The sequence below is a fragment of the Podarcis erhardii genome, assembly GCF_964252035.2.
Source record: "Podarcis erhardii genome assembly, chromosome: 8".
NCBI lineage: Eukaryota > Metazoa > Chordata > Lepidosauria > Squamata > Lacertidae > Podarcis > Podarcis erhardii.
Genome location: NC_138499.1, coordinates 30,395,442 through 30,531,590, shown reverse-complemented (window position 1 = coordinate 30,531,590; position 136,149 = coordinate 30,395,442). Strand labels below are relative to the sequence as shown.

General features: G+C 41.7%; 2 protein-coding genes across 9 annotated transcripts in view; both read right to left on the bottom strand.

Moving 5' to 3' along the window:
- Window positions 1-25,870, bottom strand: part of ZNF704 (zinc finger protein 704) — a 40,311-nt gene extending 14,441 nt beyond the window's left edge. Inside the window, exons 1-2 of one of the 2 annotated variants that reach the window (XM_081874452.1) lie at window positions 25,455-25,870; window positions 13,163-13,410 (exon numbers count right to left, since the gene is read on the bottom strand). In XM_081874452.1, the coding sequence (XP_081730578.1) occupies window positions 13,163-13,410; window positions 25,455-25,772 (566 nt within the window). In that variant the 5' untranslated portion in view covers window positions 25,773-25,870. The remainder of the gene's footprint in view (window positions 1-13,162; window positions 13,411-25,454) is intronic. The other variant, XM_081874451.1, reaches the window with a different exon arrangement.
- Window positions 25,871-43,562: 17,692 nt separating this feature from the next.
- PAG1 (phosphoprotein membrane anchor with glycosphingolipid microdomains 1) lies at window positions 43,563-135,933 on the bottom strand. 7 transcript variants are annotated; one of them, XM_081874509.1, is made up of 9 exons: window positions 135,239-135,933; window positions 81,578-81,650; window positions 61,134-61,217; window positions 53,804-54,011; window positions 52,251-52,302; window positions 51,196-51,292; window positions 47,536-48,137; window positions 45,724-45,783; window positions 43,563-45,087 (listed from the first exon to the last, which is right to left on the bottom strand). In XM_081874509.1, the coding sequence occupies exons 4-9, from the start codon at window positions 53,926-53,928 to the stop codon at window positions 44,737-44,739; spliced, it is 1,287 nt and encodes a 428-aa protein (XP_081730635.1). In that variant the 5' UTR covers window positions 53,929-54,011; window positions 61,134-61,217; window positions 81,578-81,650; window positions 135,239-135,933; the 3' UTR covers window positions 43,563-44,736. The 7 variants fall into 7 exon arrangements, with proteins under 7 accessions (XP_081730635.1, XP_081730638.1, XP_081730637.1 ...); XM_081874512.1 differs by having other exon boundaries at window positions 61,134-61,213; XM_081874511.1 differs by lacking the exon at window positions 135,239-135,933 and adding an exon at window positions 85,717-85,923.
- Window positions 135,934-136,149: the final 216 nt, after the last annotated feature.

Sequence of the window (136,149 nt, the reverse complement as noted above, 5' to 3'; positions counted from 1 at the left end):
GAAATACTGTATTCCATTCAAGTTGTGGATATTTTCGAATGGGTGTAAGTGGGGAGTTGCCTGTACACAGAATCCCTTCAAGTTCCTTTACACGGAAGCACCTGAGTATGTGAGCACAGAGTGAGTGGGATCTCTTCATCTCTAATGCAGGAGCAAAACATTCAAGCCATCCCCACAGAGAAGCTGGCTTCCTTCAATGACCAACCAATCTGCCCTGGCTGAAGCTGCCAACGATACCTGGTCGAGACAAACCGCTCAATACATTAGACATTAGACAGGAAAGGAGCAGGATGTTCAGTCTTAACACCTTGAGGAAAGTCACCAAAACACCTGCACAATGAGACATGCACACACACCTTTTGCAGTCCAAGGGGCACATTCCCTTCTGGGCAACCTTCCCTGATCAACAATCCTGGTAGCTTGGGATGATGGCTACTAAATGAAAAGGCTGCAGAGCTACTGGCTAGGAAGCTGGACCAGATTCCTGGCTCTGGGCCTGGTGTTACCTGATCAGGGGCCCAAGAGAGGCACAGCACCTAGGCCCACAGAACCAGAGGCAGGACCCTCACAGGTGCTGTCCTTGGGCCTGATGAACGGAGTATTGCCCATGCCACTTTGCCAGTCCAACAGCTGAGGGAGCACACCAAGCGGAAAGGCACATAACAAAGGAAAAGCAGCCCAGTGAGCTGGTCCTTTAAGAATCTCTAGGGCTCCAGTAAAGGAGGACTGGCCTGGATGCAGAGGCTCAAAAGGCCTCTATTCACTTTAGGCCCTCACTGAAGGATGTTGATCACAAGGACCTCTCCATGGTGCTGTGACATCTAACCAGACTGGCTCCATGGGCAGAAGCAGAAGCAGAACAAGACACACTTTGTGACGGGGTGGGCCTATTTTGTTTACTGATATACTGAGGCCTAGTCCTACTCTCCTTGCATCCAGGGGAAGTCATACGGCAATTCATGTCCGCCTCTAAATTAACCCAACACTGCAACAGCAGCCAAAGCTAGCCTTAGCTGAAAACAGATATAAAGGATGCCTTAACTGCAGGTACTGTCAAAATCAAATAGCTAACATCCATAAACCCCCACCCCCTGCAAATGATTTATTTTAATTTTTGGGAAGACCAAACAAATTAAACACATACACAAAGATGCCAGCTTTTCTCAGCCTTGCTTTAGTAAGCACAGATGTCTGGCACTTCAACAGATATTTTTGTACATTACTTAACACAAGCTACAAAGCTGCTACTTTTACAGAGGATGCTGCCTGCTGGTTAACAGTTTCCTGAAATTTCACAGCTTTTTCTTGAGCCCCTTGGCTAGAAAATAAGGCATATCCTCACTTCACGATCATTTACAATGGGTATGCAGTACTGCTCTTCAAGCAAAGGCTATTGGCTTAATCACTCTACAGTATATATAAGCTTTATTGGTGCCAGTATCATATAAACATATGCTGATTTAATTGAGGATTTATGAGCTCTTAGTTTTGTTCCCACAAGGAAGGGGGCAGAACATAAATTAACAGGATACAGAAAAGCTACGTACAAGCAACAACACTACCATTATCATTTTAAACAGGTATAAGCCCAGCCACAATAATAATAGCATAAACCCCAAATGTCTAGCACCATGTTCTATGCACAACTGGGAACTTTCACATAGGACTTTCCTCTACCTCTTCACACTGCAGCCAAAACCTTGGATTGGGGCACACATCATGTGGGTGGGAAGTTTTTAATCCCCCCCCCCCAGTTTTAATGTATCTATGTGTGTATTTTTGTCTGGTTGCTTGGTTGGTTGTAAGCTACTTTGGGTTGCCCTGGGCAAGATAGGTAGGTAAGTGGCTCTCCACATGTTGAACTACAACTTCCATCATCCCTGGCCAGTGACCCCATGCTGGATCTGATGGGGGTTGCAGTCCAACAACATCTGGAGGGCACTGCATTGGCAACCCCTTTCCTAGAATAATGTGTGAATGTATCTCCTCTGCCCCCCCACCGCCCCTGCTCAATTGTGATAATGTAAGGAACATATTAGGGATGCGGGTGGCGCTGTGGGTTAAACCACAGAGCCTAGGACTTGCCGATCAGAAGGTCAGCGGTTCGAATCCCCGCGACGGAGTGAGCTCCTGTTGCTCGGTCCCTGCTCCTGCCAACCTAGCAGTTCGAAAGCACGTCAAAGTGCAAGTAGATAAATAGGTACTGCTCCGACGGGAAGGTAAACAGCGTTTCCATGCGCTGCTCTGGTTCTCCAGAAGCAGCTTAGTCATGCTGGCCACATGACCCGGAAGCTGTACGCCGGCTGCCTCGGCCAATAAAATGAGATGAGCACCGCAACCCCAGAGTCGGTCACGACTGGACCTAATGGTCAGGGGTCCCTTTACCTTTACCTTTAAGGAACATATTACCAACTTATAATTAGCCACTTCACATACCTTGCAAGATACTGGCATTAATTCAGACATTTGCTTGTGAATGATAAATGCACACATGTGTCCCTTAGAGTCTTTGTGGGGAGCCCCTGTGTGTACGTCTGTACCTGTAAGCTTACATACAGATTTTCTAATGAATGTACGGGGGGGGGGGTGGAAGGGCCAGAGTCTGCTGCTGCAATACTGTCCCACCACATGCTAGCTGAATACTTATGAACACCTGAGAAAAGAGCAAGAGGCCTTACCAAGGTTAACCAAATGATCTTGATGGAGAACAGAGCACTCTATGCATCCAATTTCATTTAGAATGCCTGTAATTTGCTTTATAACCCCGAGAGGCTCTTGAAGTGGCTTACAAAAAAAACACCTCACAATAAAAAATGGTATCGAATAAATGCCCCTAGGGCAGGCATGGCCGAACTTGGCCCTCCAGATGTTTGGGGACTACAACTCCCATCATCCCTAGCCAACAGGACCAGTGGTCAAGGATGATGGGAATTGTAGTCCCCAAACATCTGGAGGGCCAAGTTTGGCCATGCCTGCAGCTGGATCTCATTCAGCCTAAGATGGAAGCAAGTCTCTTGCTGGAATTTGCCAGCTGCCGGGCAAAGAAGAGGGGCTGATCAGCTGTAGGTCGTTCAGCCCATAATGGAAACAGGCTTTTCCTTAATGGAAGCTGGTGCTAGAATCTGGAGTAGCATCTGTAACTGAATGACTTTCCTTGTTCACAACAACCAATGCTCACCCCTCTTTGCTCTGTCCCTTCCCTGCGTTTCTTAACATCTGGTTCCCTACTGCAAGAAACAGGGTGCTAGACTAGGTGGTCTGATTCAGCAAGGCTCTTCTTTCTCATTATGCACATCCTTTTTACACAAGCAACAAAAGGAGACAACAGCAGTACAAAGGAGACAACCTTTGCATGCGACTTTAAGAAAGCCGACTTCATAAAACTTAGGGAAGTGCTGGGTGAGATCCCATGGACAGTAATACTAAAAGGAAAGGGAGTTCATGATGGCTGGGAGTTTGCTAAGAGGGAGATAGTAAAAGCACAACTTCAGGCAATACCAATGAGACGGAAACATGGAAAGTGCCTAAAGAAGCCAGGGTGGCTATCTAAAGAACTTTTAACTGAGTTAAGATTAAAAAAGGATGTGTACAAAAAATGGAAAAGGGGGGAAACCACCAAAGAGGAATTCAAACAAATAGCCAGCACATGTAGACACAAAGTTAGAAAAGCTAAAGCACAGAATGAACTCAGGCTTGCTAGAGAGGTTAAAAGCAACAAAAAAGGCTTTTATGGGTACGTTCGTAGCAAAAGGAAGAACAAAGAAACAGTGGGGTCACTCAGAGGAGAAGATGGTGAAATGCAAACAGGGGACACAGAAAGGGCTGAACTCCTCAATGCCTTCTTTGCCTCAGTCTTCTCCAATAAAGAAAACAATGCCCGACCTGAAGAATTTGGAGTAAATGATTCAGCAGAGGAAACACAGCCTAGAATAACTAAGGAGATAGTACAAGAATACTTGGCTAGTTTAGATGTATTCAAGTCTCCAGGGCCAGATGAACTGCATCCAAGAGTATTAAAAGAACTGGCAGATGTGATCTCAGAACCACTGGCAGTCATCTTTGAGAATTCCTGGAGAACAGGCGAAGTCCCGGCAGACTGGAGGAGGGCAAATGTTGTCCCTATTTTCAAAAAGGGGAAAAGAGAGGACCCAAATAATTATCGCCCAGTCAGTCTGACATCAATACCAGGGAAGATTCTGGAGCAGATCATTAAGCAAACAGTCTGTGAGCACCTAGAAAGGAATGCTGTGATCACCAATAGTCAGCATGGATTTCTGAAAAATAAGTCATGTCAGACTAACCTGATCTCGTTTTTTTGACAGAATTACAAGCCTGGTAGATGAAGGGAACACAGTGGATGTAGCCTACCTTGATTTCAGCAAGGCATTTGACAAGGTGCCCCATGATATTCTTGTAAAGAAGCTGGTAAAATGCGGACTTGACTATGCTACCACTCAGTGGATTTGTAACTGGCTGACTGACCGAACCCAAAGGGTGCTCATCAATGGTTCCTCTTCATCCTGGAGAAGAGTGACTAGTGGGGTGCCACAGGGTTCTGTCTTGGGCCCGGTCTTATTCAACATCTTTATCAACGACTTGGATGATGGACTCAAGGGCATCCTGATCAAATTTGCAGATGACACCAAACTGGGAGGGGTGGCTAACACCCCAGAGGACAGGATCACACTTCAAAACGACCTTGACAGATTAGAGAACTGGGCCAAAACAAACTAGATGAATTTTAACAGGGAGAAATGTAAAGTATTGCACATGGGCAAAAAAAATGAGAGGCACAAATACAAGATGGGTGACACCTGGCTTGAGAGCAGTACATGTGAAAAGGATCTAGGAGTCTTGGTTGACCACAAACTTGACATGAGCCAACAGTGTGACGCGGCAGCTAAAAAAGCCAATGCAATTCTGGGCTGCATCAATAGGAGTATAGCATCTAGATCAAGGGAAGTAATAGTGCCACTGTATTCTGCTCTGGTCAGACCTCACCTGGAGTACTGTGTCCAGTTCTGGGCACCACAGTTCAAGAAGGACACTGACAAATTGGAACGTGTCCAGAGGAGGGCAACCAAAATGGTCAAAGCCCTGGAAACGATGCCTTATGAGGAACGGCTAAGGGAGCTGGGCATGTTTATCCTGGAGAAGAGGAGGTTAAGGGGTGATATGATAGCCATGTTCAAATATATCAAAGGATGTCACATAGAGGAGGGAGAAAGGTTGTTTTCTGCTGCTCCAGAGAAGCGGACACAGAGCAATGGATCCAAACTACAAGAAAGAAGATTCCACCTAAACATTAGGAAGAACTTCCTGACAGTAAGAGCTGTTCGACAGTGGAATTTGCTGCAAAGGAATGTGGTGGAGTCTCCTTCTTTGGAGGTCTTTAAGCAGAGGCTTGACAACCATATGTCAGGAGTGCTCTGATGGTGTTTCCTGCTTGGCAGGGGGTTGGACTCGATGGCCCTTGTGGTCTCTTCCAACTCTATGATTCTATGATTCTAATTACCATTTACACTTGCATGCCGGTACAAGTAGATAAATAAGTACTGCTGTGCCAGGAAGATAAAACGTGTTTCCATGCGTTCTGGCTTCCATTACGGTGTCCCATTGCACCAGAAGTGGTTTAGTCATGCTGGCCACATGACCCAGAAACCTGTCTGTGGACAAACGGCGGCTCCCTCAGCCTGAAAGCGAGATGAGCACCACAACCCCATAGTTGCCTTTGACTGGTCTTGACCATTTACAACAGTGCATTCAGGCATTAACTTGAATAGAACTAGAACTGTTATCTGTTAATTAGCCATGCTAAGTGCTCCATGTTTGGCAGGATACAAATCTCAAAATAACAGACATATTCTCTGAGGCTTTATGTATGCACATGCTAAGCATTCCATCTCCTTTAACAGCAGTATATAGACTATTTTTCATTCAATCACCCATTTAGAATGGTGTAAAGAAGACAGGAGAGTGAACACACACTACAAAAACGATCCATCTATTTGTTTCTCAGGCTAATAATTCACCTTAAAAAAAAAAAAAAACACAGTGGGGGAGGTTGGGTTCCATCATTGATTGAAGCCCTTTACTCTAGTCACTTTTCCATTTCTTACATTAGCAACGATCCAAAAACTTGACCGTTTTACAGTCTCCTGTCTCTTTGGTGCATCACACATGCCGGGAAGTATGCAAATGCAACTCTGAACATTGTATTCCGTTAAAAAGATGGTTGGGAATATACAGTGCCTTGAAACTAGAAGATGTTAACACATATTATTTGCTCCTGGTTAGCCTCACACCTTCCTTTCCTTTCTTTTGTCTGCTTGTTATCCTTGCTCCCTCTTTTCCTCAGTTTCTTTTGTTGTATTCTCCTCTACTAAAATTTGATAGCAATTTTGGAAAAAATCATGCCTCACTGCTCTGAGGGCATTATATAAACCAAATAAATAATACATTTAAAATAGAGCTGCAATTTCTGACCACTGGTCATGCTGCCCGGGGATGATTGGAACGGAGTCCAGCAGTAGCTTCTGGTTTAACTGTTCCCCACCCTTGACATACCGTATATGTACACATGTGGAGATTCAGTTTGTATTAATACATCTCTCTGATTTCCACTGAATTTGTAATTGCAAGAGACTACCTATGGAGACAGGGATGCAGGTGGCGCTGTGGGTTAAACCACAGAGCCGAGGACTTGCCGATCAGAAGGTTGGCGGTTCGAATCCCTGCGACGGAGTGAGCTCCCATTGCTCAGTCCCTGCTCCTGCCAACCTAGCAGTTCAAAAGCACGTCAAAGTGCAAGTAGATAAATAGGTACCGCTCTGGCGGGAAGGTAAATGGTGTTTCCGTGCGCTGCTCTGGTTCGCCAGAAGCAGCTTAGTCATGCTGGCCACATTACCCGGATGCTGTACGCCGGCTCCCTCGGCCAATAAAGCAAGATGAGCGCCGCAACCCCAGAGTCAGCCATGACTGGACCTAATGGTCAGGGTTGCCTTTACCTTTACCTTTACCTTTACCTATGGAGACAGTATAAAAGGTTTAAAGATGCTCATGCAAACTGGTGATCTGACAAACCCTAATTGAGCTAAATAGTTTTCTTTTTCTTTCTTTCCCCTGATTTTGGAGAATTCAGTGGGAGGCTACCTATTTATAAGCAACATATGTGAATTCACTATTTTTCTTAAACTACACACTTATCTGAAACAAGGATGAATTGCAACAAAGTCAGGCTGCAGACTTGGATAAAATCCAGCGAGATGAATTGCAGCTGAACTACAGTCTTGAAGCAGATCTGAAGCTTTCAGTTTCGTGTTATGTATGTATTATACCTGCACTGTAGATATGGCACCAGCACACAATTCATTGCTTTAGTTTTTCCACAAGCATGGTTCATGGGATACTAAGCATCTGACTTCTTTTAGACAGATTATTACACTTACTCGTTTCTTATGTCCCTGAACAGCACCTGAACATTTTGAAGGAAGGGGCTTGTGCATATTTAACACAGCATAGTATCTAATGGCATTAAGTGCTGTATTGTCATGAGTTAGTTTTGCTTCGGTAATTGCAGATATCGTCAGCACTGTGCATAATTCATATCAGTTCCTTTCTACACAGGTGCTCACTCTTATTTCCATATCAGTAATTAGTGCTTGACAATGAATGTTATCTAACCTGTCTAGGTGAAACAGACAAATCTAGTCACAATACAACTCTCTAGGTGACTGATTTAACTGTGGAGACAATTGGGACCAACCGTTCTGAAAGTAAACTTAACAGCTCTGTTGTACATTGGCCAGCCAGAATGCACATTTCGTCTTGCAAACCTTACTCATATTTCTGTTGGGGACTCATAACACTACTTCCTTGCCAATAAGCAGGATCTATGCCACGTTCCATTGCATGGCTGCTCCAAAACCAGTCCCAGAAATAAAGGGTGGTATCCAACTAAGCTATACTGTACTCAGATTCGACTCACCTCAGTCACCAAGATCCTTTGAGGGGGGCACCTCTGGTGGGTCTCATGCCTTCACAAGAGACGAAACCTTTAGTTTGACAGGCACTGCCCTGTGAAACTCCCTGCTAGCTGAACTTTGGGCAGGAAGTTCTCTCCCTCCCTTGAGATGTTTTTTGAAAACTATACTGTTTAGCCACACATTTGCAATTTGAATTTTCTCTTTTAAACCCACCAGCATTTATGGATTTTTTAAATTGATATTGTTATGGATATCTTTGTTCACTTTAATTTTATATGCTGCAATCTACCTTGCTACATGTTTCTTAATTAACATGCAGATTATAAACACAGATAAATAAATTAAAGAGAGTTGGTGATATGCCTGCTCCTAATTGGAACTTAATGGGCCAGTCCCTTTGGGCTTCAGATCAAAGAGAAAGGACAGCCAACAACATCATCACTGAGGAATACAAGAATAAGCAGAATTTCATTCTGAGACAATTTGTCAAGTACAATTCATTTTTGAAATTGACTGACTCCTCTTTTATATGGGGATTTGTATTGCTCTGAGCCAGGGGTCAGCAAACTTTTTCAGCAGGGGGCCGGTCCACTGTCCTTCAGACCTTGTGGGGGGCCAGACTATATTTTTTGGGGGGAAATGAACGAATTCCTATGCCCCACGAATAACCCAGAGATGCATTTTAAATAAAAGGACACATTCTACTCATGTAAAAACATGCTGATTCCTGGACCGTCCGCGGGCCGGATTTAGAAGGCGATTGGGCTGGATCCAGCCCCCGGGGCTTAGTTTGCCTACCCTTGCGCTCAGCCATGCAAGGAATTGAGGCAAATGCATTTTTTGACAACTAATACATTTAATTTTCACCAAGGTGAGTATTTTGACCTTCAACAAAGTGATCTCTACTTTAAAGTAATTCAAAAGTGCACAAGAAATAGCAGCATTAACCTTAACTATTGTCCAGAAGCGCTGATGCATTTTTAATATCAGTTAATAAAACTAAATAAAAATTAGGAGAGTTTGTTTTGCTGTGATGATGTTTGACAGGGTCGCCATCCTATTCTATGCAACACCCTTATTCTTATTCATTTTCTTTGTAAAGAATAATTCGTAAATAATACAATTACCTATATTAAACAATATTTCGGGATTTTTTTTAATCGCGAGGGACAATTCTCATCCATTTTCCTGTATCAAGGCTGCAAGCACTCTCTAGTGACACCTAGTGGCTGTGATGCAAACATGCTCTAATGCTGTATTTTATGGTGACTGGATTGCGTTGGTTCCACATCAACTCCGAGGTTATAAGCACAGTCTAGATAAATTTAGGGCCAATGGAATTAATAAAGTTAAGCACACAATTAAGCACTGCTGTGTCATTAGAATTAAAGAATGTAAATAATAGTTATTTTTATTAATTGTGCATGTTAATATACTCAAGATGTTTTAATTAATTTTTATTAATTGTGCATGTTAATATGCTCCTAAGCTAACACCAGAATGAAGACAATGGATTGTATCCAACTAAGACATACCCTGTAGACTTGAGTTAGTCATGGCTATCCTAAGATATTCCTAAAACATGCAGGAATTTTTAAAATCTGTTTTTAAAAAAACCCCACTTGATGGATATTATTTTTATACTGCAGAATTTTCTATCAAGTTCTTTTATGTTCATATATTTGTAGATGAGAAAACTGTATTATTTTTATTCACCCACAAATATTTCACCTACATTTTAAGAAGCAAATACCCAAAGAGAAAAATAGGTTTTGTGTAGGAGTGTCAAAAAGCAAATTCAACAAGACACATCACAGATTCAAACAAATCCTTCTGTTCATGGGCTGATATGCAAAAAAAAACCCCACAACAAAACCAAAAAAAACCCACCATCAGGCAAGGCCTAGTGCATTGAGTCCTGGAGTGATATGAACCTGAGAGATACACATTTAAAATACCGCTGTGTTTGTGCCTTTGTACAAGACCACTGAGCTTCAACTGGTGGCTCACACAAGCTCAATTAAGGCATGCTGTGGCTACCACCATTTTGATAAAATTTCTATTCCCCCTTTTGTGTGCTTTGCCAATGGAACTGGGGTGCAAAAAATTCGGGGGGGGGGGGCGCTGAAAAATGAAAGGGATGCCAGAGGGCATTTGTGCAGCACAGGGGTCTGCAACCTTTAAGACAAAAAGAGCCACTTGGACCCGTTTCCGAAGAAAATAAAACTGGGAGCGGCAAAACCATTGCGACATTTAAAACAAATATATCTCCGGAGCCGCGATCTGACAGCGGGCGGGAAGGTGACGTCAGGACGGTGCGTGACTAACACACGCACCGCCCCCATGCGACGTCACAGCCAGTACAGCGCCCACCACAGTGGGGAGTGTTGGGATGCACAATGCGCCTCCTCCCCTCACTAGTATCCACCCCGGAGCTGCGGCAAATGTGTAAAAGAGCCACATGCGGCTCTGGAGCCGCGGGTTGCTGACCCCTGGTGTAGCAGGAGCCAGTGTGCAAAAGTCTTGTGTTAGGCTGTAGAAGCAGCAGAAAAAGAGAGCAAAAATATAAATTCACTAAAAGTATAAAAAATACACTAATAGTAAATACCACATCAGAGTTAAACTTGAGTCCTATGTCTGAAAAGACTTTTATCGTGCTAAGCTACCAAGAATATTATTGGGCAATGTTAGCAAGGAGAATGTGAGCCATGATGTTGGCTGGTTATTACATCTGCTGCAATCTTTGATGAGGTTTAGGGTACAGCTTGATTCAAATTTAATAAGCCATGGCATACTAGCCTGAAAACGAGCACCTGGGGCACTTCAGCTTTGATGCTCCCTGTCATTGTATTAGACAACAGTGACTGCAGGTGTAATTGACTAGCTCAGGATTTGCTGCTCTCAAGGTTCCCTTCTATTGTCAAGGGAGAAGAGGGGTAACTAGAGACTGGGCTGGCATTAAAAGTTGCCACAACTGAACCCTGATATGGCAGATCATACCAAACAGCTAGATTACGGTCTTGACCGTTTTAAAAACAAACAAACAAACAAATCTATCCCCTTTCGATAAACAACAACCATTTAGTGTATGTCCTTTGCTTTCTGTAATTTCCCACAAAATTGCAGTTGGGGCTCTTTAGTTGATACCCCATTTTTATTCAGCATCATTGTAGTTATGGTATGGAACTTGCCCTGAAGAAATAGCCATTACTACCCCTGTTCTTACGATGCCCATTCAACAGCACCACATATATAAATATAAAAAAAGAGTCTTACCTCCCTCCTTATACCTTCAGCTCCCTTTCTTCCTTATTTCATTTTGCTATTTCATTATAAGCTCCCTAATGGCTGCAGCACCAAACAATTAGTGAAGGGGTTCAGGATATCAAATTCCAAAGCTTTTCCAAGAGGTCTAATAAACTGAGAGTGAAGGGAGGCAGAATCAAAGCTACAACCCAGTGCCATAACGTCCAACAAATTTCCACAGGAAGTCCAGTTAAGTGACCAGAACAAAATCATGGGTGCCAACTACCTCAAACTCTGGGGAAGGTTTGTATTACACAGAAGGTTTCCATAATAATGCTATATGAGTCTTTTGTTAATGCCCCAAGACAAGCACTGAGGGAAAGAAGGAGAAGGAAGGAGGGAAATGGGAGAAAACACACAGTCCTGCCATTGAGGATAAGGGAGGGAAAGGTAAGTCTCCTGAATGAAACTTGCAGCAGTCAGTACAGAGGGGCGTGTCATCTGGGGAATCAAGAGGATTTAAGGTGTTGCTGAGCCCTGGGAGCAGTACTGCGCCTAAGATTTCAGATTAAAACTGCAGAGTGGAAGGAAAGGAAGATCTTTTTCTGCCTCCCCACTTCCAACTACTCTCTGAAGACTGGAGAAGAGACCCTCTTAAGAATATTAGGGAGGGTGGGCAGGGGAAGGACTAGAGCATGTGAAAAATGAACATAATACTTTAGCTGGAGTTCATTCATTTTCAGCTTTGTATTCTTGTTGTTAAAAAAGCACACCTAGCCATTCCATTGTTGCGCCCATAACCTAGGTTCAAGGTGCCATTTAGCTCCTAGCTTTCTAACACTGCCTAAGGGGTTGTGGGTTTGATTGCTCTGCTTCTTGGTTTTATACCCATCCTTCAAATTCAGTTTCTATTCTATTCCACTGCAGCATGACAAAGAAAGAAGAGAAGATGGAAGCGAAGTCACAATGCTCATTCTTGGTTTAATGAAATCATGGTTTATCAGACTAAACCAGACTGAAATTATTATAGCTGAATCAGGCCTCTGAGTATAGTTTAGAGCAGCCTTACCTAACCTGGTGCCCTCCTGATGTTTTGGATCAGAACTTACACCAGCTATGAAATTGTCTCACCTGTCATATGTGTGGAAGGATCTCTGCTTTAGTATATTCCTTGCTGGCATTGCTCACATAAGTTTATATTTCATTTTAAACAATTTACTATTATTGATACCTATTTTACAATGATAGGACTGGAGTAGTAGCAACTGGCCAAAGGCTGCCCAGTGAATCTTATAACCCAAGTGGTCCATATCAAACAATGACCACTAACCTCCACAACAGACACAGACACACACACACACATTCAACCTGTAGGAAGCGCTATATACCATCTTTTTCGCTCCATAAGATGCACTTTTTTCCTCTTAAAATCTAAAGGGAAATGTCTGTGTGTCTTATGGAGCGAATGTGTGGTCCCTGGGGCTGGGGGGCGGGACCCGGGCTTCCCCCACCAGCCCCACAAGCTCTGGGAGCAGCTCCCTGAGCTACTTTTTGGGGCTGGGGGGGGAACCCAGGCTTCCCCCTCCAGCCCCGACAAGCTCCTGAGCAGCTCTGGGGTAGCCCGTGAAGCCTCCACAGGCTGCCCTTCTCCCTCCTCAGGGAAAAGCCTCCAAGTGCCGCACACACACTCCACGGGGCTCATGAAAGGGAGCGCTGAGCAGAGCCTGGGATGCATACAGGCTCTGCTCAGCACTCCCTTTAAAGAATTCCCCCCCCTTGAATTCCCCCCCCCCAAAAAAGTAGGTGCACCTTATGGTCAGGTGCGCCTTATGGAGCGAAAAATACGGTAGTTTATATCAGAAAAGCCCAACTTGCTGAACTTGGAAGGCTAGTCATTTTGCCACCCTTTCCTGCTTTTCAGGCTTCCCTACCTTGCAGGAGGCACATCAATATTTGAAGACACAACTTTGCGTTTCTGCTCGAGAAGGCAGATGGAGCGGGTGCTTTCTTTCTCGTGCTCATGGACTCTGCCAGGTTTTTTGGTGTCTGCTGTTTTCGAATCCTCTTCCTTCATCGCCAACAGAAAAAAATGTTGGTCTGACAGTTTTTGATTCAGATCACTTTTTAGCTCCTCCTGCTGAAATGCTGCGAAGGTCATTTCACGCTTTATGCTGGTTGCCTGAAAAATTAAAAGGGATTATTAGATTTCTTGCAATTCATTTGCATCATTTTAAAAAGAGGGGGCAGACATAGCCTCCAGGCATCCAATTCTATTTAGCAGCTCCGACTCACATTACTAACCACTTTGCTTCACAGGTTTCAGACAGAAACCTCTTCATTTCCTTTACTACAGATACCTGCAAATTGTCATGAGCACCCTATTGAGAGGGCCATCCACATATCAAATAAGAGCAGCAAGGGCAAACAGAAAGGTGCTCTTGGTGGGCAGCACCCAGCCTCAGTTCTAGAACTACCTTGCTCTGTGCGTCAGGGGAGGGGAACTTGTGGTCTTCCAGATGCTTATTGGACCTCAGCTTCCTTCATTCCTGACCACTGGGCATCCTGGCTGAAGCTGATGGGAACTGAGTTCAACAACCTCTGGAGGGCCACAGCTTCCCCACCCTTGACACAGAGGAAGGAAGACCCAGCATGCTCTCACGGCAGGACCATCTTGGCTGTGAATCCTGGAAGACTTGCTCTCTGCCTTGCAGGCCTTTTCCCACCTGGGCTAACTCCAGCTACAAAAGCTGAAGCTGAACAAACTCTTGGGCTAGGGTATTGTTGAGAGGGTTTTGTTGAGGGGGGATGGTTTGCGAATCTTTGTATCTTTATTTTATACCTCATTATGATTTATGTGGAAATTGTTCAATATTTGTACTTTCTGATGTTTCATTTATTACCTACTATGACTTTTGTTAATGTTTGTAATTATGCATGTTGCAAGCCACCTTGAACATGACTTACACATTCTTAGATGTGCTTAAGTGTTCAACTTATTTTAAATTGCAGTTGTCATGTTTTACTGCTTTGTCGTGTTTTGCTACTTTGGCCTCTTGGGGAGGAAGGCTGGGACAGAAATTGAATTAATAAACGAACAACAAATATATTAGTGAAAATAGCATATAAAATGTGTTATATTAGGGGAAACTGCTCTCAGAAAATGGTATATTAGGAACTAATTCTGTTATTTTTTTCTAATAAATAAAAAATCACAAACTGACGTGGAAATGTACTGAAATGAATTTAAAACTGGAAAAATGAGTAACTGAAACAGAAATGGGTAGCTTCGTACAACTTTGCTTACATCTAGCCACACTATGACCATGTGTGTGTGCGTGTGGAAGGTAAAAGACCCCTGACTGTTAGGTCCAGTCACGGACGACTCTGGGGTTGCAGCGCTCATCTTGCTTTCTGGCCAAGGGAGCCGACATTTGTGCGCAGTTTTTCTGGGTCATGTGGCCAGCATGACTAAGCTGCTTCTGGTGAAACCAGAGCAGCACATGGAAATGCCGTTTACCCTCCCACTGGAGCAGTACCTATTTATCTACTTGCATTTTGACGTGCTTTCAAACTGCTAGGTTGGCAGGAGCAGGGACCAAGCAACGGGAGCTCACCCCATTGTGGGGATTCGAACCACTGACCTTCCAATCGGCAAGCCCAAGGCTCAGTGGTTTAGACCACAGTGCCACCCACTGTGAAAATAGTCCTGTGCAAAAAAAGGTGCAGCTTCAGTCCATGTGAAACATGAAGGTTTTGGTTAAAAGTTAAAATCTTGATGCTTCCAAGAGAGATTATCAATAATAAAAAAATAAAATAAATGCAACAGATGCATAGTAGTTTGAATACATGGATGGGGAGGGGAGTTCAACATGGTATTATCGGGAAACACTGCTGGTTGTTGCCCAGCGCCAGTTTATTTTTTAAAAAACTGTAAAACTAATTATGCTGGTATAAGGTTACTGTAAAATACAATGATAAATTACAGTGCAAGCCCATGCACACACTTAAAATGATTAGAGGCAAAATATTTAAACACATTTCCCATTTTGTAGTTTCCTTGGAAAGCCTTCTGGCACTTGTTTCAAGAGAAAAACCAGAATGATTACTTTAAGAACACAAATGGTATCCAAGCTGAAAGCATTAGTCATATTATACTTCTCAACATGCAGCCAAATGACATATTGCCAAGAAAATATGTTTCCCCTGTGTTATGCAAAGCAAAAAGCTCACAACACAACACAACCAACAATTGTAAACAAGTATACTTTTCACTTTAGTAATAAAGGTCATGCTTGAAAGACAGATGAGATTTCCTGTTTTGAAAGTTGATTTTTAACCAATTATCCTGAAGAAATCAAATACTAATTCTGGGACAATTCAGAGAACCACTGTGTGCATGGCACGTACCTGACATGTATGTGCATAGGTCAACTGTCCAACCATGGTGCAGAATTTGGTGGCCAGGATGCTTAATGGGGCATGACGGCTTGAGCATATTACACCAATCCTGGTCAGACTGCGCTGGCTGCCAATTAGTTTCCAAGCCCAATTCAAAGTCCTGGGTTGTTTTTTATACCTATAAAGCCTTAAATGGCTCAGGACCACAATACCTCAAGGGCAGCCTCTCCCCATATGAACCGACCCAGACCCTGCATTCATCATCTGAGGCCCTTCTTCGTGTGCCTACGCTACGAGAGGTTTACAGGGCGGCAACACGAGAACAGGGCCTTTTCTACAGTGGCTCCCTGTTTGTAGAATGCTCTCCCCAGGGAGGTTTGGCTGGCCCCTTCATTATACACCTTTAGGTGCCAGGCAAAAATGTTCCCTCTTCAACCAGGCCTTTGGACGATTGACATCTTACACCCTTTTGAAAGTGTTTGTGGGAGGGGGGTAAGGTGGTGTACTGAAAATCTCCCACAATGTCCCTTTCAATGGTACAAATGGATGGGTCTGCTAAGGAATGCAGAAGACTTCACATCTGCTGAATTCATGGGGAGTGATAATATGGGTAACAATAATGGGTAATACTGTATATGGTGAGTAAATAGGGATAAAGGCCGCAGAGAAAAGAGTGATGAAATGAAATGCAGCAGAAGTGATGGCCCGGAGTTTTTGTTACATCTGTTGAAGCCTGTGTAGGCATTTGAGGAGATGCAGCAAGTTCTCACGGTCCAAGCTGCAGGCCTATGTGTGATGGAAATTTCCCCTTTGCAAGTTTAGTTTAAGAGAACAGACGCACAGCACTCCAAATCTGCACATGCAATAACATGTATGGGGTTCATGCAAAATTGGACTCAAATTCTAATCAACAGGTTCAATTAACTTTGTGTTACTATCCCCCCATCAAGTTACCATGTATCAAAGACCAGATTTTTTTACACAGCCTTCAGATTTTGTCTGGCTAACCTGCTCTTTATAAAGGGTAAGGAAAGGGGGTGGGTAATTATAATTTTAGACTTGGGTAAAGAATAGAAATGCAATGTTCCAAGTTTGACACATATTCTCTCTTAGCCTCATTGCTCTGCACAGACACCCTTCCTAAGTCAAAAAAAATAACAACTCTATCCTGCCATTGTGCTAGTTGCTTCTCCAGTCCATCACATGATGCCTCTGACTCTGCCGGTGGCTTACAAGGCAGAATGGTACAGATAAAGTAAGTTTGCTTTGCTGCAACCCACTATGACTCAACTCTACTTATCTGCTCTTCTTAACAGACCCGTGATAGGAATTTCCAGTAATTCAATAGCTATGCGGACAGAAGCCTAGTCTGTAACAAAACTTGCTTTATTAGACCAAATTAAGTTTCAATCCATGACTTAATTTGAAGTGGTACTATTATGGGATGCACCTTCGCCCGCCCAGCTTCAGTGGAGAGATTAATTATTTGGGTAGAAGAGTTCTAGACATAAATGAAAGGACTAAGGTGCATAAAGGGAAGGGCGAAAATTTGCAGTAGCCAAGACAAGAGATAACCAGAACACGACTTGTGGAGTCTGAAAAAACAGCTACTGGGTTTTTGTTGTTGTTGTTGTTTTGGTTTTTGCTATGCTATGCAGAAGAAGAAGAGGAGTTTGGATTTGATATCCCGCTTTATCACTACCCTAAGGAGTCTCAAAGTGGCTAACAATCTCCTTTCCCTTCCTCCCTCACAACAAACACTCTGTGAGGTGAGTGAGGCTGAGAGACTTAAGAGAAGTGTGACTAGCCCAAGGTCACCCAGCAGCTGCATGTGGAGGAGCGGGGAATCGAACCTGGTTCACCAGATTACAAGTCCACTGCTCTTAACCACTACACCACACTGGCTCTCACTTGGTGACTGAGACTGTGTGTGTGGGAGATAGAGAGGGGATTCTGAAACAAAACCTAGATTTTATTAAAATTATTTAAACATGGCTTCCCATACAGGGGTCCTGAAACAGCTTACAAAATAAAATTCAACACTAAAATGTTTTAAAAGTGACTATTAAAATATACATAAAATCTAAATAAAATCAGCAATGAGCAATGCCAATAATAGAGTGCTCCAAAGAGTGGGCACCACTATAAAGAAGGCCCTTCTTCATTCCCCCACCCCAAGTGACATGCTTAGATAATGTGGTACCACTAGCAAGGGTTTCTCTGATTATCTTAACACCCTAACATGTCTGCATAGGAAGGGGAAGGCAATCTTTTCAGTATTCTGGTCCCGAGTTGTTTAGGGCTTTATACACCAGAAACAAAACTCTGGACATTGCTTGGTAGCTAACAGCAGCCAGCCTGTTTGAGCACTTTTAGCTCTCCACTCAGTACCTTCGCTGCCATCTTCTGCACTAGCTGCAGCTTCTGAAATAATTCCAAGGGCAGCCCCACAAAGAGTGCATCACAGTAACCCAAAGATAAGGACTGCCCAATTCCAGGACATCATTGCTACACTAGCTGGTAATAGGTGCTCCTAATCACCAAGGTTATTTTAGCCTCTGGTGACATAAGAAGAATTAATGCCTGGTTAACAGGGAAGATAGTATCTATAGACCCTAGTCAATAGCCACATTAAGAATTCTTCAGTTAAGCATAATTTTGCACTATGTGCAACTGGGAAGCTAGTTAATGGCTTCAGAAGAATCCAGGATATGAAGCCAACTTCAAACCATGGTTTGATATCCTACCTTATTCTCAAGCTGCTAACCATGGCTTCCCAGTTTGGATACAACATGAAACCATAGTTAACTGAAGACTTCTTGGTTTGTTTCCTGGCTTTCCTGCAGGGGCACAAGGCTCATTCATACCTCAGCTTATTAGGCCAAAATATTATTGTCTGAATGTAGCCAAAGAGAAGGAGGCTTAGGAGAAGCAGTTCAATCATGCATGTACCACATTTAAGATGACAATGATACATCCATGAAAAAAATATATCAGGAAGCTACTTGGAGATGCAGGACAAGATATATGGAATGGGAGACTTCTGGATGTAGAAACATTACCCAAAACCTTTTTAGAAATACTTACAATGATAATAAAAGGAGACTTACAGGAACGCTTAGGGTGCAAATTCTTCCTCAAAGCTTTTACTAGCACCAATAAACCCTTTCCGTAAGTCTGAAAAATGCTTAATAGCACACCATCACTGGAAGCAACAGGGGCCAGACTACACCTCATGCTGTTAAAATATCAAACATCTAAAAGGCTATTTAAAAACAAATCTAATAGATTTGTATTCTTAACATACAACTCCAACCTCAAGTTCTCTTAAACATTTTTTTTTTTGTGCTAGCCTGAGGATAAATCAATTTGAAAAAGAAGAATTATATTGCACAATCTATTCAGCAAGAATAATATTCACAGAGGAGCACAATGAGGTAAGAAAGATTCTTCTGTCAATATTTGGAAAGGTGCTGCTCTGAATCTTAATGTATCGTTACATTCTAGGCTACTCTTTGCATTTATTTATTTACTCACTCACCTTGCCAATGCCTGCTTATTATAAATAACCTATGCTAGTTAAGCCTAATCATTCAAAGTGTCTGGAAATAGCTGTGCTGAAGAACACTACCTGAAATAATGCATCAGGAATGCCATTACAAGCATCACTTCTTCTAAATCAGCATTATATAAAAAAAATAGTACAAAGAAAGAGAATTCATAGCTTTGCTATTCAACAGATGAAGAACTAATATTCCACTCAAATATCAGTTTCTCCAGAACAAAAATGTGAATGGTTTTATTGTGGTCAAGAAATTACATGACTACTACTATATATTGCACAGTTTCATCCAAAAGGGCCAAAAAAGGAACAGTTTTCCTGCATAACTCTTGACAATTCAATGGCTAGCCAGTCAGCTCAAAACAGAAACAAGTCACATTTAGCTATACTTAGCTTACCCTGCCTACTCTCCCTCCCTTCCATGTTGCATGAAATACAACATAACGGGATACTAATCTTCTGCTGCCCAAGCAGTATACTATATTTAAAGTTACAAGAAGCAAAATGATAGTTTACACATGCAAAAACAAACAAACAAACAGTGAAAGAATAAATGGAAGAGACTGGTGCACCTTTTTGGCACTTCTGTGCATATACAGCAGGGCTGGCCAACATGGCACCCCCAGGTATTCGGACTACAGGACTATTATTCCTGAATCATGCTGGAATGGGATAAGAGTTGTCATCCAAAACATCTGGATGGCACCTCATTGGATACCCCAGAATTGTGCACAGTCACCAAAAGGGAAGGATATACATTTTTCTATTAACAACACATATGGCTGTTAGTCCCAGTAACTGCATATTCTTTTTGCCGATTGAAACTGGCATATTTATGTAAATTTGTGTACTTTTCATTTGATAGGACCAACACAGCAGCTCCTCTCTGCTCCATGCTTTTCTTTAAAAAAAAGAAAAGAAAAGAAGCAATGGCTCAATTTCGGTAATTTTTCAAACCATAATTTTAAGAAGCAGGAACATGCCATTGCCCTTTACATTTTTTCCTCACTACTCCCTTCACTTGCATGTCTCTCCTCCAGCCTCAGATTCCCCTGTCCCAGCTGTAGTTTGTTGTGGTGCCTAAAACCAGAAACTCTTTTTACTACTAAATCTTCAAAACCATGGCTTGGAGTAGGTTTGCAGACCACTGTTTGTACAGAATGTCCACTACCTATGATTTGCTCTATTGGCTATCAAAGCACACAATGCCTAAGAAAAGTGAGAGATTGGGTGCATGAGAGGAGAGCAGGGAGACCACGGATTTGTAACATGCTCCCAGTCCTTCAAATTATGACCCAGCATATCAGAAGAGAAGTACAGTATCCAAGCTGGGACACTGCCAGAAGTAGTCTTTTTTTAAAGTTTCTCCATAGTTTTGGCCAGAGTTTCAAAAATGTGTAACATTAACTGATGGTGCAGCTCTTGGCTTCATAACACAGTTACTTTTTAACCCTCAGACCAATGTGTTTATAGTACAACTACTTCCAGTATTAGTCATAGTACAGTACACCATTCTTGGTTTTACCAGCAGATTATTATTATTTACATTATATCAATGCATATCACCTGATGATAAAAAGTCAGGTTTTAAAATTCTCAAGTGTAAGCATTTTTCAGGCCCAAATGTTAACAATGCAAAACTGTATTCCTCAACAGCTTCCTTCCCCCATATAAAAGAAATATAATACTTCCCCTTATGCTGCATGTTTCTGAACAGAAGTGTTCTTGTCATACACAGCAAACGTCTTTGATGTTTCTTGTCTTAACCAAGCTGAGTTTATTTGTGGCATCAGCAACAGGTTAGATCTCTTTGCATTACAAGCCAACTATCGTGTGTCAAGTGTTTGTCAGCCTCCATCACAGTTATAAAAACATATCACATTAACCATCAACACAGTTGGATCTTTGAGAAAAGCCTTTCTGGAGTAGTCAGTACATAATGTGGTTTCAACTTGTCCATTCCACACCTTTAGCAATGTTGTTAAGTAAGCATTATACAGTTACAGGTAGGTAGCCGTGTTGTCTGCCATAGTCAAAACAACATAAAAAAATTCCTTCCAGTAGCACCTTAAAGACCAACTAAGTTAGTTCTTGGTATGAGCTTTCGTGTGCATGCACACTTCAGTGTGTATCTGAAGAAGTGTGCATGCACACGAAAGCTCATACCAAGAACTAACTTAGTTGGTCTTTAAGGTGCTACTGGAAGGAATTTTTTTATTTTGTTTTAAGCATTATACAGTTTTAGATATGGGGCTGCATTCAGATGCAATGCTATTCCATGATTTAGCACTTCATGAAAGACGCGTTCTCCTGAGTTTGCAACCTCCCTAATTCTTTTCCTAGAAGTGTTTGAAATGCCCCTCCCCATTTTAGTTGTTTTGTTTTATCCAAACTAGAAACGGTGTTTGAATGCTAGCTGTAGTCATTTTCAAAACATTCCAATTTCAAACCACCAATTATGAAGCTGAATGGTTTGAACTAAATATAATGGCCGTTACTTATTTATTTACTATCTACTTTTCATTTCCAAAGAATCCAACAGTATAGTACATTAAAACTAAGGCAACAATGTAACAAAAAGCATAGCACTAAAATGGCTACAACTTAATCACCAGGAGGAAACATGATACAATATTAAGCCATCAAGATCAGGGACTAATGTTCTGTGAGAGTCTGAGTGAACAAATGAGTGTTCAGCTGAAGAAGGAACTCTTCTGGGTCAGTGTCAGCTGTACCTCAGTGGTGAGTGAGTTCCACAGTCAAGGTACAACCACTGAGAAGGCCCTTCCTCTGTATAGTGGTACCTTGGTTTACAACCATAATCTGTTCCAGAGGTCCATTTGTAAATCATAACAGGGTGTAAATAAGGCGTGCTTTTGCCAGTGGGGCCTCCCAATAAAAAATTGTTCGTAATAAAAAGAAATGGGTCATAATAATAATAATAAACGTTGCAAACCGGGACATGCACTTCCAGGTTTGACGTGTTTGTAATCCAAAACGTATGCAAACCAAGATGTACGCAAACCAAGGTAGCACTGTATTGACACGTGGTTTATATCAGCTGCCTGCAGGAGTGCCAGCTTGGCCCTGAGACTGTGGGTGCCCGGGGCCTTGGGTGCCATGCATTGTGCATGGCCTTGATACTGAAATTTGTGGGTGCCCAGCCCCCACAATGGAGTTTTGTGGGTGCCAAGGCACCCCAGGAGCCAGCACTGCAGCACAGGCAGGAGGGTCTCCCTTAAAGATCTTAACACACAGGCGGGTCTATATGAGAAAAGATATTCCTACAGGGAACCAGATCCCAAGTTGCTTAGGGCACCTTGAATTTGGCTCAGCAGCTAAATTTCTTTACTATTAATCACATGGTTCACACTAACAATATCTAAGGGCCACAGGTTCCCATTTCTACTTTACCCTATCAAACTCTCTTCTCTGGCAGATATTGGGTTAAACTAGCATGTATTCTTCACTGTACAGCCAAAAACATTTCCAAGCATGCAGCACAGTTCTTAGGCTGCCAAATTTCGACAGGGAACATGAAAAATGACAAATATATATACTTTTGAATAGGTTTAAACTGTAGGTCTCCAATCACCACTTATTATCCCCTTGCCTACAAACACTCACAGCACTGCAGCCACTGGTTCCATCACTGGTACATCTACCAATTAAGGAGCCAAAACACCAGTGTTGAAAATATCAGTTTTCCATGTCAACCATAATCAAGAAAGAGAGACACCTGAGACACAAACATATTCTTGATCATGGCTTGCATTAGTGGTGGTGTTAAGACTGCAGAAGGAAAAATCCAAGCTAAGGTCACTTTTACAATACCTGTTTATCAGAGCATTCATCCCAATTTGTTTGCAGTGAGCTTATTACAACATCATGTCAAGCAATTTCCACACTTTCCAGTGCATTTCCCCATCACTTTCCTTACTGCAAAAGTCCAAAAAATTGTTTACGTGGGTTTGTTGTACCAGAGTGCCAAATCCATTTAAATAGTGCCATCTGCATTTCATAGTACGAAACTCAATCCTACCTGCAAAATGGCAACAGTTTGGAAGTGGCCGAATACAATTTTAAGGGAGATGGTAAGACATCAAAAGATACATCCTCCTGTCAACCTGTTGGGCAATGCAACATTTCTCCATGCTTTCTCAGCCAAATCACAATTGGCTGTGGTGTGGTTATGTAAAATTGGACATGGTAAATACTGATAATGATCAATAATAAGCCTTGCATACACTTCATACTGTATTCCACTGGGCAGCATAGAATACATTTACAGCATAGACTTCACAGGGTTACATATGTCCCTGTTAACTCAGGGAATCTATCAGGTACCTTTGTAATCTGGACAACTGCAAAATGTCATATAGGATAGCCCCACATAGAACCATTCAGAAGTTTTAGCTTTACCAGAACAGGGACCTATTTCTACAGCAGTGACAATGCTAAGGAGATTATGAAGCATAGAAAACTCTATGTAAACCTCTACGTGGGCAAGCAGAATAGAAGTATAAGAAATAAAACAGTGACAGACCACCTGGACTGATTTCCTATTTGTCTTCTGGGCAAAAGAGAGGAAGTGGGGCTACCAGGGAGGAATTCTTAGTGGTGGCACCCCAATTTATGGTTCCCTAAAAAGTACCTCCTTCAGTCAACTTTTATCCTTTGTTTTCCCAAAACCTTTTGCCTGATTTTTGCTCTGATTGTTAGCTTCCCTCTGGATCTTTAGATCTTGATGCAATTTCATGTTTTTCTGTTTTAATTGTTTCTCTGTCACTTCTGTTACTAAGTTTCTTTGTATACAATGCACCTTGCAATTTTTTTAAAAAAACTGATGGGCAATAGAAAAATATAAATTATGAAATGCCATGACCCTGCATTATGAACGTTCTTTGTAATATTGAAACTTGTATATGAATGCATTGAAGATAAAGTAAATGCATAACAACAAAATAAAAGTTGACCTTTAAGAGCCAAAATAGCCTTAGGTACATACTGCCTGCCTTCCCTAAATCCCACCGCAAACCTGAAGATCACCTAAGAAGTATCTTGTAGTAGAGTCACACATGCTTGTTTCTGAAATTTTCGAACAATTTCTTCACTGGTCACAGGGGACTCTGGTCACACACAGTGCAAAGATTGTGCTTTGCAGTGCAGTCCTTATGCTCATCTACTCAGAATTCAGTGGGGGTTACTCCCAAGAAAGTGTGTACAGGGATGCAGCCTTAATTGCTCCAACTACTTTCCCAATATACCTGCCTATTACCCATTCACCCCCCCCCAACACTTAATATCCCCATGGCTCTTTTCACTGCCTCATTATGTTTTACCATTATCTCCCGTTTCACTGTTGCTGCTAAGCCGGCTTCATTCTTTTGCAGCAGCGTGGTTCAGATGCATGCATTTCAAAGCCTACACGCACACCCTAGAACCCAACAACGCTGATCCCTATTATCAATGGTCATTCCAGCATTGCCCTCTACTGTCAGAGGGCACTTCGTCTCATGTTATTCATTCTAGCACAGCACACCATCCCCAACCCTGCAACAGCAAAAAGTTCTGCAACACAGCACAACAGACCGTGCAAAAGGATCCTTGTTGATGCTTTTATTAAAAAAATGTAAACAACAGCCATCTTTATTTACACTATGAGCTAACTGTCTGAGATGGGTAACAGCAATCCCAAAGGGCCCTTGCAAACCAGTAGATTACGCTACATTTGCTTGTTTAAATCCACAATGTTTTGGTTTTTTTAAATGCACTCTACCTCCCCACCCTTATAGCTTTTCCACACAGAACGGTAGATGTACACCTGATGCCTTTGTCACACATTACATGCACCCAACCCCTTCCCTGCAGACAGCTAGATTTCCCTCGCAATAAACGTGGGTGGGTGGGGGGGGCAGTTATGCAGCGGAGAGGGTATGCGTCGGTTCTCCCGTCCACTTTGGCAGGGAAGTCAGATGTGCAAGCCTGCCTTGCAATGGAGTCGGTGCCCCGTCCCTCCAGCCTCGTGCTGGGAAGGCACTCTGCGTATGCCCCGATGCCCCCTTCCCCTTTCTTAACCGCCCATTCTCTTCCTACCCAGGGCTGGAATTCGGGGTTGCAAGCAAGCGAGGCCCGCCTCCCGCGCAACTTCCCGGCGAAGCCCCTCCGGAACGCAGCCCGGAGACTAGAGCAGCGTCGACCCCGCCGGCCCAGGCAGGCGGCGGCTTCGACGGCGCTTTTCCCGCCCAGCGACGCCGACGCACCTTGAGGCTCCCCCGGGCGGCCGCGTGGCCCTTGCCCGGCCCGGTGTGCTCCGCCGGGGGCGGCGGCGGGCTGCCGCTGCCTCCCGCTCCTCCGCCGCCGCCACCCGCCTCCGCCTCGTCGGCGTCGTCGTCCTCCTCCACGTCCACCACCACGTCTTCCTCTTCGTCCTCCTCCTCGAGGGCGGCCGCCGAGCCCTCCCGCCGGGGCGGCCTCCACGAGTTGTCGAGCTTGGGCAAGGGCTGCGCGGCCGACGGCGCTGAGGCGCTGAGGCGCCGGCTCCCCAGGCTGGAGCGCTTGGCCAGGCGCCGCGCTTGCATGGCTGGCCGCGCCCAGCTCGCCTCAGCGCGGCGCGCGGGAAACAGCAGCAGCAGCGGGCTCGCTCGCTCGCTCGGCGGCGGCGGGGCTCGGCTAGGGGGCGGCGGCTGAGGAGGCACTCACGGCCAGCAGGCGAGAGGGCAGCTGCTGCCGCCGCCGCCGCCGCCGCTCGGAAGGAAGGCCGGCCGCCGCGCTGCGGCCATGAGGGCGACCCGCGCCGAGGGCGAGCGGCTCCGGGGCCCCGGCTGCCTGCCTTCCCGCAGGCCCGGCGGTGGCGCTCCCCAGCTGCGGGGAGGGACGGGCCGAGGCTCTTTTGCTAGTCTCTCTCTCTCTCTCCGCGCGGCGCGCTCGCCCCAGCCTCAAAACCCGGACTGGAATCGCCTTCCCGCGCTGCACAGGCGGCCGCTGCCGAGGAGCTGCTGCTGCGGGGCTCGGGACGCTCTCTGCTCCCTCCCGCTTCACCCAGCAAGCAATAACTGGCGGTAGTCCGAGGTGAGGTGGGCAGGGCGGCAAAGCCAAGGCCCGGCGGGAAGGGGAGCTTGCCCCACCAGGCCACCCCGTCCGGACCTGGCGCGAGGAAGAGACGCTGGAGGTGCAAAAACAAGCAGCAGGTGGAGGATGGCGCGCGCCTGGTTGCTCTTTGGGAAGGGGCAAAAGCGAAGAGGTGGAGAGAGCATCCTCGGGGGAAGCGTCGTCAGAAGAGCCCCAAGACCCAAAACCCATCTCCGGATGATTATAGGAAGCCCGCAAGCAGGTAGGGCTGCAAAGAATCATATAATTGTAGAGTTGGAAGGGACAAGCATCTAGTCCAGGCACCCCCCAAACTCGACCTTCCAGATGTTTGGGGACTACACTTCCCAGCATCCCTGACCACTGGTCCTGTTAGCTAGGGATGATGGGAGTTGGAGTCCCAAAACAGCTGGAGGGCCAAGTTTGGGGGTGTCTGATCTAGTCCAACCACATGCAATGCAGGATTCCCCACCCCCCAACGTGTGGAACTCAAACCCGGGGCTCTGAGATTAGGAGAGCTGCTGTCAGTTAGTGTGGACAATGCTGAACTAGGCAGAGCTACAGGGTAACTTGGTATAATGTCGCTTCCTATGTTCCTAACCTTTTCAGCCCAATCCAATGCTGGTTTACACAGACTGTACTGTTATATGGGGCTTATTCTGAAGTAAGTCTGTGTAGAATTGCATCCGAACAGCCTAATCCTAGGAGCTGAGCTGCCCCTAAGCTCATTGAAATAAATGGGTTTAGGGAAATTTAGCTACTTTGGATGTTGTTGGGTATTAATGCTGTTTGTCCTTATTTCAGCACCTGGCTTTTTCACTGCCTTTTTCTGAAGCTTTGTTGTGCATTTGCTCAAACTTGCACCTTAGTGGTGGTTTTCCTGGGGGAAGGGTCCGCTGCCGCTTTCTCGTAGTTGTTGCTAAAGGTGATCCTTGTGTTAATTGATAGAGCGGTTAATAAGTCTATGCCCCAGAGCCCTGAGGTCCACTAATCAATAAGTAAGTATTAAGCACACCATAAAAAGTTCCGAGCAATGTATAACCATATACATGAAAAATAACCAATATTTTTAAAAAAACAGACAGACAGACAAACCTGCTCTTCAGACTCATATCAGTGTGGTATTAGGGTAGAAGCCCACCATGTTGCAGCTAATTTTCAGATTAACCCTTCAGAACTTTTTTTTTTTTTTAAATCTCAGAGACCATGTGTTCCAAACAGAAGAAGCATGGTCGAGAATGCAGGCCAGTGTGACAACAACCCAGAACAGAGACCAGAATAATCTCCTCTGTTACATAATTACCTTTTGTGCCAAGTGGAATGGATAAAGGAAGGAAAACAATGTAGTATGAATACAATAATTATTTATTTATTTGTATGCCATGCAGATATATTCGCTACAAAACACGCCCCCTGTTCAGTGTACTTACAGGGGCAGACCTGAGTTTCCAAAGTCGGATAAATGGAACAGCATTCAGTTTGCAATTCTGAGTTTTGGCAGAGGGTGTCCATGATACCCAGAAGCCAATGTTTAGGGACAAAATTCACCTGGCACCCATCATTAGCTCCTTCTAACCCTGTGCCCATTCGTAGCACAGAGGGAAATTTCTGCTGGCTCAGAGCCATCATCTCTGTACTTAATAGGAACAGCGTTGGCATGGTTATCCAAACCATATTGTTCTTACTCAAGGCTTCTTCCTGCCTGCTTTTGCTCAAGCACTAGAGCACCAAAACAAAACCTTGGGAAACAACCACACAGAAGCCTCCTTTGTTTTCAGATCATTGGGCCTTCAGACCTTTATCAGCTCAGTAGCAGCATCAAGGCAACTTGTTTTCACAATGTTTTAGGAACTTGCCATTTGGGAATCGGTGACCTACAAATCAAAATGAGTTTAAGATTGTTCCCTTTTACACTGTGCACAAAATCTCTTCCACCTGTTAAGAGGCTTGTCACTCTGAGATGCCTTCAAGACCAAGCAGGTTTAACTCTATAACATCCTTAGTCATTTGTCATGTTTGACAAATTATCTACAAGATGAGCAATATTGCTGACAACCTTGGAGGATTGTTGGTTAAGATGGCACTGGATGTAAAGCTGAGGTCTAATCTCTAACTGGAAGAAAGAGCGTAGGTGCTTGAAATAAGATTTTAGCTTTATCTATTTTGGAACAAAATAAATCCTTCATTTTTAGCAGCATTTCTCATATGCAAGTAATGTAGAACACAGCTGCCAAAAAATGTCCCCCCAAGGAAGGATTTATTCCTAAACATGTTTGGTCTGGAATAAATCTTATTTCACGCACCTGGAGCCCTCCACCCCTCCTGCTGTTGGTGCTTTCCTGATTTTGTGGTTGGTTATCCCAAAGGCAGCCCTATTCAGGGAAGTTTTTAGTGTGTAATGTTGTATTGCACTTTTAGTATTTTTGGCTGGGAGACACTCAGAGTGTCTGGAGCAACCCAGTCAGATGGGCAGCAATTAAATAATGAATTATTATGATTATGGTTGTCAAAATATCTAACTAGCCACACAGTCACCTTCCACTTTTCAGCCCATTTGTAAAAGGGAAGGGATGGGGTGGATCATCTTTGATGTGGCACACCCCTTTCAACATAGACAGAATGGATAAAGTAATTTTTCAGCCAGCCAGCCTATCCCTGTAGGTGCAGCTTCCCATTAGAGTAGGGGCTGCAAAATGCACTCCTATTCTCAAATAATCACCTCAAGGGATGGGATGTCTGTAAATATGGTCTACCACATCAGATGTTGACTGCTTTCAGACTGTTGCCATTTTGCAGGTGGAATTCAGGCAAATTCTGGTTGCACAAATAATAACAGTCTGAATTCAGGCAAATTCTGGTGCACTTGCATAATAACAGTCCACCTCTGGATTTGTGTCTGTGTGCGCCCATGCATATGTGGCAAGAAAAGGGACAGGAAAATGCACTGGAAAGTGTGTGATAATGATTGCAGAGAGATTAAAAAGTATCATATCAACTAAACAAACAGACTTGAGGAGTTCCAACTGCCAGATGAACTCAAAGTCACCCACTTTATAGGATTGTTAGAAGGATGCACAAAGTATGAACTGTAAAACACTTTGCATTTGAAAGTATTAGAAGTAGAATAGAAATAATATTGTGGTTGTGAGAGAACACAGGGTACTAGGCAATGTCCAGAGCTGATGTGATACAAGGTCACAAAGTTTAATTCTTGTAGGCCTTGTAGTTTGTTACTTAGTCTACTAAAAGGTTCAGGGGCTAGGAGGAGCCTAGAATCTCCTGCCCCCCAAATTGCCCTGCTTCATAATTTAATGGGACGTAGCTGTTGCATTTCATGTGGTTTCAAGACTTCTGTTCTAGTGAATCTCTGTTTCAGTTAAACACTAGCTCGCTCAGTGGCTTGTGGGCCGATGATACCTTGAACTGAATTAATCTAAGCTTCTGCTAAAAAATCCATTACGGCTTTTCCATCAGACTGTTTCTCCTACCGGCAGAATGCAGTCTGTAAACATGTGTGGCTCTGTTAAAAAGTCAGCCTCTCATTGGTAGAACTACTCCAGGCCTCCACTAAGCTACACATCTGAGCTGTCAGTTACTTTTACAGTGTGCACTAGATTTTGGCGCCACAGCTGGAAGTGAGGTTTTTGTTCCATAACAAAAACATGAGCCTGAATGGCAGTGCACAGAGGAGAGGAAGGCAGACGCTTGGAGAGAGCCTGAATGCTGTCAGGGGAGCTTTTGGGTTTTCCGACAGAGCATTCGGATTAACTTAGTATGTTTTGTTTGTATTCTCAGTCATTAAGTGTGTTAGGGTAAAAATGCAAAATAATGGGCCTTAGTGATGCACAGTCTTATAACTAGTTCTGTAACCCCATGAAGGTGATGAAACCAAGATCTTGTTCGTGATGAAAAATGCAGTTCTGTGCATGTGTGCTTAAATCCCACTGAGGTTGGTGAGACTTCCTCCCTAGTGTGTTTAGGGTTGCAACCTAAGGCTGTGCAGTTATTTGGGAGTCCTGTTGAAATCATTGAGACCTGTTTGTTAGTAAGCACCTGCACAGAATTGAATTGTAGGTGCCAATTCACATTACTGTCCCCCCCCCCATTTTATTCATTTATTGATTTATCTGGCTGAAATCAATACAATTTGTCCTTTGTGTGTGTGTGAATTGGACTGGTTTTGTTCCCTTTGATGCAAGTGTGCAGAGTTGCAACATACAGTCATACCTTGGGTTACAGACGCTTCGGGCTGCGTGATTTCGAGTTGCGCACCGTGCCGAACCCAGAAGTACCGGAATGGGTTACTTCCGGTTTTGGCGCATGTGCAGAAGTGCCAAATCGCAACCCACATGTGCGCAGACACGGTGTTGCGGGGTGCGGATGCTGCGGGTTGCAAACGTGCTTCCCGCATGGATCACGTTCGCAACCCAAGTGTCCACTGTAATACATTCTGGTTCAGCTATTTTTAGACTACAGTGGTACCTCGGGTTAAGTATTTAATTCATTCCAGAGGCCTGTTCTTAACCTGAAACTGTTCTTAACCTGAAGCACCACTTTAGCTAATGGGGCCTCCTGCTGCTGCCATGCTGCCGGAGCACGATTTCTGTTCTCATCCTGAAGCAAAGTTCTTAACCCGAGGTAATATTTCTGGGTTAGCGGAGTCTGTAACCTGAAGCGTAAGTAACCTGAAGCGTATGTAACCCGAGGTACCACTGTATTTCCCAATCAGTGTTAGGAATTGTTGCCAATTTTATATTTTTTTAAAAAATTATTCCAAGCAACAATGTGTACTTAATCCCTGGCAATAATACTTCATTAGACCCCTTTTCTGTACCCCACTTTTAGTCCTGCTAGATTACACCTGCTTTTCTACCTTGCTGTGCATACATAACTCACTGAGAAGTGAAAGCAATTCTCAGAATTGTGATGTGTTGCCACAGTGTGTTTGTGGGTGCTATTTCTCCCTATGAGCCTTATTCCAGTTTGCTATATAGTAACTGAGGGTGGATGACAACAAGGCAATTGTGTTGCTGTGATCTGGCTACTTTTTGCTTCCTTTGGTCTCTTGTTTTAATTAGTTGTCACTCACTGAATGAAAGGCTCCTAAACTGGAAGCTACAATTTCTAAACAAGCTTTGAGCTATGGCATTTGCTTGTTTATTATTCGTTTCATAAAATTTATATACCATTTGATTCTTTCTTGGTCTTGTTGTGGACACAGTGGGAAATATTTTTATTCCACTAGGTATTTCGGAAGGGAATTTTTTATAATTGTTTTATAATTGTATATGTATTTAAAATACATGTTTTATGTAATCCACTTGGGAACATTTGTGTTGAAAGGCAATACTGAAATAAATAAACAGAGCCATGCAGTTTGTGAGCAGTGCATTCGATACTTGAAGTAAACTCTGAGCTGGTTTGGACACCATGATAATCATGGTTCATCATGACATGTCATAAACCATCGTTGCTGTGGTGGGAAGTAGCTACAGCAAGTGTCAAGCTTGTGTACTCCCTTAGCCTTTTCTTGCGGCATGGCTGCAAAGAGAACAGATGCATTGTAGCTATTTTTAGACTGTACCAGACAATATGTGGTTAATATTAATCCTGGTTTATTTGAAACAAGCCATCTTCAAAACATAGTTCATGAAGCCAGCTTATTTCAACAAACCATAGTTAAGATTAACGGTTTGGGGTTTGGATGACACACTAAACTGCAGCTGATATGAAGCAGAAACTTTGGATATCAGCCACAAATAGGGAGAAAGGAAGTGTGCAAGTCTGAGCTTTGTTCCTGTCACAATACACTATTGTTCCTTCCTGTCACAATAAACTGACCACAGGCCACAGTCAGCAGCTTTGTAGGTCGCAATGGGCCACTATTGGCTTCTTATATAATTTAATCCCACATGTCACTTAATCACTTAATTAAATACAGTCCCATCCTCTAACCTTTTAAAATGGCAATGCGGAGGTGCAGCAGAACTTTAGCCAGCAGTTTGCAAGTTGCCTTTATGGCACAAGGAACAAAATGTTCCATCTTCAGAGTACCTGGTTCGAATCAAGCCTCCTGCAGCCTCCCAGAAACTTAGAATGGTATTCTGCTTTAAAATCATCAAACTTTTCCAACAAATAAGGCATTTCATTTCTTATAAAGGTCACCTGGTGGGTCACTCTTACTTTAATATTAATTCTGCTGGTAAACCTATGACAGATCCCATCTCTCTTGCACATACTTCTGTGTATGCATAGGGACAGGGTTGCTAAACATCCCTGTTTGAGTTTCTGTGAGATTTCCCAGGGAATGGCTTGTCTGTCCACCTTAAGGCCCACTTTGTGGGAGAGGATGGGTTCCTAATTTATTCTTTCAATTTAAATGGGAGAGGGAGAGCATCATAAGTTCTAATTTAGGTCAGTTAGCACAAAACCCATCTCTTTGATTGGTTTAAGAGATGCGCTTTCTACAGGGATTTTGCCATTTTATTCTGCGGTGAAGACACTAGGTTTTCCAGCTGGCATCTATTCACTCTGGAACACTGGTAGCTCACTGGCATGCATCCACATAGCTGTAACTTTTTGAATACAGCAAATTCTTTATTGTGATTCAGAGAGCAGCTCTCTGGTTGCCTTTTAATCTCAGCCTGGTCATGGAGATTAGTTGATTTGAGCAGTGCCAACTCACTAAGTATAGCTGCTCCACTCAACTCAGAAGTTATTTGTGAAATCAGTGCATGCAGCATTCTTGATTTGGCTCCCCCTCCCTTAAAAAAAGAAGTAGTAGTACTGTTTTGGTCAGTGTTAGGATTTTAGTGGCTGTGCCACTCTTAGTATTGTTACAGAGCTGGGGTAACAGAATTTGCGGGTGCAAGGGCGTCCAGTAGCTGCTAGAGCTAGTGTATGTTAAGGGGTTGAATTTAGCTGATTTTTGGAGTATTGAAGGGAAGATGCTAGGCCAGTAGAGAAATACAGGCTAAGCTCCCTTTCCAGGAGAGGGTCTCATCTGGGATAGCATGACAAAAAATGTTGATAGCCCATCAAATAATCTACTACTTGTAGTGCCAAAAACTTATCTGAACTTTGTGATGCACTTCTCCAACCAACCAGTGTTTACATAAGTGCATATATTAGGGAAAAGTGTGCATAAAAATGAATGTATTATTGCACGTTTTCCAAACAGTTTAAAAACCCAGTTTATTAGGAGAAATCTGCACTAAAATGCTGATAAATGTTCATGAGGTGATTGCAAATTGCTGCAAAAATTTGGAGAGATAGATTTTAGATTGGGGAAAAAAGAAATGGAGAGAACAGAGATTGACAGATCCTTCTATCTCTAGTTAGGAACAATATTCTCTATACTTTGATCTGGCTCTGAATTAAAATACCAGATTTGGTCTAGGTACTTTGCTTATAAATGTGAAAGTTCATAAAAGTTGTTGAAAGTTGCACAGAGGAAACCTCATTGCTTTGGTAATTTAGAGGCAGATGCACAGACATTACTGTTGTAGTAGGTTTCCATAATGGACCTGCTTGAAGTGTGACATGTGGAGAGGTTCTGAGATGACTCTGGTGGGGAAGCTTGTCTGATCAGATTTAAAACAACTGCTTAAACAGAAAGGAGTCACAAAATGCTTTCTATTTTGGGAGAAAACATGCAACTAACTTCTTAAGATGTAGCATTAATATTAAAAAAATACAAACACAGGTTAGCTCATTTGTTATTTCCAGAAATGAAATACAATAATTAAAATCTTCTGTTTTAAAAGCCCCAGGGGAAACTAGGATATCTGCTTAATAATGCAGAAACATTTCTCAAGTGTTTGAAGCTAAAGTTGGGCACACAGACATGCAAATTATCTGTTGTTGTCCCCTCTGTCTAAAGTTTAATGTACAGAAGAATTCAGAGTTCCATGGCCACCAATTCAAATCAGAATTGACCATTTCCATTTTTGTTTTCCTTTCCAAGTAGATCTGAAGTAATATATTGAATTATTTGTCCTGGTGTTGTGACTTTGCTGAACTGTTGTACTTGATGTTCTAAATGTAGATGTCTTCCACGGATGCCATGCTTACTTATACATATAATAAAGATACAAGATTGTCATCACAGTGTAGTTTGTATGGCCACCAACAGATGGTACTAGTTAGGCAAACTACAGCATGATGACTGTTAGGAGGAGGAGGAGGAGGAGGTAATGACAATGAAGCACCACTGTAGAAGAGGCTAGGAGGAGGAAGGGAGGGTGCACAGACCAAATGGCATGGCAGAAACTGCACCAGTGGATCCCTAAACTGGCCACAGCAGCTTCTGGCTTCCTTCGTACTCCCCACACTGCTTCTGCTTGGCTGTGGCAGCAGCAGCAACACATGCAAGATGAAGAGTCAGTCTGAGTTAGGTGGCAGTGGCAGAAAGTGAGAGAGGTTATATGCAAGGATGGCACGGGGTATGTGGATAAGGGAGTTAAGGGAAGTTGTGGGTGGGGGAGAGGCATGCACCTGTATGTGTGAATGACAGTCTTAGTCATCTGGTGAAGGGAAGCAAAAGGAGAGAAAGAGAGGGTCCCGTGTGTTTGTGTGATCACTGGGCTGGGAGTGCAGAAGGGTTGTGGGGGCAAAGGAAGGTTTGGGGTTGGTGAGTGGAACTTTATCCTGAATCTGTATAGAACCACTTATTGCACTCACCATATAAGATAAAACCGTTCAACCCCCCCCCCCCTTGTTCTAGCAACAACAACATAGACGTCTGTACCATAAATGAATGGGGGGATACAAACAATCCATGCCCATTTAGTACAGTCCTGAGGATCAAAAGTGACATATGAAGCAACCCTTAGGTGTCAAGGTTTTATTCAGAAGGAGATCTTCTCCTCAGAAATCTCCAGAACCTTCAAACACAAACACTGCTTAATGCAGAGGAAGAGCCTGGGCCCCTTGCCCAGCTCCTTTCACCGAGCAAGCTCAAAGAATTTGCTGCTGTTCCCTTTTTCACAAAGTGCCAAGTGAATTCGTAAAAAAGGGAATAAAAGTTTAAAGCTCTGCCTGTACAATAAAACTTTTATTTGGAAGAGCCAAACAGATGGCAGGCACTTTGGCACAATATGAATGGGCACGATACAGGGCTCTTGATGGCAGGGTTGTTGCTGGCTCAGACTCTGGAGAAAGAGGATGGCCTAGGGCCCATGCAGAACCCTGCTTTCACTGGAGACATGGTGAAAAATGCATGAGCTTGAGGGCAGCCTGAAGAGCCCCATCTTGGGGATTTTTGCCTAAGCACTGCAATGACCCCATCCCAAGTCCTTTCTTGGTCGCCAATTCTCCCCATCCTCCCTCTTGGGCTTCAGGAGCCCAAAGCCGAGAGACACAGTCGAAACACCTCTTTGGTTCCCAGACAGCTCTATTCGTAGGGATCTACATGGGTGTGGACTAAGTCTCAGCTTTAGAATAGTTACCCAGCAGAAGACCAGGTATGGGCAGTGACTGTGTAAGCCCCTGGTCTCTTCTGAGGAATTGGACTTTATATAGAAAGCAAAACTGCTGGAATAAAGGAGATCAGGGAGATGCATAACCAACTTCCTACAGCCCCAGCAAGCATGGCCTATGGTCAGATATGATGGGAGTATGTGTATATATAAAGACACGATATAGTGGTATCTCGGGTTACAGACGCTTCAGGTTACATACGCTTCAGGTTACAGACTCCGCTAACCCAGAAATAATACCTCAGGTTAAGAACTTTGCTTCAGGATGAGAACAGAAATCGTACTCCGGCGGCGCGGCAGCAGCAGGAGGCCCCATTAGCTAAAGTGGTGTTTCAGGTTAAGAACAGTTTCAGGTTAAGAACGGACCTCTGGAATGAATTAAGTACTTAACCCGAGGTACCACTGTACTGTGGAATGTTGTGTCCATGTTTAACGATGAATATTTCAGTCATGATTGTACAAGAATGTGATTGTACAAAAATGCATCTGAGAAACAGTGCCTATAATCACAATATACTTGCTGTTTATGGGCGCAGTTGTAATTCTATGTAAGCAAGTCAAGCATGTATTATAGACATAATTGATAGACAACACTTAATTTTAGGATTGGGTTGACTTTGGTAAAATAGACATTGAAACTTTCATAATGTGCATTGACTTTTGAGAGCAAATATTGTTGATTGGTGTTGGAAATCATTTAAAATCTACGTTACAGTATAGGGAAAGGGCTACGCTGACTTCAGTTTGTACCAATGTAATAAGAAATGGAGTCATGTCTAAAATCCTACACAAAATTAACAAAATGGGAAGTCACTCTCAACACATTTTAAAATGTATCTGTTTATGTGCCATGACATCTGAAGGCTGTTTAGGGAAGCTTTTAACATTTGATGAATCATTGTATTTTAATATTCTGCTGGAAGCTGCCCAGAGTGGCTGGGGAAACCCAGCCAGATGGGTGGGGTATTAATAATAATAATAATAGTTATTATTATTATTACAGATGCCCACCATCAGACATATTTGGATTTTAGCCAGCAGAAGACCAAGTTGGTTTTACAGCCTGTGAAGTTTGATTTTGCTAGGCAGATTACTAGGCTGATTTTTAATGATCGAGCACAATCTTTGTTTTAGTTCACTTTTTGTCACTTTCCGTTCTGAAATGATTTTCCTCTGGGTGTCTTGGGTGCCATTTAAGAGGGGGGAAATAGCTTTGTCCCATTAAGTCTGTAATCCTACGCTAGGGTTGCCCTATTTCAAAAAGTGACACAAAAGTTGTGGAGCTTTTTTATTTTTTGGTTTTTTTGCCAAAGTTGTTGAGAAGTGCATGGGATTGCAGTGCATGTAATACAGTATGTGCTTCCTGATAACTGGCACCCCACGCCTATGAAATGATAAACTTGAGCAGCTAACCCAGGTAGCTCCTATCTTTCCCCTTACTATAAGAAGTAGGCTGAAAGTTCTTCCCTACAAAAGAAGATCACAATATATTCTCTCTGCTATGTAGGTACTGGAGTGGGGGTGGGTGGGGAAAAGTCCCAATGGGATGCATTGTCCAAGCTTTATGTCCTCCTAAAATACATATGCTCAAGGCATTACAGTGCAGCGCAGCCCAGATATACTTGCATCCATCAACTGAGCTTAGGAACATAAGAACCCTGCTGAATTAGGCCAAAAGCCAATCTAGTCCAGCATCCCGTTGTCACAGGATGCCTGTAGGAAGCAAGCAGGACCCAAGTGCAATAATGAATCCCAGCAACTAGTGTTCAGAGGCACAATGGAGGGACAACATAAACATTGTGATTAGCAGTCACTGATAGTTTTTATTCTCCATGAATTTGGGGCCATCGCTATGGCTTATGGGAGTGAATTCCAAAGTTTAACTATGCACTATGCGAAGGGACGCTGGTGGTGCTGTGGGTAAAACCTCAGCGCCTAGGACTTGCCGATCGCATGGTCGGCGGTTCGAATCCCCGCAGCGGGGTGCGCTCCCGTCGTTCGGTCCCAGCGCCTGCCAACCTAGCAGTTCGAAAGCACCTCCGGGTGCAAGTAGATAAATAGGGACCGCTTACCAGCGGGAAGGTAAACGGCGTTCCGTGTGCTGCGCTGGCTCGCCAGATGCAGCTTGTCACGCTGGCCACGTGACCCGGAAGTGTCTGCGGACAGCGCTGGCTCCCGGCCTCTAGAGTGAGATGAGCGCACAACCCTAGAGTCTGGCAAGACTGGCCCGAACGGGCAGGGGTACCTTTACCTTTACCTATGCGAAGAGGTACTTTGTTTTTTTGGCTGTCCTGAATTTTCCAACATTCAGTTTCATTGGATGGCCCCGAGTTCTAATACTACATTGAATTGCATTTTCCATTTTACTCCCCATTCACCCAGTTCAGAGAGATCTTTTTGGAGCGCCTTACATCTCTTTTTTTTGCTATAACTACCCTGAACAATTTACAATCATCAGCAAACTTTGTTACCTCACCACCTACCTTTCGTTCTCGATTAAGAGCATAACACTTCTTGCTTTCATTAGTGCAGATGAAATATTAAACTTTTAAATAAACACACTCATGAAAATGTATTTATGAATCCTCTTATTCATGTTCTATAAAAAGGAGTCAAAAGAATTGTGAAAACTCCTAGCACACCAAGAAAAAGATGCATGCATTCCCTTAAGCAATTTTTATTGTACTTTATTCCACACTATTAAGTGGGTTTTAAATATAGTTTCCATAGTGGGGTTTTGGATATGTGTTTCATCTCTGTACAAAACCTTTATCCCTTTAAACACTATTTACATAGATCTCTAACAATCCACAAGTCATATGCCTAGGGCTTTTTTCCAGCTGGAACTCAGTGGAACTCAGTTCTGGCACCTCTCTGGTAGGCGCTATTGCAATTATAAAAGAACAAGACATTCACGGTGAGTTCCGGTGCCTATTTTTTCTGGAAAAATAGCACTCCATATGCCTTATGATCTGCCTTTTGAAATGGGAACACACAAAGACCTTTTGCAAAGTAAGAAAATGAAACTGATACGATAGGGTGAGGGTACTGCAATACATAAATAAAGTGAGATATATATATATATATATATATATATATATATATATATATATATATATATATATCACTGAACTGTATTTCTTAAGCCACACTTTCTTGTTCCAATGCAGTTATACAGAAGTTTGTCCTTATTTACAGTCAATAAACATAATTGCCTACTGTGCTTTCAGCAGCCAAATGTTAAATTGGCTAGGAATACTAAATGAACAATATTAGGAAAACAGAATCGCTAAATTACATCAGACTGTACATACAATTACAAGAAATATTTAAGGGAACTTCATTGCATTTATCCACTGATATAACCATACCCTAGTCATGATGATGAATTATTTTAAAAGTAGAACAAGACCTAGAATTATTCCAAGCTGCAATTTGTGGTGTATAATTTCTGAAAATGAAACTACTTTACTGCCTGCTTGCTCAGTGTATAAAACTCTATAGATTATAAAACCATAACCAGACAGGCTGTGAAAAAAGCCTCACCTATTGTATAAGAAATTGCTACAGTAGTAAAAATGATTAGTGATTTCTATTCACAGCAGCTGCGATTTAGCACTTAGACCCCATTAGAGTCAGTGATGCAAGTGGGCAATTGTTTGCAATCCCAAAAGCTCAGCTGTAAAACCACTTCTTGGGTTGTAAACCATTGTCCACCATTCATTTGAATGGAGGAAGCTGATAGTGCATGCATTCCTTTGGACATGCATTTCTATCCCATCCATCATAACGAAAGGTAGACTGCTCATTCAGCAACTCCTTGTGTGTATCAACATGCACAAAGAACTGTAGACAAGACTGAGTTTATTGACCAGTTCAGGAGATTGCTGGAAAATTATTCTCAATAAAACTGGTTACCGAACTCTAAAGCATCACCTGTGGCTGTAGATGCACAACACAATTTAAAATACATAAATGCACTATTTTTAAAAACTGTACCTTATGTGGCATAGCACCTTTCAAAAGCAAAAGAATACTGGGGACGAAATGTGTACGCACACAGATGACTTCTTGATGACTGCTAACATGATGAGATTCTTGAGTGATTAACTTAACATTAACTTTGTATGTAGCAACAAGTTAACCCTTCTGTATTTTTGCTAAGATAAATGTGGTACTTCTTATGAGGCTATATATGTTAATTATACATATATATGTTAATTATACCCTCCAAGTGTCCCTGTTTTCCAGGGACAGTCCCAAGTTTACAGAAGCTGTCCCAGTTTCTGATTTGATCCTGGAATGTCTCAATTTCCCATAGGACACCCCTATTTTTATCAGATAAATATTAGACGGTATGGTAGGATGTCCCTAATTTCAACGGAGAAAAGTTGGATAGTATGGAGTTATGCAACCCTCAAACCAAGGAATAAGTAACTATACAACCTTTAGAAGACATCTGAAGGCAACCCTGTATAGTTTTATTATGTTTTTATCTATATAGGAAGTTTCCCAGAGCAGCTGGGACAACCCAGTCAGATAGGTGGGTATACATAATAAAATTATTATTATAGAATAGGATGTCTCTATTTTCATCAAAGAAATGTTGGCGGGTATGAGAGTCAAACTGTTCCTTCATCTAGCCTGGCACTCGCAGTGGTTCTCCCAGGTGTCAAGTCTTGCCCATTCATGCTAGAAGATACAACTTTAACATTGTGTGTAAAAAGAGCTCTTTCAGAAATGTTTCTGTAGAGGAGCAAATTCCTGATATATTAAGGAAAATGCAGCAAGTACTACATATACTGCTAAAGCTGGCTTTTGGCATGCAGCTGGCAAAACTAACATGGTCTCAATTCAGAGCATCAAATGGAATTGAGTAGATCTAAGTCCTTGAAAAAACTTTCGCACAGATATAGCTAGTTTAAGTAAGTGTGTGTGTGTGTGTGTGTGTGTGTGTGTGTGTGTGTGTGTCTATTCAAAGGTTAGTTAGGTGGCTTGTTCTATCTTTCTCTTACACCAATACATTACTCCACACAATTAATACAAACACAGAATGACACATTGGCAATATACAACTCAACATCAGGTGGAGAGAGATACATTAGTCAGTTTTCAACACAAAAAATCTGCCTCAATTGGTTCAAGTCAGTCATTCCAGCCTGTTGAGTCCATCTTGAGCATATGGGATTCCAAGCTTAAGCAAAGTAGAAATTTCTAGAGGAAACAAAGTGTTCCTTCTAGAAACATTAGCTTCCAGCAACATATACAAGGAAGTAGCTTTTCAGGATATTTAATTAAGCACCTTAGAAAAATTAAAGAGAAAGCACCTCGTATACTTTTGATGAAGAGAAACTGTCCAGGAAACCAAAAGACTTCATAGAAGGTGGATTTCTAAAGGCACAGTGTTTTATGTCCTGAGCAACATGGTGGCTGAAACACACCTACTTGCCACCAGAGAAGAGCTAGCCTTAACAAAAGAGAAGTTTGAATCCTGGAACCTGGTATTACAATCCCCACAGCAGGGATCTTCTTCACTGTCACCTTTTTTGCACATACCTTACTAGGGCTTCCAGGAAAATATTGTTCTAATCATTCACAAACAAAGATTCCTAAATTCCAAATAGATAAACAGGCATATCTATCTGGAATGCCACAGTAATTGGTGCTAATACCAGGCATTGGTATTCAAATAAATTTTAGTCAGGGTAAACCCATAGAAATTAGGGGACCTAATTTAGGGCTTACCCACACTTACCTTTCCTCTGCAATTTCCAGGCACAGTCCATGCTTTAAAGCTCCACATGAGTGCTCTATTTCCTCCCACCCCCAGGGCTTTCCCTATGAAAACCTGCTCTCTAATGCTTAATCAGAGCAAACAGCAATCCACAGAAAACTCGAATTGCTGTTTGTGGCACTACAGCTTAAAAGAGCAGGTTTCCACAGGGAAAGCTCTGGAACGAGTGCTCAGTCTGGATAGCTCAATTGGTTAACAAGCCTGGATAGTGCAGTTGGTTAGAGCACAGTGCTGATAACGCCAAGGTTGCAGGTTTGATCCCCGTATAGGACAGCTGCATATTCCTGCATTGCAGGGGGTTGGACTAGATGATCCTCAGGGTCCCTTCCAACTCTACAGGTCTATTCTTATACGAAAAGCAGAGCTTTAAAGTGTACCTGGAAAGGATAGGGCAAAAAGTAAGTGTGGATAAGTCATGTTCCTTAATTTCAGTGGGCCTCCTCTGAGTAAAACTTCACTGAATACCATCCTAAGGGCTTGTGTGCTTGTACTTCAAGTTTTGTTTAAAGGCTGGTATAAATATTATGACTGCCACATGAAACAGCCTCTACATAAGAGGTAATCTAGACAATAGTGATGACATGTAGTGTTGGCTTAGCACATAGATCACCACCAAAGCAGAGAAAGTCCACTTAATAGCATGCCACTGTAGCTGATACCAGAAATATGATAGCAGTATGAAAACTCTTTACTCCATGGAGACAATTACTGCTGCTGCATAAAGCATTTGAAATGGCCTCTACTTGAATGGGTACCCAATTCATATGGCAACAACTTGTGATAGCAGGTTAATGAGCTAAGCTATCACATGGCAATTGATGTTATCATTAGTGCTTACACAAAAACTTGAATGGGTGCTAAGGCTAAGGCTGCAAGTCAGCTACAAGGCATCTTCTGGAAATTTGAACCAGATGTCCAAAACAATCTAAATAATGGATATGCATTAAAAAAAGCAAATCTTTCCAAGTGCCTGGAAACACTAATTACTTAGGGCTATTTCACCCAGTTGCAGCTGTCTAAACCAAGTCCACCACACGCGTCTGAATGTTTGGAGATGTGTGACTCTCCTTCACGTTTTACAGCATAGCACCACAAATACTATTATAAATGCAACAATACATTTGCAGCTACTCCTTTTGCAAACTGAATGAATCAAGTGAACAAAGCATTAGGGAGGATGCTGTATGTATACAAAAGTTAAGCGTAGTGGTAAGGTAATAGAGAGGGGGTGGTAGAAAGAGGATCAGCAAGCAAGACATGCAACATTTTGGAAGTTGACCTCTGTTTGTTTATACAAAGCATGTTTTCTCATGGACAGACACTTCACACATTGTATTTTTCCTACATGGGTCTAGGGGGAAAAAAACATAAGCAGCAACACATTTGAAAAACAAATGACTCTCAGCAGCCTGTTTTTTTAAAAAAATACTTCTTGCCGTGTGCTCTGGTTGCTACTTCAAAACTTTCCAGTCTTGCCTGAATATAAAGAAGTTGGCTTCCGCTTTAAATTGGTTTAGCGAGTGTCAATGTTGTCCAGAGTAATTCTGAGAATAATGGAAACTGTAAATTAGTGAGAGTAATCTTGAATCTGTAAGGATTATTTTTCCTTGTGTGCATTAACATTCATCTTAATTAAACAACTTAGTGTTTACAGTTTGCTTTAAACTTTAGTATACTGAATACTCTGAAGTCATCTCTGAACCTGCTCACTAATTAACTCCATGTCTAATGTTTTACTTACCCCCTTTCATTTGTTAAAAAATGATATTTCTTAAGATTGCATCTAGTACCTTTCTATGTGGGATGCACGCTTGATGCAAATGTTGCCACCTATTTGGGGAAACAATGAAATGCAGTACGTTTCAAAAGCAAAGTGATTGTGAGTGAAAGGTAGGATGTGTACGTGTATTAAATCCTAAACTTTAAAGCATTATAGTTGTATCTCCATTAAGAAAATGGAGGTTCTAAATGCAAATAAATCATAGTGTACTTTTACAGGGGATAAGAAATGGATTCTACAAGTTTTATTCAATCATTGTGGGAATAGATCACTTGTGAATGACAGTACCATACTATAGTCCAGGGACACTCCCCACTTCCCAATGTTGTGGACTCCAGCCAGCGTGGAAAATTATTAGGGATGATGGGATTCTCCAGTCCATCACCAACTAAAGGGCCACATGCTGTATGCAGTACAGCAAACAAAAGTGCAAACCACGTTCCACAATATTTAACTGTAGTTCCTCAAAACGTGATGTGCAGATTTCCCAAAATACCATCTCCCTGCCCTCTCCTAGCATTTTCCCACCTCTGCAGAGCAAGACGAAAGCTGAAGCATAAGATTAAGGTCAGGCTTCCTTGCTGACTTACAATGACAAAAGTCTCCATGGTTGCATTAAGCATGTTGCTGCAAATTAGCTGTTTGGAAGCTGGCATGTATACACAGTGAAACAATACGATGCATGCCAAACATTACAAATGGTGCATGTGTGAAAATATCCTAAGAGAATTTACAACTTGTCCACCCCCCCCCATAGATGACAAAATACCCTTTTAAAGAAAAATAAAATCTTGTGTGTGTTTTTGTTTGTGTGTGTGTGCGTGTGCGCGCGCGCATGCATGCATATAACACAGGCATGAATGAACACACACACACACACACACGCAGCAAGTGGCAAACATTAAACTCTTTTTACCAAATACTAGCTCTCTCTATGGAAGCCTTTCCAGTACCATCAGCTTTGATTATATCTATACTTTATGGTGGTAACCAGTACCTACAAGAGCAGTCAAATGGCATCACATATCTTGGCAAAACATTCTAAGGGTTGTGTTTTTAGGGTTTTTTTTGTTTTTGTTTTTTTTGTTTTTTTAAAAACCTCTTTTCTTCCCCTTTGCCTTTCTCTGTTCTTCAGAAGGAACAATATCCCTTGCTTTCCCCCCATAGTGAGGTTACATCTAGAAGGTGATTTCCATTTGTAAAGCAGACAATAGCTTATCAAACATTTCAGGCAGAGCTTTCATTTCACTTGACATGAAATACTTTTTGTTTTCAGTGGAGATAATTTTGTATGCTAAGCTGTCAGTCAAGCTTGTAAGTGATAAAATGTTGACTGTGAATCCACCTTGGGTCTTCTGAAATACAGCCAATCATCAGTTCCCAGAGTCTTGCATCTTACATAGTTAAAGCCTAGTGATGTCCTTGGTCTGTTGCAAATCCCCAATACTCTCATAGTCATTCTCTTGTGGGAGGATTGATTGGCTGTTGTTCAGTACCAAAACATTTCTGTCTTCCTCACGGTTTATAGTCTGAATCGCTTCATAGTCTGGCTCTAATTCCCCATTTAGTCTGTCTGTTGACTGAGGCATGGCGGTAAGGTTTGGGGTATTTTCCAAGTCCTTCACACTGGCATAAAGACCACTGCAAATAGATGGTGACTTCTGAGGTACAATTTCAGGAATGCAGGTGTATGTAGACTCCAGTGCTCTGGTGGCCTGGCCTGGTTTGTTTACAGAAGAGTACATTGCTGAAATCTAGAGGAAGGTGGGAAAGGGAAAGAATTAAATACATGAAAATAGCAAATTGATTGTTCATACTATGGCTTCATTATTCACTGAGAAATATGCTGTGGTATATAGGCTGAATCAGTCATAAACATTTATGGCCCAATAAACCATGGTTTGTTGGATTAAGGATGAGCACCATGTTTGTGGGCTTCCTCCAAGTTTTGATATCATGGTTTGAAGTCAAGAGATTAAACCACAGTTTCCTGGTAAAGTGGTAGACTCTTTCATTGGAAGCTTGTAAACAGAGGCTGGATGGCCATCTGTCAGGGATGCTGTAGTTGTGATTCCTGCATTGCGGGGGGGGGGGGCTGGATTAGATGTCCCTTGCGGTCCTTTCCAACTTTACAATTCTATGATTCTGTACCAGGCTGATGCTTCTTAAATTGCCAGAGGCAAGCCCCTCTTACAGAGAATGCCTTGCTTCACTATAAAACACGGAAAATGCTACAGATTACAGATTTCCATGTGCGCCCAACAAAAATAATCCTTTGCATTGGAGGGGGGGGCATCTTTTACTGCACAGATTTGCCCACCATTCTCAGACCTTCTTAATGATGCAGCACTTATGCAGAATTATTAAATTTCATGCAAAAAGAAACTCACCTCGTCTTCTGTAAGAGATGGGTCTTCTTCTCGAGATTTGTAGGACAGTGAACTAAGCCTCTGAAAGAGACAGGAAAATAAGCTTTATTAACAGATAGCAGTGATAGGCACCCTGCCTCTAGGAATTAGTACATCATAAATGGTCATTTTCATACTCATGCATTTCAACATTAGCTAAAACCCACACTGCAGTTTCAGAGATAAACAGCCTTAAGGTAAGTAGAGCTTTTAGATGCGGCAAAACGTTTGTTATGAGCTTGAGCGGCATAAGGAGGGGTGAATGATCAGTTCTACTAGATTTTAAAAAAAAACTTTTACTGAAATATGACTATGTCAGCAGAAGTCCATGTATGTACACAATTAAAATGAAGCTGATTGGCCAATCAGAATATTTTCCTTTGGATTTTTCAGTGCATCATACCAATACACCTACATTCCATAACTGGATAATTAATATATATTTTTTAGTTTTAGAAAGATCGGTAGGTTCAGTTCAGTTACTGAGGCCTACAAAGCAACACATTAAAAACTCTGAAGAAATAATTAGTTGTTTACTGCAACAACTAATTTATCTCACCATAATTTACCACAGTTTTCTTTAGGATTTCTACCTTGTGCAGCATAAAAATAAAACCAGCCATTCAAAAAAGGCCTTAAGAATATGTTGTCACTAAGCTATTATAAATGTTCAGTTAAAACTTTGAGGATGGGTCGACATAATTTAAATTTCAGTACTTTGAGACAGGCAAAATACAATACTCAAAACTGGCAAATTTGGAAAAACAACAACAACCAAAGGCATTTTTACATAAAGAGAGTGAGTACCTACCACTTCTTAGCTTCATAGGATATATATTCCAGGGATGGGGAAGAGCTGGTAGGTCAAAGCCCAAATTACCGTAATTCCCCCAACCCTGTGGGCAAACTTTGACTGGTGGGTGTGAGCACTCATCTGGGAATCACCTGACAGCAGATGGTTGATAGCTGTCAAAGTTCAAAGAAAGTAACCTCATTTGAATGCACACCTTCACTGCCAATCAGCTGACAAGCACCCAGAGAATGCAGCTTCAAAAGTGCTGTGTGCCATTCAGAGGTTACAGGAAGCCCCACTGAAGTCAGTTTCAAGGAAGTGGTTTTATGAACAACATCTGAAAGGAACACAGGCTGACAGGCCTGAGAGAAGATTTGGAAGATGGGAAAATAAAAAAAAAACTATTTAATTTTAAATGATGTCATAAAATGCAGCTGGGCTTTTCTGGGTGGAAGTGGAGAAAAAACTTTGGTTTTTCTCAAAATCAGAATGAAGCTAGGGCTTTCTTGGATCAGGGGTTTGGAGGCCAGGATTGTTGTTGTTGTTATTCTACTTTTTGTGTAGAATAATGCATCGGATGTAGCAGATGTTGATGAAAAATAACCATTTACATTTCTGCAAACACATTTACGAATGGTTGTTTTCATACTAGCAAAATAACCACAAAATGCATACAGTCACCTACATTACAGCACTATTTCACTCTTGTGTACATGCATGAACATCCATGCATGCGCACAAACACAATATTGAATCAAAAGTTACAGTAAATGCCAGAAATTTATTGAATGGTCCTGTTTGCTGGGAAATCTGATTAGAAGGTCAGCAGGAAACATCTGAAAACTCCTATGACTCCTATGACTAATGAACATATTTCACCCTTATTTCCATTATTTATTAATATAGGACAGCATGTCCTATGACAAACACATAGACATCATGAGCAGGTCTCAATACAGTGGCATGCTCTTCTGCAAATTATTAAGCAACATAAGGTATACCTTGTCAGGTTCACTAGGCCCTTCTGCCACCTCTTCCTCCTCCTTGGCTCCTTTCTCCTGCTCATTCTCATTCTCATCAAGGAGTTTCGCAGGCACTGGAGGCGGAGCTTCATCTTCCAGGTCTGGGGTGTTGCTAAGAGGACTCTCCGAATTAACACTCTGGCGGCTTTTTTTATTCCTGTCCACGGAGGCATACTCAGCTGATTCGACTTTACGTTCGGCAGCATGATCGAGGTTCCCGTTAACCATCACAGCAGCTTTGGGCTTGCTGTCACAGCTCTTCTCTGTGCTAGCTGTTGCTGCCAGCTCCTTTATCTCCTTCACAGTCTCATACAAACAGTCCTCAACTATATTTTCTTGGGAGGAGCTGTCTTTCAGCACTTCGTAGGGGCCCTCCATACCTAGACCCTGATCGTTTTCTGTATTTCTTGTAGACAAAATAGTTTCTATGGCATTGTTGGGAGGAATTCTGGGTAGCTCCCTGCTTTGATGGCATTTTAAGGATCTTCCCTGACTGTCCTGTTGATCCAGGAGGTCAGTAGCAGAGGTTTGCACTTCTTCATAAGGCTGGATGCAAGCAGTTGTGCTATCTTCTGAGAGAACTAAGGAGGGGGGAATATACATAATATGAGCAACATGAGCCTTTAATGTAAGTGCAGAATATAACATCCATTGTAGAAACCAGAAGGGTCACACCTGAAAAAAGAATATCCTGTTCCAGGAAAAAAAATATCCACCAAGGTCCTCAGATACACTGGATTATGTCTGCTAACCAGCAGTGACTGGTGCTCACTGGGGCTGCTAGGGTGGAAGGGAAGGAGACTAAAAGGACCTGGAATCAACTGATTCTAGCTGTTGTTGTTTGTTAGATTTATATACTGCCTTTCATGTAAAGATCTCAGGGCAGTTCACAAGATAAAAATACAAGATAAAAGCACAAATAAATAGTTACAACAGAAAGAACAAAACAACACCCCCCACAAACACATTTAAAAAGCTGTAGAATATTAATTAGCCCAAGGGCTGGTTGAAGAGGAACATTTTCGCCTGGCTCCAAAAAGTGTATAATGAAGGGGCCAGCCAAACCTCCCCGGGGAGAGCATTCCACAAACAGGGAGCCACTGCAGAAAAGGCCCGTTATGATGTTGCCACCCTCTAAACCTCTCGTAGAGGAGGCACACGAAGAAGGGCCTCAGATGGTGATAGTAGGGTCTGAGTTGGTTCATTTGGGGAGAGGTGGTCCTTGAGGTACTGCGGTCCCGAGCCACTGAAGGCTTTATAGGACAAAACCAGCACTTTGAATTGGGCCCAGAAACTAATTGGCAGCCAGTACAAGTCAGGCCAGGATTGGTATAATATACTCAAACTGTCTTGTGCAAGCTGGCTGCCAAATTCTGCACCAGCTGAACTCCATCTTCCTCCCTGCTGAGTTCCAGAAATACAAAGCTAAGATCTGGCTATATATTAGAAGGGAGGCAGATGGGGACTGGTTGAGAGCAGGCCAAAGTTGGTGGGCTGGTGCCCCATTTGCCCTAATGGGCCTGCCTCCACTGGTGCTTAACCTGTGATATCTTTCAGTCTAGTATTTAAGTCAAGCAAAGATGAAAGCAACAACTATACAAGATCCTCTCTTACTCCTACCTACAACAAAGTAAGCCCCTTTAATAGGGATTATGCACAGAAAGTTTGATCTCTTTGAAGCATGTATTAGATAATGTCTTGATTAACTAAAGGTGGTGATTTTCTCGTCAAAAAGAACCCTCAGGAAAGAGAAGAGGCAAGGCTGAAGAAACACCCCTTCCTAGACATCTTAATTGTCTTTAGGCTTTGCAATTCAGATACAGCATCACTTGGCAAGAAATGTGCATAAAATTGTCAGAAGACAATGGTTTATTACCTAAATAAGGGAACCTTTTGTGTTCAGATATTATAGAATTCGAAGTTATTGTGACTTCTGTGCAACTACCATCACCTAGTTGGCCATGCTACTGCAATTAACAAGTGTACCATTTGTACGTTTGGGAATTGTAGCTCTGTGAGGGGAATAGGGGTCTCCTAACAACTCTCAGCACGCTTAACAAACTACAGTTCCCAAGATTATTTGAGGGAAGCCGTGATTGTTTAAAGTGGTATGATACTACTTTAAATGTATAGTGCAAATGTAACCTCAAATCCGGGGTGACTTTGTTTTCTCAAGGTAATTTTATTCTCTTAGGCATATATTTAATGTTTTAATTGCTACTTCTGTTTTTATTTGCTGTTTGGCCTGAACTTTGTTGTTAATGTATTATTATTTTTAGTTGCCTTGTATTGTTTTGTGAACTGCATTGGCGGTAAGGACGTGTGTTTGAGAGCTGAGGAACGAGCCCTTGAAATGAATACAATGTGAAGAAATAATCACACAATCACATCACTTGTTGAGTCACATGTTGAAAGTAGCAATGAGGCTCCCTGGCTCCCTACCCCAATATCCTGAGAATATGCACCAAGTATAGTTATCTAAGCTGGGGATACCCACAAATGTAGGCTTCCACAAAATCTGAAACTCTTGATTGTACAGCTCCCATGGAATCCTACGTAGACATCCATTTCACCTTGTATACATAAGGGGTCTAGTGCTGTGTGAGCTCAGTGGTGGGGCCAGTTGCTCAGCTCCACTGTCCCTTTCAATTTGTGGAGCTCATTCATGTGATTAATTACTGGTGCAGAGGGAGAGTATCCTACTACAAGAGATCTTCAATGGCATGGAAGTGTTGAGTTTCCAGCAATGGTTGTGGAACCTGAGAAGACAACAAGTAACTAAAAAGAGTTACCAGTCTGCAGTTCTCTTTCTGAAAAACAAACTCTTGGCAGGCCTTGTGCATGCCACTGATTTCACTGTCTGACACCTGTTCCTCCTTTCTTTCAAGCTATCATGTATCTTTAAAATTTAATAGTTAGAGGGAGGTCAGTCCAATATACCAGGCTGTGGAAGACACAGAATATGAATGTATTTATTTTGTGTTTCTAGTTTATAAAAGCTTTCAGCATTTTATTTTTTTTAAGTTACACTCATTTCAAATGTTTAGCCAAGCAGGAAGACTCACTCACTTTTCAATTACCTTCACAATGATTGAACTGAATCATTAAGGATTTTTATAGCTATCTAGTTCACCAAGAATATAAATGTGTTAATTTTACCTCAGGATAGCACTGCAATTATAATTTAGTAGTATGTTTCAGAGACTGAAATGTAAGAGCACTTGTGTACGCTGGCATTTCTTATCTTAAAACATATGACCTAGAGGTACTAATTTAAAAAGCATATGATAAATTACTACAAATGCCAATGAAATGTATACAGGTTATGCAAACAAATAGATGTCTCCCTGAATATTGTTTTCCCATACCCAATCACAACACAATTACCAACAAAATCCCTATCTTTTTAAGCATAGTTGGTTCATTTATTTATTTCAACTATCTGTTAATCTCTCTTGGCTAATTCACATATTCATGTTCCTTGATTGATAATGGAAGCACCAAGTGATAACCTAAATAACAGACTGAACAACACAGATAGAACTTTTATGTTACCTCCACATTATCTCTCACTAAGCATGGTGCCCGTTTGCTGTTGTGAGTGCTGTGAAATCAAATAAATGATAAGTCAGTTCTTACCATCACCATTACTGAGTCCTCCATTTTGTTCACTGCTGGCAAGTGGATCTGTAGCCAGACTTGTGACGGAGTGGCTAAATGCCTCCTTATCTGAAGGCTGCAAAGCAAAATGAATGGATTAGCATATCATTTGAACCAGCTATGGGAAGAGTTATTGTTCAGCAATTACTGTTATGGATCACTGTTAAAACTGTGTTTATGGAAGACAATCTTACTTGGCTACGAAGGATCGCTGAAGAAGAAGACTGTTATGGAATAAGTTCTAATTTTCATGCCTTCTATACTGTTTTAGACACCTGTGAAAAATTTAGTTGCCTACATTTCTTTGTAATGGTTGTGGTTTTAGGTATATTTGTTTTTAATTGGTTTGTGGATTTTAGCAGTGTTTTATTTACAATTTTATTTATACACTGCTTGGAGATTTCTTTGATCAAGAGGTTTATAAATCTTCTGAGGTAAGTACCGTATTGGCCAGAATATAAACCACACCGCAAATAAGCCGCACCTTTAAAAATCAAGGCTTATTTGTGGATGCGGCCCGCCTCCCGGCACTACGGCATTCCTGGCACTACCACTCCAGGCCGGCATCGGGGGAGGCTTGGGAGCGGAGGGCAGGCTGTGTGCCATTGCCCCACACACCCGGGCTGCTTCCTGAGGGGGTGGGGAGCCACACCACTTTGCCAGCGGCGTCCTCCCCTTTCTCCTTCTTTCTGGTGGCTGGGAGTGGCGGGCGGGCAGCACACTGCTGCCCTGCGCTCCCAGCATGCTTCCGGGGGGGCGGGGGAGCCACACCACTTTGCCGCACTTTAACTTTTCACAGCCCGAATTTAGAAAAAAGTGTGGCTTATATTCAGGCCAATACGGCAAATAAGGTTCACATATGCAGTAACACTAAACTATTGTTTGTTCAAACAATGATAAGCAAATGAATAGATTATTAGTCTTAAGGTTCACTGTTATTATAGCTAATAGTATAGACTATGCTAGTCTTCCTCTTATATGTTATGAACTACAGAAAAAGCACTTTCAATAATAAGTGACGGATTCATTTTTACCACATTCATCAGATTCTCATGGTCCCCATTCTGGTGTTTGGGTCTCTTCTCCCTTTAATGTAAACAGAGATTTAGGTGCATTGTTAAAATAAAATAGCAGTTCAAACAATAGTATTGGTGATGACTACTTGCTGGTCCCAATCCAACTAACACCTTCCCGAAATCAACCGGACATGTATATAAATACCAAAGGAAGTTGCTGCAAACATACAGGGCACAAAGTTCCCTTCCATGAGAGTTTCAGAAGCAAGATATTTACATTTCACCACCCTTCTGAACTCAGCGGCAAATCCCACCTCAACTGTAGCTGCACTTCTAAAAATTTATTTCGCTGAAAGCAGACTAATTATGCCATTTAAAATCCACGATGCTGCCCGTGCAATACACAATATGATTCATGTACGCAGTAACTAATTTGCTCCCCGAAGCTTTTCTGACAAAGCATCTGCTTTTAATGTCACCCATTATTATATCAATAGCATCAGTGTAACTTTTCTAGGAAGGAAGGGATTTAGTTTAATTGCACTTCTCAGCAAGTACCTGCTCCACAAATATCCTGGCACCAAATCCAGCCTAACAACATGCTAAATTATTAAAGTATGATTGCCAGATAATGTCTGGCATTAGAATTTGCATAGCTTGTTAGAAATACCCAGCAGACCGATTCTTACAAAAATGTCTTTAGTTTTCATCCTCTTGGAAGTGTCTTAGAGACTTCAGGGATAGAGCATGCAAATGAGGGCAGGAGTTATCAGTCACAAACTTTGGTAAGCATTCTTTGGGGTTATTTTAGTCAGTTCCAATTCAACAGCAGCTTCAGAGTCTTTCCCCACTCTTACTATTTTATGTAAACAACAAGGAAAAGGGCAAAGCTATTTATTTTAATGGATATTTCTAGTTGAACATAGCCTCTGTTGTTTGAATAATCAGCAATGCAAAGTGGGCAGCCATAATTAATATGCATGATGAACTATATCCTGGTCTCATTAACAGGCAAAATTGATTGATATTAATTCTGGTTCCAATTCAAACGTACAGCAAAACTGAACTTTGTCTCTTGGATTTGTTCATGAACACATAATCATTCCTTAATTTTAAGACACTCATTTTAGACCCCCAGCATCCAATATCAAACACATACACTTGTGTCTTATGAAATTATAACCACAATCTTTATTTGGTGTGGTTGCTGCCTGAGCCCAAGCTGAGGGTTTCCATCCTTTTGGTGGGGGGGGGGGCACATTTTGAATTCAGAGTGTGTGCTGAAACAGCCAGTCACAAAACAGCTGCTGTTGGGGGCAGAAGGAGGATGGCAGAACACAAAATGGCTGCCATGGGGTTTGTGGCATAACACAAAATTAGACAGCCACCCCTAACAATCTTACACTTACCATAGGAAGTTAGCTATGTTCCGCTGGCCCTGATTTTGTGTAGGTCACATGCTATTGATTTTACACACACACACACACTGTCACTGTCTAAGGTGTCCAACATCACAGTTCCTGTTCATGCCTTTACTGCACCCTGACATTGTATCCTGAGCAAGACCTTACCTATCACAGCTAGAGCATAGAAAGAGCAGAAAACTGAAGACCAGGAGCATTGCCATGGCTGCCAGGCTTCCCCATATGATGATGTGAAGCAGCCCTGTACTTAAGAAGCTATCACCAGGCCCCATGATACAGAAGGGGGGTTCCTTTGGATGGAGGGCAGCTAGTCCTCACAAGACGTTGGCATTTGCGCAGATAAGAGTTCTTCTTTCTGTGGAGCAAAAAAAGGGGGAAAGACATTACAAAGAAGTCCGGTTTAAAGGCTGGTTGCGTTCAAACTGCACATTTATAGCACATTACTTTCCCCAAAGAATCTGTTGTTTAACCCTCACCGAGCTACAGTTCCCAGCATCCTTATCAAGTTACATTTCCTAGGGAGGAAATCATGTGTTTTAAATATATGGCATGACGGAAGTTACAATTTTAATCCTGTTTTTTTATATTTTCAGAACTACTAACATTTCAGCTACGTTAACTGTCACGAGGTAATCAGAGGCACCATTCTGAATCTAATGGGAAAATGGGAGAGTTTGTTTGAGGTTGCACAGGTGTGTTGCTGTCAGATTGAACTGGCAGCTATCTTGGCCACTATTTCTCCTCACCAATGTGCCTGGAATGATGCTGTATCACAACATAGCACCTGATGAGTTCATGGCAGAGTCAATAAGCAAAACTAGTCACTTCCTGATTAGTAGCTACGTCTTTTAGCCCACTAAATGTCTGCAGGTGAACAAATTTAGAGAGGGAAATGATGGTATTTCATAGCAATGAATCCAGACTAAATTTGTTGAATTTAAGCCCCAGTGGGAACCAAGCCTGCCAACCAAGTTTTCCATGTGGATTTCGGTGGGACCCTAGTGCAGCTAACTTAACAGTGCAATCCTATGCACTCAAAAGTAAGCCTCCGTAATTTCAGTGGGACTTATTTCTAGGTATGTTGTAGAGGACTGCAACCATAGTCTGGATCCCCCTCTTTAATCAAAAAGAGGAAAACCAATAGGATTATGGGGCTTGAATCAAACAGTAGCTCTACTTATAGGAGGCCCATTGAAATTAATGGGTATGGCCAACTTAGACCCATTAATTTCAGTGCATTTAATCTGGGGAGGACTTAGTTGGCTACAACCCTAGAACTGTAAATAAATATATTTTAACAACTCTGGATAAAAGCAAGAAAAGGAAAAGTTGTAAGTATAACATCGATGAAGATGAACTGACACATCTATTTGTCTACTAATTTGCATTAATTGTCTATACAACAGCCAATTTTTTAAGGTTCAGATGTCCCAGTTGGATAGTCATACACAGAAATACTCATTTTAAAAAGCCAAATTGTGCTGCAGTACTGTATTTATCCAGCAAAGGAGCTTTAAAAGCAGATATTCAGGTTGGGTGCTGAACCACACCATGGAAAAATGAGATATACCCATTTGAAATAGCTGCATGTTAGCCAGGGGCATCTGTGGTAATCCTGAAAAGCTTGGCAGCATTTTCATACAATGGTAGTGAAACAAATGTTCTGTTCTGTTCTGTTTTTTTAAAATACAATACCTGTTTCTTGTCAGTAAAAGTTCAAGAGTGCCGGCACAATATGATCTCACTCAAAGCTTTTAGGAATAAGACAAAAGTAACAGACTACTGCACAAATTTACAATACTACACAAGTGATTCATTTGTCCAAAATCACTATGTATCGCCTGGATTTGCCTTCATTTGCCACATGCATGAAGACATTCTATGCAGTTAAAGTGGCAGAAAGAATGTGCTGCTGTCTGCATCCCAAGGTCTTGTGGTTACCTGAGCCCCAACACCAGTGCATTAGGCAATAACATGGATGACTTCCAAAGAGACAAATTCATGGAGGATAAAAGCTATCAGTGGCTTCCAGCCACAATGGCTACATTGTACCTTCACAGTCAGAAACAGCATGTCTCTCAATTCCAGGTGCCGGGAATCACAAGTGGGGAAAGTGCTATAATGCTCATGTCCTGCTTTCAGGCCTCTTATACAGGCATTTGGTTGGCTACTCTAAGAACACGTAGCTGAACTGGATGGGCCTTTTGTAGGCTCTTACATTCTTCATATGGCAGAGAGTAACCTTATGACCCCACACCGTAATGAGCAGTTCTGCTCCTGTGGAAGCAGGCTCTCGCCTTGCAGATGTCCATTCTGAATGCATGCATATTGGGGGTGGGGGGACAAAGATGGCTCAGAAGTTCTGAATAACCAAGGGATCTGAAAATTCTCCATCTTTGCTATTGAAAAAAAAACAAGCCTCATAGAATAAATATTAATTTGCACCAAGCTCTACCTATTTGAAATTAACTGATCTGAAATTCATGAAGAAACAGGGATACAGTGGTACCTCGGGTTACAGATGCTTCAGGTTACATACACTTCAGGTTACAGACTCCGCTAACCCAGAAATATTACCTCCGGTTAAGAACTTTGCTTCAGGATGAGAACAGAAATCATGCTCCAGCAGTGCGGCAGCAGCAGGAGGCCCCATTAGCTAAAGTGGTGCTTCAGGTTAAGAACAGTTTCAGGTTAAGAACAGACCTCCAGAATGAATTAATTACTTAACATGAGGTACCACTGTATTTGATTTACAGTGAGCTTCACTCCTAAGTAATTATTCTGAGCTCAAGCATACAGAATTTTCTACTCTCGTAGGTAACAAAAGTTTTTAATAGTTCACAAGCTTGTTAAATTTTAAAACTAGAAGTGTGAGCTTAAAGAACAATTCTGTTGTGATGTTGGAGCAGTTATTGCCTGTAGATGTGCTTGTTCAACTCTTGGGCACAAGGTGGCAGCATTAAACCACTGTTCCCTTTGAGTGCTCCAAAGCAATCACATTTTTGTAGACTCCCAATGCATTGTAACACAAGCCACTTTTTGCACCTTTGATTAACATTTCAGATATTTTAGTACAATTTAATTGTGGTCTTTTGCACAGAGTTCTGCATGTGATATTAACAAGCACATATTTGTGTCTCGAATGCAACTTGTGCACACGTAAATGCTGTTAACGCGAGAAAATCTATGTGTGAAAATGCCAGAGCTTAGCTTAACCTAGTTGACTTACAGTGGAGTCCCAGTCCAGCACTTCTACACAGGAAGGGGAGTTTGGTATTGTCTTATAAAACCAATATTATCTACATTTTAGTGGATTATTGTCCATATCTGATGCTTTATTCCCCCCCCCCCGGCATTTGTCATATAAGTGGACGGATTATGATAAGATGGCTAACTTGCAGATTCTGGATCTGCAGTTTTTAACACCGATGCTTACTTATCTAAAATTTCATTTCACTACCAGTAACTACCCTACAGGAATGTATTGACAACTTTTAATGCTATCCAGTCTGCTCACAAATGCATATTGTTGCATGCCACCCCAATCTATGAGAAGTGCAAGATTCTAGTGGTTCCCAGCACTTACCCAGGATTCCTTTTGGAATGAGGCATAGCAGAGACTGTGGTATCTTCATGATATATGGCTTATTTACACATATATACATCCTGAGCCTACAATGGAGGGCCTCACAGCATTAGTACCTCAAAAGGGTCTTGTTTCTCTCATAGCCACAGCCTTGGATTCAGACAGAAATCGAACATTGCTCTCTAATGTTTTACAGTCATACATCAGCTCCCAAATGCCTTAAGAGTCAAAAGTTCCGGCTCCCGAACAATCGAAAACCGGAAGTGAGTGTTCTGGTTTCCGAACGTTCCTTTGGAAGCCGAACGTCTGACAGGGCTTCCACGGCTTCTGATTGGCTGCAGGAGCTTCCTGAATCCAGTCAGAAGCTGCACTTTGGAAGTCGAACATTTTAGAAGACGAACGGACTTACAGAATGGATTCTGTTCGACTTCCGAGGTATGACTGTACTTCAAAGTAGCATCAATTCCCTGCTCTCTACTCTGGCTTTATCTGTTGAGGAAGAGGGGCTCCGTCTGGCACTGAGTTCTTTAATCCCCATCACCTCACCAAGGCTATTTCTTGGAATTAGAAAGCTTGATTAGCTTTTAACACTTCCTGGATCCAGGGAATGGAGAAGGCCGGCACCCTCTCCTCAAACACATAAAAATATATAGAGAGATTGCTTGCATATTAATTGCCACAGCAAAGTTTTAGAGCCATGATAAAAATCCTAAATATAACAAAAAGGTAAAAATAAATATACAAGCTTACAGAGAGATCTAGAAGGTGGCTGTGTGAGTCTTGGGTATCTGATTTTAATCCATTCCTGATACCCTACAAGGGAAAGGGGATGTTTTTTTCCAGAAGGAGTGTATAGAGCTTGTCAAAAGGTCCACATGAGAATGTGAACTTATCTTAAGGAATGGAATTTTGCTGGCTGTTTTGCTTATTACTATTTTGGACTAACTTAACAATCATACTTCACTCCAGTGGAAGCTGCGAAGTCATGAGAATTCCACACTTACATCTTTCAAAGCTAGTGTCATTCTGATTAACTGATCTTGAGAGAAGCTTGCTCTCACCACTGTTTCTGCCCTGTCAAAATATGGAAACACTGTACTGCAAAAGGATAATGTTTTTTTAATATGTGTCAGGAAAATCCATACAAAGGAAGGACTCCGCCATAAAGCCACAGATAAGCACAAGAGATGTGCTAAAACAGGATCAGTCAGTCCAAAAGATTATTGCAAAAAGCATGCATGAGATAATCAGAGATGCAGATGCACTCAAGCTGTCAAAGCTCAGTTTTAACACCTTTTCTGTTTATTAGGGTGTTGCCGTTATTTCTAATCCAATTTACAATGTTCAGTGAACATGTGTGAACTGTAGCTACAAAGATGCTATAAATTCCATCTTTTTAAACACCCCCTTGCTTGATACCAAGGTAAATGAGGCGTGTATGCATAGCCAATTACATTGAATATGGGTATGTGAACACATATGCACACATATATTTTTCAAATGCAAACCTGCTGGTAGGTTACGATCCTTTCATTTTTATCTTTTCCAAGGAACACACAATCAGAGAGCTGCTTTTTATTTCTTTTTGAATATGCAATTGGGTCTCCAGGAAAAATAAAGCTGATCATTAATAGTCATTTAAATAAGAACAAATGGTGCCCTTTTCTTATTTTGCCTCTTTACTTATTTTATCATCCAACAATCTGTTTCAGACAAGGAATTTCCTCTTGTTTCCTCAAATTCCTAAATTATCCCTTTGACCTCTGCAACCTGGTACATATTCTTATCATTCCATTGGATTTGCTCTCCCCTCTTGAAGATTTCTGGCAGCTAAGCTCAGAGCTCTTTCCTGTGCCCATTTGTCACGGATGAACTTTGTTCCACCTTTGACAGTGTCAATCAGCTCCTTCTCATGCTCTGAGACATTTTGCTTTTGGAGAATTGTTTGATTTCTTCCCCATTCTCCTCCCTTTCCTCTTGCTTCTCTGGGTGCTGTTTGGCAGGACTTCTGGTCCTTGTTGCACCCCAAGAGCTCTCTTTTTAGGACTCCCCCCCATATCCCTCTGCTTCTCCTTCAGGGCAGCCGCTTTCTTGTCTACACTGGAAATCCAGTCTCATGACTGCCAGGCATACACTTCTGCACTGGAAGTACAAAATGTCCTCATCAGATTCCATTAGTCCTGAGAGAGCACTTCAAATGCCACCCATTTTACCACCATCTCCTTATAGCTCAACTGAAAATCCCAACCTTTGCCCCTCAAATATCCTCCGACTTTTGCATTGCCTGACAGACCCACCGTGGATGGTGCAAGATTTACTGCCGCCTGAAAGAGAATTGCCACTGCTTTTTCTCCAAACCCTGCCTCTGTGTACTGACCTCCCCCTCATTTGCTTTTGCCCCCCCCCCATACAGAAGTGTCTCAAGTCCTGGGTCTCCAAACCGACAGTCCCCCACTCTGAGGAAAGACCCTAGGAAATGCAGGGTCCCTAAAGAGTTGAGATGTTCTGGGAGAGATTTCAGCCACCCTACCCAGACAGAATACAGTGGTACCTCGGGTTACATATGCTTCAGCTTACATACACTTCAGGTTACAGACTCCGTTAACCCAGAAATAGTACCTCGGGTTAAGAACTTTGCTTCAGGATTAGAACAGAAATCGCACTGCGGTGGCAGCAGGAGGCCCCATTAGCTAAAGTGGTGCTTCAGGTTAAGAACAGTTTCAGGTTAAGAACAGACCTCCAGAACGAATTAAGTACTTAACCCAAGGTACCACTGTATATATAAAGTTGTGCAGATCGTAACCTGCATTTTATTATATACATTGCTTAAAGAGAGTTTTCTGATGAAGGTGTCTACGACTTTTTGCCAAATAAGAAGAAACCTATTGTGACCATATTTCAACACAGAAAAGAAAGGCCATGGGTCCACACAAGGTCTCCTGTGCTCTGAAAACTAGACCTTATGTTTCATTCTGAGCTCATCATGACTTCAAAACTATTGACCTGCAAAGCTGTAGACAGAAAAATCCAAACTGCTTGCTGCCCCCACTGAGGCTCTCTGAAGCAGCAGAGCTACCACCCCATTTGCAGCCCGCCCACCCACAAAGGTGGTTGCAAAAAGTTGGAGATAGGCAGACTGGGACCAATCCCTGGGACACCTGCAGTTTAAATAAGGAAATAAATAATTGAGCCCCACTCAGGCCTGATGATGGCTGTGAGAGCCATCATTGGCCACCTTAGCCCCACCATTGGAGCAACCTAATTTGGGAACTTTCATCAGGCTCTGCTGGCAGGTATGTCCCATTTGGTGGGTGGAAGGGGGGGGGTCTACATCCCAGCAGAGGGATGCAAGTGTTACTCTGACAGCAGCCAAGAGGAGGCTGCAAAGTGAGTGGAGGGATGTGCCCGCACAATTGAAACCCCCCACAGTCTGGCATAAGGCGAGCTTGGATTACAGCCTGAGTTAGCCACGCTTCAGATGGAAATTAAATGGAACAGTAGTTCAAATTGCACAGCACCTATCTTGCATGCCAAGGGAACCCAAAAATTGATAGCAGAGGCATCACGGAAGTGTTCATGAATAGTAATAAGGTGATGCGTTGTTTCCTATGGGCTTCACTAACTACTTAATTAATGTCTATAGTGTGGTACTTAGGGAATGCAGCCTTACCTAATAAATGACCACAGCATACATTATTGCCTAATTATGGTATATCATTCTCTCTCTCTCTCTCTCTCTCTCTCTCTCTCTCTCACACACACACACACACGAGTTTCAGGAATGTAATTACAGTGCTTATGCATTAAGAGCTTACTGATGCAATCCCTGCCTCCCCTAGTTCCAAATTCTCAATGGTTTCCTGGATATAATATACAGCCATGATCACTTACACTTAAAGAATTCAATTGTTTAGACCTCCACCAGGATTAGAAAAGGGTGATCCGAGCTTGGAATATGTGAGCTTTGGCATCTGCCTGTCAAAGAGAGAGAGAGAGAGAGAGAGAGAGAGAGAGAGAGAGAGAGAGAGAGAGAAACCATATAATTTTTAACATATAACAATAATTTTAAGATTGCATATGTCATGTACTTTGTCTGTGAATTTGCGTGCAATGACTTTTGACATACTATATTTGGTTTTTTAGTTTGTTTTTATTGGAGTGATGTAATTCCAAAATGTATCTGCAAGCGGTATATGGCAAAATTTCAATTAAAATGGTTTCAAACAAGAAAAAGAAAAGAAACAGCTGAGGATTGATTTCCTAGCAAGAAGGTAAACTGTATTCTGGAGTCCAGCAACCAAACCAGTCATAAAAGCAGAATGAATTTGGAAGCATTTTTTTCACCCTTACATTTACTTATTTTTTGACACATGGTGTAAGGCCAGTGCCACTTAGGCAGGGAAAATGCACGCTGATAGCTTTTTAGCTTGATGTATGTGTGAAGAAGCAATAAAAAGCCCAGAAATTAAAGCTCTCTTCATGAAATGCGTTTTTCAGTTGTGACACCATAAATTTGTGACAGCTGACAGTTCCAGGAGAGGCAGAGCTAATTCAATTTTAAAAGCGTTGTTTGCAGAAGCACTTTGACTGTGCATAATTTTACCTTGCTAATTAAAGCAGTTGAAAAGGCTTTTAATGTGTCAGTGCTCCAGCCCTTGCTGTCCTTGACAATATTTTTCACTTCATCTTGACTACAGATGCCATCCATTCTCAAGATCGCATCTGTTTCTCTGACCAATTTCCCCATTTTCCCCTTGGGACATCTCATGCCAGTAGACACACCATAGTCTTGGGCAGTTTCCTAGAGGAAACTGAGTACAGTGGTGCCCCACAAGACGAACGCCTCGCAAGACGGAAAACCCGCTAGACGAAAGGGTTTTCCGTTTTGGAGGCGCTTCGCAAAACGAATTTCCCTATGGGCTTGCTTTGCAAGACGAAAATGTCTTGCGAGTTCCTGTGGTTTTTTCCCCCTTCCCCCCTTTTTCTAAGCTGCTAAGCCGCTTATCAGCTGATCCGCTAAGCCGATAAGCCGCTAAAAGCCGCTAATAGCGCTACTCCGCTAAGCCGTCAATGGGCTTGCTTCGCAAGACGAAAAAACCGCTAGACGAAGAGAATCGTGGAATGGATTCTTTTCGTCTTGCGAGGCACCACTGTAATACCTGTATTAAGCTGTAGAATACTTTTGCAGAAAGTGTCTGTATATGAGCAGAACTGAAACCATGCTCACCACACCAGGCGTCTTAGAATAATAATAGAATTGTAGAGTTGGAAGGGACCCTGAGGGTCATTTAGCCCAACCCCAATGCAGGAATCGCAGCTAAAGAATCCGTGACAAATGGCCATGCAACCACTGCTTAAAAACCTCCAAGGAAGGAGAGTCCACAACCTCTAGAAGGAGTCTGATATACTGTCGAACAGCTCTTACTGTCGGAAAGTTCTTCCTGATGTTTAGTCGGAATCTCCTTTCTTGTAACTTGAAGCCATTGGTTCAAGTCCTCCCCTCCAGCTCGGGGAAAAACATGCTTGTTCACTCTTCCATGTGACAGCCCTTGAGATATTTGAAGATGGATATCATATCTCCTCTCAGACTCCTCTTTTCTAGGCTAAAGATACCCTGCTCCTTCAACTGCTCTTCATAAGGTTTGGTTTCCAGACCCTTTATCACCTTAGTTGCTATTCTATGCACATGTTCCATCTTGTCAACATGCTTCTTAAGCTGTGGTGTCCAGAATTGGACATAGTATTCCAGGTGTGGTCTGGCCAAGGCAGAATAGAGTGGTACTATTCCTATTACTGACCTGGAGACTATACTTTTGTTGATGCAGCCTAGAATAGCATTAGCTTTTTTTTTGCTGCTGCATCACACTGTTGACTCATGTTAAGCTTATGGTCCACTAAGACCCCTAGATCCTTTTCACATGTACTACTAGTAAATCAGGTGTCCTCCATCTTATATTTGTGCATCTAGTTCTTCCTGCCTAAGTGTAGAACCTTACATTTGTCCCTATTTAAACTCATTTTGTTAGTTTGTGCAGAATTCTCCAATCTGTTAAGGTCCTCTTGAATCTCAATTCTGTCTTTAGTGGCATTAGCTATCCCTCCCACTTTGGTGTCTTCTGCAAATGTGATGAGCATCCCCTCAATTCCTTCATCAAAGTCGTTTATAAATATGTTGAACATCTGAATTACAAACAGATGGAATTTAAAGAAACAAAAGACTCAGAAATTTCATTTAATCCCTCCATATGTTGCTGGACTACAGCTTCATTCATCCCTGATAGTTGGCCAGAATGACTGGGTGTGAGCATTCCAATATTTAGAAAAACAAACAACTGAAGATTTCAATTCTTATGAACTCAGCACAACTGAAAGCAGCAGTTTACAATCACTTTAGGTGTTCTTCCAGATGCATTTTGAAACACACTGCTTTTCACTAGCATATGCATGCCACAGGTACATTATGACTTGTTTTACTTCTGGAACACCCATTTATAATAAATAAAACACAAACTGAATTTGTGTTAAATTGTTTATATTTGCACTATGTTCATTTTACTGGCCTCCTTCCCTCCTGCACAAGCAGAAATATAAAATCACACATTTTGCCCAAGGCATTGAAGCAATGAGAGCTATTCCATGGCTCTGGGAGAACCATTTAAAATTAGTAGGTTTCCTTTCCCTTTAATCTGGCAGGATAAATATAATTATAAGATCTAATAATCTGCTACTAATATAATATTGGAAATCTTCACAGCTAAAGCATCACTCCTTCCAAACATAACTGGGTTAATTTTCTTAATAATTATGAAGAGGGGACATGGAGAGGCTTTTCATAACATTTTGCATGGCGAGTGAGTTTCCAAATCTGATAAACCCAAAATAGCAGCCACACACATATCCTGTCATACTTTCTTAGAAGCTGATTGAATCTTACATGGAACTGCACTTAAGATTTCTGTTTGGATAAGGTCTCCTGATAAGTATGCACATCACCAAGTAACATATCATATGCTAGCTCACAGTCAGACTCACATGGCCCAAAATGAGAAGGGTCTGGAATTTTGCAATCAAACATTTAAGAGAGATCCCCACAAAACTTGAGGGAGGAAAAAGGAATAAGCATGAACAAATGTTATAAACACTCAAGACACAATAGCCCCCTGACTTGGGTAGCTGCAGCCAGTTAATACTCAGTTTCAAACTCATCATTGCTAAGGCCCTCAGTTCTTTTCTGTTCAGACTGGCTAAATTTCTACATATTCCAACTTTTCAAGTAAGCTAGCAAAAAATAAGTGCTGCATTTTAAAAAAAATAAGGAAGGGAAACATAGAGCTTGATAAATGGCAGATGTTCCTACAGAACAGGATGAGCAGGGTTCCGCAAGACACTATTAGCAATCGTGTCCTGACCCATAGTTAGATGCCCTGGAAGATGCTGGTTTACACAGAATGTATAAAGAACTACTTGAACTACTAGGCACAGTGGCTGTGTTCTACCTCCACTATACCAGTTGCTGAATCATAGGTGGGCAGAGTGCTGCTTAGCTCATGTCCTGCTTGCCGACTTCCCAAGTGTGTCTGATTGGCTACTGTGAAAACAGAATGCTGGATGAGATGAGCCATTGGCCTGATTCAGCAGGCTGTTCTTATGATGGTCTTACCTTCTTATGTTAACCTTTTCTCAGTATGGTTGAGAAGCTCTACCAAGCTTGGTCCTTTTAGACTAGCTCAGGGAGTGCACAGCTTGCATTATACAGATCTTTTCCGACTGCCTAGTACCCAATATTTTGACAAAAGTTAGAGGACACTCTCTCAAGTGTATCGCAACTCACATAACCTGCTAGCAGAAGATCCTGCCCAAAGTCTGAGATGCAACAGGAAACTTACAGAAATTTGGCTCATCTTTATTAAATAATGTGCATGCAAGGCTTGGAATCTACACTGACACTATATGGCTAGAACACTACTTGTCATTTTGCAAGCGACACTTCAAACATCATCTTGACAGTTAAAATATCCTTCTGTCTGCTGTGATTAGTTTCAAGGCCATTTTACTTTATGGTACTTGCAAGGTACCTTTATGGTACATTTGCTTCTCGAAGTATTTTAATTGGATCGCAAGCTGGCTCCACTGTAGTGACTTTAGCTATCTAAAGCAGTCCAGCAACCTGAACTGTATGTCAAAGATGCTCGGGACTGAATCACTAGTTGCTTCTGCAGGTGCCTGGAGACATGACTTGTTCGCAGTGTTTTAATTATGGATGTTTCTGTTTTAATCTTTGTGTAACTGACTTTTTAATTTTGTTAACAAACTTAGAAGCCTCTTGTGCCATTAAGTGGCACACAAACCCATCCTGTAATAAAAGGCAGGCGGTAGTCTCTCCCCTCCCCATTTGCCTGAGCGCTTATGTGCTGCTTTCAGACATTTTCAGTACAACTCAGCACACTCGCCATGTGATAAGCAACAAGTATCACTATTTTGTGTGGGATAAATGGAAGTGCAGTTTGACCTTAGGGCTTAGTCGTATTATTAGAGCAAACAATCTGCTATGCTCTTGTACAGCAGCTTCTGTAAACAGACAGGCGGCAAACAAAGGGGGAGCTTTACAGAGTTTAAAATAGAAAATTGCCTTTGCATTAACAGGCTTATGGCAAGGTTACTTATGGCACATTTGCCTTTAGGACTCAGCAGGCGTGCAGTGCAGCATATTGTGTCAAGCCATCTGCTGAACAGGCAGAATCGATCTCAGAGTCTGTGTGTCCTGCTTCGCTTGCAGATTTACCCACTGTGACTAAACACACCCACAGAAGTCAAGATTTTTTTGGGGGGGGGGAGGAACTCCTCCAAACAGTTGGATTTGACCTTTCCAGGGCTGGGTGGCAGAAACTTAACATTTTCTATTTTCAAGGGAGAAAAGAGATAAGCTCTGAACACATTTCAAGGGAAATGCAGTTTGAAAGCTTTGCTCTTTTCCAAATCTGAGCTTCAAACAAATTTCACATGGTAATTATAATAATTGAGATGCCAAAAGCATTTTATATTTACATGGTGCTGTATAAATACTGACTAATTAAGGTTCACCATGATTTTGCTGGGAGAATAAAAGACTGCATCTTTTTTTTTGGATCTGAATGAGAAGGTTGAAACAGAGACAACACTAGTTGCACACCTGAAACTGGGATTAGAAGTGGGTCCTGAAGGGTTTTCTTTTCTATTTTTTAACACCTCAAGCAAAAAAAAAAAAAAAAAAATTACACTCCTCTGCTCTAGAGTGGAATTCTTTTTACAAATTACACCCACATACATCCCATATAAAGAAAACACACACACATATTGCTTAGAATTTGCCACCTGAGGTAGACTACTTCACATTACATCGTGGTGAGGTCAACCCTGAATTTGTCACTCCTAGTCCATTTCAGTCTGCTGAAGAAAGCTGGGAAGAACTTGGCAGCCACACAATGTTCCTGTTCCAAATACTGAGTGACAAGAAATCTGCTTTCTGAGAAACTCTTTGCCAAACGTCTATTACTCAGGAAGAATCATGCTGACTTCTTGTCAGAGTCAAATCTGCCTCAGATGCTCATCTAGCTCTTGCTACATCGCTGCACCCATCTTTGGACTACTGTAATGTGTTCTTCATAGGGATACTTTTTAAGGTGACTCAGAAACTCAACTAATCTAGAATGTGGCTGCTAGACTGCTGACTGTGAGTGAACACTGGAACCATATGACACCAGTCCTAAAGGATCTACTCTGGCTCCCAGTACATTTCCGAGCACAATTCAAAGTGTCAGTGCTGTCCTTTAAAGCCCTAAACAGCATCGACCCTGTATACCTGAAGAAGCGTATTCAACCCCATTGTTGAGCCTGGTCACTGAGGTCCACCTCTGAGGGCCTTCTGGAGGTTTCCTGCGAGAAGTGAAGTTACAGGGAACCAGGCAGTGAGGGTCTTCTCGGTAGTGGAGCCTGCACTGTGGAACACCCTCCAGTCAGATGTAAAACAGATAAACTACTATAAGACACTTAGAAGACATCTGAAGGCACCCTGTATAGGGAAGTTTTAAATGTTTGATGTCTCATTGTGTTTTTATATTATGCTGGAAGCCGCCCAGAGTGGCTGGGGCAACCCAGATATAAATAATAAATGATATTCGTAGGTGCTACAGAATGTGGGGAAACCCAGTCAGGAAGACTCTGCCAGGAATAATGCTAAGGTAGGCTTTCCTAAGGGGAAGGGATGCAGCTCAGCAGTAGAACAGCTGCTTTGCATGCAGAAGGTCCCAGGTTCAGTCCCAGGCACCTCTAGGTAGGGCTGGGAAAGAATCCTATCTGAAACCCTGGAGTGCCATTACCAGTCAATGTAGACAATGTTAAGCTAGGTGAACCAATGGCTTGATTCAGTGTCAGGAAACATCCAGTGTTCTTAGATTCCTGCTAAGTTTCTGATCCTAAACCTCTGCTACCTTGTGAGATATCTTCTGGAGAAGAACAGGCTAAGGAGGAAACCCTACACAAATCCGGAGTGGAGTCCCTAAGACAGCTGGTGTCAAATGTATTGCTCTGTTTTCCTTTGGACCACTTCAGCAAGAGTGAGAGGAGGTCTTGTTGTCTGGGGCAGGCAGCCTAGGACTTCCATACATACTGCCCAGGCTTGCACCCCAGGAAGGTCACCCAGGAAAATAGCCTTGGGTGATTTCCATGTTCATGCTGAGCCTCTCTGAACAGCTGGCTTGGGACATCATGGTTTCCATGGGGCTAACTCGAGTGGTTATTGGTCCACCACATTCAGCAAGCCATACCCAGGCTTTCATCTTTGTTCCAATAGCAGAGATGGGTGTTCTGATGGGGGGGGGGGATGGAAGAGTTGTACAATCCAGTTCGCTACCTTGGAGGTTTTTAAACAGAGGTCAGATGGTCCTCTGTCAGGGATTCTTTAGCTGAGATTCCTGCATTGCAGACTGTTGGACTAGATGAGCCTTGGGATGCCTCCAACTGTATAGTTCTTTGATTCAGTTCTATGACATACCAGTTTCTGGTGAGCTTTGGACTCACAACAACAACAACTCACCTCTGCAGATGGTGGTGGGGAATTCAGGTAGTCCTGGAAACAAATGGAATCTGATGGATTCCTGAAAGCTCTAAGGGGTTTTCTAGTGGTTAGAATTGGTGATTCTGCTCAGGTTCTGATCTCATTGTGCAATGATGAGACACAACAGGCCACTGACAGCCCCATCAACTCGGACTGGTTATATACCCTACTATATATGTTTCACCCCAATGCTTGCGGTTTTACAAGTGCTGCAAAACTGGCCAAAGACTGCAGCATACTCAAGTAACTTGCACTAAGATTAGAGCAACCTGGTTGCCAAGCAACCTTTTTGTTTAGCAGAACATAATACACAGCAGCAGCTTGTCAACTGGGGAAGTTGTAATCAGGTACAAGGACTGGCTTAATGGCTCGTGAACACTTAAGTCATCATGCAATTTGCTGTGCTTTTCTCCTCAGGAGTTCCCATGGGGAAGAAGCACTTGGTGGAGCTTCTTAGATGAAAAACTTGTAGATGGACCAAATCAGGCTATTGGACTCTCCACCACTTGACCTTTGAGAGTACCTTTCCCACCAAGAGCAGTAAAACCATTCTGAAGGCGAAAGTGAACACCCAAGCTTACAAACATGGATCCATTATATTGGAAAGGGTCACAGCTCAGCAGTAGAGTATTTGCCTTGCAAGATCCCCAGGAAGTGATCTCAAAGAAGGGCTGGGAAAATGCCTACCCGAAAAACCCTGGAGAGCCACTACCAGTCAATGTAGACAATTCTCAGCTAGATGCATAGCTGTCAACTTTTCCCTTTTCTTGCGAGGAATCCTATTCAGAATAAGGGAATTTCCCTTTTAAAAAGGGAAACATTGACAGCTATGACTAGATGGCCCAATGGTCTGACTTTAATAGAACTGTAATAGAACTCCTGCATGCAAAGTGCTTTACTATCCACAGTCATATGAATAAATCAATTTGTGGAGTGGGTGAAAAGGGGAAGCGAACATGCCTTGCAGCCATAGCTGTTACGGGGTTTGAATTCCATCACTGGAGCTCTGAAACAAACACTCTCCACTGATCCACTTCCATAAGCAAAAACATATGGTTAGTCAAAGGCCTTCATTCAAGAGTGCCTTACTTCAGGATTAGGGGCTTAGAACTGAGGCACTCCTAAGGCACTAGAAGACCTGCAGTAAAGTTTCTGTCGGATACCATTCACCCTAAGAAACCTCAGCCCTGTATACTTGCACAAGATAGCTAGCAGCCTTCCAAATGCTGCTTTTTCAGGATGAGCAAACCCAAAGCACTAACTTCAAAGCCTGAGGCACTGGCAGCTGCTTTAGCTAGAGGTTTCTGCGTATCCCTAAATAACCTCACAGATAACAACCATACTTCTGTGGTTGTAAATCTCACCATTATTGTGATCTGTGTATTGAAGAATGCCTTTGAAGTATGGATATTTTAAAAAGAGAGATCTCTTCACTTATAACTATGCTGCTAGTTATTCAAAATATTGTTAAATCCCTGTCTAGACCTCCCATTACTATGTCTTGAGCCTCAGACATGCATAAAATGGATTATGAATTTAAATGAAGTCTAGCAGTATTCCTAACGCTGGACAAAATAAACATAAAATGCACACTTGATTCCTGCCTTTAGAATACTTCTGTGCTGTTAGTAATCCAAACAACACTGTCAAAGGCCTCTATAAAAATACCAACAGTGTTTTTAAGTCTTCCAAGAGCAAATATCTGGAGAGATTGCCATCCCATTTCTATTATTCTACTGTAACATATAATAAAAGCAACTCACAGGAATAAGAGGATTATCCTTTTAGAGTCTCAATTTGTGGCTTTATTTATTTATTTATTTATTTTTAGAGCTCACCAACTATTCTATTCCCTGACTTTGTAATTAACTATATCTGCACACACAAAAAATAAATAATAAAGACTGTCTGCTTATTGTCAAGTAGCTTACAATGTGACTCATGTAACACACATCATTTAACTGTGTGCAAAATATGCAGGGTGATGGCTTCACATCTGTTTGTGGTTATTTTGCTACTACTTCTACCCTCCTCCACCCTTCCTGCTTTCAGTTGCATTTTTAAAAAACCCCAAACCCTCTACGGTAATTTCTGAACGGAATATCTTCCATTAATCTTCTTAAACACACAGTACAGTCCATCCAATACACTTAAGTCACAGTGATCGTAATAGAGTTTAAGCATGTGCAATTGTTTCTGGACTGCAACAAAACAAGAAAGAGTAGTCAAAAGATGGGGGGGGGGGACCTTCCCTGCATCACTACTGAGCAGCACCTCTTTCTTGAACAGGGGATTGTAAAGTAATTTATTTACTGCAAAGTGAGAAGCCTTTCAAAACGAAAAGAAGACCTTGTGAATAAATCAGTAAGTTTCCTCAGTGGCGGAGGAAGGGAGTGTGTGTGTGGGGGGGGGTGCTGTCCACCCCGGGGGTCATCCCAGAGGGGGCTGACAAAATGACAAAAATGTGAGGGGTTTTTTTTTTTAAAAAAATGGGCTCACGAAACTCTTTAGTTCAGTCAACAAATGTAACAAAATGTGGCTGGCACTGGGCACCACACTGCAGAGGCCAGCACTTATCGTGTGACCTGGAAGCGTGCCTGAACCACGCGTCTCTCCTGGGAGTGATGTGGTGGCTTGGGCACCTGCAGGCTCCGCGCTGCCTAAAATGGCAGTGTGGGACTTGCATCTGCCTTCCACCTCTCCCTCAGCTGCCCTTCAGCTGAGGGGGAGGCTCCACGCAGCGCGCCCTGCCCCCATGGGAAGCTCACCCCACCCCAGCTGCAGGACGCGCTGCTGTACCCGGCACCCGAGCGGCTAGCTACACTGCTGTGTTTCCTTTCATCAAATCATAGAAACAGGAGAACCTGTCTTATGTCAAGTCAGAAGATTAGTCCACCTAGCTGTGTACTGTGTGCACTAACTGGTAGTGTGATGGCCTCGGATTCAGATTCGGATGCTGAACGTGAAGAATCCCAGCCTGCACAGGATTCCCCGCCTCCAGAACCAGCTGAGCCGAGGCTGGGGCATGAGCCTGAAGGGTCCTCACCTGTGCTGGATCCTCAGGTGCAGGCACCAGCTGAGTCTGCTCGGGCTCCTGAAGGGGTGGCGGACCCATTGCCTGCAGGTGCTCCACTCTCAGCCCCGGCAGAGGAAGCTGAGGTTGCCTCTGGGTCCGGTAACCTCTCCTGAGCTGCAGAGGCTCAGGGCAGAGAGGCGGAGGGAACTAAGTTCCCACAGGAGGAGTGCTCGCCTCCAGGCCAGGAGAGGCGAGTCACCTGAGGATCGGGGCCGCCCTGTGCCTCGGGGCAGATAAAAGCCAGGCAGTCCCAGTCCCAAGTTGCGGGGGCAACTTCGTTGGTTGACAGTTCCTGCCTGAACCCTGTCCTGCTGGAGTTCCTTGACCTCACCCAACTACCTGTCCTGCATCCAGCTTCAACTTTTATGGACTGCCTCCATACTGCACCTTCGACCTTGGACTGGACTCAGACCTCGCCTCTTGTTAGCCCACAGGACCAGCACAGGTAGTGATTTGCCAGGGTTCATGAAAAGAGTCCTTTTCAGCCCAGGAATTGAACCTTGGGCATTCTGCATGCAAAGCAGATGCTAAGGCCCTCGCAAGTCAGCAGTGTGTCATGTTAGATTGTAAGTCACCTTTGAAGCACAAGAGAGATTCCAAAGCAGCTCATGCAGCACATAAGGGAGCAGCTGTTCCCTGGGTAAAAAAACAACAAGCAAATAAATGGTGCAAGTTCAGCTGAGTTCATGGACACTCCTACATGTACCTGAATTTATCCTCTGGATCACTTATTTGCATCACGAAACTTACCGTCTTTCCAATTTGGCCAAATTTATCAGCTGAAATTTGTACCTGAATTACACTGGACAAAACGGGTTTTCATGAAGCTAATCATGTTTCTCAGAGGAAAGGAAGGATCGCATTTGTTTTGCAGTGATATTTCCTGGCAACCTTTCTAAAGATTAATATAATACCCCTGGGACCCATAACGAAGTGCTCACTGCTAAGTGTTCCTGTTCAAGTTCCAGCCAGCCAGCCAACCAACCGTACCTTCTTCCAGAATACTCCAACTCATTCCCCCTGTATCTCTGTTTTTCTGTCCCCGCCCCCTGCCCCACAAAGTCATTCCACACCCAATGAGCATGCTTAGTACACATTGGGCTGGTTTGGGTACAGTGGTACCTCAGGTTAAGAACTTAATTCGTTCTGGAAGTCCGTTCTTAACCTGAAACTGTTCTTAACCTGAAGTACCACTTTAGCTGAGGGAGTCTCCTGCTGCCACCGCACCGCTGCCGCATGGTTTCTGTTCTCATCCTGAAGCAAAGTTCTCAACCCGAGGTACTATTTCTGGGTTAGCAGAGTCTGTAACCTGAAGCATCTGTAACCTGAGGTACCACTGTATTGCCCCTCACCTTAGGGTTTTCCTGCCCTAAAATTGCTTGTTACTCCTGAAAACCTTGGGACTCTCCTCTAGCATGCCTGCTAATACCTCTCTTTTGCATGGATGGCACTATTTTGACTATACAGGCTGCCTTGCTCCATCTATCCCAGTATTTCCTATATGATGTACTAATAGAATTTCAAAGCTGCTAAATTTACAGATTGTGTCATCAATTGTGCAATTTTATGTTATTTTAGAATCAGATCTCTCTGAAACTTCCTTTAAAACTTTCCATTATGTAAAATAGAGGAAGGATTGTTTCAAAAGTTTCCCTTCCCCCCATCTTTGCTTTACATTACTATCCCCTGGGGTAAATAAGACATCGGAGTAAACCAGGACACAGAATTATCATAGGTTAAGCAATCCCCCCCCACATTAGCAATCATGTTCATTTAAAAGAAGATCATGAGTCATGGGGATGGGGGAAATGTGCGCATGAATTCAACAGTGCTTAGTTTATTTATTGGTTGCTATTTTGTTAATGTTGTTAATGTTGTTTATAAATTATGACTGCTGCAGTACTTTGTGAATTGTAATTGTGCTGTTTAGCTTATTTGTTTTGTTAATAGTGTTTTGTAGACTTTAATTGTTTTACTAATAATTTGTTACTTATTCTATACAATTTATGTTGTATTTGTGATGTTCTATTATGTTATTGAGATGGTTGGACAGTGTTCTCGAAACTACGAAGATGAGTTTGACCAAACTGCGGGAGGCAGTGGAAGACAGGAGTGCCTGGCGTGCTCTGGTCCATGGGGTCACGGAGAGTCGGACACGACTAAATAACTAAACAACAACAATTATGTTATTGTTATTTATTGTTTGTAATCCACTTTGCTATTTGTGTGAATGAAAAGAGGCATAGAAATATAATAAAATCAATCAATCATTTTAAAACTGGCTGTAAGTATGAAAAACCTGACATTTATCAAAGAAGACTAATCTTTCTTTTGTCCCATGTTCACCGATTTTAACTCTTCCCTTCTCCTACAAGGAGAATGACAAAACCTAGTATTTCTTTTCCCTGGGAATTTCTTGTTTTTGATTAAGTGAATACAAACAACTACAGCTATCAAAACCCAGGCAGACGGCAGTGTCTCTCTTGGGTAATAAGAGCAAGATCTCTATTCTGATTTCCCTTAGTTATTTCAGCCAAGTTATATGTACTTGGCAATAAATTTGAGAAGCATGGCAGAAATGAAATTGCTCTATTTATATATTAACGGGGGGGGGGGGGATATATCCCGATGCCATTTTCTTTACTAACACTTATATATGGGGAAGATTTTCAATTAAGTTTTCATTTAAAGGTGGACCTTCCTATTCAATATTTTCCGAAACAATAGGTGGACAAAAACACAGCCATCCTTTGAAATTTGTATCTCTCTGACTTTTGCAATACAGTTCTGCTTCCAAGCAATGGGTATAACATTGTGTATAAAAATGTATATTCTAGGGCAAAGTGTAAAAATGGCTTTGCAAAAATAGGCATATTAGGCAAAACTACATACAAGAGAATTAGGAGAAATTTCATAATGATTTTTTTAAAACTACAAACTGCTATGGACAATTGAACTTAAGAGTAGAAAATTGACATGTTTGTCCATTCCTGCTCTTTGTAATGAAATTCTAACCAGATGATAGAGATATTCCAGTAACCTCTGGACAAGTTTCAACAACTGAGGTGCAATTCCATTAAAGTATAATGGAATCACAAACACAGCAAAACCAGAACACCCTGTGAATAAAACTCTAAGCACATTTACTAGAGAGTATGCCTCACTGAACACAGTGGGACTTTCAAGGAAACATTCATAGCCTTTCTTTGTAAGTTTAATTTCTTCAGAACAAGGAGATTAATAGCAAACACCTTAAAGTTCTTGCTCTTAACATAATCTTGGAATATGTATTTATTTAATTTTTATCTTCCAAGTTGCTCAGAGTGGCATGTCTGTTATCTCTCATCAATCTTAACTTTATAACAAATATGTGAGGGAAGCTATGATGGAATTGATGTAAGATCACTCAGCAAATTATATGGCTGACCACTGATCGGAACTTGGATTTCCCTGATCCAAGTCCAACACTGTCAACTATCCCACACTGTCTCTTGCACATTGCCTGAATAGTGAAATATTTAATCTAATTGTTAGTAATTGGGGGGGGGGGGACACAAGTCTTGCAATTCTATCAATACTAATCTGAACATATTTGTTTTGTACTTCAATTTCTATACTACTAAATCAAGAAAAACATTCTCAAAGCAGTGCATATAAAAGGCAAAGATCAGAGCCACATTAATTTGGGTAAGCTTGTGTAAACAGAAGTGCTTTAAGCTGCCATCTAAAACTAAACACAAAGAGTGCCTGCCTACCTAGTATACAAAGGCAATGAATTTCAGAATACAAATCAAGTCAATCACACACACACACACACACACACGTTTCGGGTCATAAGTTATTCCTTTGGATTACCTAGAATTTCAGCCCAGGGTAAGTGTGATGGTTATGGCATAGATTCAGGTAGGTAGCCGTGTTGGTCTGACACAATCAAAATAAATTAAAAAATTGTGAGGTTGATGGACTTCCATTTCATGCAGCTCTGAAGAAGTGTGCATGCACACGAAAGCTTATACCCAGAACAAACTTAGTTGCTCTCTAAGGTGCTACTGGACATATTTTAAAATTTATTTTGGTTATGGCATAGTTGTCTATACAAATTGATTAATAATAATGAGCATGATGTGTGGGTCATCTTAGGCCCTTGTAGGGAGACAGAGGGTCTTAGCCAAGAGTGTTCTCACTAGCCAGACACTGAAATAAACAACCCAAAGTTTTTGAACCGCTTCTTTGCTTTCTTATTTAGAGCACTTGAAGTCACCCAGCCTAGAACTACTACTGTGGAAGTTTCAGATGTTTGTACATACTGTAATAGTGAATAGAAAATCAACTTAGAAATCCCCACTGGCTTTGACAATTCAAAAATTGTCACATAATTTAATCCTAAAAAATGTGCAGTAGCATATCCACTTGTATCAATGGTATCACAGACCGTGCATATTTATGTTTGTCACACAGTGTTAATGCAGCTGTCAGGGTGCGGCCAGTTCTAAGCATTCATTTGTGAGCCCAGCAAACTGAGGAATCAAGATGTTGATTCTGGTGCAATGAATGTTCTCTTACATTTGATTATCCTCTGTGAATACTTTGAGCTACACTGATACAACACTGAAAACTAGGCAGAGCAAGCATGGTTTAAATAAAGAAATGAAAGCTTTGCAACCCCTGGAGTCTTTGGGGAGTGTGTTTTAGCCCTAACATTTTGTAAGTTAATTGCTTTAAAAGTGGTATAGAAGAATTGACTTAGCAGCTCTCATGACTCCGAATGGAGTTAAGTAGGAAAGTTGGAAAAGTGGAAAATGCAGACATTCCACAGTATATCTGGTGTTCTTTACAATCTGCCAAACTGGGTGATCAGGTAACAGGGGACTTGGAGGAAAACTACACTATCTGAACCATGCTTCTTTCTGCAAATGAAGAGATTCTAGCATGCCAACTGGCTGGAGGACAGTGGGGAAAAGAATGATGAGTGCAGCTAAAGTTATTTAATGTTGTTGCCTTGCAGTTCGCTGAGCACCGAAATATACCAGCATTAGAGGACAAGGTCAAAGCAACAGCAAAAGAGTATTTTCAGGAAGCTACCGGTATTTGTTTTGAGTTCTCCTGCTTTCAAGACTGTAATAATAAGATGGACCAACCTATTTGGAAATGAAAGGACAGAAAACCTGGAGAATCAATTAACACTGCTGAGAATTTAAAGATCCATCAAAGTGGAAGAGAGAGAAGCAAGTGAGAAACTGATGGGATCCAAACACACCGACTTGGACATTTCCAAAATAGAACTCTTTGAAGGTTAGGGAACCTTCCCAAGCAGCATCTGATACAGGATGATACACTGCAGCCAGAAGGAAAGATCAGCAGAGCCTATCAATGGACAAAAGAACGTTAGTCCTATGCAAGGAGTCCTTCGGATCACAGCCATATGTAGCAGTTGATGAAACACAAAAACATCACCTGTGGTCTCTAGTTATTTTTCTTTTCTTTTTAATAGCTACTTGCAAAAATAGAGTGATGTCACAATAGCAATAGACAATGCTACTGTATGGAAATGTTTAGGGAAATATTGCATAGAAGTGGCATTCTATGCAAATGGCAGGTGCACAGGACAATTGCTTTCAAAATGCAAAACTGCACCCAAATGTGTATATTATGAGAAATGTGCACAAAAAGAATTTTCAAGAGGATGTGGCAAATGTGGAAAGTGTATGGGAAATCGAGAAACTGGAACAGACAGATTTGTCCTTCTCTATAAATCAAAATTGCATTGTTTTTGCACACAGAGCAGCTTTGGATGTAACTGCTCGCCTGGTACCTATAGGCAAAAAGGGACTGCATGCAGGTGAGTGCATGGAATTCCATATGAGTGAATGAGTGGGACTGCAGAAGACAGATGGATATACCTGACCAGAAAACAAGCTGGTTTCCAGGGGAGATAAGCACCTTCCTCCACATCCAGAGCAGAAATGCAGCAGGGTGCTGCAGCCAGGGAGGAAAGAGCTCTTTGTCTTTCTACAGCATGGTCGGCCCAAGACATTTTGCTGTCTGAGGTGAAGTACAAGATAGCTCCATGAACAAAAGTGTCCGGACTGCCACCTGAATCTTACCTTGACACAGGTAATAGAAGAGAGATTTCCATTGCACTTGAGGGTTAGCTTAGAGCAGCCTTTCTCAACCTGTGGGTCCCCAGATGTTGTTGAACTACAACTCCCATCACCCCTAGCTAGCAAGGCCAGAGCTCAGGGATGATGGGAGTTGTAGTCCAACAACATCTGGGGACCCACAGGTTGAGAACCGCTGGCTTAGAGGGAACAGGACCTGTTGCATTATAGCTCCCCTCACTCTACTTCATTGTATGGCCAGCTGTGCTCCACTGCCAGCCCTCAGGAGGCTAAGAAACACTTTCGCAGGTAATAATGTTCACAGACTTTTTACAAGGCTGACCCAGAGATCCCACTCTGTTTATTTAGCTGAGTCTTTAGCTACTCTTTTGTAAAGCTAAAGGAGTGGTCATCAGCGCATCTTGAGTTTCCATTAGTTAATTACTCATTAGGAAATATTTAATGGGCAATACTAGTTGTAGTACAACATCATTTCATGTGAGCATTCGAGAAAAGTAACAGAACAGATATTATATACCTGTGCTGGGTGTTAACCAGAAAGTTGGTGGTTGGAGCAGGATTCCTGCATTGCAGAGGGTTGTACTAAATGACACTCAGGGTCCCTTCCAATTCTATGATTCTATGATGTGGAATTAGGAGCTACTGCTTTGCATACCATAAATGAATTGCAAACTTAAATAGTGAAAGAGGCTTCCTTCTTTACCCATTAGCTGATGTCATGCAGTTTCAGTGAGGAAGCAGCAAGATGCATGTATTTTTAAAAAGGGAACATGGACGATGGGCAAATAACATGTGTTTCCTAACATAAAGAATGCCAGAGACACGCATTTTGCACCTGATGTATCAGCATAAACCACTAATTTTACAAGGAAATGCCCTCTATTTTATAACCTCAGAAAGCACCATTCATCAAAACTTTAATGTAACATATATGAATGTGGCAGATCCAGCATCTAGCAATTAGATTTAACATAACACATTTTAAAACTGAACTATGCTGTTTACCAAAAAGTAGTAAAGAAAAGTACGGTATATATGCATTTGATTGACCAAATTGAAGCAATGTATTGGAACAAGTTTATGAATGAAATAGGATCAAGAGGGTTTCATGCTTTCCACCTCAGTTGTACCTTAAATACAAAGAAGATGTGAAAGCAGGGTAAAATTAAGCAGACCTTGTGATGAGAAAGGCAGCCTGGTAACTTCAAAGCAGAAGATTAAGGTGTAGCTACAGGTAGCAAATAGTAGTGTGGTATCTGGAAGTCATGGGACGCGGGTTGCGCTGTGGTGTAAACCACTGAGCCTTGGACTTGCCGATCGGAAGGTCGGCGGTTCGAATACCCATGAAAGGGTGAGCTCCCATTCTTCAGTCCCACCTCCTGCCAACCTAGCAGTTCAAAAGCATGTCAAAAGTGCAAGTAGATAAATAGGTACCGCTCTGGCAGAAAGGTAAACGGCATTTCTGCACGCTGCTCTGGTTTTGCTAGAAGCGGCTTAGTCATGCCGGCCACATGACCGGGAAAAACCATGTGCGGACAAACGCCGGCTCCTTCGGCCAGTAAAGTGAGATGAGCGCCACAACCCCAGAGTCGTTTGCGACTGGACTTAACTGTCAGGGGTCCCTTACCGTTACCTATTTGGAAGTCATTTGCAGAGCTGAAGAATAGCTGGGAGGCAGCAAGCTTAACCTTGACCCAGGTTCCTGATAGCCTTTTATGATATGTATTTTATTGATATTTATATGTAACAAAACAAATACAACAAGGGAAATACGCAACCGAGGAAAGGTCTGTTTTTCAAGACTCTGTATTTGACATGAGGATACCAGTTCTGAAGAATATCTTATTTCAGTGCCCTGCCATAAAAATCCATGTGTGGAGGGAGATTGGTAATTGTGTTCCTTTGTAGCTCTCTATATAATAAAACTATACCAAACCTCATTAACATTGTCTGTTTGAGCATTATATATTTGTACGGTTCTTTGTGCAATCAACTGTCCCATTAGGGCCAAGAACCAATTTTTTGGTACCAGTTTTCAAACATATTGGAAGTTGGGGCTTCCCAAAACTTGGCAATAGTCAATCTTACAGCTGTAAGTAGAAACAGAAGAAGAAGAAGAGTTCGGATTTGATATCCCGTTTTATCACTACCCGAAGGAGTCTCAAAGCGGCTAACATTCTCCTTTCCCTTCCTCCCCCACAACAAACACTCTGTGAGGTGAGTGGGGCTGAGAGACTTAAAAGAAGTGTGGCTAGCCCAAGGTCACCCAGCAGCTGCATGTGGAGGAGCGGAGACGCGAACCCGGTTCCCCAGATTACGAGTCCACCACTCTTAACCTCTACACCACACTGGCTCCCTATGAAGCAGATCCCTATGAGTTAATTTAAGTCCTTCTCCACTAAAAATGGAAAGTAATGCCATTTGAGAGTTCATAGGAATTTGAAGAAGCTAGTGTAGCAACAGCCCGACAAACATATTTTTTGCCCAAATGGTTTAAGAACTGAATTGTGGGCCCTTCATTGCTGTCACCAGTGTTAGAAGTTAGTGTCTGGTGTCAAAATATTTATTAAATGATAGCTTTTCTTAATCCACGTGGGCTCTGGGTCATATCCCACTCATTGTTGGGGGCGGAGTTCAAATGTATACATAAAAATGAGTGGTTGTATGTGGGAGAATTATCTAGGTTAAGGGGCAAGATCAAATTAGGCATCCATCCTAGGTGATTACATCTCTGCCCCCAATGGTCTTTTATTCCCCTAAATGTCCTGCTGACACCCCCCCACACACAGTTGATTGCTCCCCCCCCCACTTTAGTATTGAGTAGCAAAGAAGGGTTTTAGAATTCCACCTCTGCTGCATATAATATATTTCTGCTTTTACATCACAACCTGCACGCCCAATTCTTCCAATTATTTTGGACATCAGAACATGTGTAGTTCAACTGTTAACAGCTAAAATACATATTGTAGGTCATATGGCTTGCAATCCCTCCTACAGTTGCCCTTGTAGAAGTTACATTAATTTCAGTGGAGCTTCTGCGGAAACAGCTGTATGCCGAATTGCAGCCCATGTGTTTTAATAAATAAAGCAGCATATCTATGGGAATGTTTAATCAGGCATTCGGGGTATTTCCAGGACACCTCACCCTTAGGGTACAAGAGCTTACATGAAACACACGTAGCATCTTAACAACTCACATTTTTAAATCTTCTTAAGCACAGGGAAGTTGACTGAGTCAGTGAGACTCTTATTACATTTCAAGTAAACATAGAGAGAAAGATACAAGAAGGAAGTGGTTTTATAATCTCAGATAATCAGATGTGCGCTTAGTGAGTTTACTAGAAACTGACTAGCTGAATATATATCTAGGGCATGTGCACAGCTACTCTCAACTTACATTAGTATATTTTGATCACTTCTCCCCATATGAATGCAAAGGCAATTAAGTCTTGGTGAGGTTCCTATTTCACCTTCACCAGCTCTCAAAAGGCAACAAGCTCTTGCTTTAATTCAAAATGAAGGTGCTGTATTAGACACAATTCAGATAGCTTAGAACCCATATGTGTCCCACTGTGTACAGTGGTGCCTCGCAAGACGAAATTAATTCGTTCCGCGAGTTGCTTTGTCTTGCGATTTTTTCGTCTTGCGGAGTGCGGATTCCCCGGGTATTAACAGCTTTAAGAAAAAGGAAGCACACTCACAAGACGTTTTCGTCTTGCGAAGCAAGCCCATAGGGAAATTCGTCTTGCGAAGCACCTCGAAAAACGGAAAACCCTTTCGTCTAGCGAGTTTTTCGTCTTGTGAGGCATTTGTCTTGCGGGGCACCACTGTATATGCCCCATAATACCCCTCCCCTGTTTTGAGAGCTAACAGGGGACTGAAATTAATACAATTTAGAATTTGCTGCTCTGAAATTCACAGGTGGGGATGGGATAAAGCCAGTGGGTTTAATGCCTCTAACTCAGCCTTCTAAAAAAGTGATGCATGCTGAAACAAAAATTTTACTTTCACATATATACCCATGGGGTATGAATTGTTGGTGACTGACCTGGAAAAAGACCTTGGGGTTGTACTGGATAGCTCGATGAAGATATAGACCCAGCTGTGACAAAGGCATGTTCCTAGAGATCAGTAGGAAAGGAATTGAAAATAAAACTGCTGGTATCAGAATGCCATTGTAAACAAATCTATGTTGCAACCACATTTGGAATACTGTGTATAGTTCTGGTCACCTCAAACAAGTTGGAAAACGCTCAGAAAAGGGCAATGAAAATAATCAAAGGAATGGATCAACTGTCCTATGAGGAAACATCACAGAATTCGGGACTTCTTAGTTTAGAGAAACGGCAAGTTAAGAAGTGAAACAATAAACGGTGCAAACATTTTATTCCCTCTTTTGTAACACTAGAACTAGTGTACAGTGGTACCTCGGGTTAAGAACTTAATTTGTTCTGGAGGTCCGTTCTTAACCTGAAGCACCACTTTAGCTAATGGGGCCTCCCGCTGCCACCAGCGCACAATTTCTGTTCTCATCCTGAGGTAAAATTCTTAAACCGAGGTACTATTTCTGGGTTAGCGGAGTCTGTAACCTGAAGCATCTGTAACCTGAAGCGTCTGTAACCCGAGGTACCATAGTACATCCAATTGAAGCTGAATGTTTGCAAATTCGGGACAGATAAAAGAAGCTTGCTCCCACAGAAGACAGTGATGGCTGCTAACTTGGTTGGCTTTTAAAGAGGATCGGACAAATTCATGGAGGGCAAGGCTATCAATGGCTATTAGCCACGATGGCTACCGTATGTTCTGCCTCCACTGTTATGCCTCTGAACACCAGTTGCTGGGGAAATACTGCTGCAACTCATCTCCTGCTTGCAGGCTTCCCCATGGCATCTGGTTGGCCACTGTGAGAACAGGAGGCTTTTGCATTTAGGTGAATTTAAAAAACAACAACGCACATCTCATGTTATACTACAAAGGTAACATGTAAATAGGCTTTAAATGTCTTCTGGCACAAAGTAATCTCTAAGCAGCCCATAACACAGATTTGAACCGATTGATTTAGGCCAGGAAACATCTTTTACTTGTTCACCAACAATGACAGTTGAAATGCAGCTGGACAGCTTGCTGCTGCTCTTAATCAGATAGCAGTTTTTAAATGAGATAGGCAAGAGCTGCTGTCGTCATGCAGCATGTTTCCAGAGTCACATACACAATGCAGTGTGTTTTGCTTCTTAGAGAAGTTGCTCCCTGGGGATTGAGACACCTCAGGAGTACAAAGTAGCAAAAGCCCCACAAGATCAGAACTTGTGAGCAGATCCACAGGAAGCATGACCAGGGTTCTCTGGAATAAAAGCCTGGATGCTACTTTGATGCTATGTATCGCTCCAATTTCTGCTTCCCTTTAGGTAAATCATGAGCATGGTTTCTAAAACGTTCCATTTTCAGCCCCCCCCCCCAAAAAAAACCACAACTTGGGAGAAGTTAAACAAGCAAAGCCACCCAGCTCTCTCCTCAAAGGACTAGATATTTTTAGACTACTTCTCAGAAAAAAACCCCTCTTGTTTCTAGTTCACTAATAATGGCTGTTGAACCCTGAATATTTTTCAGAGCACAGCAGCAATTAAAACAGCCAGAAGACTGATAAGCACTCAAATGTGTGCCTGTTTGTGCATGTGTGAAATATTCATGATTTTCATTTTTAAAAAAGAAAAAAAAGAAATGAGACAAAATATTTTTTTTTTTTTTTAAATAATTTTTATTGGGTTTTTACATTTTATAACAACAGACACACACACAAAGACAAAGACAAACAAACACACAAATACAATTACATACCCTAAGTTTCTTTACCCACTTTCATTGACTTCCCCCCACCCCCTCCTCTTACATCCCAATTCCAAAATTAATTCAGCAAGTTCTTACCTAACCTCTTAAAGATATTCACATTGCTTTTAAAAATTAAAATCTTTTGTTTATCTGTATTTAACTATCCAATTCTCTTATAATCATTAATTTCTTTTTTTTTAAGGTCGATCTAACTTCTCCTTCACAAATTTTCCCTTTATTATATTAATTATAGGTCACATTGACCAAGTAAAACAAAACATAACATTTTATAATTCTATTCTCTCCCCCCCCTGCCCCGGTTTCTGTCCCTTCCTAGACAAATGTCCAGAAAACAAACAAAAAATATTTCTAGCCCGGATTCCTCACGTCCGAGGCGTCTGATTCTCTGTCAGTCCCTCTCTGCCAGCTATATTGGTAGTCCTCTTTAATGGTCCTAAGACCCCGAAGGAGTTCAGTCAGAGTCAGATCATATTTTCTTTCATTCAGAATGTTGAAGAGTGTTTGCTGCGAAAGACCATCTAGTTTTCCATACTCAAGAGAAAAGTCCCAATCATATTGCTTTGTTCTTTCTAGTTTTAATATTCCAAGTACTCCAGGGGCTTCTCTCTTCTTCTTTCTCATCTTTCGCAGGTCTATAATCCAGAGGTCTTCTTGCTCATACTCTAACGCTGCAGATTTCTGGTTGATATTTTCCACTTGTAGTGTCTGAACTCCTTCTTTTTTCTCTGTCAATTCCAAAGGCATCTCTTCCTGCTCAGCTGCAGAATTTTTATCGTGCATCTCCTTTGTGCATTCAGCAGAGTTGTTTGTTTCAGGATTCAAGGTCATAAAAACTTTACTCAGAGCCATACTCTGCTCCTGCAGGATTCCCACGAGAAAAAACATTTTTTCTATCTCCGCCAGTAATTTTCCCTCTGCAGCCATTGTAATGTCACTAATTCCCCCTAGGGGGCTTTCAGTTATTTAGTAGTCCTTTTCCAATAATCTGTTACTTTGTTATTATCAATACTTTGTTTCCAATCGCCTCAGTCCAAATGTATCAGCTTTAATTCCAAGAGTTATTAAATAGCAAAATTCTTTACTTTGTCCGCCCGTTTGACAGCTTCTTTGACAGCTGTCAAACTCCTTTCACTTCTTCCTCCGGGACCCAAATAGGACACTCCCGGGTTTTTTGGGGGGGATACACACAAAATTCCAAATTCCCTTTCTCTCCAGCACAAAAATCTTGTTCTATCAAATTTGTGAGAAACTTTTAAATCATCAAAACAGTATTCATTCCGCCTTAATTCTCCGTTCCTTGCTTTGAAACGTCTATAAGTAGAGGGGGTGCGGACTTCCCTTTAACACATCCCCCGATCGTGCCGAATTCACAGGATAAAATTTTTAAAGTCCAAATTCCACTACTCACGGGTCCTTTGTTATCCAGTCCAAATTTTGGGAAGAAAGTCAGCGCTCTCCGGCCATGGCTTGCGGCTTCGCTCTACTGAGGTAGCGGTCTACTCTCAGCACCACGCCACTCTCCGTACCCTCTCCGCAGCCTTTAAAAAGGCTCTTCGTGGGTCGGGGAGGGCGCTTAAGGTGCCCACCGAGTCACCAAGTCCGCAGGCTTCCGCGCCTGCGGTTTCTGAGGGTCCCCGTGTCGCCGGCACGGCAAGACCCGTCCTCAGCAGAGCCGATTCCCTCCGGAGCTCGGAGGGAATCCGCCATTAGCCGTTCGCGCTAACCCGGAAGTAAGAAATGAGACAAAATAGAGGAGATTGATGTTATGAAGGAATAATCGCTGAGGTGACCAGGGCAAACACACGAATTACTATTTAAATGTCAGCTTTGACACAGTTTGCAATCCATTACTCATAATGCTTTAATAAATATTGCTTAATAATATTTAATAATGCATGCTTGTTTCCATTTTGTTGTATGATGTGGAAATAATATTAGCGTCACAATATTGTTCACAGCAGCTTTTGCTACAGGAAGTGACCAAGAGGCAAGGAACTATATAAGTGTGCAAAGCTATTTAACCTCATCTAGTGGCTTTGCAGAAATGCCTTCCTATTAGCAAGATCCCCAAACCACACTGCATATAAACATTAGCTGCTGGCTAGAATGCAACAGCTAAAGCAGCCTAAATGGCCTTTTCTTCTTCACACAAGTTCCCTCATTAAATGTTAATCCAGTCGACATAAGCACAGTGGGGAGGCACCAGCCCTGAACTTAAATGATCCTCAGAGTCAAAATAAGGCTGCAGATGTTCAGTGTTTAAATTTCTGTGTTAAGGTGATGGCTTATTAGCAGTTTTAATTAATCACTATAAAAGCAAAACAATTTTTTAAAAATTACCTTTATTCTTACATGCTTCTTCATTCAGAACCGTACAGATTGTCATGCAAAGGCAATACCAAACACGCTATATGCACAGCATGCTATGAAGTCCTTCCCAGTGATCTGGTTCTTGGAATTTTCAGATTCTTGCCCGCTCTGCTACTTTCTGAATCTGTATGCGCAGCACAGATCCCTACCTTATTTGGCTGCCAAGCCTATTACAGTGAGCAAACAATGCCTTCTCTGTCAGAACAGAGAATGAATAGTATCACAAAGACACTCCTCTCATGTACAGCTCTGGACTTTTCCCTCCTCCTCCTTTCAAAGCAATCTAACTAGGGTGAGAACGGATGACAGGAAATCGCTAGTATATTTTAGTGTGTCCCCTTCCTCAGTGCCAGTCATCATTATTAAAATGACAGCAAAAGAATATGATTTTTTAATTATTATTCAATAGCATAGATTTAACAATGGAATGCATCAACTGGCTTTATACTTTCTAAGTGACTGGATGTGAAAGCAAACATCTGGAACATCCATTTTCTGGGTATGGAAAGTCTGCTTCAAGCCATCAAGAGCAAAACAAAAGAGCAAGAAGAAAATCTCACAGATTGTCAGCTGAGTGTGGATAAATCTTCCGGTTACTCTCTGTTTCGAAACAGATTTGGTCTTTGAACAGAGACCGGGCTTCGGGAATTGAGAACTTGTATTATGAATGATAGAGCAAGAGTTTGAAGTGGGATTTGTGTGATGATAGCGGATGAATAAATCTTTGGGTGACTGGGGGCTCACTTTGCTCCTTCAAGGCAAGGAGACTAATTTCAAGAAAATGCAAAATGACTCTGCGGATACTGAATGCCTGCTGTGCAGTGATCATATTGGTGCAATGATCTTTCGTGCATTAGAGCACCTAAATGATAAAAATATTAAAATGATATAAACTTGTGGTTTATAGGCTAAGCAGTTCCTCTGCTATCAATAACATTTCACTATAGAGCCATATAGTACACTATTAAATTAAGTATCCTTCCAGACAGTGCTGGAAAGATACCAGTGTGTCTTCCAATGAAAGGAATGTTTTTTTAAAAACCAAACCTTTCTGTACATAGCCCATTCTGATTTTATGCTGTCTGGTAGCACATGTATTTGATTAAACCCATGCAGTGGCGGCTACTTGACCATATCTGGACCATCCTCCTACATTTTCCTTCAAAGACTGCCAGAGGCTGATTGAGAGTCACCAGATGCTACAGATAAATAGACGATGGCTATTCGCCATCATGCCCTACTTGAGTGTTTCCCAGGGGCACTTGGCTAGCCACTTGTATAGACAGAATGTTGTATCAGGTGGACCATTGGCTGTATCCAGCAAGGGTCACAGGAAATCAGCCAAAGTTCTTCCAAGTGTAACTTCAGACAACTGAATGCACCCTTAATATGAAACAGATGAGTTGAGTGCCATATACATTAATTTTGCAGGATCCCCACAACTGCACAAGTCTGACACAACGACACAGTCAATACAATTCCCAGATGATGCGTCCCAATGCAGTAATTATGTAATTAAATGGCAACTCACTCACAAGCTAAATGGGGGCCCTTTTATTTTCCCCAAATGAGTTTTGAACAGATTGAGGCTGACAATGTCCATGATGAAATTTTGTCATGTTCCTACTCATTATAACAACGTATTAACTATATAAAAATGAAGAGCTGTGGCCTAGAGGAAATGGCCTGTGCTGCCTGACTGATAGAAGATTGTGGGTCTTTTTACTCCTTTAAAAGCCTGCTTCAATATTTATTCTAAAAATGAATAAAACCAAGTAATGCTACAAGGCCAGCACTGTATGTACATTCAGTACATGTAATGCTACTTGTACGATCCAATAAATGGCAAAAGGGAAATAACACATAAATCTTATGGAGGTTTTTAAAAACATTTATTGCTTGAGGCAAAGCAGAGCTAGGTTTTCTTTTTTTAAGGTCAAACTGCATCAAAGTAGTGCAGCACTTTATTCTCAAATGTAGCTCAAGGTTTAATGTGCCAGAGCAGCTGACGTGGTCTTGGAGACTGCAGAACACCAGCTGTTTTGGATCCATCTTATTGCAGTCAATAACATAAAAATGAAAGATTACCTATCAAAATGAAATCTTACTTCACGTAGGTACAGTGAACTACCATGAGTCCAGACCCAGAATAACCTTTAATTCAACTAAGCATTATTGAATATATCCATATGGACACAGAAGTGGCCCAGATGAGGAACAATAAAGTGGAGCTGAATTCTCCTAAGACAGACACACTACTGACAAGTAGCTCCCAGTTCTGAGAACTGGAGATTTTGCCTGTATCTAGCAGGGGACTACCCTGCCTCTCAAAGAAGTATGCTGTTTAGGAACAATTACGATCGTACCTCAGAAACAGAACGGAATGCGTTCCAGAAGTCTGTTCGACTTCCAAAACATTCAGAAACCAAGGCGTGGCTTCCGATTGACTGCAGGAAGCTCCTGCAGCCAAGCAGAACCCGTGTCGGACATTCGGGTTCCAAAGAACGTTTGCAAACCGGAACACTCACTTCTGGGTTTGCGGCATTCGGGAGCCAAAGCGTTCAACTCGCAAGGCATTTGACTTCTGAGGTATGACTGTACTGGAATGTTCATGGAGGCCCAGGTAGCAATAAAAGTCTTGCCCAAGTTGACTCTCAGTCTTTTCAACCCAAATATTTTTTTTCAGATATTGATAGTAACAGGCCAAGAGCAAACTCAGTGGATAGAGTAGATTCATACAACCACCCTGCTGTAGCTCTTAAGCCAATACCAGTGATTCCTTTCCCTGCAACATCAGGTGCAGAGGTGGTTGCATGAGGAAGTCTCATGCAAATTACAATTGTCTTCTCTTGAGCAGAGCTGAAACTTGAAAGCAATAAAACTCTCAATGGTTTTTCATACACCCAGCTAAGCTTGTAGACTCTTGAACACATGTCCTGATCATGCAAACGACTATGTGCCCTGAAATAGCTTTGATAATTTGGTTGACTATAGAGGTGTTGTGATGTGGACACAAGAATACATGGAGCGCAACTGAAAAAGTGTCAACCCAGAAACCAAATTAGAGTATTGTATCCTCAATCCTAGGCCTTTATTTTATTCCTTGCTTTGATATGCATGCCTCTTGTGATTTGCATGAAACAATTTGTAGCTGATGAAAGTCTCAACAGAATGATAGCCATTGTTAAGTTTTGACTCGCAGTGATGATAGCCAGCAAAATATTGTAAATCTTATAATACACTTGATGTTTCATTGATAGCAAGGTCTGATTAACCTAATAGCAATATTGTGTGTCCTCCACACTCACTTAAGTATTACCCCGCACAACTTCATCCAAGATAAATTGAGGGGTCCCACCTATGGCACCCACTGCCCACCCGAAGCATGCATGAAATCCTATTGCTTGTGCATATTCTGAATAGGCATTTGAAGGAAGGCTTCAAAACTGGAGCCTGAATAAAAAATTCCAAGTGCATACTTATTGAAAATAGGCTTTTAAACATTTGTTTTCCTTTTTTATGAAAGGGACAAATAAATTGCATATTATTTATTAAATTTATTTTATGTCCTCCGTCCCATAGAAGCCAAAGGTGGCAATTCAACAGAGCCTTAGACGCACCACTGACTATTGCTCCTCTAGCTGTATTCACCCCACACCACTTGTTAATGTCTACACATGGGGGGAAATGCAATGAAAAGTAGAATAAATATGCATGTTTCTAGTAAGTATTTCAGTTGTTGGACATCTTGAACTGCCTGTCATACCATTTCATGAGTACTATTCTGTGCCTCATTTAAGAAGATGAAATAACTGACAGGCTTAGTGGTCTTTCATGCTGTTATTTTCATTTCTTAATTAGATTTCCAATCATGCCTTCCCCCCCCCTCCATACTTGCGACTTTCACATGCATTTAAAGTAATATGGCTAGGAAAATGACAAAAACCAATCATTTTACCATGTTGTCATGACCGAGTAATAAGAAATCCCTAGCTATAGTTTGAATTATGCAGAATATTTCATTTAGCTAAATGAAATTGCTAAGCTCTCAAAACACAAGGGAATCGTAATAAAAACACTTTTCTGACATGCCAAATCTGATTAAAAAGCATGTCAAATAATATGCCAAGTCACTGGATGTCAGCATAATGGAGGACTTTGGAAATTAAATATTCATGAAACTAAAATTATGCCCATCCACCAGAAAGGGAAACCATGCAATATGACTGCACATTAACAGATAATTAATCTTAAGATTTCCCCTATAAAAATACAAAGAGGAAAGACTGACATCTTGTTGCCATTCCAGTGACACTAGGCAAAGTAATTAGGAAAAAGAGCTTTTTTAAAAAATAAAATAAAATCACCAATCTGGTGTTCTTTTTGTGAAACAGCAGCACTGTTTTCTGTCCACCTTTTGAAAGTGGCCTGTGTTCCATTAATGTCTGGAAACTGCTGAATTTCAAAATATGCTTGCTGTAGAAAACCTTAGCTCTTGAACTTCAAAGGTGTTGACATCTGTTTCGGAACTGATTAATGAAATATTCAGCATTAGACTAGGGATGCGGAACCTATGACTCTCCAGATGTTGTTGTCTCACAACTCCCTCTATTGTAAGTCGAGGACCCGCACCCACGTAGTGGTGAATAAGGACACAAGTATTTAGGTTAACGGGCTGAAAAGGCCACAACTTTTATTGATTACAGCATGTAAGTGGTATTGGCTTAGGCATTGGATCACACAACCTATAGAGTGGTACCTCGGGTTACATACGCTTCAGGTTACATATGCTTCTGGTTACAGACTCCACTAACCCAGAAATATTACCTCGGGTTAAGAACTTTGCTTCAGGATGCGAACAGAAATTGTGCTTTGGCGGCGCAGCGGCAGCAGGAGGCCGCATTAGCTAAAGTGGTGCTTCAGGTTAAGAACAGTTTCAGGATAAGAACAGACCTCCGGAACGAATTAAGTACTTAACTCGAGGTACCACTATAGGTATAAAATAAATGTATCTAAGTTTTGAAAAAACAACAACTTGGTACGACTTTGTTACATATGTAAACAGTATGAACAATGAGACAGGACCGGCTATGAAATATGGACAAATGAGGAATGCTTAATCTTACAATTGGATTGTTTACTGAAACAATGAGATTTTATTTATCATTTTGGACGCTCAACACAAATTGCCTCTGCTCTTTAATTAAAACTATGACTGAAGAGAAATATCACGTATTCAGGGATAAATACTAATACGGTATTCATTTCTATGTATGGTGTAGTTTGATCATTTGTTGGAATATATTACTGTAATGAATAAAGTGAAAATTGCAGTGGTGGGGGGAGGGAGAGGGAAGGAGACCAATATTTTAATCAGTTGCCTGTAATGCTTTTCATCACTACAGCCATGCACAAAACACAGAGTTAACATTATTTCCTGAAGTTTTTTTCCTTTCTTGCATTGGATTCTTATGAGAGAAATTTACCGCAGCAGCTGCAGACAGCTGTGAACTTTCCCAAGGGGCATGCAGCTGCTTCTGCTTCTGATAAATCAATGATAGTTCTATGATGATGGTGAAAAGAACTTAGCTACCCCTGAAATAAGATCATTTGCTGGTATTGTGGGAACTCAGGCAGCAAAACTGCTATTACATGTATTCAATGCAAAGAGTGTAAATTAATATCGGGAAAGCAATTGACTAGAAACAGTGTGGGGGGAGGGAAATAAGATGAATTATGCAAAATATTTCTGGCTCTTGAAATGGAAAGTCTCGAAAGAATCTGTGGGTCCTTGTACTAGTCATCTCATCCTTTCTTCCTAGTCAAACAATTAAGCAGATGAATATAAAATACTGAATATTGTGAAATGTTCCTAAATATATATCAAGTTTCATAATTATTTGTGGTGAAGGATTTGCTGTGACATCAAGCACTATGAAAAGGAATGCATTCAATTCTGCACTTACACCTAAAGTGAATTTTCAGTCTTCAGGACCAACAGAAACCTAGACATCTTCAGAACCTTTGCAGTATGATATGCAATGCTCTGGAGTCTACTTACTTCATTGCAAATATATTTTATTCATCAGGATTTTGGTGGGAATTTCTCCTAATAGACACATTTTTTGGTATGCAATTTTGCTTAATATAGTCATTTTTGCAAAGCAATTTCCTCTAATATAATGCATTTGTTCTAGACTCGGGTAGGTAGCCGTGTTGGTCTGACACAGTCGAAACATATAAAAAAATTGTCCAGTAGCACCTTAGAGACCAACTAAGTTTGTTCTTGGTATAAGCTTTTCGTGTGCATGCTTATAGCAAGAACAAACTTAGTTGGTCTCTAAGGTGCTACTGGACAATTTTTTAATATATTTTTTATATAATGCATTTGTGTATGTTGTTTTCACTAATACATGCATTTGAATAAAATAAAATAAAAATACTACTAGCTGCCATGGTAAACAACCCCCTCAACTTTAAACTGTTAGGACAATTTCAGGTACCACATTTAAGAAGAAAACCACCACCACCCATTTCCCATGCAAATAAGGGTAGTAAATTGGATTAGAACCTAACTTATTAAAAATATAGAACTCCAAATATAGAATTCTGCAACATGCTGGTTCTGTCAAGTTTCTTTTTAGCAAGACTCGGTCAACCTAAGGAGCTAAAAAGGCCGCTTGTTTTTCTTTGGCACCCTTACTATTACAAGAGACCTGACTTTGCAAGCTGTTGGTTACAAGCAAGGCTGTGGGGGAGAAGAATAGACCTCTCATGTACAGGACACTCATTCTTCCTCCTCCTCCTCCTCCTCTTAGAATGGCAAATGGTAGAAGTTGGAGGAGAAAATGTAGAGAGAGTAAAAGTGCCAGGCAGAGCAAAAGAAGAATTGGGGTAGAGGGGGGAAAGCAGTGGCAGATGGGAAGCACCAGAGCCCATGCATGCCTCTTCCTAGTTATTTTGTGTGCTTTTCAAGCCATACTAATTCTGAAGCTGTGGAGAAGAAGCCAGGAAATAAAAGGCCTTTTTTTTTAAATGGGCTAAACTAAATCAATACAAGAGCTTCCAAACACCACCACTATATTAGGACCATCAAACAAACATACTCAGTAATAGCCCAAGACATAATTTATGACCTCATAAACGTCTCCCATGAATGAGCACCCTTCACTGCTTGGGTCCCCCATCCATTTACAGCTCTGTATCCAACTTCCTCCTCCCTTCAGCCTCTTATTTATATATATATTCCAGCTGCGTCTCACCAGCATTTCCTCTCCAAGAGCTGATCCCGTTTTTTCATTCAACGTTCCCAGTAAGTGAAGTGTTAATATGACCCATGCATATCAGCTGATCATATCTCCTCTGTTTGAAGCACCACTGAATTAAAACAGCATAAATCCCCTCTGCCAACTATCAAAAAAGGGAGAGAATGCATTAGCAGAAACCCCTGGTTTTTGAAAAATGGCTTTTAAACTGATTCAGCTGAGCCACAGTTTTGCCCTCCATTAGGGAAAGGCCAAAATGCTGATACTGCTTTTCTAAACCATTAGCAAAGCTACACCTCTGTTGTCATAACCATACAGGGCCATCTCTTACTAGCATAAATCTAAAAGCATTTAAGTATCAGCACAAGAGTACTTACAAATATACATATAGTAAGTCAACTAACTTTTACTCAAAGTAGACCCTTTGGGTGGAATTCAAAGTTGTGCTATGCCAGATGAAATGATTCCCCTTCCTTTGTGTGCTGTTCTGAGGGTTCGCTCACTGAAATTAACAGACCTAAGTAACAGTCAGTTGAACACAATCATAAAGCCCATTGATTTCAATGATTACGAGTTAGTTGGCTACCACCCCAACAGAGCATGTCATAGGATGTTTTAAAGTTTGAGCTGAGGCTTCATTAGATTTTAATTTTAGTGCTTTCCGTAATACTGCTTTGGTAACTGCCGTTGCCCAAGAAGCATTTCCACGACAGTATCAATAATGTACCGGTATTTGTTTTCATTTGTAATAGTTTGCTCTTTAACACAGTGTTATTGATGAGCAAACAAACAAACAAACAAACAAACAAACACAAAACCCAATGCCTATAGGATTTGCCTTTTGTCAGTGGCATTTCCCTCTGCATTTAAAACAAAAGTTGCCATATTGCCGTTATTAGGACTCAGGTCTTAACAATAGGCACACACAGGCCTGGAAGTAAATTCACAAAAGGAAAAAAAACCACAGTTATTTCTAAGCAAAATACACAGCCTAATCATGCTTTGATTTCCCCCCCTCCCCCACGTTCCTTGGTGCCAGCTCATAAGAACACAGAGCTGAAAGGCTTCAGGAACAGGAATTATATCCAAAGCTATCCGAGTTGAATATTATGCTCCCTCATAATGCAGTTTGATACAGAGCTGTAAGCAATGCTTCTGTTAACCCTTATTGCCTCAGGGGCTGAATCCACCAAATTGCTTCTGAACTGTGAAATCATGTAGCTGCCTTACACAGATTATCTATTGGCTTTATATACCTGCTCAAACCTTGAGATCGTGTCTGAAGGACCTTCTCCAGGCTCTTCTGCCTAGAGAGGTGAGGTGGGTGCTGGGGGGGGGGAAGCACCCCCTTGCCCCCTCCTATTTCTGAACTCTTGCCATTAACATAGGCTACTTTTCTTTCTCACCAACATATAAATATACAGTGGTGGTGGTGTTGTTGTTTAGTCGTTTAGTCGTGTCCGACACTTCGTGACCCCATGGACCAGAGCATGCCAGTGGTACCTCGGGTTAAGAACTTAATTTGTTCTGGAGGTCCATTCTTAACCTGAAACTGTTCTTAACCTGAGGTACCACTAGCTAATGGGGCCTCCCGCTGCTGCCACGCCACCGCCGCACAATTTCTGTTCTCATCCTGAAGCAAAGTTCTTAACCTGAGATACTATTTCTGGGTTAGCGGAGTCTGTAACCTGAAGCGTCTGTAACCTGAAGTGTCTGTAACCCGAGCTACCACTGTATTTTGCTCTTTCTGTGCCCTCCCTGATTCCCACCCCTTGGTATTGCCACCAGGTGTGTGGTTATTAACAAGAAGGGTAGAATGCCCTCCCCAGTGAGACATTCCAGAACTTTTCCACACCTGGTGAGGACTTTGCAAAGTCTTAGACCTTTTAGAATGTTTGCCCTTGAAATACATTATTTATGCTGTGGTTTCAATGCTCCTTGTTCTGGTCCTTAGGCAAGAAATGGATTGACTAATGTAAATGTTCCAATTATGTATTTTAATGTTTTAATTGTTTGAACTGTGTGAACTGCCCAGAGGACTTTTATTGATTGGCTAGTGAACATATGGTCTAAATAAATTAATTACAGAGATAAAAAGCCACTTTATAATGGTTTGGACCACTGGTCTATCTGCCCCAAACTCTGGCAGCAGCTCTCCAGAGTTTCAGCAAAGGCCCTTTCCTGTTGCTGAAGGTATTCCCTAGTATTTCGAGTTAAAACTAAATCTGAAAAACCAAGTATTCCAGGACCAAGAGACATAAAAAAAGCAGAATGGTACTTTAATGTGTGTGCACTTTTTAAAGAGTTAGCTAACCAATGCAAGACTGTTAGAGATCAACTGTTAGATCAGGCATAGGCAACCTTCGGCCCTCCAGATGTTTAGGACTACAATTCCCATCATCCCTGACCACTGGTCTTGTTAGCTAGGGAGCATGGGAATTGTAGGCCAAAACATCTGGAGGGCCAAAGGTTGCCTTTGCCTGTGTTAGATTATCAGTTCTGGGGACCAAGGGCTATAGGAATCACACTTGACATTTATGGTCTTTTCAGCCAGGTTGCTTTGATTGACAGGTTAACTGGCAAATCATAAGCAGGAGAGCATTTGTTAACACCATTTGGGAGCAAAAAGATGGGGCAATCAAGGTGTTATTTACAAAGCAGACTCCCTGGCCTTTCCTCTCAAGGTAGCAGAATTCAAAAGGAGGTCTCAGAGATTCAGTCCCTGTGATTCAGAAGTGGCAAGTGCTACATGACCTGGCTGCTTTGGCAGAATGGTGGACTTGAGAAAGTGTGAATCTAAAGGAGCTATATGATTGCAGGGTAGGTCGTGTCACATTATATACACTCTAGTTTACTAGCTTCTAGGGGACACATCATGTGTGGCTGGGGTCAGCAAACTTTTTCAGCAGGGGGCCAGTCCACTGTCCCTCAGACCTTGTGGGGAGCCGGACTATATTTTTTTTTGGGGGGGGGGAATTAATGAATCCCTATGCCCACAAATAACCCAGAGATGCATTTTAAATAAAAGCACACATTCTACTAATGTAAAAACACGCTGATTCCTGGACTATCCGCGGGCCGGATTTAGAAGACGATTGGGCCGGATCCAGCCCCCAGGCCCTAGTTTGCCTACCGATGGGCTGGACTCTCTTCTTAGGAAAACGCTAAGTGGTTTGCTGAGGTCAGAACATGCAGCATTCTAAATTAATGAGTGATAATCCAGTGGTGACTGTCTGCTGATGGAAAAGAATTGATCAATAGAACGCAGAGCAATGCAACTTTTGATGACTCTCTTCTGCACCCTCTGCACAACACCTCCCATATTTGAATCAGCTCTTGGGGTGGCGTCCCCTAACCCTCTGGATCAGATACAAAATAGGATAACTGAAAACTGTCCCCCTCCCTATTTCATTCCATCAGAATTCCCTTCCATCAGTGGACAGTCACTACAATGGCTAGGTGGGATATGTTTAAGTACACTAAATAATTTTGAAATATTTTTATAAAAAGATATATGTTTTATGGCTTCTGGTTACATATTATATTTCCCCCTCAAACTACTGACCTCTAAAAAACAGCCTTGGCTATGATTATATGGTGTTGTTTTCCTAATTAGTCTCTGTATAAAACATTGATGTAGACATTGCTTGAAGTTGTGAAAGAACAGACTTTTATCTTACAAACCTTATTCTCTTAGATTATTTTGAAATCAATATATTGGACAGCTTACACAGGCCTTTAGCGATATGAAAGTAAGTATTCAAGTCTCCTTTGAAGGCCATTAAGAGTTTGAAATTACTGTGGCCTGAAGCAACTGTTATAAACGCAAACTCATTAAAAAGAAGAAAATGTATTAGTATCTTATGCCCTAATCATAAAGAATGGCCTCTGTGTCACAATCCAAGAGCTTCTTTCAACTTCTGATGTGAAAGGGCAAAAATTCCATTATTTTCTGCAATAAAAAAGAAGCATTTATTTAACAATCCATTAAAAAGTTGCCAAAAAATGAGAACTGAGCCTTTTATTTAGCTGCTTCTTAGTATGAGTTCAATTTAAAAGGATAAGCATCACTCTCCATCAAACATTAGTATGTCTGAAAAATGTTTTCCTGGCCTTTATGAATAAAGGAAAAGAACTTTATCATTTCCTTTTTGATGTTCTGAATAAATGTGGCTAAATTAGTGAAAAGTGATATCTAAGCAAGCTCTTAAGACTTTCTTCTCATTTTTGGCAAAGGAAGTTCACAGCAAGTTACATAATTCAAAACAAATGCTTAGGTGTAGCTGCTGCTGCTGCATTTTGAATTACAAAATGGGCAAAGAAATATATTTCAGTGGACTAACTTTTATTGGTGCAAGGTTAGGCAAACTGTTCACTTAGTTCCCTCTATAGTTAAGTGGGAACTAGTGGGAACTTTAGGGTGGTATCCAACTAAATAGTTACATTAGAGCAATGACTTTTAGCTGTGCAATATAGCTTCCCCATTCTCTCTTCTTCCACTTTGCCCCCAAAATCTGCTCTGTAGATAACTCTTCAGCCTTGTATTCAAAGTCTCGCTGCCATAAAACTCACCGGATGGCCCTGGACCCAATCACTATCTCCTGGCATAACCTACCTCACAACTAGGGATGGACAAATCAGTTTTGGTTCCCCTCAGTTTCTCATTCTTCCAGTCTTAAAATCAGTTCGTCACATTTCTCCATCTGTTTATTTTTTTAAAAATAGTGCGCACACATGCTTGCAAGCAATCCTGCCTAATATGCACATCTTAGGAAGCAATTTCTCCTAACAAAATGCGGTTGAATGCTATTTTCATATGCATTTTAATGCACACATTTATCTAATACATGTGTTCTGTTACACATCTCTCGGTTGTGAAACTACCTTCTGCCTTTGCAGAAGGCTAAAGCAGTGGTTCCCAATTAGCTAAGTACTGCAAAAAAACCCATTTTTCAAAAGCCAAGCCATGGACTCCCTACTTTTGAAAATTTTTATAGATATATGGTAGTTTTTGTTACGTGAGTGGTGGCACAGACCCCCTGGATGGGTTATTTGGGCCCCCTGGGGTCCACGGACCATCACTTGGGAACCACTGGGCTAAAGTATTATTTCTGACCAAGTTGATTCCTCATGGCTCTGCAAGTTCTCCTTAGCACCCAATAATGTTGCATTGCAGACAACACAAACAAATTAGACCTAACTCTTCTAGTGCAACATTGATCTTGTAGGGGAGTAACGAGGGGACAGAAAACATGCTCAAATTGCTGTAGAATTCAGCACAATTAACTGCATACAGTGGTACCTCGAGTTACAAATGCTTCAGGTTACAAACTCTGCTAACCTGGAAGAGTTACTTCGAGTTGAGAACTTTGCCCCAGGATGAGAACGGAAATCGTGTGACAGCTGTGCAGCGGCAGCAAGAGGCCCCATTAGCGAAAGCACGCCTCTATTTAAGAACAGTTTCAGGTTAAGAACGGACCTCCAGAACGAATTAAATTCATAACTAGAGGTACCACTGTATTATATTCAGAAGCACAGAAACACATCCCAACACTATTTTTAAAGCAATGAGGAGGGGGGTTATTTTGGGTGTTTTTCTTCTCAAAATATCCCTCAGTCCCCCACCATACAGGATTCAAAATGCAAATTTTGAACCTTCCATGGGGAGAAGCTGATTGTGGCAATGTTTTACAGGAGAAGAGTTATTCCCTTTCCCTTCAGAAACTGCTTTTCTTTTTTCTTTTTCTAAAAAAAGAGACATCATGGGTCCATTAAAGACATCCTCATGTAAATACAATTTGCCTCCCACCCTCCAGTATCAAGAAATATGTCACACCTCATTAGAAATACAAACATTGCTATGGATTAAGTATCTATTACTCTTTGGTGCCTGTGTTTACATTTCAGTGACTGTGGAGTGGACTTTCAATGAGCTATACATGTGTAAAGCCTTCAGCTTCACAATTATCCTTTGGTTCTCTACGGAGGTAATCCACTTTCACAGACTGCTTATTTCTTTTCTTTTTTTATAAATAATATTTATTAAAATTTTAAGCAGACTGCTTCTTTCTTGAATTACTTTAAGAACAAAAAACATTCAGGTCCAACCAAAATGTCACAAAATAGTGTTTCAAGCTATCAAGACCTCTGTATCAAGTGAAATGTTCTGTAAAGCAGGTTGGGGTGGAGGGGGAAAATAGGCTGGATCTCCAAACCTTGAGGTCTGCATTTGGACTTATTCTGATGAAGGAGATTGTGAACTAATTTAGGATGCTTCCGGGTGGGGGCTTTATGCTGTTTATTATCCCCCCTCCCCTGCCTCATATGAACACAACTGTCCACACAATCCTTTTCAACTTAATTTTTCATAGGGCATTCTTCACCTTCCCATCTATGACAGAGGGCGGTTCTCAACAGAATATAGTATTTGTGCTGCATCATTTTATCCTTCCCCTCACCCACTCTCCTCAATTACTCTGCTACCCTTTTCCACTCTAGGAAGTTGTTTTTGTACTTCTGTTTGTGAACCTTTAATTTATTTTCCTCCCAAGTGTGCAAGAGCAAATAGGAGTGATCCCTAGTTATACTGATATTTAGCTGTGATGAAATTCTAATAAATTGGTTTTGGGCAAGACTTTTCAGTTCTATTTTTGAAGTACTGATTTATGTGTGGCAGTTACAGGTATTGCCCCCATGTGAGCAGATCTTGAGCAAACAGTTTCTCTAAACTTGGTTGCTGAAATTACATTGTACCTTCAGTGCAATTCCTAAATATGGTGTCAGAAACCACCAAATTTCACCGTCACAAAAGGATCTGCAGATATAATTCAGCCTCAACTATTTGTAGCAGTGCTTTTTTCTGGGGTTACTTAAGGGTACACAGTACAGGCCCAGCCCCCTCAAATATTTTAGGGGGCGGGAAGAAGCGACTTCGATCCTTAGGAAATGGCTCCTATGCTTATAGAATCATAGAATCATAGAGTTGGAAGAGACCACAAGGGCCACTGAGTCCAACCCCCTGCCAAGCAGGAAACACCATCAGAGCACTCCTGACATATGGTTGTCAAGCCTCTGCTTAAAGATCTTCAAAGAAGGAGACTCCACCACACTCCTTGGCAGCAAATTCCACTGTCGAACAGCTCTTACTGTCAGGAAGTTCTTCCTAATGTTTAGGTGGAATCTTCTTTCTTGTAGTTTGGATCCATTGCTCCGTGTCCGCTTCTCTGGAGCAGCAGAAAACAACCTTTCTCCCTCCTCTATGTGACATCCTTTTATATATTTGAACATGGCTATCATGGCTTGGCATAAACCTTAGCAAAGATCACATTTCAGCCATTTATGGATTATGGTTGCTGGACTGTTTCTTTTACCTTTCTTGAAATTAAGAAAAATATCTGGTATGCATCCAGAATAATTCACAGAAACCAGTTCACAGGAACCAGTCACTGAATGTTGTTTTTGAATAATTCAATTTAGATCCCATCTTCTCCTGGGGCTAGATAAGGGGTCGGCAAGGTGTGGCCCATGGGCTGGATGCGGGCCCATAAGCCGCCCATGAACTGAGCTGCCTGCTTGGTGAGTCCCTCACATGCTGCGCTAAACCAGGACAGTGTGGTGCGGGGAGAACTTGTGTCTGCACATACGCAGATACCAGAAATCGCATCTGTGCATGTCCAGATGCTGAAAATCGCTTCTGCGCAGGTGCGATTTTCAGCATCTGGGCTTGCACAGAAGCGATTTCCGGTGCCGCAGACATGCACAGATACAATTTCCGGCATCACGCTGCGCCAGTCTGGCTGACGGACGATCTCCGTGGGAGTGATCTGGCCCATTGCCGGTAAACCTTGCCGACCCCTGGGCTTGATTATGGACAGTATTAACCATAAACTGCAGAATTAAGATCAGTATTTCTTTACTATCCTAGCTATTTGGGGGATTGACAGTGACAATCTTCCCATGTATTTGTCAATACATGTTTTGACAAGATTCATGTTCATTGCACATCTACTATTACCGTAATTAATCTCCAAAATGTTTTAGGGCAAATATCCAAACAAGTAATATTCTTATTACATTTTTTATTCAGAGTAGTCCCATTAAAATCAATGGAGTTCACCTATAAAATCTCTTATCTTAGCGTTTTCAGTTGAAGTCCAAACAGATTTCTGATTAGAGTATTTTTTCCTACCATTAGCATTTTATACTTATTTTTCATTAAGGCTTCAATAACTTTCCACAAACCACAGTTTCTAATTGCCTTTCAGCTTGCTTAATTGCTCTGTGGCAATGTTACATTCCATGTCAAACCATATTGCACTTTCCCCAAGAGCTTTAAAGGATCTAAAAATAGCCATCAAGAGTGATTTAACAAGATTAATAATTTGGAAGAATGCACAACTTCTGTTGGAATTGCTATTAGCTGCTTTAAAAAAGAAAGAAAAGAAAGCTCACTAATGAGCTCATTTTGATTATTGAAGTTTATCTGCACTAGCACAACAACCTTTAATTCCTAGCAGTTTTGTGGCTACCAGTCATGCTATACAATCAATCTAGAGTTAGATAATAGAACCATAAAACTAGCCTTAATGGACTTGGTGGTCACTACTACCAAATGAAAGCACCTCTTTAAAACAAACAAATGAAAAACAATTAAGTGGAAGAAATGCATATGTAATCTACCACACTTACTTGAACAGAAATAAAAGTCAAATTACCCTTATAAGCAAACAGAAATTACCTTATAAAATCTGAGAAGATGCAGATAGCAAATATTACAAAATGCAAGCCTGCAGACTTATCTGAACCAAGCAATGTTTTTAAAGAGCCTTGACTTTTTCATATTAAACACCCATGGATAGGCACAAAAAGGAACTGGATTCGAATCAGAATACAAATTATTCATATAATTTGCTTTCATGTTTCCACCATGTTCCCAAGTTTGCCTATTCCCTCCAGGTGGCAGGTGGAGGGCTTGAGTCTCCAGGTAGGAGAAAGCACCCTTATGTGTTTCTATTTTTTATTAAGAATATTGTGTATGCAGCTTGCAAGCTTCAGCTCAGCAGGAGCCAGGTGTAAATTATTGCATAGACACTCAGGCAGGGCCTGCCCTTCTCTATTCCCTTCATCTATCTACCAATTAACCTCCATCACTGCAAATTATTGTATAGACTTTCAACATAATCTGCCCTCTTCTCCTCTCCCCATTAACCTCTGTCTCCAAGACTGAGTGGTGGGAGGGAACGCAGAGTAAGTAAAAGAACTGGACTCAAAAGGAGGAGGATGGGACTATGATGGGGTTTGGAAAGTCGGCAAAATGTCCTGGAATTTGAGGCTGATTGCCTAAAAAAAGCTCAACAATTTCCGTATCCTGAATTTTCCTGAAATATGGCAACCCAAGCAGTATGCATGCACCCCTGGCACAAGGTGTAGGGCTGCAGAAACAAGCAGAACATGTGAAGGAGGAGCCAAGTCCTGCTGTCTTCATGGCCTGCAGCAAGTCCTGGATGGCCTTTTGATCTTCTTGAGGAGACAAGGAAGAAAATGGATTGAAGGAGACTGGAGTGCTGAGAGACAGGAATGGAGACTGGAGAGTCTAAAGGAGGTGTTTTATTATTTTCATTTGAAGTGCAGTGGGGAAGTGGGTGGAGTGTGGCAGGGCTACTTCTGAGACAGAAGAAAATAAATGCTAGATTGAGACATTCCCAATCCCATTTCAGGTGTGTTATTTCCTTCTACTTCTAGAGCAGTCCCCCCTCTGCTCTCCCCTAAAAGTGGGGGAACCAACTGGTAATCCTAGGAACGGGCATAAGAAATCACTCTAGATATGGAAAGGAATGGAGTGATGGCTATGGAGTAAACTCTCCAAACTAAAACCTGAATTGGAGACAAGAGCTATGTTGATTCACAGCAGGGGCTTCTGCTAGCCCAGTAGTATTTTTTTGCTTCCCTTCTCCCTGCCCCATGAATTAAACACAGAGCTTGGGGCATAAGTGTTATGTTTGAGTGTAATACAGAAGTTTGAAAAGGCCTGTTCTTGGTGTGAAAAGAGGATCTTTGGTGGACTAGAAATCCCATCACATCCTGTGTCTTACACAAAGAACTTGGGGAATAAAGTGTGTGTGTGTGTGTGTGTGTGTGTGTGTGTGTGTGTGTGTGTAAAACAAAGGCTGGGAATGTAAATCTGCTTTGTGCTAGTGGCCCCACTCGTGCCAGATTGCTTCTGCCAAATTGCCTTATATGCCAGACAGGTGGACCTATATGGGTGATGTTGTATGTTATGTGTTCCTATGCACTGTTAGATATGGGTATGTGGGTGTGTTCTGAACAAGGAAGGATGCCTTGTGGCACCTTAAAGAGTAACACATTGTATAATAGCATACGTGTTGGAGAAGGGAGTGTAGATAATGAGGTCAGAAGGAAATTAAATGTATATAGTACTAACTGGTGATTGCACCATTAACCCTGGCTGTTCACAATAGCATTTCACAATGAGCATAGTAACAAACCCTTTACCTAAGGTGTCCTCCTTAATTTACAACCAGTACCATATTCACTCATATGTTGTCCTTGTTTTTTATTTGAATGGCATGCCCTCAGTGACTGTGGTTAATGCTCAATGTGCTTTGCTTAATGACATCTCAGGAGCCTGGCCCCTAGGTCTCAGATTTCAGTCCTGAAATCAAAGTCTGAGAAGTTTCTGACCTGGCAACTGTATCACCAATAGAGTCAACATTGTGAACCTTTTGGGGGGGGGGGTTGGAATTTAAATAATTATACCTCAAAGCTTTTCAGTATTTAAAGTTGTAGCCCTCAATATACTTTCTTTAACAGACTATAGAAATTTAAGATGCACACTAATAAAATAGTACTACAGAGAAATGATGAAAAATGATTTTATTGATGGAATTGGAAGAGCTCTGGAGAAACAGTTGTGTGTTTTGAAATTATTATGAATTATAACAGAAGCTGTTTCTCCTGGCACTTATGATGTAATTGATGTTAAGATTTTTAGCCTCTCTCATCTTGAGAACTTCTGGATAGCTGATGAATAACAATGTTTAAAACAAACAACCAAGAGCCCCAATGGGATAAAATAAAGGGCATTCAAAAAGTAAAATTACCATATCGGTTTTAACAAGAGCAGCTAAAAGCTGATCTAAATGGGAACATTTTACAGAAAGCTTTAGAAAAACGTTCAAGCTTGGAAGTTTGTACATCTGCAAGAGGGCCTCCCAGTTGTGAAGCAGCCAACATATGTTTTAATAATTTAAAAATAGTTTTGCAAGCCTAAATCCATCACCCTGTCAAATAAATTCTTTCCCTATAGTGCAATTTATTCAGTGTCCCTGAAATCTTCCTGCTTAATATATGCTGGGTATATAGATACAGCACAAAGACAGAAAACAAACTTGTAGTTCCAAGATATATCTTTATTAACTCATTCTCATGGTTGGGTATCTCCTGAAGGGTTAGCAGAATGTCAGTGCATACCCTATACTACAACCTTCTCACCACATTTAATTGCATAGCTCCCACAGATAAAGCACATAAGGCACAAACTGATTGTTTTCATTCTTGCTCAAAGATCACAAGAGTTCACAACAGCAAAACTTCCCCATTAAATGTACAGCACAGCTGAGAATTTCAGGATAAACATACAAATCTGTTTTCTAAACCAGCTATATTAAAACCACAAATTGTTGGCAAATTGCTACATTTTTAAGGTTAAGTTATTTTGAAACAATCCAGTCTGCTATTTCTAAGGAGTAAAAGAACCCCATTCTGCACAGCCTGTTTGAATGTATCCCCATGTATTTAGTTTCCTTTGTAGATCAAAGGATGTCACTCATAGCTGCCCTGGGCTCTGGTTCATTTTCTCCACTTCCACCACCCTTCCATGGAGTTGAGACCAAGGCTGGGAGGATAGATGAAATTGGAGGAAGCAAGAAGACATTAGACACACAAAGGGGTGCATGCATGAAGGCTGCCTAGGTGGAATTTTGAGATGTTGATGAGGCTGGCAGAAGCTCTGCTCTGTTCTGATTCCTTCCCCACATTTTATATAAGGAACAACAGCTGCCTCCCCCAAAAATGTAGTTATTCATAAAAAGGAATAAAAAACAGGTAACTCAAATGGGGGTACTAAATGTAAAATAGTAAATACTGAATTTTATACTGTTCTGTTTCATTTGGAACAATTTACTTGTTTGATACTTGTAATGGGTTTATCTTTTTTACAATTGTATATTGTTGTAACCCATCCTGAGACCTTATGGTGGAAGGGCAGGCAAGAAATCTTGTAAATAAAATTGTTTCTGTATCTATCGTATCATCTGTCATTCTGTCTATCTCTATCTAAACAATGACTTTATAATGTTGTGGACATGGGTGTTGAGAGTGGACTTTGAATCTACAAAATTAGAGAAAAATTAGAGAAAAAGCAAGCTTATCTTACTTGACTACTTGTTTAAAACATTTATACCTGCTTCATCTTACACTCATGGCAGCTCACAACTATAATGAAAACCGCAACAAGGCTAACACTTACTTCGATAACAAAAAACAACAACATCCCAAGCCAGCAGCATCAATAGGACTTTATCCAAGAAGGCATTTGGGAACTGATGGAATTAAGTCTTTCAGGCAGTGCTCAAGGACACCCGCAAAAGTGAACATCCTTCATAAAGCCATTTAACAATTCTGGGCTGATTACCAGAGAGGCCGTGATCCTTTCTGAGGCTGTCTTGACCTCCCTGACTGATGTAACTTGGAGCAGGTCATCTGAAGCATATCTTAATTGGGGAGATGAGAGCCAGTCTCATGAGAAGGTGGCCCTCAGGCCTTGACAGACTTTTTGCTGTTGCTGCTGAATGAGAAAACGTCGTCCATCTAGCTTAGCTGTTACTCTTCACCAGATGCCTCAAGGAGGTTTTTAAATCAGGACACAATGTGGTAATACATTAACGTGGTTTTCAAAACCCTCCACCTTTCAGGGAATGCTTTCTGCATCAGCATCTTTGCTTTTAGACCACACAATCCCTCCTCATGTGCACAGACACTACTTCAGGGATGTAGAACTTATGGCCCTCCAGATGTTGTTGGGCTACAACTCCCATCATCCCTGACCATTATTCACATTGGATGGAGCTAGTGAGAACTGGGAGTCCAGCAAAATCTGGAGGGCCGCAAGTTTTCTGTCCCTGCATTCGATCATCAGGCACCTACAATTTCAATTTTTAGCATGCCAAGGGGAAATATTCATGTTCTCCCTCACTTACACAGCACTTTTGAGGTAAGAAATAGTGAAAATATTGTCACCATTATCTGTCTCAGTTCCCCAGACTCCTTTCCTGCCAAAGTTAGTGCAGGCACTAGGATCTGCCTTATATCATCTGCTGTGAAGACAGATGCAAGGAATTTCTCCAGCTTCTCTGTAATCTCTTTTTCCTCCTTTAGCACACCTTTGGGTCCCTTGTCATCCAACCACTTCCCTGGACTATTGCAACCAGCCAGAGTCCACTGCTCATTAGAAGACATGGGACAGGAGAGTGGCTAATATGCTAAGCTGATATTTGCAGATCTCTAAATAACACACATTTGAGGCTGAGCATTATACAGCAAAGGACCTTTCCTGCCATTACTGATTTTCTTATTAAAGAAGACACCCTGGATAAGCTTAGGAGAAACTGAATCTAGTATATTGGGTGGTAGCCAACAATGTTTTACTCACAATAGACCCACTGAAATTAATGGATCTAACGTAATCATGTTCATTAATTTCAATGGGTCTGCTGTCAATAAAACTTTGTAGAATACCACCCAGTGACTCAGATTCAACTAACCTGGTGTTTGCAGAAGCCATCTCAAGGGATCCTATTAGCACAACAGGGTTTTCTCCTGTCTCCTCCCCACATACCTCCCCCAAACCTGCTCCAGAGAGTCAGGAGAAACCTTGAAACTGTACACAGGGGGGAGCAAAGGGAGTGGGACTGTTCCATTTAGCAAGGGGAATGCTTCAGCTAATGGAACAGTCAGAAGAATATGCCACTGAAATCTTCCCGCTATTTCAAAAAAATGGGAATTGCTGTCTTGGCTTTCACTAATGGGCACTGAAAGACTCTTTGACATAATGGTACATACTAACCAGAGATAGTCAATACCAGAAGTATCTAATGGCTTTATGCTGAATATAATCAACATCCTTGCTACCTTCCTTTTTTATTCTGTAATGGTGTTAGGAATAAGAATGTGTTTTAAAAGATAAAAATAAGAATTTACAAAGTACACAACAATTACTTGCTCACACCACTTCCACACTAGAAAATATTGAGAAAATAAGCAACCAAGATTCAAAAATGAAGCTGTCAGTAAGATGCTGCATATGCAGAAAATCATTACCATTTTACACAATTGGATTTCAAACAGTGAAATGTTATTCTTCAGAATTATAAACAATTATGACCGCAGGAGTGTTTCAAGTTAATTTCTAATCTAATCTTGTTTTAGCACCACTGTCAAGGTACAGTTGTGGGCACAGAGATTATTATATAACAGGAATGGAATTCCAGTTGCTAGTGACAACGGAAGAGAGTTAATAATGATTTAAAAAAAAAAAAAAACCCAGCAGCTACAATGTACAAAAATATAGACAGCATCTGCAACAATCAATCATTAACATATCTAGAAATCAGAGGTCATTTTCTGCAAAGTGTAGCAAATTAGGAATATGAATGCAATAATTTTGAAGTGCTTTTTCTTTATTTCTATGGCAATTTTCTAGGCTTACACTTCATTTTCATTGCACTTCCATTAAGCATTTTCATCTTTGTGTGATTTATGTGCATTTTCTTAGGTAAATAAGGAAGAGTTGCATTGAATCACAAGTGCTTTAAAACCAGGAGACCACCCATCAACTGCATTTCATTATTTGATCAAAAATCCTATTGTGCCAGCTGCCACAAAGCTAACTAATTCTCCAGGTCCTACTAGAATTCATACTAACAGTAGTCCACAGAGACACAGAAATGGGGCATGAAAAATAGAACAATTAAATAAAATGCCTTTAAGAAATAGATATATCATCACATTAAGGGTGATGTATAGGATTAAGGTGGAAATTTAATTAGCTTATATACTTCCAATTATATTTGGAGGAACAGAAGGGGGTATGCTTTCATTGTCTTCTCTTTATTTTGCATGGGTTTGTGTTATATTTTCAGAGATTTATTTTCCTGATGCCAGGGTCAGCTGGAAAAGAATCACTCCAGCAAAAGCCTACAATCAAAAGGTAAACTAAGCGAGCTTTCTTTTTAAAGGAGTGAAATCTACAGGAAGTCCCCTTGGAATGGAGTTCAGTGGGACTGTAAATATACTGAATTCCAAGAGAGCCAAAACTTGTACAGTACAGTCAAAGCTTGGTTTTCGAACAGCTTAGTTCTCAAACGTTTTGGCTCCCGAACGCAGCAAAACCAGAAGTGAGTGTTCCGGTTTGCGAACTATTTTTGGAAGCTGAACATCCAGCGGGGCTTCGGTGGCTTCCGATTGGCTGCAGGAGCTTCCTGCAGCCAATCAGAAGCCACGCTTTGGTTTCCTAATGTTTTGGAAGTCAAACAGACTTCCGGAACGGATTCCGTTTGACTTCCAAGGTACGACTGTATTTGCAATTGCCCATTTTCAAAAGAAGAAAAGAAAAGAAAGTACATGTGTGGGCATTCCCACTGCATTGCAAAGAACAGTTTATAGTAATAAGATGAACAATATAATTAAAGTCATAACTGTTACTGTACCATACTACCCAAATATGCTAAAGTGGAAAATAACTAGTAAAGATAAAGAGACCCCTGACAGGTTAAGTCCAGTTGCAAACGACTCCGGGCTTACGGCACACATTTCGCTTTACAGGCCAAGGGAGTCGGCATTTGTCCACAGACAGTTTTTCCGGGTCATGTGGCCAGCATGACAAAGCCGCTTCCGGTGAAGCCAGAGCAGCGCACAGAAACGCCGTTTACTTTCCCGCCAGAGCAGAACCTACTTATCTACTTGCACTTTCATGTGCTTTCAAACTGCTAGGTTGGCAGGAGCTGGGACTGAACAACGGGAGCTCACCCTGTCGCAGGGCCTCGAACCGCCGACCTTCCAATTGGTAAGTCCAAGAGGCACAGTGGTTTAAACCACAGCGCCACCCGCGTCCCGCTTGGAAAATAACTACATTACAACAAATAAGCAATCAATTGTCCTACTACAGGTAGTATCCACATATGTAGTCATTTATATATCTTTCAGATATTGTTGGCACATCAGGAGTTCCTTGCCATAATAAAAGACTTACAAATGCATGTAGTGACAGCATTGGAATAGCACTTTCCAAAGGCTGCTCTCCGAACAATCAAATGTAAAGCTGTGCAGATAAATTCCATTAGACAGAAATAAGGAAGACGGTTTCAGCATAGCTAACAGTGGTGGAAAGTAATCATGCCTATATGGTTTTAAATAAGGGGTGAAACTGTGCTGTTACCATTGCAATGACACTGGACAAACATAAATAAGTAAATTCTTGAAAAGTTACTGTGCTTCAGTTTACATTTTTTAAATAATATTTTTTAACAAATGTCAACAAGAGTAATACAGTTTAGACAGTGTTTAAAATATCCAGGGTGATGGATAGGCTATGATTTAAAAATTTAAAACCCCTTTGATTATATCAATTAATAGTATTTACAAACAAGGTATCACACACCATTCTGCTTTTTGAACCAAACAGGCAGCTTACAGCATTGGCTTGGATCCTGACTTAGTCATGCTTAGTCTGTTCTAAACATGACTATGTCTGGATCCAATCCACTGCAGTTGCTGCCATTGTTAACTCACCTCCCTCCATATGAACTGCTCCAAGCTCTGCAAACATCATCTGATACCCTTCTTTCTTTTCCCCTGTCCACAAGAGCTCCAGAGGGTTGCAACACGAGGCCTTTTCTGTTGTGGCTCCCCATTTGTGGAATGCTTTCCCCAGGGAGGCGGAGCTTATGCCTTCATTACATATCCTTAGATCAACACGGATTGCATTACTCCCCTTGTGGAATGTTTGAGCCAGCACTGTAAAGCCCTTAACTACCCTCCAATATATGAAAATATTCTGCACCAATCTTTTAGAATATTAATTCTATTTTCTACTGGTTACCACTTACTTAAGGAGATGTGGCATCTTCAAGTCTGAAGTCTAATATTGTTATCAAAATGCTGGATAATTTGAAGAGCTGGGGCTCCCTGCTCATTCAAATGAATAATGTGATGCTAATGTCATTACCCATGCATTCTGTCAGGAGTAACTATGAAACAAGTACGCTGCGCTAAAATCCTACTGCATAACACAAGTTTTCACTCATTTTATGCATGCACACATGAAACATTTACATCCATAAGATATCTTAATGATCCTCTCCTCCTCCTCTTCTCTGTATTGTCCAAAGGAAGAGATCTATTTAATGAAATGCATGAAGTCATCTTTCTGTATTTAATTTCAAATCCCAGGGCACTGTTATCTCGGTAGTTCATTTTCATGAACTAATTATTCTTTAATAACTCTTCAAGCATGTATTTACAATAAATTAAGCTTGAAATAGAAAAGACTAATATAGATAAAGTCGTTATCAACCATGCTAGAATACAAGTTTTGTTTCTTCTTCTCTGTATCCTGCCCTGAAGCCTAACATTCTTCCATGTATATCCAAAGCCATATATAAGATTTCTGCGTGACAATGCAAGACAAATAAAATGTGCCATTTGATGCATGCCACATGGAGGAAGCAAACTTTCAGATTGTCCTGTGACCATTCAATGTACAATTGTACCTTGGTTGTCGAATGCCTTGGTACTCGGACGAGTTTGGCTCCCGAACGCCACAAACCCAGAAGTGAGTGTCCCAGTTTGCGAATGTTTTTTGGAAGCCAAACATCCAAAGCAGCTTCCAATTGAGTGCAGGAAGCTCCTGAAGACAATTGGAAGCCGTGCCTTGGTTTTCGAACCATGCCGGAAGTCGAACAATGCCGGAAGTTCGACAACCAAGGTACCACTATAGTTTGCATACTGTGTTTTATAAGAGTTTTGAGGAAGGAGGGATATGGTTGATGCCACCCCAGTTCCAGCGATCATGCGTTCAAGGAAGATGTAGCCATGGGAAGCTAATAAGTTAAAATGGAAGTTCAGAACAATGCTATTTACACCTTGTTCCTAACTCCCACCCCTAGCATTTCTCTTTGAAAGTAGAGAAGAGATACAGGGTCAAATGCTAATATCCCACCCCCAGGGCAAAATGATATGCCCTATCTTTGCACCCCTGTGCGAGAAAGCATATTGGGAAGCAGACAAAAAGGCAGGAGGGTCTAAGTAGCAACTCCTACCATACTGTGGGGAGGGGGGATGTGGAATGGTTCCCAGTTGCAAAAATCAAGCCCTGTACATTATCCTCTCAGCTTACCCAGGCTCAGTTCAGTAATTAGTAATATAATAAGATAAACATAACTAATGTGTGTCTGGGGTAGAGACAACACAGGTAAACTATGATGTGTGGGTCTGCTGCCAAGCAATCTGATTTATTCATAGGATGGAGGCAGCCCCTTCTTTTGCCATTGCAAATGTACCTATCAGTGGGGGCAGTGGAGATGTCAGCGCAAGATGTGTTCCTGTTACCAAGTGCTATAGAGGAAATAAGGCTGTCACTATCTTGCGACAGTCAAGAAAGCAGTATTCAAATTGCTAAGTGGGGATAGAGCAGAGAAAATTACTGTAATCAGGAAGAGAGGAGATAATGGTTAGAATATAAGTTTTAAGTAGGCAAATGTCTGAACTAAACTTGGATTAAGGCAATTTTTCAAGTGCTAATGGAAAGAGATTTCCACATTCTCCACATGAAAGATTCTATTTGTAAGGAAAATTTGCTGCTGAAAGAGCTGCATTTGTATACTTTATGGCAGTCACAGGGTGATCAGTGAGAATACGTTTGAGGAAGGATGCAGAAATCATCAGTTTCCATCAATTAGTAGAGCACAGAGTATTAAACGAATAAATGAGTGCCGCAGATAAGTACAGCTTAGCAGTTCAGAAAATACACGTGTTAATAAGAATTATACTTAATTCTCAGCAAGCAAATACACTTAATGCTGTAACTGGCTATAAATTAAATGATCTCTAAATAAATTCCTTTTGCTATTACTAATTTTTTATTTTACCACAGATTTTCTACCAAACTGCTGCTTCCACCGCATAACACATGACAAGCTGAAAGTACATTTTGTGAGCAGAAACATGTTTCGTTGACTGAAAAATTAAGGTCCTGGTTTTGATCAAGGGCTTAGCTATACAGATCAACCAGCATCAGTGGAGACTGTGAAGGTATGTCTGGAGCAACATATCTGGACACTGCTAACTCCCATGCAGCTGCGATAACATTCAAAGGAGACCTCAGACATGTAATAATCAGAGCACAGATACTAGTGCATCTAATTGCACATGGATGGGTAACAATCATGCGAACCTATATGTGGGTATGTTGTACAAACAGGCACCATGATAGCACTCTGAAGAAATTACTCAAGATGGTTAACAATATATTCTGCATACATTGATGCATCTTGCAGAATGACCAAGTCCTCAAAAACACTTCTGCTTACATGGTGTACAGTCAGTAGACACTGTGCTAATAGTGTGGATATATGCACAGACATTAGCGTGAAATGAAATATTCTTATGGTCAAGGGAAGTACACAGCATGCATACCGAAAACGTGTTTAGGCTGACTGAACGACGACGGAGAAAGTTTAAAAATTTGATTTGCAGAAAACAATTCCCCCCCTCAAGGGGGTCATGAACATGATTATCCTATTAGAAATAAAAGAGAAGCTGTCTCAGAAACTGAGAGGAGGAGGGAAAACTCTTGCTTCACCTGAATACCAATAAGAAAAACGAGCTAAAAATGTTACAATTCAAGCTTTAATAATAGATGGTTCTTTCTCCAAATGAATGGATGATTGCAGAAAGGAGTGTATGTTTAGAGTGAAGCAGGTAGGGAGGTTTGCCTGCACAGATTTCTTGGGGTTCTAGAATAAACCTTCTACAATGTTATCTGGATTACAGATTTACACCTCTCTAAAAGCCTCTCAGGCATCTTTTCTGTCTTATGAATAAATAATATGGTGCCCTGGAAAGCATTGATCTAATGGGGGAAATCAATGTGTGTCTGGCATGTGATAGACTTTCATTCAGCTGAAGTCTGTCTAAAATTTATAGACCAATTTTAATGACAAAACAAGAAAAAAAAACCCAACACTTTAAAAGGGATGCTTTAAAAGCTTGCTGCTGGGGCTGCACTATCTGCAAGAATAATTATTATTTTCAAAGTGAATAGATACACTGATTGCAGAGTAGTCTGTGGATAGATTTCTAATACTTAGCACAAAGTAAGTGATAGTAAATGAATAGTAAATTCTCTTGACTCTTGGATTTGTTTCAGCGAACATGAATGTAATAAGCTGATTGTCACTGCATATGGCTCGGATGAAAACTAAATCTGCCAGCTAAAATGGTGTAATTTTTAAGTGAAAGGTCTGTCCCTTCAATAAGGTGAAACAAGCCCACCTGAGATGGCGGAAAGTGAAGGGTATCAGATTCATATATATAAACTTACATGTACTTCAGTGTTTCTAAAATTATTCACCAGCAGCAAATACTGCCTCCTTCAAGATGGCTCTCTGGATGCCACTATATAATGCTTGCAAGCATCATTTTAGGAAATGAATTACCCAATTATCTTTCTCCCTTTCTTCCACATGCTGCATATACAGGTGTTGCGTTAATGAAGCAGCACCTGGCACATCCTTCCAGATGCATCTCTTGTTGCCAATCTCGACAGCTATTTTAACAGCACAAGCACTGACTCTGGCAGAGAGGGATAAAGAGATGGGCTTTAACTAGGCAGCACACATGTGTGCAACTAAAGCTGGAGCAAGTTTGTAAATGAATATGGTGATGGTAATGGGTAAGGGGGAGGGGGAGAGATGTGCTTGTGAGAACACGTGGCAGACCTTCTCCTTCTAATGCATGCACCACAGCAACTCTTTAGAGCAAGAGTGGAGAACCTGTGGCCCTCCATATATTGGACTAGAATTCCCATCATCCATGACCGTTAGCAATGCTGGCTGGGTCTAATGAGCAATATATAACATGATGGCTAAGAGATGTAAGTGCAATCTTTCCAAAGAACAGGTAAAACGCAAAGCACATAAACGGTCCTATGATTACAACTAGAACATGTCACAGTACTCCCATCCCAAAATATATGTACTGCCATAGAGCTCCCTGACAAGCGCCTCTAACATAAAGCCTTACACCCTGGAAAAAAAGTGTTATCAAGAAGCAGGCAGAAAACAGCAGCTGACATGCTACGGCAGCTCAAGCAAACAGATTGTAAGAGATTGGGGAGATTTTTTCCATTACTGAAGCAGTTCTGCTGATATGGCAATGATTGCTTAGATCTACTTGGCAAGATCAGGCAACTGATAGGATAACACGTGAGACTTGTTTCTAAACAAAGAAAACTGAATGATTACAACCGGACAAACTTTTCCATTGTGTCCAGAACTTAGATGTTGACGTTATTAGCCAGAGCCTGCTCCCAGACCGATTAACAACTGGGACTGGCTGGACCCTATTTCCAGGGGGTGGATCCTGATCTGCTGGACCCAGTCCAGAAGGTACTGCCTCCAAAGTGGCAGCACCAAAGGGGAGCCACTTCAGGAAGCTGACTCAAAGGCAACCCTTCCAACATTTTTGCTGGGCTTGGATGTTTTGAGGTTTGCCTGGATTTGTGTTTTATTGGAGGGGGCGTGGAATATCTGGAGACAGGCGTTGGTAGGTTATGCCCTGCTCTGATTGAGTATATGGCAGGCATCCCCAACCTGCAGCCCTCCATTTGTTTTGGTCTACAACTCCCATGATCCCTAGCTAACATCCATGGTCAGGGGTGATGGGAACTGTAGTCCAAAACATCTGGAGAGCCGAAGGCCTGGTATATGGGATCAAATGGGGGAAGCTGGTGGGTCTGAATTAGTGTGGTCATGAATAAGGGAGTATTGATAGAAAGTAGTCCAGTAAAGGGACCCTGGCTCAGATGGTTAATGTCTATATGCCATGTTTCAAAGTTTCTCCCACTCTCAGGTTAGGTGGCTGCCCTACCAGTCCCTGGGTGCTGCTTTTGAATTCCAGGTTAATGCAGAATAACATATCTCTTACTGATTATTTAACTGAGGATGTGGAAGCTAACCTGGCATGTATAATCAAGATGTGGGTGGAGAAGACAGCAGCTGCCTACATCCATAATTCAACCTGCCTCCAATGCCCTATCATTCCTCACCTATGTGGCATCCCGACATCTTAGGGACAGGCACAGAACAATCCCTGTTGTCTTCTCTCAACCAACTTCAGAACCTCTTTATTAAGTCCCAGCCACCACCTTAAAGGCAAAACCTGTAAAAATAAAATCAATGCACATTGACCTTTCGTGTGTGAAGGGGAGGCTGTCATGCTGTGCTCACTGTATATAAGAGACACAAGTACCAACAACTTTGATTTTCAGCCATTTCATATATTTTGAATAAATGCACACACCTTTTCAGAATCTGGTCATTTCTTCTTTTCACCACTTCCAGACAGATGCTGTTGCAGCTTTGCCCCATAACAACTTCCTTCCGGCCTTGCTATGTACTCCTGCTTCACGTTTATTGAAAGATGTGAAGTACAAAGCAATTTCTCTACAGCTATGTGTCACTTTGATAAAGGTGGCTGGTTTCAACTGGCTCCGAAGTCAGAACCCAATATCTATATCACAAAACGAAATGATCTTTGCCATTCTTACACTCAGCACATTTCACTGAAATCCTGCCCAAAATCTCAACAGAAAATAAGAGGCATTCATTTCTTCTTGGTTGTAATGCGATTTCTGCTAAGCTCCTTGTGGGAGACAAAAAAGCTCCTTTCATCAATAATGCTTTTTAGTTTCTGATAACAAAACCATGCGCTAATTTCATTTTTTTTCAATTAGCAAACCAAGAGCTTTACTTGAGCCTCAGATCAAAACCCAGAGAAAAGCGTAGGTCGTGGTCTCCTCCATGGGTAAATGATGTACTAATGCAGAAGTCAGCACCTTTCTATATTTCTCCCCAGAGGAAGGGGGGTAACATGATTAAAATGCAAATGCAGAATATTGATACCCCTAGGACTAATGTTTGCTAGCTAAACACGTTAATTGTTTAAATGTGATACAAATAGTGAAAGTACTGAGGAATACTGAGTGTAAGGAAATGACCTCATCCACATATCCTTACTCTGTTCATCTCTAACTCTTATACCAAGGGTGGCTAACCTGACACTGTCCAGAACATTGGAAGGAGAGGAGTGTCAGAGCAAATGTACAAGAAATTATACTCTGAAATTCCCTCGAACCCATGTTAATACTTGCGTGATTCTTTCAATTTAAGCTTTTTTGTGGAAATGTGTTCTATTGTTTCCAATGGGATACCATGTATGGTAATACTTGTGAAGATCAAGACAACTATGGAACAACTTTACATGGCAGTAGAGCTACTCCACCAAAACGTTTTGCTCAATACCGTACTGCACTGCATACTGTTTTTGATTATAACTGGTCAGACTTTTTGACCTGATTTATGGTGTGTGTGTTATGTCCAATTGCTTGCAAGCACATATATTATTTTCACTGCACTACAGCCAAAATATTTAGGATTAAAGTGTTTGTGAAAGGGCTTGTGGTGGTGTTCAAAAGCTGATGTTAAGCTTTAGTGGTGTTCTTTCTTTCTTTCTTTCTTTCTTTCTTTCTTTCTTTCTTTCTTTCTTTCTCTTTCTTTCTTTCTTTCTTTCTTTTTAGTGTAAGTTAACACAGCACATGAAGGAATATTAAATCATAAGATAAGCTCGATAAAAGCCACATGTAATTTTGTTGCTGCATTTAATTGCTCAGAATAGGAGCCTCCATAAATTGTAAATGTCTATATAACAGACGCCCAGGTTGACCTCCAGAGAAAGTAAAAAAGCAATTATATAAATAATCACAGAGCAGTCTCTGTAAGTTGTTGTGATGTTGAAATTGATCTATAATACTGAAAAATGTTTCTTCCTGGCAAGAGAGTGGGAGGTTCTTACAAACCTTGGCACGTGAATTAGTAGAAATGGGGAAAGTGGGAGTGGGAAAGAAGAAGGGGAGAAACAGTAAGTCATTTTTTTTTCAAAATCCAAATCAAGGCAATACCTTTATTAGGTCAACCAAGATATAACACAATAGTGGGTAAGCGTTCGAGTTCTCTAGGAGCCAAGGAGTCTGCATCTGATCAAAATGTAATGTAGAAGAGCCGCAGCACTTAATGGAGTCTCATTTAAATGTAAGTTGTATCACCCCACATTCCATCCTGAGACTCCATCAGTGAAGTTTTTTTCTCCCACAAGGTTTTTTTTAATAATCATCCAAAAGCTAAGCACCTTTAAAGTCCTAGTGATTTCAATAGAAAATATTTAAGGGCAAGTGTAGCCTTCCTTTAGAAATCAATGGAATTTTACAGTGCCCTCCATGTTTTTAGAAAACAAAAACTCCCTAGCTTGCATTAGCATAAGTTCATAAAACTTGCAATTAATGCACCTTCTGTATTGATGAAATATAGTACTCTAGACAGATTGGAGTGTTATCTTCAGTCCCATATGAAAATTACATTTCTCTTCCACTTACATTTGCTATGCACTGCAATAAAACATGAACAACTCTGCAAAATTAAATCAAATTTTAAAATAAACCCACTTGAAATGGTTCCAAATAGCGTAGATGGAACATGCTCAGCCTTCCATGTGAAAAGGGCTACAAATAGACTACCCTCCTGGAGGTTCTAGTACTTAGCTCAGCATCTGGGGTGGGGGATGACTCCTGCTTTCAACTCTGGCCCAGGTTAAAGCTGATTGTAAAGTTCTAATATTTCATCGGATCAGGACAGCCCCATACTGTCACATTAATGCATTCTGGGCTTTTCCAGAGAGTATCCATATTTTTGGTTATACAATATTGAATGTCAAGGTCCCATGACCATCCCGTTCCTTGAGGATTACATAACTAGACAGTACACAGTACGCTGGGTTTATGGGATCAAATAAGGCCACAACTTTGTTGGTTAAAGATATGTAGGCTTTGGCCATAGGCCATAGGATAAGCCACTGCATATTTAATTCCAGCCCGTCTACTGGCAGTGTCTCTAAGGGTGAAGCCATCTGACGGGGAACGCCCTATGACCTATGTCAAATTGGGGCATCCCCCAAGTGGTTCCTATCAGAGAGGTGGAATGGTCCTGGCCCCTATCTGGGACAGGAGCCACTCCTCATGGATCCTTTCAACAGGATACCCTTACCCATGGAGGGGAATGCGAAGGCTACAACCTCCCCTCCACTCAAGATCTCAGCCTACCCAATGCCTATCCACCAATCGAGCTGTCACCAGCTTGCCGCTCATTGGGCAGTGGACCTGCACCCAGGGGAACGCCCATAAGGCCCTGCCACCATTGCTCAATTTGGCAGCGGGGAATGAACTGGTCTAAAATACGCAAGAGCAGCTATGGGCCTGCTTACAAAGCTGCCTGTCGGGGAAGGGCAAATGGAACTGCCCTTCATCTGAGGATCACAGGATCGTTTAGTACTAGGAATGAGAGTGGTCAATTACAGCACACAGGTTTCTTCTAAGTCCATCGGGTATACGCTCCCCCACCTCAGATACAGCATTAGAACTCTGTTCTGGAGACACTATCTAAATAAGACATCCCGAATGCTTTCAAGCCCAATTCAAAGTGCTGGCTTTGACTCACCAAAACTCTTTATGGCTCAGAACCCCAATATCTTCTGAACACCACTCCCGGTATAAGAACTAAGGGTCAAGTTGGTTCATACTGGGAGTGGTGTTCTGAAGATATTGGAGTTCTGAGCCATAAAGATTTTGGTGAGTCTAAGGCCCTTCTCCAGGTCCCTTCTTTGAGGGAAGCTTGGAGGGGGACTCTTTAGTTGTGGCTCCTCATCTGTGGAATGGTTTTGCACTGAAGTCCTCTGGCACCTTCACTGACATCTTTCTGGCACCAGGTAAAAGCCTATTTCTCCCCCTCTTCCCCGTCAAGCTTTTGATGGACTGAGACAATTATTTTTGCAGACAGTATGGTGCCAAAACTCCCTAATGCTGTCATTGGAGGCAGGTTGATTTACAGTGTATACTTTTATGAATTTTCTGTGTTACAATGCTAATATTACAAGGTATCTGTGTTTCCTTTTCAGTTTTTAAGTATGTTGTAAGTTGCTTGGAGACCTCTGCATGACCAAGCAACTAGCAAGTCTAATAAATAATAATAATAACCCCGACTTGATCTATGTAATAGGAAAATTTTCAAGTACTGCTTCAATTCTGCAATGTGTCAGAATAAACAGGGGGAAAGAGATTGCGTGTGTGTGTGTTTAGATCTTTAATGGCATCTATTCTGATCACATCCTAGGAGACAGATGAGGCTTCGGAAGTACAGGTTCTGCTCTTTCAGTGAGCTTTGAAAGCACAGCAGCTCTTCAGCTAGACTCATCTTACATGTGTATATTGTATTTTAACAATTCTCTCTTTTATACTGAGATTACCACTGGTTTAAAGAACCATGTTTTTTAATCACTCACTGAGATGCTTTTCCTATCAACATTTCCTTCAGGATCTCTCCCACCCCACCCCCATTATTTTAAATAACTTAAGTACAGAAGCAGTAAATCCTTCTAAACAATAGCATCTCAACAGGACATGCATCTTTTATTCCAACATCTAGTTTCTATGGTCTAGGAATTGCATTATAAAATAGAGCAATACTGCTAACACCACAACTGATTACCTTATATTTCCTTACCATGAGACATGTATATACAGATCAGTTCTCTGTTTGTAGCTGAAAAAGCATACTTAGTAACAATTATTCACGTGGAGTGAGACCACATAAGTGCATATATTGGGGGGGGGGGATGACACAAATGCTATGCTATTTTACTAAGGAAGCACAGATTGCTTTTGCCCTTTTGTATCAACATATTGGGGGCAGGGGAAGGTGGATCACATCTAAACAGCAAAGAAAACCTGGCATGTGTGTTTTGATTAGAGCTGGGGAAGTCAGTTGTTTCACACATATCAACATCATCACCTGCCATTCTGAAAGGAATAGGTGTTTGAGCAATAGCTCACTGTAATTATTTCAGGCCTTTTACATTCAGAGGCGTCTCATAACTCCTCCTAGTGTGACTCTCCATCTGTTGCAAAACAGATCACACAGAACTAATATAAAAACTCCTGAGCCAGATGGGAGCACCATGAACATTCCCCTTCTACTGTTTGTTGCTTAGATGTAGTTCAAACACATATCTTAGATGCGTATTAAACTGCCATTTTGTGCTTTTCCCTCCAGCAAATATAAAAGGCAAGACATTGGAGACAAGTCATTCCAGTACATTTCAAAGAGCTAAAAAAAATAACTGCAATTTTTTAACTTAACAAGCAGTTTCTGACATACATGAAAGATCACTTGTGTTGTTTCAGTAGGACTCACGCGTCCTTGCTCTACAATATTTTGGCTCGAGAAAAACAATTCCTCCATGAAAATGACAGGATTTTCTTAAACCTCCCCTTTAAGCAAAAGTATACATGAATGATTTGAACGCAGAAAGTACACCACTCTCTTTTGGAAAACTTGCTTGGAGTCAGAAATAACTTCCTTTCCTTTCCTTTCCATACACCAGATTACAGACAGAATTAAGAACAGTACATCATTAAATATTTTCACAGTATCCCACATCCATTGGGCATCTACAGGGTAACTACACCCTAGAACTTTGACTGTCACATCAGTAGAAGTGTCATTAGGTAAAGGGACCCCTGACAGTTAAGTCCAGTCGCGAACAACTCTGGGGTTGCGGTGCTCATCTCGCTTTACAGGCCAAGGGAGCCGGCGTTTGTCCACCTCCGCAGACAGATTTTCTGGGTCATGTGACTAGCATCACTAAGCGACTTCTGGCGAAGCCAGAGCAGCACAGGAAATGCCATTTACCGGTACCTATTTATCTACTTGCACTGCATGCTTTTGAACTGCTAGGTTGGCAGGAGCTGGAACCAAACAACGGGAGCTCACCACATCGCGGGGCCTCGAACCTCCGACCTTTTGATCGGCAAGTCCAAGTGGCACAGTGGTTTAAACCACCACACCACCCACGTCCCTTAGAAGTGCCATTACTTCATTATATACCAGCCTTCACCAAAGTAGGGCCTTCCAAATGTTTTCCCATCAGCACCAGCCGGTTTGTTCTTATTTGCCCTTCCTCCACTACTAATCACAGCTACAAAAGCCACTTTCTGCTAAAATAATATGCTAGGGGGTCAGCTACATGTAACTCTGATCCCTAGACACCTGCACTACAAATGAGCACAATAGAAGAATGATGCCCCTCATATTTATCAACTGAATGAACTCAAGAAGACACAACATTTAGGAGATATTGCAACCCTCAGGCTGGTAGTTGTTACTACTTTTTAATCCTCCTGACAGAGTCCCCATTCCTCCCCCATACCTTCTCAAACTAATGGATGAGGGAAAGCTGTTTGGCATTGTGAAACAGAATCCGCATTAAAATTCTCTGAAAATGAAATGTGGCAACACACAATATTCCCATTAGACCAGTTTTAGATTTAACAGATAAGCTACTCCATGTAATGAGCAAGGATGGATGCAATATACCATTGCTCTAGTTTCTCATGGTATAGAAATAATAAAAACAGTTGCTAGAATGTTAAGAAAGAAAGTAAAACACCACAATGTAACAGATTAATGCATCATCAACCAGAAAGAGTAGGAAAAACAAAGTTGCTTTAGTAAAATCAAGTTGCTTAGCTCACAGGCAATTTCTTTAAGGCATCACAAGAATAAAATGAACTATATCCCCAGCTACATAAAGCTTAGCAAAAGCAAATGGACAAATATGGCAAAAGAATGCAGCAACAGCAAAAGGAATGAAGTTGGACAGTAAGTGAATATTTACATTTCATCCAGGAATGATACATGGAGCACCCCAACTACCATGTGTCAGGGAACATAAAATACACCATCTATTATTGATAACATTTCATTCCTAAGCTATCTATAGCTGTCTCAGCTGTGCTGAGGTAAAGCTAGCTTGAATTATTATCTGTTACAAAGGAACAGCGATAGCTTTATAAATGTTTCTCAATGCAGCTTATCTGACTTGCATCACTAGAACAGACTCTTACAGAGACAAAGCTACTCTATAATTTCTGTCTTTCTGAGACCTAGAAAGTAGTCATTAAAATAGCTGACTTAGCAATCGTTGGGGGGGGGCAGGGCGGGAATCCAGGAATGTTTGCATTTTATCACGGGTATAAGATGTGTCTCATCAAAACACTGTCATCATCACATAGAACACATAAGGATTCCGGGACACAGTGGAATTTTTTGGCATGCACTGAGAGCAGTCATTTTGCCACTGAATGTTGTTCTGTTGCACAAACTTGTGTTGCTCTTATGTTTGCTGTAAATATACTATCACCATGAAAGGCCAAAAAAGTTAGCTAGCATTGAGAATTATAATTACAATTTCACCTAACAAAGGTAGGGTTAAAGAGAGGGAGGAAATTATGCTTAGATGTGAAAGTGTTTAAGCTACATATGTGTACACAGAGAGAGGAGGAGGAGGAGGAGGAGGAGGAGGAGGAGAAGCCCTCACTTGAGCACTTACAGAACTATGTAAATCTTACAAAAAGTGCACTTGAAAACACTATGCTGAATGCTAAGATAAAGTTTCTGTGATACCTTTTAAATAACAGAATGAAAAATCACTGCAACCTTTCCAGCACTTTGCACATGTTTCGGAGCAAATACAAAAGTTCTGACTATCCTAGGAGCTATGGAGATATTTTGTTCCTAGATTAGATTGTCAGCGTGATATTTCATTCCTAGGACAGATTTCTGTCATTCTTTAAAATTTTCATTTAGAGAAAAGGAATAATCCAATCTGCACACACATGGGATTTCATCACAGTAATTTTCCTTAGGTATCGTCATCTTGAAGAGGAGGGCTAGTGGAAAATAGCCTTTTCGAATCAACATCTGCTGCTTTGCTCTCACATGTTTATTTATAATACAGATAGTGGGTGAACAGTGTGTACCCTAAAAGTCAAGATTTCTGAAGCGTTCATTTTAGTGGCAGTTTTAAAGGACAGAATGAGTTTAAAAGGGTGAAAATACCACAGCTGTTCATTCCAGAGAGGTAGTTATATTAGTCTCTTGCAAAAGGAAAACAAAGACAAACTAAAAGAACATAGTATTGCACCATCCCCAAGATCAACAGATAGGTATTTCTACACATCCTTTTGTCCACTTGAACTCTGATATACACAAGTTGATGTTACAATAAATCTGTTGGTCTTGAAGGCTTATGTAGATGATAGGGGATTTATTCATTATCCCAAGTAGGTACTGTATAAGACGGCTTTCCAGATTTGGAACCAATTGCAAGCAGAAAACTGTCCTACTCTTGAAGATGCCACAAAACTGTGCCATAATCAATAGCGTGACAGAATGCCTGCTCTGGAACATTTCCAGAAGATATAACATTTATTTTCCCCAGCTCGAACATATGCGTATGCAAAAATAAGTCTCTGCAAACAATCACATTTATCAGCAAGGTCCAAACCAAAGGATAGAAACAGGAATTTGCACAGCGACTCATGAGACGACTCATATGGGTAATTTAAGGTAACTCACGCTCTTCAGTTCCACAAGATAGGGAAGGAAGGAAACATGCCTCAAATCAAAAGTCATGAATATTTTATAAATACCATCATGAAATATCCAGAAGAGCAATTCCCATTTTTTCCACCACTCTCTATCACTCAAGTCAGACTGCAGCAACCACCAGACTGCTGTCTGCAACCATGACATATGACAGATCATATTATGCCAGTTTTGTGCAAGCTTCAATAGGTTTTCTGGGTTCAGTTCTGGGCAGGTTTTAGCCTTTAAAGCACTAAATGGTATGGGATGCGGGTTTCTTAAGGAAATTCACTTCTGGGATCCCTCACAAGACTTCACCAATTCAGTTGAATTGTTTTCCCCCACTTCTGTGCTGATGTAGTAACTGAAGTTCTCAGGAGGGCTGGTGAGAATAAGACAGATGCCTTACCAAGGTGGCTTACAATGATTTTACAGCATTAATATCAGTTTAAACAGATTATGGTCAAAAGTATAAAGTGGGTCCCAAATTATAACTATATATCATTGATATCAAAGGTCAAGGTAAAGAAGTGTGCCTTCAGCATACAAGGAAGACTACATGATGAAGATGCTAGATGCGTCGTCTCTCACTCTGTGGGGAGAGATGTTCATAGTTTAGGGGCTGCCACAAATAATGTTTTGTCCTGAGCTGTTAGCTCTCAAGTTTCTAGGAGCAGTGAAACTATCAAGAAGGCCTCCTCTGTCCTAGAGGGTCCATAAAGAAGGAGACAGTCTTTCGGATATTTGTGGCCTATGTTATCTAAAGCTTTAAACACTAACATGAGCACCTTGAACTGGGCACAGAAGCAAACTAGCAAACAATGCCGCTGTTATAACTCAGGGGTTATGTGTGTCCTAAATGGATCATCTAGTAGATATGGCAGATCTACATTCAGTACAGTAGTATTTTTTGCTAAATGTATTAACTGTGGAATTTATATTGGATGCAAGCATATGAGAATCTGTCCAAGTACTAAATTTCTCTTTTATCAAAGAATGGGAATGTTTGTTGTTTTGCAAAAAAAAAAATATTTAAAAGGTTATATACCCCATACTTTACATCCTATATGGATGCTAGATTGCAGCAGCTATCAATAAGATTCTAAAGCAATAAAAACCAGCAAACCAGAAAACAAATCAGCAGGACAGCAGTATAGTAATAAATACAAGCAGCCATGTTAACAGACATTAAACCTGTAGATAACTCAATTCAGAAAGCTTTTCTAAACAATGTCTTCTTTGATGCTTTAAATGTGTTTAGAGAAGTAGTCTGTGAGACCTCATGGGACAGAGAATGCTGTAGTCCAAGCACCACCGATGAAAGGGCCTGGCAATGTGTCTCTATGCTCCTCACTTCACACAGTGGAGGCACATGGAACAAGACCATCCCCAAGGACCATAACAAGAGGGTACAGGTTCATGTGACGGGAGGTGGTTCTGGAGGTATCCAAATTGCAAATCTTTTAGAGCTTTGAAAGGTGAGAATCAGAACTGGTTCCAGAAACAAAGTGGGAGCCAATGGAATTGGTGTCATATAAATGTAATGAGATCAAATAGAGGGTATCCCATAAAAACAGCCTATGGTGTTGCCTCTATTTTCTTCTGTGTTCCCCAAGATTTCTCTAAAATGCACATTTTACTTTAGAGGCTATTCCAGTTGCCAAAGTGGCTTCGAGTTCTTTTCAAATGCTGCTGCATTTGGGGTTAAACTCATTAACTCACACCCCTTTTTTACACACACATGGTTTCCTCCTCCTCCCCAGTTCCAGCCTTTTGCAGACATACACACAAGCACCACAATCCACTTGCTAGGGGATCATAGGTTCTGCAACCACTGCCATACTACGATGGTCCAACTATAAGCCTTGACTGACTGTGAAGTGTGACATGTTCCCATTACCATTACAGTGCCATCACCATCTACAAGCATTTATGCCCAAATAGTCCCACTGAAATTAATGGTACCCAAGGCGCTTACAAGTAAGCACTTAAACTAAATGGATGGCAGGCTGTGGTCTATGCATTTTGTTACAAATATCTGTATTCCCTTTGTCACAAACAAATGGGTTTTTAAATCATGTTTGTATCTTTATTCCAGGAAGTCAGATTATATTTAAAGCTATCATTGGCTGACACTGAGGATGGAGATTTGAAAGCTTATCTACACAAAAGAGAAACATGAAAGGCTGAAGGATCACCATACACAAGTGTCATTTTATATACAGTCTCAGGCTGTCAGGAAAGCCTATATAGGATTTGACAATGCCACCGACACTAAAAATTCTTATCTGTATCACAAAGTTATCGGGATCCAAGTCTTTTCTAGCCCTTATCTGACAAGGCAAAGCACCCAAGGCAACCTGAGATTTTCCTTGGGGAAAAAAATAATAGACCATACATAATTTAGAAGTTCACATTCTGAATAGAGCTGTAAGTGCTTTCTCCATTTCTAAACTGGCTAATGTGTGCATAATTGGAATTACTGACACATACAGACTTTTAACAAGCTTTCGTAAGAAGCTTCCTTAGTTAATACTCAGGATAGTTGATCAGAAGATAGAATCATCTGCTACTAGTTATTTTATAATAAAACAAATTTGGCATTGAGAATTGTTGCAGTAATGGTAAAAGGTTTTATGATGTGTGGGGTTTTTTTGCAAAACCTTTATGAAATTCTTCTAATTTTAAAAAATAAAGTTAGAAGTAAATAAAATTAATTTGTTATATCTCATTCATCTATCAAAAAGATGCCCAGATTGGCATACAGCAAAATCAATAAAAATGCAAGTACAGCAGCCAGCTTCTAAAAACAAAGAACATAATACAACCAAAACACACACACACACACCCTTCCAGCAGTAAGGGTAAGAAAAAACCAGTAAGAATAAAAGTTCATTAAAAGTGTGCTACTTTCTGGTGAAAGACACATAAAGAGGCAACCTGGCAAATTTCATTTGGGAGACCATTCCAGTGTCACACTGCTGCCAGAAATAAAGGGCTCGTCCTTCACGTTTATATAGGAGAAAGAGGTCTCAAAAGTAACGCCGTCCTAAATTGTTTAGGGCTTTAAATCAGCATTTTGAACTGGGCCTGGAAGCAAATAGTGGAGCTGATGTATGACTGGATATAAAATTGGAGTTATATTCTCTGACCTGCAAGCACCAGACAAAAGTATAACAACTATCTTTGGGACCAACAGAAGCTTCCATGTCATCTTCAAAAGCAGACCCACATAGAGTGCATTATAGTAATCAAGCATGGATATAACTAAAGCATGGATGCTTTGCTCAAGCAAAGTCTGCCTTCTCCAAAGGCTGCAGCTGGCATATCAGCTAAAGTTGATAAAATGCACTCCTAACCATGGCATCTATCTAAGCATTCGGGGAACATGATGAATCAATGAGTATTCTTCTGCTTTTTTGGAGATGTACTACCTCACCTAGATTGACAGCATTCTTGTATGGACCTCCATCTTGTCTGGATTAAGTATCAGTTTGTAACCCCCATTCACTCCTGATCTGAGGCACCAATTCCTAGAGTTAAGAATAGAAATAGTGGTTTGTAAAATATCTATACTTGGAACAAGGAGTTTGCACGAACTGCCTTGTAGTACAGATCACCAGGCCTCCAAACTTCAGTCAGTTTAATTAATTGACTGAAGTTTTAATCACAGATTAAAATTTGCATCCCAATTAATCAGTGGAGCTGACTACAAGTAAGGTCTGAGACTTGAGACTCTTGAAGAACACACAGGCCCTGCAATACACAGAATGAAGAAGTGGAGAAAGCTTAAAATAAAACAAACAGATTTTCTTCCAGTATATACACATAGCCTGAAAGGCAAACAATGTGCTTTCCTGCATCATTCTGTTACAACAATATAAATCCCAGGCAACTTTTAAAGCAGCATCTTCTGCACGGTTGGTGAGAGGGAGGGAAGCTCTTACAATAAAGCAATAATTACACCCATATTTACACTGAACCTCTAGCCTTCATGGATTTTCACCTGAAGTTACTCAAGTGGCCACCAGTCTGGTCAATCACCAACCCCACCTCTGATAGCTTTAATCAGCCCAGAAGGGCAAGGGTCCAGAACATAGCTGTCAACTTTTCCTTTTTCTTGAGAGGAATCCTATTCGGAATAAGGGAATTTCCCTTTTAAAAAGGGAACAGTTGACAGCTATGGTCCAGAGGGCATACGGTCAGAAACATTCTGGCCCAGCTTGCCACCAGTCTGCATCACCTATAAGTGGGATTTGCACTCAAAACATCAAGGTCTGCAGAGAGATGAATGATTTTATCTTCAAAGCACTTCCCAAGTGCCAAGCACAGGGCTGGCAAAGCCTCTTGCGCAATACTTCCCAAGCACCCACAACTAGCTTTGACAGGTGTCGATCACCTGACATCATAATAATATCAGATGATTGACCAGTGTGTACCCCTGCCTACCCATCAAAGCAGGCCTGCAGAGTTGATGGGAGATGAAGGTCTGGGTTGCTGAGTGAAAAATATTCCCTAGCCCTGTTGCATATTCACAGACTTCTGAGGGTGATAAGTATAGGAAGCCATACTGAGAAACCTCTGGACCGTGACAGTAACATTTGCTTATGCTTAAAATGCAAGTTTCCCACAGGCATCTGGTTGGCTGCTATGAGAACAGGATTCTGGACTAGCTAGGTCATTGGCCTGATCCAGCAGTCTCTTTTTATTTGTACCTTTTTTCAGATCCTCAGGAAACAAAACTTGACTGAGAATTTGAGAACTTGACTGAGAATTTGCATTGTGTGCACTTATTTTACTAATTTATCATCCGAAAGGTACTCAACAGACCAAACACATTTTCTACAGGCTGCACTCCTATATGTCAATGAAGGAATTTCAATTCTAAACAATGTATTTAAAAAGAAACACTTGTGGCAATGACTTTCAGTTAATGTAAGCTTACGGGGATACAAGTGACCAAGAGTTATCTCAGTTTATTATCATGTTGTCCTGAAGTGCATGGACTCATAAACAAACAAACAAAAGGATTACTGTGACTTCACATGCAAAATATTGTCCTCTCTTTTCTCCAAACTTTTATTTTGTTATTGACTAAAATAAATCATACACCAATTATCATAAGCATATTGCCAAGTAAAAAGAACACTCAGAAAAAATGCCTGCAATGATAGCTATGTGGACTTCAAGGAAACTTGACTACTGATCATCAGCTATGGCCCTAAATTCACCAAGTTTGAACCAACTTCCCCTGAAATGAGCAAAATGATGCACTGGCTTATTTTAAATGTGACCTAAAGAAACTGTTGTCTGCCACTTCTAATTGAAAAATTCAAGAAATAAAATTTCCCCTTGCAATTTTCCAATCGTTCTAGTGTCCAGGTTTTCTTAACATTCTGATGTGTGAATGGTGTGATTTCCTGGGAACAAACAGCACCTGAATACCACCCACGGCCAATAAAGAGATTTCAGTGGAAGCCTCTTGTTTGAGCAAAACAAAATCACAACTCTCTTAATATTTTCTCCTTACATTATGAATTGTTTTCCCCTTAAAAGGCAGACTCCAGATGGTGCCGTCTACCAAATTAAAATCATTTTAATGGCTGGTTAAATGTGGAGCTTAGGTTACTTAATGGAGTCCTTGGGAAACTGATGCAGGAACTAACCCTGCCCCTGCCCCCACATTGTCATTAAAACGCATTGCAATTAGATTTATGCAGAGCACTGGGTTTTGAGATGCATTAAGAACTAGGCTGCAGATTAATTTTTCATTATATGATTTTTTTTTTAACAAAAGGAATTAGAGAAAACCATTTATGTGCATTTTTTGGATTAAAAAGATCTTTCTAGCTTTTTAGTCATGCAAGCAGTTCTTGTGACTTACTCTGGCTCACATTCTTTGCAAGATCTGTTGACAGCTGGTTGCACAGCAATGCTCTGATGGGAACATTTAGGATTCAGGTGTTTAAATTCTAGAACTTCAGGTGTAGCCAATTCTGCTTACAGAGCTGAAAGTAACCAAGACTTTTATCAGTTTAATATTGTGTTTTCCTGAAGTGCGTGGACTTGTAAACCATAAGAATAATTGGCTTCACATGGAAAATGTTTCCTTTCCTCCATTTTTAGTTCTATTTCATTACTGACTAGAACTAAGTATGTATGGTTTTATACTGTTAGAATAAAAATCTTCTGGGACAACTTTTTGTAATACACATATTAATCGTAATGACAAACACTAATTAAATAAATAAAATGGAGAGTTGTTAAAGACATTGGACATTCTCCAAAATATATCCTTGCCTAGGCATGAGAAGCTTTAAAAGGTATTGCTAGAACACTATGGCAACAACAAAAACGCAGCAGAATTTGATACAGCATGTCTACGCTACGGCTGATTACAGTAATACCTCTGGTTACGAACCGTCCTCCTTGCGAATGCTTACGAGCTCCGCTAACCCAGAAGTAGATGCTCCTGGTTGCAAACTTTGCCCTGGGATGCAAGCGGAAATCGCGTGCCAGAGGCGCGGGCACAGAGGGAGGCCCCATTAGCGAAAGCGTGCCTCAGGTTAATAAAGGTTTCGAGTTGAGAATGGACCTCTGGAACGAATTAAGTTCGTAACCAGAGGTACCACTGTACAGTAAAGGGGAACACTGTCTTGATCCTAAGAACAGTTGCTTGAAATGCTATGAAACCATTATTTCGAGTGTGATGTTTTGAATTGCTTGACCACATAAGTCGCTGCAAAAGACTAGGCCGCAGGAGGTACACATGAAAGGAACCCTCGTGCATCCTTAGAGATACAGTTTCGTGATAGTATTATACCACTACTTCACCACTGTGTTTTTGCTTGGTCCCAGGGCTGTTATCCTGAGAACACTTTGCATTGGCAGAATCCCAATGTGATACAAGGTTATTAAGGTGTACTCATAAGAATTTCACCATTATCAAGTGGAAATAGCAAATAATATTCCGTAAGATAAAAAACAACAACAACAACACACAGAGAGAAAGCCCAAGCAGATCAAAATGATACTATGGCATTAACTACAAAATGTATTTTTTTATTAAATATATATATAACAAGAAACAAGTGTTTCCCTGCTTTTGTTGTTCAGTTGCTCAGGGTTACATATTTAATCAGTTCAAGTATTCAGCATCACTGATGATATATTACTGTGCTTATAGACAGATCCCTGGGTGACAGATCAGAATGAAAGGTCAAAGAGCTCTACTATTCAAAGCATTACACTTCAACCACTTATAAATCACTGGCTGTGTGTATAGATAATTAGGTCTATTAGTGCTGTGCAGCTGAAAAGCTTTTCCGTTGCATGAGTTGCTAAGGGTTTGCCCCTCAAATAACAGTGGGATTATTTACCATGGAGGCCTCCACATGCACACATATGCCTCCACATCGGAAGCGGAAGTGGCTCTACTCATGTGCACACAGAGAGGAGCAACATTCTTCCAGTGGCAATTCCCCTGCGCCTCGTGGAACTTAACCTTGGAAAAAAGCATGTGAGGGATTGCAGCTGAGAGGGAAAGTGGAAATGCTTCCTAGCAGCAACTGTATGTGCTGGTTAGATACAAACAGATGATGGTCAATACATGGCAAATGTATCTTTCCGTCAACTCACTGGCTCAGTGCATACAACACACACAACCACAGTTAGAAGTGCAAGGAAGCAGGGGCGCCGACTTATAAAAAATATTGGGGGGGCGGGGGCCCATACCGACTTATAAAAAATATTGGGGGGGCCCAAGACCTCCAAACCGCTGCTGCTGGGGGAACGAAAGGGGCGAGCCCCGGGCTGCCCCGACCTTAAGTGAACCTGTGAGGGCCCGCCCTTTGCGGCAGCCGATTGGCTGCCGCCGTGGGCGGTGCATATTAATGAGCTAGGGGGAATCCCCGCTTCTCGCGGGGCTGACGCCAGCCCCGCGAGATTGTTGATGGGTCGAGAGCCCGCAACCCCACCCCCTCTCTAGATCAGGAGTGGCTTTGTTTTTCTTAAATTATTGGGGGGGCGGAGCCCCCCAAACGAATTTTTGAGGGGGCTCGGGCCCCCTCAGGCCCCATGGAGTCGGCGCCTATGCAAGGAAGTCACACACAGGTGGAGGGAAGACACAGGGCAAGAAATAATAAATGGATAAATGTTGGTACATAATGAAATGGGAAAATGTGAATTTATAAATATAATGTATATGTATCATTATGTAAAGATTTTATATATGTATTGCAACATTTGGATTGAGTAGGAAATGGAAATCCTAGTTAAGGAGGGACAAAACAGGTCAATTTCTGTTTCTCTCAGATTCTCATTTTTCTAGTCTTAAGTCCAGTTCTCCAGATTTCCTCAACAGCTTCAATTTTTTTTAAAAAAAAAACCTTCTAATGAAAATTTCTCAGCATTTTTGCAAGAAGATTTTTTACTATGTATCTTTATATATGCATTTCCCCATAATATAATGCAATTTTTTTAAAAAAATCATTAATATTGCTGCATGCTGCCCCAATCTCCAAGTGGTGAGAGATTCCAGGGGTTCCAGGGGCTTATCTAGGGTTTGGTTTCCTCAGAATGAGGGACAGCAGAGACTGTGGTCTTTCTTCTCCCATAGCCACAACCTTGGATTCAAGCAGAAATCAGGCATGGCTCTGTCAGCCTGCAGCTTCTAGTTCACACACACAACTCAACTCTTTCATTCGAACTAACAAACGTTTGAGGGATTAGAGTCCCCCCCATTTGTCCTTTGGCACAGAGCCACTTCCTTTGTTACCTTAATGGCCCATACTTGGGCCATTACCAATAAACTTACCTGGCAATTTGAATCCCTGCTGGATCCAGAAACTGGACAGACATACAGCCTATCCCCACCCCTCAAACTCACAATGCTGTGCATTTATTTGCACACTGTAGCATACACGTTTTTGTGTATATGGCTGGAGAGATGCATTGCAAAATTTAAAGAAGTACAAATTGTCCTTGCTGAAGAATGAAGGCTCAAAGGAGGATTCTGTGTAATGTTCAGACTGCTGCAGTACATATGCAAATCACTAGCTTACGGCACTTCAGGCAACACACATAATTGATTTCAACAACAAATATCTAACTCCCAGAGTTTCAGATGTTGATCCAGCACTGAAACACACCCTTGCTATCCCATATAGAGAAATGGGGCAGGCTCAACTTAGTGCAGCAAGTCTTACTACAATTTCTCACTATGCCTAGTAGGTGGAACCATCTGTTCTCTCCTTCTCTGGTACCTCTTGGTGTCTCTGCCCTCTGAGAAATGGGTGAGCATCTGACAGCACCAGGGCAGGTGGCACAACGGGCACTAAAACGCTGACGGCTGTGAAGAGGAAGATGGGGACGGAAAAGGAGGTGGGGTTCATGGCTCTCATCATGGAGTCAGGTAAGGTGAGAGACCAAGTTGAAGGGACTCTCCCCCCCCCCAAAAAAATCCTCACTATCAAGTTGTTCCAATTCCAGCAGATCTCTGGTCCCTGCTGGAGCCTTCCCCTGGGTCCTCAGCAAACTCTGCACCCCATTCCGCATCATTCGAACTCGGCCAGCCCACAACACAAATGACACAAATTTGGAAGGATTGTTGTGTTTCAGTTTGCATATTGTTTTAGAAATTGGGCAAATTTGCCTTTGAATGCAAACTGAATCAAATTTCTCCATCACCCCAAAATCCTGAGCACACTTGGGATTAGTTAACAAAAATGTAAAATGGAAGAGACTGGTATAGAAAACACCCGAACAAGGAGAGCTCCTTTGCAACTGGTTATTCAGACTTGGCAGCAATCCATTAGGTGCCACATGATCTATGATCAGATAATCTGGAAGTGAATAATCCCACAGTGCTAGAGTAAATTGCACAGGCTGGCTATGTACACCCACTTATTCTCATCACACGCTCCTTTTCTCGCTTCAGTATGGATTTTCGTCCTTACTAATGAAGTCTCCGCCCCATCCCAACTTCCCAGTTTAAATGTCACTACAGACCCCAGCTGCTTGTATCGCAACCGACAAACTACTCAGAGATAGTTCCATTGAAGCGGATTGCATTGCATGAGATCACAGACAAAAACTGCTATCAAACAGCTGACACCCCAATGCATAACCGCTACTGCTACACCTCTCATGTTGCTATTTCCAAGTAAGACTGCAAACTTGGAAAGCGTAAAGGATGCAATCTGATTTTAGAATTTTGATGCTAATTTTTGGCACCTAAACAAAAACAGAGACTATGAGACCAAGCGATCTGAGGTTGGTCAGCTAGTTTCTGTAGATATTGTGCCATGCATGCCTCTCATCCAGTGGAATCCTGTACATGCCTACTCAAAAGTAAGCCTCCCTGAGTTGAATTCCTGGTAAATGAAAATAGCTTTGCAGCCGGTTTCTCTCCCCTTGACTACAGCTGCCCTGCTCACTGCAATATTATTATTCCACATTCCATAGTGCCTCTCAGCCACAAGTATGTTTACAATTCTTATCTCATTTATCCCTTCCTTCACTTTAATTTAAACTGAGATTTGCCCTAGACCACCCAGCGAGCTGAGATGGAACATAAAACCACTACACATAGTCACACACAGCCTGCTGCTACCACAAACGCTAGCTGATGTCGATTACCCAGCACCACAATCCTAAAACACTTCTAACTTGCAAGCTGTCACAGTTATTTCCATGGAACTTTCTTCAGTCCAAGTAATGCTGCTGCAGTCCTAGGCAGGCTGACTTGGGACCGCAAATGCCGCTTAATATCGTGGGAGATGCTTCTCAAAAAGTATAACTAGGATAAGGCTGCACCTGCTCTTTGAATCACAGCCTAAAAGCTGCAGTCCCCTAAACACTGGTTTAGAAACATTATCACGCAGCAGAAATGGCAAATCTGTGAGATTCCTTAGGAATGAAGTAGATTGTGGATCTTTTATCAGTCTGTTATTCCCAGGCTATTTGTGCTCTCCTCCTGCCTTTCAGAGTACTGCTCTTTATCCCTTTCACCCTCCATTTAGGAGCTCAGCCCACCCTTGAAAGTTGACATTACATGTATCTCCCCTTCCACCTGTTTTAGGGCTTTGATTTCAGCAGAGATCCATTCCTGGGTCCCTATATTCACCGACAGAGTCACGTCTGCCAAACCATCGTAAGGGAAAAAAAGCAGTGCCTCTGAGCATCTGCAGAGTGCATTGTCCACACTGCTGGCTACCCGCAGCTAGGCACCAGCACCACCTCCTCTCTCCCCTACACTTTCGGCTTTTCACGAAGAGTTCAGCGTTGCAGTTTCTCCCGCACCACACAGTCAAGGCTGCGACCCTTTTTTTCTCCACTTACCAGAGAGGCAGGTCCCCCAGGCAGTGGCAGCAGAGTCTTCCCTCTCTTTGGAGCTGGGGAGCTTTTTCGGATCCTTCCAGGTGCCGCGCCCCCGCCGGCGGCTTCGCGCACTGCAGCTCTAAGGCTGAGTGAGGACCCCACGCTCCGAAAGGCAGCCGGCTGAGGCGCCGAGTCCAAACGAGCCGGTCCTGGCAGCAGCGCCGAGCCCACAGCGCCCCACTTTCCTTCTCCTCAGCTTGGCTGAGAAGAGAAGAGAAGAATGGGGAGCGCGGGCGGGGAGGTGGTGCGCGTGGGAAAGCGCAATGGAGGGAGGGAGGGGGAAGCAATACGTCGCAAAGAACAAACACAAAAAAGGCTTCCCGGTGGCAAGGGAGGCGCAGGGCTGAGGGAGAGAAAGAGGCAGCCCCAGAGCGAGCAGCTTCTAGTTCAGGGAGTCCCTCACACAGGCGAGGAGGAGAGAGAGAGAGAGAGAGAAACAGCAGCAGCAGCCGCGAGAGGAGGAGCAGAAGTGGCGCCGGAGAGGGCAGCGCGCGAGCATCGCCGGCAATGCGCATGAGCCCAGCTCGGCGAGGCTCAACACCACAGGCGCTGCTGGCGGCGGCCAAATGGCGAGGGAGGAGGCATTCCAGCCGAGGCTGCAGGCACCTTTCTGGCCCCCCTGAGAGGATTCTGTCCGATTCCCTGGCCCCTGCTCTCTCGCTCGCTCGCTCGCTCTCGCCGGTGTCCTGCCTGCTTTCGTTTCCCTCTCCACTCAACGGCCCCCTCACGCTGCACCGTGTCGCCTTCGATAACGCGAGTCGCCGCGTTCAGACGTGCGCGGAGGAGGAGGAGCGCTGACCCTCTCCTCAACTTTCAGTCGTGTCAACGTTCACAATGCCCGACGCCTGCCAGAGACGTCTGCTGTTGCTGTG

Excerpts from the sequence above, each read along its gene's own strand:
- PAG1 (XM_081874509.1), bottom strand. The coding sequence starts at position 53,928 with ATGGGGCCTGGTGATAGCTTCTTAAGTACAGGGCTGCTTCACATCATC. Across the intron at positions 52,303-53,803 it reads CTATGCTCTAGCTGTGATAG|GGAGAAGAGACCCAAACACC; the intron begins GTAAGGTCTTGC and ends TTTACATTAAAG. Across the intron at positions 51,293-52,250 it reads ATGAGAATCTGATGAATGTG|CCTTCAGATAAGGAGGCATT; the intron begins GTAAAAATGAAT and ends TTTGCTTTGCAG.